Here is a 121,896-nt window from a genome sequence, read left to right as displayed (position 1 = left end):
TCCTCAAATTAGGAAAAGGCCTCTGAGGGGCCGGCCTGGTGGTGCAGCAGTTAAGTTTGCACGTTCTGCTTCGGCAGCCTGGGGTTCGCCGGTTCAGATCCCGGGTGCGGACATGGCCCCACTTGGCATGCTGTCGCAGGCATCCCACGTATAAAGTAGAGGAAGATGGGCACGGATGTTAGCTCAGGGCCAGTCTTCCTCAGCGAAAAGAGGAGGATTGGGAGCAGATGTTAGCTCAGGGAAAATCTTCCTTAAAGAAAAACAAAACAAAAACAAAATGGCCTCTGAGAAAACATAAAATCTCAGGTGAGATTGTGGGGTCATTTGTTAGGCCTCAGAGATATCTAAGGTGGTGCCTCATGGAACATTTCAGACTTGAAGTGGGCTTTCAAAGTGCAGCTGGGAAGATGGCCCCCAGCTGCTCCAGGTTCATCATCACAGCTAAACCCAAATGGAAAGCAAACAGCTCTCTCCCAATAATGGTATATATGTCAAGCTAAGAAACCATCTGATTGGTCCTGTCTGAATCCTGTGCCCATTCCTGAACCAATCAGTAGTGTTAGGGGGATGGGAAACTATGACGAACCACCCTGTGTTATGTGCCTGTCTCAGTCAGATAGGATAGTCTATTATCAGAAGACCAGCTTGGGGGGAAACACACTGGGCAGCCTTTCAACCCTCAACTCCCAAAGCTACCAAAGTCTGCTCAGCTGGCTCTACGGAAAATGGTGAAATAGAAATTTATTATGGTGCTTTAAAAAAAATTTAGCTCTATAGGAAAGATTGTAATGTAGAGAAATTTGATCATCTCTGTATTCTAGTTATGTGTTATCTCTAACTCTCAACTATATGTAATCTAGAGCTGACTAGGAATTTTGTCCAAATTTCCTCGAAGGATGAGGGTTTTTCTAAAAACCACAGAGACTCTGAATTTTGAAATGTAAAACTGCATGAGTCTTACCTGTAGGGTCAGTTGAACCCAGAGAGCCTGAGGGAACAGCAGTAGGATGGGGATTAGATAGAACCTGGAAGGACATTGCTCAATGATCTGAGGCAGTGCAGTTGAGAGAAATCAAAGTGACAAGCAGTGAAAATGGGAGAAAGGGTAGTGAACTCAGTAAGTAGCAGAGTTAAGTAAGGGCAGGATGGGAAAGAGTAAGGAATAGATCTCTCAGGAGGCAGCCTGTGAATAAGACAACTTTTTTTTTTTTTAAACATAGTCCTTGAGATTTATGGCAGGCATAGGCCCAGTGGCTTAAAAGAGCTGTACCGGATAACAACCACCACCAACAAAATGCTGTGAAGCAAATATTTTGGGGAATGGTGTGTGGGTGCCAATGGTGGTTGTTGCAGTCAGGGGCAGACATACAGCTGTTGACTGAAACTATATAGTTTCAAATAGGAATTGGGACTTTCATTTGTCAAAGTTTCCTTGGTAAGGCGTGATGGAGAAGACTGAAGATAGATTTAGTGATTTCACTGCTATGGTGTTATCATTGGTGCCCTGGGGAAGAAGATTTCATTAGTGTGATATAGGAATGCGAGAGTAGAATTTCACTGTGACAAAATAACTTCTCTGAAAGTAAATACAAATTGATTGATAATGTTCACTTGAGTTTACACTATATTTGTTTTTAGTTGATTAGCTTGGGGCAAAAATATCTTACACTAGGCATTACAGAATTTGGGATGCATTTGTCCTCCTATGAAGAATGCGAGAAGTTTCTTCAAATTAAGGACCAAATGCCGACGACAAATATGAATTAAGGAGGAAAATGGGAGTAAGAAACTCCCGCTGAAAAGAAAGGAGAGGTAGAAAATGAGACAATGGAAAAGGATGAATGAAAAAGTCAGAGAGGAGACAAGGCAGTGTTGAAGAGGGTTAGGGTTGAAGGAAGAAAAACAGAGCATATATTTAAAAAACATATAGGAGGAGGTTCTGTCTACATAGACCATTTCAACTATTATGTTAGGCCAAGAAAAATCAGTTAAAACAGTTGGGAGTATGAACACAGCATGAGCATTAAGAAATGTGAGCTTCCTTGGAACTGGGATCACTTAGCTTCTTCTGGATTGGAGGTAGGGACAATGTATGTAGCCAATCAGAATGAAAGTAAGTTGTTAGGAAACCAATAGGAATTAGGCAAGGAAATGGCTTGTGGTGTGATAGCAGTTGGCAGTACTGTGCCTGGCAAACTGACGCAGAGCTGAGCATTATTCTTTGCGATTTTCGAGAGCCTTCATCTGGATTTCAGCTCTGAACAAGCCTAGCATTGGCAGAAGATATTGCTGGTCTTGGTAGTTTGGAGAACTTGATTTGAAAGTGATGCTGTAATGACAAGTGGGGATAGCAGGTTGTGAAGATGCCAAGGACCTTCAGGGCTACTTGAGGGACAGGTGAAGTGACTTGAAGATGTAACATTTTAAATCTCTTTTCTGGCCCACCCTCTGCTTCACACCAGAATCACTGTGGCTTGTAGACCAAACAGGCGTAAAACAAAGAACCAGAGATGAGATCTCAATGTTGCTGGAATACTTCAGGGATCTCTAGGAATTTTTAGGTTAAGCCTAGCTGCAAGGAAAAATAAAACAGAATGAGTCCTTCTCAGGACCACCCATAGATTTGTGCAGGCTATATCCTCCACAAGGGCACCAGCTGAGGGTGGGTATTGGGGCTGGAATCCAGACTGCTATTCACATGCTGAGCCACCCTGTTGTCAGGAAGGGGGCTTTTTCTTATTCACTCAAAGGCACCGTATGATCAACCTCAACTTTCATCTTTTTCTTCGTTTTTAGGTTATTCATCCCCCTGCCTATCCCTAAACTCAACTTGTGTGACTCCACCTTGACCTTGTTTCCCATTTGCCCTTTTGGATTTGGAGGGGCCTGAGAGAGAAGAAGGGGACATGGGATTGCCATAGTAAAAGGGAATTCCAGCTTGACTTGTACCCATGGAGAAAGAGTTCCCCCTCAGGGAGTTCAGTTCAATCAAATATGGAGAGCCTATTATGTGCCACATACTGTGTGCACAGCCTTAAGAAAAATTAACATTCAGGCCTGCCCCTTGAGAAACTCACTGTCCAATGGGGAAGGCAAACATGACCACATCATAATGATAAGTGCAAAAATCAATGCAATCCCTTCCCACTGACAGGTAGCAGGATGAGGAAGAAACACTAACACTGCTGTAGTGTTCCCATAAAATGTTCTTGGAGCAAGAGTGGAGCAGAAGGTATTAATGTGGCAAGAGGAAATGTGCTCATATCTGAGCGTGGTACAAATCTTAGAAAGAATGTGGGTGCATCGGGTCCCGGCAAGTCTCATTTTCTTCTTTTTGCGTATTATAGCAGGTTAGTCTACAGTAGTGAACGTGTCAGTAATAACTCACATATGAATTCATGAAGTTGGACTGGGAAAGCAGTGGCAAAATGAACTCTTCCTTCTGGACACAGACAGAAGGTAGCAGACCTGATTTACTCTGTGGAATGCCAGCTGACTACGCTTACGGAAAGGGGCATTTCATAACGCTTCTGTGTTCAGCTGTTGTTATGGGAGGTAGGTGGTTGTTTTTAAATCTCATCTTTCTTCTGCCCTTTGAACCTTTTTCAGCATGGAAAGTAATCACAATTACATTTAAAAAAAGGGGTCCAATGAAATTATAAGATGTGAGTGAATGCTCTCAGTCTAGCTTCATTTAATGATAAGTAACATCTATGCTGTGTTCCTTCATTCAGTGACATTTGCTGAGCACAGCAGTGTGGTGGGCATAGGGAGGAAAAGACAGTCCTAATCTCGAGGAGCCCTCTTATGGGGGAGATAGGCAAACATAATTACAATGCCACGTGGCCAGTCTAACTCTAAAGGTATGGACAAGAATCGCTGGTAACGAGGAGGAGAGAGAGCCTTCCACTGCCTGGCTGCCTGCCAGGCCTAACTTGGCCAAAATATCTGGATGGAGGGAGGGCGACTGGGGCAAATAGAACCCAGACATACGATTCACAATTTGCTTAGTTGACGTCATCAATTTGACCCATTCTGTTATGGCCTTTGATATGATTTTTCTTTAGAGAAGATGCACCACTCACCCCATCCCCTAGTGAGGAATTCGAAAAGGCTTCACAAGTAAGGGCCTCTTAAACAATGATGAAGAATTCAGTAGATACAGTGAATGATATTCTTGCTGGTAAAATAACGTATTCACAAACAGGTGCTTTCTTCTACCATTCAATGCTACTAATGAGAGAAAAGTTTCTGATCTCCTTTAAAAATTTTTTATCTGGGAAAAATGTCAGCTGTTTTAAAGTCTCTTCTGGAAGTAGGAAGATTATAAAGACACAACGAATGAACAAACATACATAAAATTTTACTTACTGTGTCAGGGAGTGAAATTACTTTCTCTGGAGTCTTTAAAATACTCACTAATGACCTTGGTCCCTTTTGGTACTACAAGGTGCTGAGGACCATGAGTTTCCTTGGCTCTCCATTCTTGATGATGACAGAGAGACAAGTGCTCCAGCAGTACAGGGCACTGCACAAATAATTCGAGAAACATTTCTTTATCTGGCCTTACACATAAGAAGTAGTCAATAAATATTTACTAATTTGGCTTGATCTATAGCTGGAAGGCAGGAAATGCAGAATCTGGGATGCCAATGAATCTTGTCCTAGGCATAAATTAATTGGATTATAATCTATTTATTGCTCCTGGAGGGAATGAACTGAATAATCTTGGGCAGAGTAGAGAGTTTCAAAGCAAAAAAAAAATGGGTGTAGACAGAGAATAACAAGTGTCTTTTGTAACTTGTCTGGTGAAGGCAGTTTTTCCTATGGTTAGAGCTCAGAAGTACTTTTTTTTTTTCTTTTTAAGATTGGCATCTGAGCTAACAACTGTTGCCAATCTTCTTTTTTCTCCCCAAACCCCCTCAGTACATAGTTGTCTATCTTAGTTGTGGGTCCTTCTAGTTGTGGCATGTGGGACGCCACCTCAACATGGCCTAAGGAGCAGTGCCATGTCCGCACCCAGGATCCGAACCGGTGAAACCCTGGGCCGCCGAAGCAGAGCGCATGAACTGAACCACTCGGCCATGGGGCCGGCCCCAGAAGTACTTCTGACTTTTAGGAAAACTAGAGAATATATGTTGCTGTAGTTTAGGATGAGAAATTGTTAACATAAGGTGTACTATGTGGATCAAAGGTTTGACTTTTCATAATCTCTCATCATCAGATTCGGAGGTAAGATCTGTACGATGATCCTTATGTGCCACTGGGTGGGCAAATGGGAGGTTGGAACTTCGCTATTTTCCAGATTGACCTGGGAGACATGCCTCATCGTGTGCATCTCACACTTAAGAGACAGCGTTTGTAACAGCTGTCAATTATTTAGTCATAATGATGTGACACAGAGAAGATTTTAATTAAATAACTAAATAATTAAAATACTAAATTGCTTTGAAACTGTACATTGTCTAAATAACACATACATGTATTTCCTTAGGATTTCTGAGGGCGTATTTGAAGAATTCTGAAGTCATTGTCTTGGCAATTCTTTCTCTGTCAGGATTTGCGCTAGGACAGCTGGCCTACAATATTGTTGAGGTAATGTCTGTACAATAAATCAGAGAATAGATTAAAGAACAATGAGCACAAACAAGATCCACTCCCACCCTCCTCCCTGAATGTACGGCATTTTTTTTTATGTACACAGCTACTGAAAAAATTTCCTCTGGTATAAAAAATTTTACAAATGAAACCCCATACAATAAAGGAGACATAAATTAGAGGAGCTTAAGATAAAGCTCTAATTTGGAAGAGAGGAAAATTTGATTGCATCCTTGTGTTCATCATCTGCCTTTGGAGCCTTGCTCTCCTTCCTTCCCCTGTACACACACTGGCTGCTTCCCTGCTATTGTCTTTAACACCCATGGAGACTCTAGTAATAAAACGCAGCAGTTATTGTCATCATGGAGCATGGTTGCTCCTTTCTAGCTGCCAGATTAAATGCAAAACATGCATCCTATGGTATAAAATAGAGATACAAGAGAAATTTCATTAATTTATTAGCTTATTAACTCAATTTCAAATGCATAGGAGTGTGGTTGGTAACCATTTGTCTCCACTCATTCTTTTATTTTTAAAAATGCAGACAATGCTTGTAGCTATCTAGGGTCGTCAAAGTCTCCTGTTACTCTTCTAACACACCACCGCTACTTCTAGCTAACATTTTTGAGTATTTACTATGGGTAGGCTCCCTTTTAAGTGCTTTGTATTTATTGTTCTGTCAATTTATTATTAACTCTTAAGTTAATCCATTCATCCTCAACCCAATGCAACCCAGTGGAAGTAGTTACTCTATTCCCATTTTACAAATGAGAAAACTGAGGCACAGAGAGGTTAAGTAATGAAGATTAAAATATTAATTGGCCCAAAAACTTTTTAGGAGGGAGTGTTTACAGCACTTCCATCATTGTTGCTATAAGTGTTTTCCATTGATCTGTGTACAACCTTCATGATTTATTTCCTATATACACAATCTCTATTGTTATCTATGTATTATTTTTCACTATCTGACTCACTGAGAGATTTTGAAATCCTAAGCAAATGTCGGTGAAACACAAGTACCTGTGCGAGTCCCTTTTTTCCCCTCTTAGTGCGAATTAGAATAAATATCTAACAGTAAAACAAAAAATACTTATGTGTGAACTACCTAAAATCATCTCAGGGACCACCAATGGTAGGGGTGCCACTTTTGAAAACACTGATTACTGACCACAAGCAATGTTCATGTAACCCAAACTCACACAATTCTCTGGGGAATAGAGGACTATACATATAACTCATCTGGACAGTTAGATCGAGAAATCTACCACAAGGCACTCAGGACTGGCCTCTTAGATAATCTCTCATCAGCTGCAAATTGGAATATTCTAAAATTGATATTGATTGACATAGCATCAACCTAATTTCTAATACTTCAAAATGGCAGCAAACTAATTTCTTGTTTGCCTTTGTTATTTTAGGTGCACAAAGTTGTCTACCCTCTTCTAAGAACACCAAGTTTTTCACTTTATTGTTATTTTTCACCTTTAATTATATTTCTGGCTGCTTTGGACGTGGATTTTTATATACTCAAGAATGTGCTTTGGCAGGTAAGAACACATTTTAAAACAAATTGTGGCAATTCTTGCTTATTCATGTTGACAGAGAATGTGACTGCCTATAAAGAAGATTAATAATTCACAAAACTCACATTTTCAGTTGTTTTACCCTCCTCTTTCTGCAGAACCACTAATGAAAGAGAATTGAGGGGAGGGAGAAAGAAGGAATATGAGTCACAGAGTGACCACTGTGACTAGGCACTGAGTAAATATCTTCTCCATTTTACGTACAAGCAGACTGTGGGTCAGAGGTCACAAACAACACTGACAAATGGCTGAACCTGGGTTCTAATCCCACATCTGACTTCATCTCAACTGTATCTGGAGACTTGTCCATTTTCACTACTAGGATTGTTTTATTTGGACCTTCTTGTGCTTTTTAAAAAAATCACGTATGCTAAACTATTTTGTTTTTCCTTTCAGAGAACGTGTTACTTTCTTTGGTTTCATTCTGTTCTTTTCTAACATCTTGAGTTAGATATTAGTTGATTGATTTTTTAATTTTTTGCATTTTGTCCATTTAAGGTTTTAAATTTTTCTGTAACTACTCTTTTGGTTTCATCCCACATGTTTTGATTTTTAGTGTTTTCATTATCATCCCAATCCTACCTAAATTTTCTTATACTTTTTTCTCTGACCCATTAATTATTTAGAAATTGTTTTAAAATGTACAAATATGGCTTTTTCTTATTATTTATATTATCACATTGTGATCACAGAATGTGCTTTGTATGTCAACTCTTGTGATTTGTGGAGGTTTTCTTTGTGGCCTAGTATGTGATCAATTTTCCAAAATTTTCTGTATTTGCTTTATAAGAATGTATATTCTCTAATTGTTGAGTGCAGGGGTCTAAGTTTGTTCAGTAGATTGTTTTGTTAGTAATAAAATTTGGTGTTCTGTATCTTTGCTAACATATATCTTTGTTTTTCAGCTCAGTGTAACAAGCTTCCATAATAACTCTGGATTTATCAATTTCCCCTTGCAATTCTGTCAGCTTTTACTTTGTGTAAATAGAGACTCTGTTATTAACTGCCTACAAGTATTGTTATTTTCCTAGTTAATTTTTTTTAACATTATTTAGTTACCCTTTTATCCCAAATAATGCTTTTTGCCCTAAATCAATCTCACCTGGTATTACTTTAGTTATACCAGCTTTCTTTTGGTTAGCATTTGCCAGCTATAACGTTTCCATCCTTTCACTTTCAAGATTTTGATGTCCTTATGTTTAAATGCCATTTTTATTATTCTTTTTGCTGAGGAAGATTAGCCCTGAGCTAACCTCTGCTGCCAATCCTCCTCCTTTTTTTGCTTGAGGAAGATTAGCCCTGAACTAACATCTATGCCAATATTCCTCCAGTTTACATGTGGGTCACCCCCACAGCATGGCTGACAAGTGGTGTGGGTCCACACCTGGGATCTGAACCCCCAACCCTGTGCCGCCAAAGCAGAGCATGCCTAACTTAACCACTATGCAACAGGGCCAGCCCCTCGATGCCTTTTTGATAATATAGTTGGATTTTGTTATTTTATTCAGGTTGAGAATCTCTGCTGTTTTTAAAAACTAGTTTGACATTTATTCTGACTAAAAGTATTTAGAAGGGAAAAGATTTTAACAGATTTGAGACACCAAGGAAGACATATGGATGGAAAATAAGTAGTTGGAAAGATGCTCAACATCATAAGTCATTAGAGAAATACAAATTAAAACCATAATGAGATACCACAACATACATTAGAATGGCAATAGCAGCAACAATGGCAAATCAGATGATACTAAGTGCTGGTGAGAATGCAGAGAAACTAGAACTCTCATGCATTGCTGGTGAGAATGCAAAATGGTGGAGCCACTTTATAAAGCAGTTTGGGAGATTCTTATAAAGTTAAACATACACTTGCCATATGACCCAGCAATTCCACTTCTCCGTATTTACCCAAGAGAAATGAAAACTTACATTTACACTAAAACCTCTATGTGAATCTTTATAGCAGTTTATTCATAATCCAAAAAATCTGGAAACAACTCAAACATTCCTCAATCAGTGAATGGATAAATAAATTGTGGCACATCTTACAACGGAATATTACTTGGCAATAACAAAGGAACAGATTATTGATAGGCATGACATGGAAGAATTTCACATGCATTATGCTAAGAGAAAGAAATCAGACTCAGAAAACTACGTATTGTATAATTCCACTCACAGACCTTCCTTCTAGCAAAGGCAAAACTATAGGTTTGGAGAACAGATCATTTGTTGCCAGGGACTGAGGATGGGGGAAGAAATTGACTACAAAGGGGCAGCATGAGGAAATTTTGGGGGGTGATGGATCTGTTTTGTCTCTTAATCGTGGTCGTGGTTACATGACTGTGTGCATTTGTCAAAACTCATATAACTACACCAAAAGAACGAATTGGATTTATTTCTTCCATTTAATTTTGTACATTGTATTTAACCTGATTTTCCGTTGCTTTTTCTCATTCTTTCTTCCCTTCTCAAGCAATTAAGTTGATTCAGTTTTCTTTATCCTTTTTGTTCCTTCTGCTTATTTAAAAGTTTTACATTCTATTTCTATGTTTGAAGCAGGCACTGCGAAGTGCCTATCCCATATGCGTTCTCCCTTTCTTCCTCACTAACAGAAACTTACTATTTTTGGTTTGGTACAGTAGTGGGCCCAGTGTGAAATACTACATTTCTCAGCATCCCTGACAGATGTGGTAGCCTCAGGAAGTAGTCTGGCCAACGAAATGTGTACAAAAGTTTGCCGAGTAAGGGTTCTTCTAGAAAACCCTTAATAAGGGGGCCAAATCAGCCAGCACGTGCTTTTTGCCCTACGTTTCTCTCTCTTTCTGCCTGGAGCCCTGCCAATCAACAGTTAGGAAACTAGGAAATATTTTACACAGAAGCGGGAGAAATTTGCATTCTGTTTTAAGAGCATTTTGATGTTGAAAACTATTAAGCTGGAAGAGCAACAAGAAAGATTGGTGAACAGTCTTTTAACAACAAGATAGAATCTTATTTGTTTGGAAGGCATGATTTCTTTGAGGCAGGTAAACTAGAATACCTTTCAAAGCTATCTTCTAGAGTGTAGCAGTCCCCCTTTATCCGCAGTTTGGCTTCCCACGGTTTCAGTTACCCATGGTCAACCACAGTCTTAAAATATTAAATGGAAAATTCCAGAAGTGAACAATTCATAAGTATTAAATTGTGTGCCATTCTTAGCAGTGTGGTGAAATCTTCATCTCTTCCAATCTATTCTGCCCTGGACATGAATCATCTCTTTGTCCAGTGCATCCACACTGTATACACTACCCGCCTGTTAGTCACTTTGTAGCCAACCGCGTTATCAGTTCGGCTGTCGCGATATGGTGGCGCTTGTGTTCAACCAACCCTTAATTTACTTAATAATAGCCCCAAAGCGCAAGAGTGGTGATGCTGGCAATTCGGATATGCCAAAGAGAAGCCGCAAAGTGCTTCCTTTAAGTAAAAACGTGAAAGTTCTTGAATTAATAAGGAAAGAAAAAATCGTATGCTGAGGTTGCTAAGATCTACAGTAACTTTTATTACGGTATATTGTTATAATTGTTCTATTATGATCAGTTGTTAATCTCTTACTGTGCCTAATTTATAAAGTAAACTTTATCATAGTAAGTATGTATAGGAAAAAACATAGTATATATAGGATTCGGTACCATCTGTGGTTTCAGGCATCCACTGGTGGTCTTGGAACTTATGCCCCTGGATAAGGGGGGACTACCAGAAGTGTATAAAATATATAAACAAGATCTGATTCTTATTTGAGTAAATGCAGTCATGTCATCTTTAAATGTTAAAATCTAATACCAAGTTATGAATTGGTTTCACAGGTCCTCTTAACTGGATTAATTAGCTTTTCTACGGCATTCATCATAATTGGATATGTGGTTCTGAAATTCAATAAAGATGAATGGGATTTGCAGTCTTGCCTGCTCTTTAGCTTGACTCTTGGCATCACAGATCCTATTCATTCTGTGAATTCACTGAAAATGATTGGTATGTCAGATTTATTTCTCTCTCTTATCTTGAAGATATGAAGATAAATTATGTTCTTTTGATTATATTTTTCTTGTGTGAATTGTGCCTCCAGCAGAGTAGATATTTGTGCTGTTTTTCTTGGAGACCGGGCATTGATTGATTTGAAGGATGCAATGCAAATAAGGCAACCTAGGATCTGGGGTAAATAGCACCAACTATAATCTCAAAGGATTTTTTTCAAGAAGAAAATGTAACCTTTTTAGAGGAGGGTAAAAATTAGCATTCTTATTCCATTTCACTGAATTCTAAGGACACAAAGTAGAGACTCTGCTCTATGCCTAATGAAACTTTTCCAAGTCTTACTACCTTTTGTTAAAACAGTCTCCATTTTGGAACAGCTAACCTTGGGCAGGTAGTGGAGCGGGTTGTAAAAGAAATGGGGTAAGAGTATAGTCTGGCAAATATGTTATTCAAGAAAAGCTTATTTCCAGGAGGGTTTGGGATCCCCCTATTTCCCATTTCATTTGGTAAAGGATGATTTCACTCTGAAATCTCCCCCTGTTGTCATGTTTTATTCACATAGCAGTAAAATCATGAAGTGGTTAGATGCTATGGTTTCTATTTTTGACTCGGAGATAGTTTCCCAACCGATTTTAAGATCCCGGCTATATTTAGTGGAAATATATCGCCTTGTGATTGGAGGGGGAAGCCTCCAACCTTTACAGCAAGTGATACCCCCATTTTTACACCCATCTGTACCTACAGTCGGGAAAACGTAGGAGGTTTTAAAATGGTTTTGGGGTGATATTCCAAATTGTCACAAGATATGTCTCAAAGACTCTGATCCTGTCCTCTTTTCTTTCTCTCTGTGTTTTTTCCAAGTACAATTTTTTCCTATTTTTTCTTCACCTGTCTTTCTGTTTTAGCCATTTGTATTTGCCACTGGTTTTGTTCACCTCATTCTCTTCCTGCTCCCTTTTCTTCAGTCTCTTGACTCTAAGTGACTATAATAAACTATAAACTTTAATTATTTATTGCAGTTTCTGTATTCAAGTTTTTTTCCAGAAAAGGAGTCAAATAAAAAATCTTCTATTTCTTCAAAAGAAAAGTAGTGAAGCTATTTGGCTCTTAATTGACATTTTCTTTATGTCAATAATGCTCAGGTGGCACATGTGTTCTGGATCCAGTAACATTTTTTCCTAGTAAGACAGATTTGACTCATTTTTCTGGGGAAAATCACTCTCACTTATTTGTGGTGTTGGCAGAGCCACCACATCGCCCTATGTGTGAATTAGATAAATGATTCTTTCTCTAAAACAGTTTACTTCTATCTGATCGTCATAATGCATTAATTTTTAGGGAAAATATTTTTTGCTATATGACTAAAATTATCGCAATAATATAAAAAACTACAGGTTTTTCAATGAGAAGGGTGCTTCTTTTGATGTGGTGCCCTTGTGTAGTGTAAAACCTGTACAACCTAATCTGAGATGGACGGACACATGGAAAAAAGTAGTGCATGCTCACATGCAAGTTAAAAGGAGCTTATCTATTCATTACCTGTTTGAAAAGAGCACCTGGAGCTCAAACAATTTTTACTTTAAAACAAATATGGAATAGGAGCTTGTAAAGGAACAAAATACAGTTTTGGTATGATCTCAACTGAGTAAAGAAAATTATATGCTTAGAAAAAGACTTCAATGTTAAAATGGTTATATCTGGGTCATGGAATTATAGGTGGTTTTTGTTTTATTCTTTCTTCTTCCAAATTTTACAATAAATTAATGAATATGTTAGTTTCACATTAAGCCAATAAAGAATGTAGGGAGTAATTCTTGTGGGGTTTTACTATTAAAAATAACTATAAATCAAATTCAAAACTGTGTACACCAAACCTTAGGCTTTACTTGCTCCTGGTTGACTCACTGAATCTGAGGGAAGGATTAAAGGATTTCTTGACCAGCTAATAATCTCAAAACCTGTTTAACCAGTATTTTTGTGCCTTCTGTTTATAGTCAAAGTTAGTAACAAGAAATAAGGTGAGATGATTATAACTTATTGTGCAGGATAATGAAGCAGGAAGTAAGAAGAACAAAAGAACAATAATGAAGAAAGAAGAACAGAAATAAATAGCCTGAATATTGATCCATGATCAGACACTGAGTATTCTAAATTCTGTATAATCCTGGTGTCTACCCTATCATTTAGGAGACTTTTGCAAAGATAGCTAGAATCCGAATATTCTGATGTTTCATATCCTCAGATCAAACTCTGGAAGCAGAGATTTCCTTTCTTGTAAACTACATATAGTATCTTAGAAATAATAAGAATAACCCCCACCCAAGTTATGTATATTCAATTATTATGTGTTTCAAAAACATATAAGACAGAAAAGTAGAATCTTAATCAGATCCAGTTCTGTTTGGATTAAAAATAAAATAGTGTCACTTAGGGGCCGGCCCGGTGGCGCAGCGGTTAAGTTCGCCCGTTCCGCTTCTCGGCGGCCTGGGGTTCGCTGGTTCGGATCCCGGGTGTGGACATGGCACTGCTTGGCAGCCATGCTGTGGTAGGTGTCCCACGTATAAACTAGAGGAAGATGGGCACGGATGTTAGCTCAGAGCCAGGCTTCCTCAGCAAAAAGAGGAGGACTGGCAGTAGTTAGCTGAGGGCTAATCTTCCTCCAAAAAAAAAAACCAAAACAAAACAAAAACAAACAAACAAAAATAGTGTCACTTAATGTGATCAGTTTGGATTTGATACAATGGATTCTATTAAACAGCTGCTTTTAAAAAATATGTAGCTATGCAATCCTTTTTATATTAATTTGTAATTATATTATGCTGCCTAACATACCATTGTGTGTCAAGTGTTCTTAGATTTAGGGTTTATGCTTTAAAGTGAAAAAAATCCAAGGCTGGTATGTAGCTTCACAGACTCATCAGGGACACTGGGCTATTTATATACTCCTATTTATTTGCTCCTATACCTAAGATAGAGTAACAGTGCCTAGATTTACTTTTATGCCTGAAACAACTGAAAAACTAAACCAAATATATGAAAAAAAACCCCAACCAGTTGTCAGATATTGAACCTCAGGCAGTGCAGGACAGTGATCCCTGAGAAGGACAAAATGAGGTGAGTCCTTGATCGCCCTTGCCACAGCTTATTACCTGGAGGGAGTTTCCAGTTCTCAGTGGAGGGGAGGGTAGCCTAGGTGGAGTCTGTTGGTTTCTTTGAGTGGGAAAGATCAAGAGTTTGGAGTCCAGGAAGGCCAAGGCAGCTAGAGTTCATGGGAGAAATTACTGCAGAGATGGAAGCTGCACTGAAGGAGGAGTGTGAGAGCTGCAGAGGCTCCCCTTTGAGTCTTTGGATGAGCACTCATTAGTGCAGGCATGTGAGGAAACTGCCCAAGGCTGGGAAAGGAGAATACTTGAAGGAGCAGAGGGAACAATTCTTTTCCTGTTTACTACAGCCAGAGTGGAAAAACCTCATAATTCATGGCCCATCAGGTAGAGGACTCAGAAGGTTATTGCCTCAGGAGAGGGGAAGATTAACCTCAGACTAACGGTTGCTCTGGCACTACCTAATAAAGCTTAAAAGCAAGCCTCAGAAGAGTCAAACTGTTTCCAAGTAACAACTGCATCCCAGGACAAAGCTCAAGAATAGACGTAGGAATACATAAATACACAGCACCTAATAAGGTAAAATATACAATTTGTCATCTATAATTAAAAATTAGCAAGCATGTGAAGAAGCATACCCATAGGTAGTACAAAAGTAATATGTAGAAACATACCCAGCAATGATGCAGATGACAGAATTAGTAGACAAAGATATTAAATCAGTTTTTATAACTATATTCTATATGTTCAAAAAGTTAGAAGAAAGATTGAGTATGGGGTAAAACCTGCTCCTACGAGCTTATGAGAGCCAATTGTTAAACCATCAGGAATTTTGCAATCCACTTGTTAAACCATTGGTGGCTTCGAATTGGTTATGGTGGGAGTGTTTACCCATGGAACTGGTAAATGCTACAAATCAGGCCTTTCTTAATTTTTGAGAGCTAGGTATAAAAGAGACCTAAATCAAGCTTCTAGAGACGAAAACCACAATATCTGAAACAAAAAATACACTGGATAGAATTAACAGATCAGACACGGAAAGGATTAGTGAACGTGAAGATGCAGCAATAGAAACTATCCAAAATGAAGCACAGAGAGAAAAAGTCTGAAAAAAATGAACAGAACATTAGTGAGCTGTGGGACAACTTCAAGTGGCTTAGTGTACAAGCGTCCAAAAGAGAGAAGAGAGAGAGGGAAGAACAAAAAATTATTTGAGGAAATAATGGATGGAAAATTTCTAAACTTGATGAAAAGTATAAAGCCACAGATTTAAAAGGCTCAATAAATCCCAAGCCCAAGAAACACAAGGAAAACTGCACCATGGCACATTATAATCAAATTCCTAAAAATCAGTGATAAAGAGAAAATTTTAAAGGCAACCAGAGGAAAATGAGATATTATATACAGAGAAACAAAAATACTAATGACAACAGACATCTTTTCAGAAACAATGCCAGCCAAAAGATAGTGGAGCAACATTTTTAAAGCACTAAAAGAAAAATACTGCCAGCTAGAATTTTCAGTGAAAATATCTCAGTAAAAATATCTTTTGAAAGCAAAGACTTTCTTAAACATATAAAAGCTGAAAGACTGTATCACCAGCAGACTTACACTAAAAAAATGTTCAAGGAAGTCTTTCAGGCAGAAAGAAAATGGTATGAGATGGAAATTTGGATCTATATAAAGGAATGGAAAGCACCATAACTGGTAAACATATGGAAAATATAAGACTTTTTAAAATCTTATTTTCAATCTCTTTAAAAGATAATATTTAAAGCAAAAATGGTAGCAATTGTGGGACTTATTTATCTGCCTCTCTATCCTTTGTGTAAGGCTTCCATCCTTGGGATCACAAGTTGGCTGCTAAAATTCCAGTGATCACATCCATATTTCAGGCAGGAAGAGGAAGAAAGGCAAGGTCCAGAAAGATGCTCCCCTCAGTCCAGTCACCTCCTCCCCCAAGAAATTTCCCAAAAGTCCTACTCAGTAACTTCTGCTTATATCTCAGTGGCCACTCTTAGAAGCCCAGGAGTTGGGGAAAGGTGGTTGTTTAGCCGGGCACATTGTCACCCTGAATAAAACCAGTTTTGTTTTTTTTTCACTAAGAAGAACAGAGGATGATACTGGATGGGCAAGTACCAGTCACTATCACCCTACTCATAAATTGTATATCACTGGACGATTAATTTAATTATATTTTTCATTAAACCTGGTAGTGAATAAGTACCAATAAGATGGGTACTCAATTTTTTTAGTAACAGCTCTATTGAGATATAATCCTTATCCCATAAAATTGATGCTTTTAAAGTGTAAAATTCAGTGGTTTTTAAAGTATTTACAGTTATGCAACCATAATCACCATCTAATTTATAACATTTTCATAATCCCCAAAAGATATCTTATACCCATTAGCAGTCACTATGCACTCCCTCATCCCGTAACCCCCTGGTAAACACTACTCTGTTTTCCATCTATGGATTTGCCTATTCTGGACATTTCATATAAATCTAGCCATATGTTACATTTTTATGTGTGGCCCTTTTCACTTAATATAGCGTTTTAAAGGTTCATCCATGTTGTAACATGTGTCAGTCAGTACTTCATTCCTTTCTGTGACTGAATAATATTCCATTGTAGGGATAGGCCACATATGTTTGTCCATTCATCAGCGAATGAACTGTGGGTTCTTTCCTCTTTTTGACTCTTCAGAATAATGCTGTCATGAACATTCATGTACACATTTTTGTGTGGACATTTTCAATTCTCTTGGGTGTATACCTAGGAATAGAATTGCTGGGTCATATTTTATAGTTCTTTATAAAATGTGATTCTTTTGGAGTCTAACAATTCATCCTTATTCAAGCTAAATACAGTGCCCTGAGAAGTGTTTTATCTCGTTCTGAAACTCAAGTATGGTTTGAGGTTATGAAGACTTCAAGGAATGCTATTGTCATGTACCTTTGCCATCGGAGATACATAAGGCACAAAGGACAGATTAAAAAGTGGTGATTATGATTGTCTTACAGACCCACCCCAGGCATGGTGGCCTTCATTTTTTTTTCCTAGCATATTCCTTCTCTTTTCCTTTTGTGTTTCCTGTGCAAGAGCATAATTTTCATGAACCTTATTACATTATATTTTATATTTCCTTTTCCAGGCATTTCCAAAATGTATACTGATATCATTAGAGGGGAATCAATGATCATCTGTGGTTTTACATCCATTGTTTTTGGAATGTTTCGGAGACACTCACATCACTTACCCATGTTTAGGGGTAGGAGCATTTTTTGTCTTTTTATTTTCTAAAATCATTCTTGTATGCTGCATTTCAATTCCTTCTAAAATTAAAATACGTTCGAGATGTCTTCACTTTACTGTTTTCCCTATACTTTATTCTTGGACCAATTAAAGTAGTATATCAGGTAACAAGAAAATAATTACCATCCATGTGTTTTCTTGGACTTTAAGGGGGAAAGAGTGTTAAAGAAATTATTTCATCTCCCTCAATATGCACGTGCACATGTGCATGCATGCGCATACACACGTGTCATTTAGCTCAGACTTACTTCTTTCCGGGATCAATCTGGACCTCAGTGAGTGGATGTTAAGAATTGGGTTGGTCCTGGATTTGAGTCTAAAGCAGAACAGTTCAAGCAGTACTGGAGAGTCAGGTCCTAGAAGTGATAATAGTCAGATTCAGGTGGTTAAAGTTCACTGGGATATGAAGCCTGTTACCTCACTAAGTTTCCAGATGTGGTGTAGTAGATAATAAAGGGGGGAAAATCACAGCACAAAGAAGGAAAAGGTGTTGTCCTGATATGTTTATGTGATAGTTGTAGGAGGAGAGAGGTACTAAAAGGAGAAAGAAATATTGGTAATAAAGAGAAGTTGGCAGTGCTTCTCAATGGGGGAGTTATAGGCATTTGGGGTGGGACAATGTTTGTTGTTTAGTACTCCCCTCAGCATTGCCTGATACCTGCTCACTAACTGCCACTCTTGTCCCCAGTTACTGTGACTACAGAAAATTTCTCTTCTCCATTTCCCAAATGCCACCTGGGTGGGGGCGGGGGTCACAAATGGATTGCAGGTTGGTAGGGATCCTGGACACGGTTTGCTTGGCCTTGACAGTTTGTAAAAAATTTGAATTTAGATGTCCTTTGGTTGGACATTCACTCTCCAGTTTGTCACAGGCTTTTCACATTTATGGTCCCTGCCAGGCTCATGAGAGCATTTGAGTCTGCTGTCCCTGCATTAGTAAACCTGGAGCTGCAGGCTGTCAGGGAAATATATCCCCAGAGAGCCTCTTTTGCCAGGCTTTCATGGGAAACTCCCCTCTGCTGAAGAACAAGGTCCCCACTCAAAGTCTCAAGAGCAAACCAAAGTACATAGACCCAAATGTCATCAGTGAAAGAAAAAAATAAAGTCATAGTTCAACTTCTTTTTTTTTCTTATTTTCTATTTCTAGAGTTACACATGATTGTGGACCTCTCCATGGACATTTTTGGAAGCATAATATGTGGATATTGGTGTGCAAGAATCATTCAGTTTACATTGACTGACCTTTTTAGCAATACGCTGACTAATGTCATTATTTGCGTTTCAATGGTGTACATGACTTTCTACATTGGTAAGGCAGAAACAAATACAAAATATGCTATCCTCAAAGTGAACTTAATGCATCTTTATTTTCCCTTGATCTCAAATCCAGTTGCTTCTTCTCGATCACTTCCCCCTTGTTGTTGTCCCTCTGTGCGTCTTGTCATATTATCTTTCTGCCACCTCCAGCTCTTTCCTGGTCTCTTAACATCACTTAATTTCAGCTCCATGTCCCTTCCCTTTGCATTTCTCATCTATGTTGTTACTCTCTTATTCTTTTCAAACTCTGTTTTTTGACCTTACATTTAGTCACTGGCAGTCCCCTGGAAGAGGAATCAGCGCGGAGCTGATTTCTGCTCTGACCCATAGTCTCTGAAATGAGGAAGTTGAGACAGATGCTCCTGAGGTCTTTTCCAGCTCAACAGTCTTTAATTCAAAGGGTACCAAATTGAGGGCATGAAATTAGGGTAGAAATGGAAGCCATTATCTGAGGCTAAGAGGCAGGAAAGGAGGGGGAGAAATCAGGCGTCCTTGTATCCGGAGGAGAAGCAGGAGAGCTGATGAATCGCAGGTGTCAGAGTGCCCAGCACACGTAGACCTCCCACAATCATTTGCTAGTTAATCCAGTGATATTGGGACTTAAAGTTTTTACTGGCTTAAAGTAACCATCCCAAAGAGCCATACTAACTCTGGCAAAATGGTCAAATTCTGCTTCTTCTCCTATCTCACACAGTGGAGTAATTTCCATCCATGAAAGACCACATGTAGCAAGAGGTTAATTACTCCTCTTTTCACTTCCTGTTGTCTATAAGAACTGCTGCTTCTACAGATAAATTGCCACAGGGTGTTGTTCACTGCCCCGAATTGGTAAAATTGTAGAAAATATTGACTGAAAGGTCACTTCCCTCAACTTTCCTCATTTTTTCCTCCCCTGTGAACCTTTTATGCCTTAAATCTCTGAAGAAATTTTTTAAATTTAAGATTTCCATTTCTTCCACTAGACCTCCACCGTTGAGGTGGAGGCTGTCTCTTATTCATCTTTTTATTTTTTCTCTTTTCTGTGTTCCCCTAGCCAAGCCTAGCACTTGCCATGTGCCCAATAGTAATTTAACACATGTTGGTGGAATAAACTGGTGCTAGTCCACAGAAAGCTTTGGAGTTAAGAAGACATGAGTTCAAATCCCAGCTTCACAATTTCTTAGCTTGGTGACCTTGGAGTATTACTTAACCTTTCTAAGCTTTAGGTAGTTTCCTCATCTATAAAAGTGATACAAGGGCTAGCCCCATGGGCTAGTGGTTAAGTTCTGTGCACTTCACTTCAGTTGCCTGGGTTCATGAGTTCGGATCCCAGGTGTGGACCTACACCACTCATCAGCCATGCTGTGGTGGTGGCCTGCATACTAAGTGGTGGAAGATTGGCACAGATGTTAGCACAGGGCTAAACTTCCTTAGCAAAAAAAAATACATAAATAAATAACTTAAATGATATAATAACACCTAATTTATAGGGGCATTGCAGGCACTAATGTGTGCTGCATGACTCACTCATGCTGGTGTGCTGGAGATAGCACTTACTGGCTCACGAGGGCTGATTGTGCACATTTCTTCCCAACTCTGTGTTCAAGTGACGTAATGTTGGTAGCTTGAAACTGGGCATTGTGGAAGTAATTACACAGTAGAAATTAGCAGATACCTCCAATAGTGCTTTTTTTTTTTAACCCCAGGAGAGCTGGTTTTCAACATTTATCAGCACATCACTGGCTTCAAGGTAGGGCCACCAATAAATGTGGATTCCCTTCCCTGTTCCTTCTAAAAAATGGAGGTGCTTCCAGTCAGTGCTTGAGAGGCTTGGAATAGATTCTCCGTCACAGATCTCAGAAGGAACCACTGCTGCCAAAGCCTTGATCTTGGACCTCTAGCTTCTGGAGCTGTGAGACCACAAATTCCTGTTGTTTAAGATACTTCGTTTGCTGTACTTGGTTATAGCAGCCCCAGGGAACTAATACGCCTCTCTCCTCCATTACACCTTCCTCTGCTTCAGGGATTAAAAAAGAACTTAGGACAGTCCTTTATTCTTACACTTAATCAGTTCCTGACAGCAAAGTCAGTAATAGGCACAGTAACAGGAGAAGTTCCATTGCCAGAAAGCTAAACATAGATAAAATTCTCATTTACACATTCCCTTATGTTACACTGCTGTCATGTTATCTAATTTTATTTTTTTCCTTCACTAATGAACACACTGTCAACTGGCCTAAGTCCAAGGAGTGTCTCATTGAGGTTGGAGAGTCACCTCTTTGAGCGCACATAGTAATTTCCATTTTTGTCTCTACTGTGTTAAATTCATGACATCTGGACTTTTAGAAATCACTTGTATCAGCACATTCTTTCCTTTTCATGACATAAAATGGTCAAAAATTGCACAGACATTGCTACAAAGACAAAGGATGCCATGCTTATGGAACATTGTTGGTTGACAGGTAGCATGGCTGGAAATATTAATATATCAGTCCACAGAAGAAAATTTGAATTTAGTGTACAAAAGCCACTTTAAGAGAGTCAATGTATAATTCTTGAGAGATGGTGGGTTATATAAAAGTCTAGGCCAGAGGTGTACCAAGAGAGGTGGTGGGAGGGGTCTATCTGGCAGGAGGAATAGTTTATCAAGTGATATCGTTCAGAACTTCCGGGGAATAGAGATAATGAAAAGAAGACGCCTTTAGTCAGTTTTCATTATTTTAAAACTCTCTGCAAACAATGCATCCCCTTCTTGCCTGCTCCTGCTGTCTCTTCGTTGTTGTCATTGGTCCAGGCTATAAATGTCAAAGGCCTTGAGTCATCACCCTAATATATTCTAGATAGGAACATCCATTCCTGAATCCTGTTGCTTTTAGAAATTCTCCTAGGTGGAGGACCTTCACTTTTTCTAAACCAGAGAGAGACAGAGATTGATTGAGAGAGCCCCTTGTCTGCCACATTAATTTTCTGTGATGGTTTCTTTCCATTGAGTAAGAAAAACTTTGCCTCTCTATTTTTAACTCCTTGGGTCTATCCTGATGAAAACTGCTTCCTTTATAACATATTCCATGACTTTTACCCCTCTTCTCGAACATTTAAAATACAACTTAGTATAATAGCATTTGTAATTTTTTAAACACTTTCTTTTTCTAATAAAAGTAATATATATTCATTGTAGAATTTTGGAAAAATTTCAAAAAGTCAAAGAAGAAAAAAAATCATCCATAAACTTCTGCTATAAATTTAACCAGTGGTACCTTTTGGTGTATGTTCTCAGCCTTTGAAAAAATACATCCGTATATTAAAGTATGCATTCACACCATATATTCCTATAACATTGGGATTATACTACATAAGATATCAGTTTTAAAAGAAAGTCATTTAGTGGTTTCCTCATAGACGTTGTCTCTGAATGACTGTTACTGAAAAAGACTACGATGAGCTTTAAAATTCAGTAGTTCTGATTCTCTGGGAATTGGAAACAAGATTTCGAAGGACAGTTCTCAGCAGTACTAGTTTTACTGTCATTGGTTATTTATATTAAATTCAGCTAAATAAGTGATACAAAGGCATCTAAAGTGGACTTAAGAGATTAGATAAACCAAAGAATAATAAAATCCTCTTCAAATTAGTAAACAGTATTGATTTATTATGCAGTAAAGTGAACACATAAAAACAATAACATAATGATAAAGATTATTGTTTATTCATGGTTTTAAAAGTGTGCCAAGCACTTTTCACATTACCTCATTTAATCCTCACAACAATTCTATGAGGCGTCATTCTTTTACACCCATTTTACAGAGACAGGGACACGAATGGAGAAAGAGGAGGTCACATTCCCAGAGCAACCAGCTCTGCCCTGCTCCAAAGTGCTTCCTTTCCTACCTTGCATGTTCTTTCCCTTCCTTTCTGTCTATTTACGATGTGTTATTTGAAGGCTCTGCAGCGTAGGACTGTTGGTATTTTGATATTCGAACATTCTTCCTACTTGGTTTTCCTGCCTCAGACTACATTTGTTTAGAGCCAAAGGAATTACAATTTTCGGGGAGTCTGTATCAGGCCAAAGGACAGCAGGCTGCAGGCCCTGCAGTCACCACAGAAGCCCTGAGCTTGGACCGCGACCTCTAGGACATGCAACACAACGTCCCTGAGATGCTGGGCAGAGGCTGGGAAACTTATTTTTCTATTCGCCCTAAACCTCAATGATGGTCCACTGCAGAGTTGGCAAACTACGGCCTGTGGGCCAAATACGCCTATTTTTGTACAGCCCATGAGCTAAGAATGGTTTTACCTTTTAAGATGATTTAGAAAGAATTCAAAAGAAGAATATTCTGTGGCACAAGAAGATTATGTGGCATTCAATTTCTGTGTCTATTATTTATTGGACCCTCATTCATTTACGTATTACCTACAGCTGTTTGTGCATTACACCAGCTCAGTGGAGGAGTTGCAACAGGGACTATGCGGCCCACAAAGACTATATATTTCTTATATGATCTTTTACACAAAATGTTTGCTGACTCCTAATCTATAGGATTAGGCCAATCCCATGAAGCAACTTTCCAAGAGCTGCTACTCTGAAAGTTTCCCACCAATTCGTCACTTGAGATAAAGTACCTCAGTATGCAGATTTGAAAGCAACTAATTTTATTCATTGTTTTTCTTCCCAGTGGAATTTTTCGGAATGTCAGGTATGGTTGCTTTAATCACTGTAGGACTGAATTTGGATTCCTTAAGCTTTAAACCAAGGATGGAGTTCATAATTACTAAGTAAGTCTTCCGTTACGTACTTGGTATAGGTCTCATAGAAGTTTAGTGTTTATTTTTTTATTATTATTTTTTTTTAAGATTTTATTTTTTCCTTTTTCTCCCCAAAGCCCCCCAGTACATAGTTGTATATTTCTCGTTGTGGGTTCTTCTAGTTGTGGTATGTGGGACGCCGCCTCAGCGTGGTCTGACGAGCAGTGCCATGTCCGCGCCCAGGATTCGAACCAACGAAACACTGGGACGCCTGCAGCGGAGCGCGCGAACTTAACCACTCGGCCACGGGGCCAGCCCCAAGTTTAGTGTTTAAATGGTCTTGCCTTCATGGACACTAATAAAATTTCCTTTTTATAACTTTTTTCTACCTTTTAATTGTAATCTTACTACCAGTTATATTTGAAAAGAACTTAAGGTACCAACAGTTATTGACATTAATTGATATTTCTATTATGAATAACGTGTCAGTGGCTCAGAGACCATAGTGCTTTTTATACATAAATAACTCTGATAAAAATTTACTTTGAATTGGGGAAAGTTTAAAAAAGACTTTATTCCTGTTTAAAGTTTAAAAAGTTTAAAAAATACATTTATTCATAATGTACCTGAATGACAGTATCCTAATATGAGAAGAGCTAGAAAAGAAAAGTAGCAGAAAGATTCAACACAGCAAAACTACTACCTCCCCTTTACACCTGGTAATGCAAGGTGTCATATGGACATCTCTGGACAGAGGGAAAACCATTTGTCAGTTTTCTCAGACAAACGAGTTAGCCTTTCTCTGAGAGACTGTGCTAAATTACAGAATTGTTTCAGAACTTTTTGACACCAGATCAGAGTCTAGTGTAGAAATTCTCACATCACATGAAAGCAGATGTTGAAATGAAAAAATGAACCATAATCCTGAGTTTTCCCATGAAGATTCATTTCTTTAATGTAAAGGACTATCCATTGTGCTGAAATTGTGTCCTTCCTACTTTTTTTGAGTTTAAAGTGTTCTTGCTTTTATGAAATTCCAGTGATAGAAGATGGTACTTTCTTGTTTATAGCTCTACTTTGGAAAAGAAAAAAAAATGGCTTGTAACTATACTAGTTTTGTGGATATGTGAATGACAATTTATGGGTTGTCAAAATCCAGAAGCTTGGAAAGAACTAATCCATAGAACGTATACTTTTAGTTTACTTTAGTTTCCTGAGCTCAGTCACACTATTTGTCAGCATCATTATAAATTACTCATTTTTTTTGAGGAAGATTAGCCCTGAGCTAACATCTGTGCCCATCTTCCTCTATTTTATACGTGGGATGCCTGCCACAGCATGGCTTGACAAGTGGTGCACAAGTCTGCACCCAGGATCTGAACTGGCGAACCCTGGACCACTGAAGTGGAACGTGTGAACTTAACCACAACTCCACGGGGCTGGCCCCATAAATTACTCACTTTACTCATTCAATTGTTTATTCTTCCACCTGTTTGACCAATCCTTTTTTAGTGTCTCCTGTGGCCTGGACATTGTATCTTAGGTTTGGGGCCAGGAAAATAAGCCCCTTCTTAGAAGGTGCTTATTGTTAAGTGGTAGACATGCTTATGTAAGAAACTCACATTAATTGTAAATAATTATAGGTTTATTGGGATACTACTACATGTAAAGCTTTTTTTAGGTCCCATGGAGACATTTTAAAAAGTATTCCACTCAGTCAGTTATTCATCATTTCTGACTTTTCAGGAAATGAAGCATTGGGGTTTGAGGTCCCATGCATACCTTTCCCTTCTAGAAGCTCTGAATCAATTGAATCAAGAGATAGGAGTCAGATAGAGAATCAGACTGTCTGCTTGATTGTAGTAATGCTGTATCAGAGAACATGGTTGATATCTGCAGCTAAAAGGAGGCTTCCTAATGCTTCTTCCTGAGCGTCGAATTTGAGACCCACCTATAGGGAGACTGGCTTGTGGGCAGACACCTCACCCAGTCAGCTGAAAGGGAAAGCCCCAAGAGAAGGAACCAAGAGGAGACAGGACTTGAGATCTGCCTGTAGAAATCGGACCTGGCCCTCACCCAGGCCTGTTACCACATGGAACAAGAATAGCCCCAGGCCCTAACTGAAGTGTTCTGGTCTACTTAGTAAGAATCTTTGGGGGTGGGGCTAGGCATATAGACTTTTAGAAAGCAATCTGGATGATTCTAATGCTCTTCTCTGCTTAAGAACCATGGTGGTGTGGGCAGTTGGCTCTGTAGGGATTCAGAGGAGGATCACTTCCAGCAAGAGTGCTTAGGATGGTTTTGTAAAGAACATGGATTAGAGTCAGCCTTACTAGATTTTTACAAATTCAGTAGATGGGGAAGCAGACAGGAGAGACTTTCAAGGTAAGGGACTTTCCTGCAAATCACAAAAGGAGAAGTTGTGTAGAGGACATTGTGGTGATCTAGTCACCTATCACAAAGTCAAGGTTAACTAGGTGGCTCCTTGCAGCAAGCTCAGCTCTGGGTTTAGCTGTGGCAGGACTGACAGCCGATATGCTGCCAGCTAATCTCAGCAAAACTCCCACATCACCAACCTGGGGGCGTGGGGATCCTTATTTTTCTGACTTGCTCTTATCATTCTGCTGTGAGAGGCCGCCCATGGGTTGGTGTGATGAGGTAATGGGGAATATGGAACTGAGTGTATTTTAGTTCCAACAAATACTTTTAAATGTTGATTATGACAGTGATGGAGGCAAAGACCTCTGCTGAGACAAGAACAGCAGATACGCGATACATGATTTTATGTAAAAAAGAAACTATTTAACAAACACATTGCTTAAAATGTGATTTCCTTTCCATTCATCCTAGGTTCTTCAAAATGTTTTCATCTGTCTTCCAAGATTTAATATACACTTTCTTTGGCATTGTGATTGGATGTGGAGAAATCAAGTATTTTCGATTTCACACTGTGAGTTTCATGTTCATCTTATTTGCAACAGTAAATGTTGTGAGGTAAGAATTATATCTTAAAATTTGCTTACTGGACTTAGGTTCTCAAGCCCAGAATTATAATTGGGAAGCAGTGGGTTATAGCAGAAAAATTTCTGGATGTGGAGTCAGGAAACCTGGGTTGGTGTCAATAGCTCACAATAGCTTGCTGTGTGCCTGGGGCAAAGTCTGTTTACTCCTCAAGTTTTCATCTGTTAAATGAGAGTGGGCAGAACAGCAGCATCAGCATAACCTGTGAGCTTGATAGAAATGCACATTCCTGGGCCCATCCCAATTTGCTGAATTGAATCTTTGGAGATGAGGTCCAGGACACTGTTTCAACATGCTTTGTTAAAGTTTGAGCATCACTGGATCAGATTAATGGTTCCTAACATTTCTGTTAACTTTCATCATCATTTATTATTATCATAGCTATGATAAAGCCATTTATTAAGGGCTTAGCATGTACATTATGTCATTAATATTAATACAACTCTATGAGGTAGGTGTTACTGCATCATTTCACAGATGAAGTGCAGAGATCTTAAAAACTTGCCTAGAGTCACCCAATTTGTAAGGACAGAGTTGTCATTTAAACTTGACTCTAACAAGCCTGCTTTATCTAGAATGCCCTTGCCCACTTGTGGTGTCATGTCTTCCATAAGAATTTATGACACTGTCTCCAAAAACATTGTCATTTCCACTCAGGATAGGCCTGGCCCAAGGGAGCTTACTTTATAAGATGTTCCCATGGAACGTTGCTTCTGTTGACTTTGAAGACATTGTGTGCAACTCAGGTAGTCATTCCCACACAGAAAGATGTGTCTGCAGTTTGTTTGCTTCTACCATGGGAACTCATGTACAAGTTGACATTGGTCACAGAGTATGAAGAAAGATACAAGGCTTTCTGCACATTTTTGGACTCAGCTACACATTCATGATCTCATTTCATCTTCATAATGACACTAGGAAATAAGAATTATTATCTCCGTTTTATGGACAAAGAAATACCAACAAAGGCAAACTCCCTTGCCCAAGGTCAAAAGGTTAGTAAGTGCCAGAGATTTTGTGTGAACTTATGGTTCCATCTCACTAGAGGAAAGGCTTTAATGGAGGTAGCGTTCCTAAGGGAACTTCAAGGTATAGGTGGGCTTTTCATAAGAAACTTGTTGAGAAAAACATTTCAGAGAGGATGAACCAAACAATGGCCTGGATGTAATAATCATTTCTAACACGTACTGGATGCTGACCACATTCAAACATCATTCTAAGCCCTATGAATGTCACCTTATTTAATTGAGCCTTCATAATAATCCTTTGAGGCAAGTACGATTACTATTATTATCTCTATTCTATAGTTGAAGTGACTGAGGCTTAGAAAAGTTAAATAACTGGCTTAAGTTTACATAGTTAGTAAAAGAAGGCTAAATTTGGATCCAGGTAGACTCCAGAGCCTTTGCTATACTACCTCTTTTTTTCGATATTAGGACATGACATAAGTTGTTCTATTTTGGCTGGACTCAATGGTGTTTTAGAGAAAGATTATTTAGTAAGGCCGAAGAGGTTAGTAGGAATTACTTTGCAAAAGGCTCAAACGCAAGGTAGAAAAGTTTGCCCAAAGTAATTATACACGTTATAGATGGTAACAGTAGATTTTCTGTCTCTCAAGGACAGGAATTCTCAGATTGTCTTGTGAAATTCCCAGCTGAGCAACTGATACACACTATATTTTTTGAGGCTGAGAACACGTCAATTTTATTTCTCCTGTCATTTGAAGGACAGCACTGATATTCTTTTGACGCAGACCCCACAAAGATAGATTCTAAATTTAGGCACAGCATCCTAGAGAAAAATTACTTGTAGAGAAAGAAGGCACAAATTGAAGTTATTTATGTGGTATTTGGTGTATGATTCTTGTGGAAGCTCAAGAAAAATTTGGTTGAACTAAGTTTCTTAGTGTGTCTATGATAATTTTACTTTTTGGCTATGATATGCATGTCCTAATTTCTGAGTCCCTTCCTGAATTCCCTTCCAGTGAATAGATGAGCTTGTCAATGTTATTCGAGAAGTTTCCCTGCAGGAATTTACTACCCAAATCCAAACAGTACACACTGGTGTTAATGATAAGTCCTTATATTTGTACAGAACTTCTAGCATGATATTTCAAGACTTGAGTATTATATGCAAAATTTAGACAGTAGATTGGGTTAGTTCCAGAAGGTTTGAACAAGTTATTAATAAACTGGATTATCTTCTCTTTCCTGAAAAATTTCACATGAAATTTAATATTTAGTATATAGTTTCAACCATGAATAACATTAATACATAAGTTGTGATTTAAAAAAAGTGTTTGTCTCTCCACAGGTTGCTTACTACTGTGTTAGTGAGCCCTATTCTGATGCGTTCGAGTTATGAATATAATTGGAGATGGGGAGTTGTGATAGCCTGGTCTGGAATTAAAGGAGTTTTCAGCTTACTCTTGGCTCCTGATATTCACAATCTGGCTGAAAAAAAAACAAAGTCACCACAAATGGTAGGAAAAATCATGTCTCCTGATTATTCATATTTATTTTGTAGCACTTGTCATCATTCTCAATAATAAAGTTAACCATTTTTTAAGTTCGATTTGAAAAATGCATTCTTTTAAGTCTAAAGGAACTTTCAGAGGGAAGTTTACTTATGTTGACAGTGTGAATGGGACCAACAGTCAAGTAATTGTTACGGATGGGAGTCAGATGGACTTGTGACTGGATCCTGGCTCCACCATTCATGGATCGAGCGACTTTGGATAAGTTCTCCAGACTTGTGGAACCTCAATTTCCAGTTGAGGATGGAGACAGTGCTTAGTAAAATATCTGCCACTTAGTAAATTCTCAATAAATGTTATTGAGCATATAAATGCTATTTTTTGATAGCTGTCAGAAAGTATGAAAAAATAATACCCTATCTAGAGCATTCCAATCTCTATAAATATTAGATCAAAAATTGAAATTCTAGTTAAATACACTAACAGAAGAAAGATTTTGTAAATTTTTGAATTAAGGATCTAGTTATATTTACGTATATAGGGCTAATTTTTAGAAATTAATTTCCTGAAAAATTTTGGCAGAAGATTACATTATCTATAGTGAAAAGCAAGATTTAATTTCCTTTCCACTCTCTCAAAGCCTTTTCTCATGGGCTAGCTGGTGGATTTCTGGGCGATCTGGTGGTGGCAGCATCTGAGGTACTGGGACTCCAGGGGAGCTCCGAAGAGCCCAGTGCATCTGCTGACAGCATTAGGGCACCTTGTCATTTGTGACAGTACTGTGAGAGCTAGCTGCAGAAGTTGCTAGAAATCCCCATGACACTCCCACCACCTCCCAGTCAGATGAATCCCAAGCCAGCTTCTAGGAGGGAGAAAAATTCATAATATGAATTAAGGACACTTGCCCACCTGCCAAGGAACTTTAATCTGGAGGTGGATGTACAGAGTTTCCTGATACTGTCCAATTTCCAGCTCAGGATTTTTTCTTCTTTGCTATTTTGCTCCTGTTCTAGAAGACCCCAGGAATACAGTATTTTTCAAATATCTTCTTTTGGGGAGCAACTATTACCCTCTCCAACTTGCAATCTGAGAAATCAAAACAAAGAGAATAGCCTGTTAGCTCAGGGAGTCATGTGCCCTAACTCCCCAAAAATGAAGTGCTTTTTTAACGGAGTATCATATTCCTCACCATCTTTCCTGTGGATTTATGCTTTATATCGGTGGACATGGTCTGGGAATTAATTTGGAGTTCAAATAAACCTGTGGTTTTGCAAAGACTTTGGGTCCTTCCATGCTCCAAAGGGAAAGTATAATAACCAACATCTGAGCCTCTTCGGTTTTCTTTTGTGCAAGGAATTGGCCTAAAACCAAGTCAATGAAATGTTAGCTATCATTTGACTATCATTTTACAGTGTTGCCCAAATCTGTCTGATGTTAAGAATCCCTCTGACGTCACCCCAGGCCTACAGAATCAGAATCTGCAGGGAAGAAGTGTGGGGGCCAGGATCTCTGCGAAGCACTGCAGGTGCTTATTGTTTTCAGTCAGGTTTGGGAAACACTCTCTGAAGGACATATTGCTATTAACTCCATTTTTCAGTGAAGGACGCTGAGGCTCAGAGTGGTTAAGTTAACTGGCCCTAAGTTACATGGCTAATAAATGGCAGAGCCAAGACCTACAAATGTGGTTGTGTTTTTGCATGATGGCAGGTGCATGTCCCTATCCCACCCGTGGTCACTACTGCCTGCTGTTGCCGAGGTTTTTCTGTGACCCTGCAGGTTCCACAGCAGCGTCTGTGACGCCTCCCGCCTTGCTGGCTTTGCATGGCCGCTGCTGAATGTGGCAGCTGTGGAGAGCTCGTCTCTCAGTGTTCTCATCCCTCTTAGAAATGACAAAATCTATTTTTTTCTCCTTCATATTGAAAACTAATTTCTGCCCCAGTATAGTATACTCAAACAATGTCTACAGAACAGCCCTTTTGCCTCGATTTGGGCAACTTATTAATGTTTTGGTTCTAACCATTTGTGTGTTTTGTTTTTTTAGTTTATCTTGTATCTACTAGTAACATCGTTGATGACTATGGGAATAAATTCGTACATGATGACTCATTCAGCCAGGACATTGGGTAAAGTATATCTGTCTTTCATTAATTAACTGGGGAGAATAACACAAATAGATTATTGTTGGGAGCCATGGGGACATTTCTTATGGAGCTCAAGGAATTGATTATGAAATCACTCATTTTCATTCACTCATTATTTATGGAATCTGCCTTAATTGGGATATTTGTTTGGCCAGTTTAACAGGAACCATATTAACAATGGCTTAAATAAGACAGAGGGGTTTTTTTCCTCTCCACTGAAAAGTCCAGAAGTGTGAGATGGTTCTGTTCCACAAAGTTGTCTGATTTGTTGCTCCTCCACTCCGTGGGGTGTTGCTCCTATCTGCAGGGTACGAGCCAACTCACTACCACTCTATCTTCAATCCAACCAACTAGAAAGGGAAATTGGGGGGGTGGGGGGGGGGTGGCAATGGAGGGTAAGTGGCTTCCTTTTAAGGGCACAATCTAGAAGTTATATATATATCATTACCACTCACATCCCATTGGCCAGAACTTAGGCACATGGGTACACATGGGCAAGGGAAGCTGGGAAATATTATCTTTGCGTGGCTGGCCATATGTTCAACCAAAACTCAGAGATTCTATTGGTAAAGGAAGAAGGAAGAATGGATATTGAGAGACAATCAGCAGGCTCTGCCACTGTTGCCTACTTCTAGAAGGAATTTGAGGCTGTTGATAATGAAATGCAGAAATATGATAAAATCACAAATAGATACACAGTCAATAGAGAAATCCAAGATGAGATAACGAGTGGCAGTGGGGTCAAGTGGAGAGTGGGAGGGCGGAGGTGGGATTACCCAAAGTCTTAGAGTACGACCAGTATCATCCCATATCTTGTGGTCTAGTCCTCAGCTTTGCTGGTGCAGAGAGCTGATTCTGTCAGGGTATCTAGAGTTGATTTACTGCTAGAGTTTTACATATACTGCACTCATAGGAGAATATGGATAAAGCAGAAAATCAATTTATTAATTTATAACCAGGAAATTTCTTTCTATGTACAAAATAATTGTGATCATTTTTCAGCGTATTCACCTTTAAATACCAATTTTTTTGATAAACCAAATTAGCAATTAGGTCTCTTGGAAAGCAAAAAACTAATGAGAGGTCAATGGAAATATAATGTTGAAGGAGAATTCTTTTAAACAGGAAAATAACCTGGTGAATTTACCCTATCCTACCCACAAGAGACACAGTCCTACCCATTCCTGAAACTGTGCCCCATCAACAGTATTGCAAATCTTCCTGTGACAGGCCACCTCAAAGCCAAGGGCTCCAATATGTGAACAGGGCTAGTAAATGGGGCACTTTTTTGGCGACTCTCTTTTCCCCTGTCATGGGTTTGTTCGTACTTGCAGTGGAAAAGTGTGCTTGGACCAGCAAAATCCTACACTGGAGCATGAGTGAAGTTAATTCCATCCCTGAGGCCTTGCTCACACCTCCCTTCCCACCAATTTCCTTTGGCGCCCAGGGATCCAGACCCCTCTGCTCTCTTTGCTTAGGATATAACATCTAGCTTTCTCCCAGGCTTGATTCCTGGTGAATCTTCCTACTCTGATACTCAAAGGCAAGATCAACAAGGGATGTTACTATTATGATAATGTTTTTTTCTTCTTTTATAAATTTTTTATGGTATTAACCAGGCCTCAGAATTTTCTTTAATTCATTAGGAAACAAAAATATCTGGCAAGTATTTTCTCCTCTCAGAATCAATGCTCATCCTTTCTGGAAATACTATGTGGCACATGTTTAACAAGTACTTGATAGAATTGAGTTGTATCAGTAAGAGTTTCAAACCAACTTCTTCCACATTGGTCTAATGCTTTTAAGAGATCGATCCCTCTTCATACTCTTCCAGGATCCTTTTAAACACAGGGATTTCATTCAAATGTATTGGTGCCACCAAGTGGTCCACAGGTACTCATATTTCCCCAGAGCAACTGGGAAGCGGCTGTTGCTCCATCATATGGGGAGGATGTAATTAGGCAAATGTATAAACTTTCTCCTCGTGTGATCTTGGCCATGGGAATTTTAAATCCAAAGCAGACACCTTCTAATTCTTCAGCATCCAGTCAAATGCACCTTTGCTCTGGACCATGGTGAACCAACAGGGATATGCTTCCGGATCATTTTGAATACCCCAAATTTCAAATACTACTGTTGCACACAATGTCCTGCAGAGAAGTCAATAAAGTTAAACTGAAACATTTAGAACTATTTTAACCCTTTATTTCATATACAATTATGAAGAGAGGACAGTTTTATTGAGATGGAATTCTGAGTGAGTAGGCTAAGCTCACTCACTTATTAAATTCTCCTTTTTGGTCAGCGAGCCTCATAACTGTAACTTCAAATTCATACCTCAAGAAATACAAACTACTGCAAGCTCTGGATGTGTAGATTTTCTGGCCAGGAACAGAGAGGTTAAATTTGAGGGATCCCTATTGCAGTGGTCTTTAAATTTTGTTATGTATAAGAATCAGTGGGAGAACTCGTTAAAATGCAAATTCCCAGGCCAATCTGATTCTCCAAATATGGAGTGGAGTCCAGGAATTTGCATAGTTTAATAAGCAACCCTTCTACCTGTGGAAGACACAGGTAGTTTTCTACACTTTGAGAAAATACCGATTGGGTGTCTTGAAATAACGAGTCATGTCTCTAGCTAAAGGGAAGGAAAGGAAACTTGTAAAACATTCTTTAGCAGTTGAGTGAGATAAAGTGGAGCTATACAGCCAAAAGGAAACAGATAGTTGGATAATTTTCTAGAAAATGTTGGGCAAAAAGTTGTCCTTGCTCTAAACATTTTGGTTTGTCTATTCAGATGATGCCAAGATTTCACTCCATCGTGCAAAATTTTTGCTTCCCCTTTCTGTCTTTGATGTTTTCTATTAAGACCCTTGCTTTCTTTTGTCACAGGTTTGTGTGCTATTTCCCTTCCAAGACAAATGGCCATGCAAAATGCCATTAAGCACATACAGGAGATAATACAGAACACAATCACTTTATTTAAAACAGAAAAGATTTTGACAAATGTTAATTGGACCTTGGTAGAAGAAAAAACGAAGATTGAATACATCATTCCTGTGAGTTGATACCTGGCAAAAAAGATTCCTCCTTTCCCTCCCTGGGTCTGCCTCTCTTGCTTTAGTTTATATAAAAACCTTGATTCTGATAATTCAATGTCAGAAAACTTAGGGGGGGGGGGCGGTATATTTGCTACCTTTGCTATCTTGGTGCAATGACTCCTTTGAATTCTGTCTCTAAAGAGATGGTCTTAATGGTCTAGCCTTATTTGCCAAATACGGGAGAATTGGTCTTTTCACAAACTGACTGGTTGAATAACTATGAATGGCCCCTGCCAAGCTGATGTTTCTAATTGGTTGAGGAACTGAGATCTCTCTCCTCGTAGACACATTATAAAATGCGAAAAGCAGAGGCTGCTTCAGAGAGGAGTCAAGCATCGACAGGTTTGGGGAAGAACATGGCTTCTAGATCTCCCCCAAAGAATGGTTATTTCACCACAATTGAAAGCAACATTTCTTATGTGGAGAATGTTATCCAGTATAGCCCTTCATTTTAGCAATTCTGATTTGAGTTATTGGAATCTTTGTTGAGCAAAGCATTTTACAGCTCCTAATCATTTGTACTTATTTTTAACTTTATCTCTGTATGTTTTTAAACTTAGTCTGATACTGTTCAGTTTTCCCACGTTTCACATGATGAAAAAGAGGAAGAGTCCCCAACGGATGAAGTTTTAATGGAAGAAGCCAGATTGCACATAGCTATAATACAAATGGTTGGTACCATTCATGTAATCTGCTTTTTGTTTTTTCTTATTTTTGCAATGCTTTTAATTCTTACATATGGTTTTCAGGTGACTAGAAAAAATTTTTTTTTCACCTTTAATAACCCATTAGTTAAAATTTATGTTCTAAAACATAAACATGTTTATGATAGTTAAAATTTATTTTTGATTTATGAGAGTTAAAAACAATTTCTTAGGTTTTACATTCAAGTCATAAATCTTATTATTCTGTTTCTACGTCTAGCAAACTTGAGCAGTTCACTTTTTTCTTTTATATTTTATTGAGGTCATCTTGGCTTGTAACAGCCGTTCACTTCTGAGGGGACTTTGAATAATGTTTGGTGCTATTTACATACTTAGTTAACTAAATGTCTTCAACTATTTGAAACTGCTTTTACAAATTTAACATATTTGAGTTCCTTTTATATAAAATTCTCTCAGGTGTTTATCTAACTCTTGTAAATCTAATAAGTTAAAATAAATCTATTGAATCAAAAATTCTCTTAAAATATTTAGGATGTAGTATTTAAATGATCTACTATAAACATAGAAAGATTACTAGGTAAAATCAAGTTTAACTCAACTTATCAAATTGCACATTTTAAATTGGGGTTATAGTCTACTAGGACAAATTTTATTCAAAATTGCAAGTATATAAAATACTCATGCTAAGAGTCATTCCTTTTTACTTTTATTTTAAAACTTATTATTATGCAGAATTTCTAACATATACGAAAGTAGATATGATGGTCTAATGAAGCCCCACGTACCCAGCATCCAGGCTTACAAACCATCCACACATGACCAACCCTGCCCCGTCTACACCCTCCTTCACTTCTCCACCTTCCATATTATTTTGAAACAAATTCCAGATATCATATCTTTTCATCTGTAAATATTTCAGTATGTAGCTCTAAGTTTTTTAAAAAAAATAGGAAAATACTAATGTTGCATCTAAAAATTGATAATTCCATAATAACATCAAATAGCGAATCAATGACCAAATTTCCAATTGTCTCATAAATGCATATTTTCAGTTTATTTTTTAAGTTGGATTTCAGTAAAATTCACACATTACAATTAGTGGATATGCCCTTTAAGTCTCTTTTAAACTGTAAATTCCTTCTCACCTTTCATTTTTTTCTGTTGAAGAACATATTTCTTCTTACTACAAAAAATATTAATGCATATTTTCATTCTTTTAAACATTTCTATACTTAATTAAAAATGTCCTTAGAGTTTGAAAGGCTCTTACCCAGGGAGTGAAATATGGTCACGAATTCTTTGCAGAGCCTCCTGTTAAGAGGTGGTATCTATACTCCCCACGCCCCCACATTGAATTTGGGTTGTTCTTGTGACTTGTTTTGACCAATAAAATATGGCACAAGTGACTTTGGGATTCTAGAGACTAGGCCCTGAGAATATTTGCAGCTTCCACCTTCTTCCACTTTCAATACTACCCGGAGACTGTCATGTGAGGAAGGTGGCCTAGCCTCTGAAGAATGAGAGGCCACATAGAAGTAAACTGAGGCATGCAGCCAAGAGTCAGGACCTCACTACCAGACTTGTGAATGAGAGGCCATGTTAATTCAAGGATTAGGCAATAGGCTTAACCTCTTGATGGTAAGAGATGCAAAGAATTTGCGACCATATTTAATGTACCACAGTGTTCTCACTGGCCGCAAATATTTATACCCCTCATACAAGCAAAATACACTCATCCTTTTCTAAGACCACCCCCCTCCCCCAAAGCTTCATCCTATTATGGTATCATACTCAAGTCCAGCATCTCATGATCTGCATTTGGTCTAGGTATGCTAAGGCTCCTTGGTTGCATCTCCTTAAGTATGGTTCCTCTTGATTCAGAGACTTGTGAACTAAAAAGACAAATTAACCTTCTACCCCCACCCCCAACATTTAGTGATAATCAACAGACACTTCTGTTCAAGAAAGGGAAGAACAGGAAGCACTGATTAATCACCAGTCCATGGCAATTTTGAAATCCAGCTGGGCATAGGAACCAGTTCTCCCCATTCTTTACATTTCTGTACGGAATAACTGATGTTTGTAGGGGAATAACTTTCTTAGCCTGATTTCTGCCAGTAGAAACTTGGGAAGTTTCTATTCATTTAGAACTGTTTCTGCCTTTTTTTTAGTCCAATCTGATACAATTTCCTTAAAAACTTGTGTGTTGTCAATGAATCTGATTATAGCCCACTCTACTCCACAATTCCTTGTCATAGACAGGCCACATGTCAGACAATATGAGTCTGAGAAAGCCTTCAGTCTGCTTGAGAGGGTAGACTAAGCACCGCCTTTAATCTTTCAGTGGTCTTAACAAAGGTTCTTCAGCTACACCCTTGATTTGATCTTGAACCTGAAGCCACATTTTACTGGCTGCACTCTAGATTTGATCTTTGCCCCTGGATCTTTTTTGCCAGCTGGCGAGACTGCAGATGAGAAACAGGTTTAGTTTCCAACTTGGCAAATCATGGCCTCTTTATATTTTCTTTTGCTTGCAGATTGAATTGTTTCTCTTTGGTTTATCTCTCTCTTCTCATACCTTATCATATGCAGGTAAAAAGTTGACACTTTTAATATTTCTAGAATATTAGAAATCTAGAAATTTCCTTGGCCAGATTCATAAGTTCGTTAGGTACATCTCCTACCTTCCAAGTTACCTCAGGTGACAATATTGCTAATTGCGCTACCTCTTCATAGCACGGCTGCCTCCCTCCAGCCTCCTACACCAGTTTTATCACTGCTCTTCCGGCTTCCCCTAACAGTGTCCTCACTGCCCTTCTAGCTTCTGGTCACCACTCAGTCCCAAAGCATGTTTTAGCATTTCGTTATGGAGACTCTCTACAATTGGTACCAAGTTCTGTTTTGGCTAGCCTTTGCTATATAACAAACCATCCCCAAACTTAGTGACTTAAAACAACAATGATTTATTATTTCCCACAGTTCTGTGGGTTGGCAATCGGGATGATTTTGTTGTTGGTCTCACCTGGGAACACTCAAGTCTGCCGTCATCGCACAGCTCAATTGGGGTTCGTGGGTCAGGATGTCCTCACTCATAGATTTGGCAGTTGACTCTAGCGTCTTTCAGGGCACTTTGTTTCTCCTCCATAGGGCCTCTTATCTTCCAGTAGAGTGGACTGGACCTCTTCACAGCATGGCGGTTTCCAGGTTCCGAGAGGGCAAGAGGAGAAGCTTCAAGGCCTCTAAATCCTACGCTCTGAAACTTGAATAACATGACTTTTACCCTCATCCTATTACTTAAAGCAAATCACAAAGCTAGCCCAGATTCAGTGAGTGAATCCCCTACTTCTTGATGGGAGGATCAGCAATGTCAGTTGCAAAGAGCCATGGACACAGGGAGATATGATACATTGGGACCATTGTTATAATGGCCTACCACATTTCCTTTTTTAAACCAAAAATCCTCTGTAGTGACCCACTCCAGGTTATCTTTTAATGGCTTTCCTGGGAGTACCTTCTATTAGCATTCCTTCTGCTTTTGTGACCTCTTTCCTTTTTGGTTTCCTCCGTGGGCTCTTCTTTATTCCTCAGGACAGTTAACTCTGTCTACTATTCTCACTTTATAGTCTTTACAGTCTCTCCTTCTTTGTTCTCAGCTACGCTCATGGTTTTAACCCTATCCACGGATGCTCTTCAACTCTATATTCTTCCTTCCAAAACTCTCACCACCATCTCTTTAGACTCATGAATCCAGCTGTGGCTAGACATCTCCTGAACATTTAACTGTACTTAAATCCACACTGAACTCATCCCAAATCTGCTCTTGTATTCCTGGCCTCAGTGAGTGGGATCATTACCCAGGTGATCACTCAGGTCAGTCCTCTCTCTCCCTCCCTCTCCAAGCTCTAGCAATCTTACCTTCTAAATATTTGCCAAATATACACTTTTCCATCCCTGTATCTCTTAATTTAGGCCATGATAATCTCTTGCCTGTATAATAATCTTTAACTGGCCTCCCTGCCTCCAATATTTCCACTCTCAAATCACAGGGAATAATCTAAAAGACAGATGGGAATACACTACCCTTCTGCTTAAAACCCTACAATGGTTCCTCAGCACCTATAACATTTTCCAAAGTGAGTTCCCAAGAGCTCCCAGGATGCTAAGAGAGACTTCATGAAAAAAAAGCTTCAGTGCTCAAATTAGTTTGGAAGTTGCTGGTTTAAACAAATTTATACAGATTGCTTATGGAATTCCTTGTAGAACTTCTCAGAGATCTTAACCTACTGAAGTGCATTGAGCCTCTTCAAGAGAGAATATTGAATGCAACATTTTTCTCCCTCCCTTCTTCATACATCACATTTTTTTTTTTGTGGGGATAGGAGTTCAAGGAGTATCTTACAGGATTAGCATATCATCTTCCAGAAAAAGCTTACCTATGAGATCAAATCTATGCATAATACACAAGGTCTTTTGTAATCTGGCCCCTGCCCATTACTCTAACTGATCTTTCACCATTCTCTGCCCCACAACTTGTCCTTTACTGCACTCACTATACTGTTTCTCATCTCTGTGCATACACTGAAGGTGCCACTCACTGTTCACCCCTTCCCAAGTCTGCTCCCTCACCTCCATTCTTCATCTGGGTAATCATGCTCATTCTTAAAACTCAACCGAGGTATCATCTCTTCCAAGAAGTTCTCTATGACCCCATCTCCACATCAAGATTGATTAGTGCCCTGTGTTTACTTTTTTTTTAACTTTTTTTTTTTTTTAAAGATTTTTATTTATTTCCTTTTTCTCCCCAACCCCCCCCGGTGCACACCTGTGTATTTTCAGTTGTGGGTCCTTCTAGTTGTGGCATGTGGGACACTGTCTCAGCATGGCTTGATGAGCGGTGCCATGTCCGCGCCCAGGATTCGAACCAGTGAAACCCTAGGCCGCTGAAGTGGAGCGTGTGAACTTAACCACTCGGCCAAGGGGCAGGCCCTACTTTTATCTTCTTATATTTTCTACACTGTTGTATAATTTTATGTGTCTAACTATTCGCCTTCTCCCAATAGGCTATGAACTTCTTGAAGCCTTGGATTATATCTCTAGTACCTTAGCATAGGACTTAGAGTAGAGTAGGCATTCAGTAAACATTTGTTTAAACAATGAATGAGTAAACAAACATTCAATCATAAGTACACATGGAACATTCTCCAGGTTAAATCATATGCTGGGCCTCAAAGCAAGGCTTAAAAAAATCTAAGAAGAGTGAAATCATACCAAGTATCTTTTCTAACCACAAAGGTATGAAACTAGAAATCAATAACAGGAGGAAAACTGAAAAATTCACAAATATGTGGAAATTAAACAACACACTCCTAAACAACCAATAGGTCAAAGAAGAAATCAAAAGGGAAATCAGAAAGTATCTCGAGACAAATGAAAATGAAAATACACATATTGAAACTTACAGGATGCAGTAAATGCAGAGGGAAAGTTAATAGTGATAAATGCCTTCATTAAGAAAAAGGAAAGATCTTAAATAAACAACCTAACTTTACACCTCAAGAAATAGAAGAAGAAGAACAAAGTGGGCCCACTGCAGAAGGAGGAAATAATAAATATTAGAGCAGAAATAAATGAAATAGACACTAGAAAGACAACAGAAAAAATCAACAAAATGAATAGTTGGTTTTTTGAAAATATAAAATTGACAAACATTTAGCTAGAATAACCTAGGAAAAAAGAGAGAGAGAACTCAAACAAAATTATAAAAAAGAAGAGACATTACAACTGACACCACAGAAATACAATGGATCATAAGGGGCTACCATGAACAACTATATGCCAAAGTATTGGATAACATAGAAGAAATGGATAAGTTCCTAGAAATATAAACCTACCAAGACTAAATCATGAAGAAATAGAAAACTGAATAGACCAATAATGAGTAAGGAGATTGAATCAGTAATAAAAATCCTCCCAACAAAGAAAAGCTCAGGACTAGATGGTTTTGCTGGTGAATTCTACCAAATATTTAAAGAAGCACGAATATAAATCCTTAAACTTGTCCAAAAAATTGAAGAGGAAGGAACACTCTCATAGTTGTTTTACAAGGCCAGCATTACCCTGACATCAAAGCCAGATAAGGACACTACAAGAAAAGAAAAATAAAAGTCAATATCCTTAAAAAAATAGATGCAAAAAATTTCACCAAGATACTAGCAAACCAAATTCAACAGCACATTAAAAGTTTCATACACCATGATCAAGTGGGGTTTATCCCTGGGATGTAAGGATGGTTCAACATCCACAAATCAATCAGTGGGTAATACACCACATTAATGGAATGAAGGGTAAAAATCATATGATCCTCTCAAGAGATGCAGAAAAAGCATTTGACAAAATTCAACATCTTTTCAGGATAAATACTTTCAATAAATTGGGTATTGAAGGAACATACTGCAACAAAATGAAGGCCATATACAACAAACCCACAGCTAATATCATACTCAATGATGAAAAGCTGAAAGGTTTCCTCTAAAATCAGGAAAAGACAAGGTTGGCCACCCTCACCATTCCTATTCAACATAGTTCTCGAAGTCCTAGCCATAGCAATCAGGCAAAAAGAAATAAAAGGCATCCAAATCAGAAAGGAAAAGAAGTAAAGTTATATCTGTTTGCAGATGACGTGATCTTGTATATGGAAAACCCTAAAGACGCCACCAAAACACTGTTAGAACTAATCAACGAATTCTGTAAAGTTGCAAGATACAAAATCAACCTACAAAAATTGCTCGCATCTTAACACACTAACAATGAACTCTGTGATAGAGAAATAAAGAAAAAAAATCCCACTTATGATAGCATCAGAACCAATAAAATACTTAGGAATAAATTTAACCAAGGAGGTGAAAGATCTGTACACTGAAAACTATAAGACATTGATGAAAGAAATTGAAGAATACAAAAAAAAAAAGGAAAGATATCCCATGTTCATGGATCAGAATTCATATTGTTAAAATGTCCATGCTACGTAAAGCCATTATAGATTCAATGCAATGCATATCAAAATTCCAATGGCATTTTTCACAGAAATAGAACAAACCATCCTAAAACATGTATGGAACATACACAAGACCCCAAATAGCAAAAGCAATCCTGAGAAAGAAGGAAAAAGCAGGAGGCACCACAATTCCTGATTTCAAGTGATATTATAAAACTATAGTAATCAAAACAGTGTGGTGCTAGCATGAAAACAGATACAGACCAATAGAACAGAATTGAGAGCCTAGAGTAAACCCATGCATATATGGTCAACTAACAGCCAAGAATATACAATGGGGAAAAGATAGTCTTTTCAATAAATGGTGTTAGGGGAATCAGATCTTCACTTGCAAAAGAATCAGATTGGACCTCTATCTTAGACTACTCACGAAAATTCACTCAAAATGGATGAAAGATTTAGACATAAGACCTGAAACTGTAAAACGCCTAGAAGGAAACATAGAGAAAAATCTCCTTGACGTTGGTCTTGACAAAAAACTTTTGGATATGACACCAAAAGCACAAGCAATAAAAGCAAAGAGAAAAAGGTGGAACAACAGCAAACTAGAAAGCTGCTGCACAGCAGAAAAAAATGAAAAAACACAAAATGATAAGGCAGTTGCCGGCCTGTGGCTGCGTAGTTAAATTTGCATACTCCACTTCGGCAGCCTGGAGTTTACCGGTTGGGATCCTGGGCGCAGACCTACACAATGCTCTTCAAGCCATGCTGTGGTGTCGTCCCACACAGAGGAATTAAAATGACTTGCAACTAGGACATATAACTATATACTGGGGCTTTGGGGAGAAAAAAAAAAAGAGGAAGATTGGCAACAGATGGTAGCTCAGGGCCAATCCTCCTAAAACAAAAAGATAAAGCAACCTATGGAATGAGAAAAATTATTTGCAAATAATAGGTAAGATAAGGCATTAATACCCAAAATAAGTAAGGAACTCATACAACTCAACAGCGAAAAACCAAGTAATCTGATTAAAAAATGGGCAGAGGACTGCAATAGACATTTTTCTAAAGAAGACATACAAATGGCAAACAGGCCATACATGAAAAGGTGCTCCACATCCCTAATCATCAAAGAAATGCAAATCAAAACCACCTCACACCTGTCATCAAGAAGACAGAGATAACAAGTATTGGCTAGGATATGGAGAAAAGGGAATGCTTATACGTTATTGGTGAGGATGCAGATTGGTACTGTCACTAAGGAAAATGACATGGAGATTCCTCAAAAAATCAAAACTAGAACCACCATATGATCCCGCAATCCCACTTCTGGGTATATACCCAAAGGAAATAAAAAGAGGACCTTGAGGAGATACCTGCACGCCCATGTTCATTGCAGCATTATTCACAATAGCCAATACACGGAAACAACTTGAGTGTCTATTGGTGGATGAATGGGTAAAGAAAATGTATAATATATATATAATGGAATATTGTTCAGCCAAAGAACAGAAAGAAATCCTGCCAGTTGTCATAACATGGGTGGACCTTGAGGGCATTATGCTATGTGGAATAAGTCAGATAGCGAAAGGCAAACACTTAGGATATCACTTATGTGTGGATCTACACAAGAAGCCAAACTCATAGACAAAGAGAGTAGAATGGGGGTTACTAGGGGTTGAGGGTTGGGGGGAACGGGGAGGTGTTTGTTAAGGTGTAGAAACTTAACAGTTATAAGATTAATAAGTTTTGGGGGTCTAATATGGTGACTATAGTTAACAATATGGTGAAAGCTGCTAAGAAAGTATATCTTAAATGTTCTCACCATACACACAACAATTGTAATTATGTGAGGTGGTGGATGTGTTAACTAATCTTATTGTGGTAATCATTTTGCAATATGTATGTGTATCAAGTCATCACATTGTACAGCTTAAACTTATACCATGTTATATGTCAATTATATCTTAATAAACCTGAAAAGAAAGAAAATAAAAAGAACATAGTCTACTTTTCTCTCTTGGTAGTTCTTTGTGAGGCTGAGATGATTAGTTCCCCTTTGAATTAATGCTTTGTATTGTCTACTCTACTGTAGGAAGATGCTGCTGCTGCTATTTCTATTACTGAAGCAAATGCCTTGAGTTGTATAGATTTTGAGTTTTCTGAAGCTAGGAATCTTTGTATCATTTATAACATCCAGGACAGTACTTGGTAAAAAATGAATATTTGGTAAATATTCAAATTGAATGAAATTTATTTTCTGCTATAGATTTTTTGGTAAAAGTATATTTTCCTATATTGAGCTCAATAACAATAGTGAGGGCCAGGTACAGGTCAAGTAGAGTGCATTACATTAATGTTTCAGTCCTTTGTAATGTTTGTGTAAAATTGTATGTTTAGAGGAGCTTTGAAAAACAGTGTAACAATGGAATTCTCGGTGTAGAGGCAGCCCGGATACTAATTGGTGCGGCCAAAAGCTATTGCCCCATCCAAGGAAAGTAAGTATATTTCTTTAATTGATAATTCCAAAATCAAATGAGTATGTGATAAAGAATGCACAAACTGAGTATTCAATGTCCAGATTGATCAATCTATTTATTTTATCTTTTTTCATCTATCTGTCTGTCTGTCCATCCATCCACCTATCCATGTACTTCCTATTTTACTTGTTTACATTTTTTTTTCCCTGAAGGTTCATAACTTTGGTGGCATTTGGAGATTCTGGAGGAAGATCTGACTATAGTGGAATTATATAAGAGACTAGGGGAGCCATGAAAGAGAACCCATGAAGTTCCAATTCTGTTATAATTATTTTGTCTTTATAACATATTCACTAAGTTACTGGATAGGAGAGGTAGCCTGGAGCCCACCATTAGACTGCTCCCTGCTCCTAGGGTGGAGCAGGCTCTGGAGGAATTGACCCAACTGATGGACCTGATAGATGCTGTTAAATCTGGTGGGAAAAGCTCGGTCTCTTAGAGATATATTGATATCTGGTTACAGTCCTGGCAAACATTAGATAATGGATGGTCTAAGACAAAGCCTTGGGGCAACAATGGTTCCGTCTGGGTGATAGTTAATATTTCAGCAGCCTGGTAATCTACTGGGAGATCCAGCATCAGTTCCTACATAAAGTTTGGGAAGGGTAGGGACTTCAGGGCCTTTGAGAGTCTTGGGTGAGGCAAAGCATGACAGAGGGAAGCTTGACTTTGAACCGCAAAGAACTGGTCTGAAGAAGCTTTAATTATGTTCTACGTCAGGTCAGGGACGGTTCCAGGAACACAGGCAGCAGGAGTGTCACGCTGAAAATGTTCCTGTACCATGACCATGAGTGGGTAGGTGGATGGATACAGAGGCTCCAGACGGCGTGTATTTAATAGACCCACATTGCATTTATATTTAGTATAACTTTCTCTTTTATATTACCAAAAAGTATAGCATGTGCTTTTTATCATAACATATATGTATATTTTTCTCTATTAGATTCATGAGCATTTATGATGTTTCAACTTACGTAAGAGCTAGAAGTTGGCTTATGAAATTTAAAAATATGTTAACTTTCTTGGACTATCGTACAGATAAGGCACCTCTTATTCTACACGGGTAAGCACTGTGAACCTTTAATAGCAATAGACTTGAAAATGTGACTTTTTCTACATTGTCAGAATAGATTAGTTTGATTTTCCTTATTAAAAAAAACAGCTAATATTATGGTTAATTTTTCTTATTGATTGAGTGGTGAAGGAGCAGAGTGCTTGCTTCTCTTTCTTCCTTCTGTTCCAGCAACTTCGTTGACGTTGCTATTAGAGAGCAGGCAGAAATAAGAAGAAAAAGATGGTCATGTTTGGGTTTTTAAAGTTTTAATTGCCATGTGTCAGGGTCATATTCCATACTGGGCTGCTTTCATATTCTTCTGTGTATAACATTGAGCAGGGATGAGAAATATCGAACTCGTGGCCTAGTCCTGGCTCTCAATTTAATTTCCTCTGTGCCATAGAGTGGTTTTGTTGATGTCTAGAATTAGGAAAAACACAACATGGCCTTAATAATACCTATAACCAGTGTTCCAAAATATCGCAAGATACAGATACTTAACTTGTGTAGACTCTTTGCTTTGTTATATAAGTTGTGAACTTATATACTTTTTAGAGAAGGAAGACACGGTTTTTCTACTCATAGAAGATATCAAAACAAGAAAATACTGGAAGAATTAATGCTACTAAATTTTAAGTGGGTGTTAGCATACTTTTCACAACAAATTCTGATAACTTTTTACTTTCATTGATTTATTAAGTTTAAAGAGAAATGTAAAAAAATTAAAGCCCTGGGGTCTTGACATATATCCATGTAACCTCTTTTTGTTGGGATCTACTTTAGATAGATTGAAAAATTTTAAAAACTAGTCATGGTAGGGGGCCGGCCCCGGTGGCCGTGTGGTTAAGTTTGCATGCTCCACTTCGGCGGCCCAGGATTTCACCGGTTCGGATCCTGGTCACGGACACGGCACCGCTCGTCAGGACATGTTGAGGCGGTGTCCCACATAGCGCAACCAGAGGCACTCACAACTAGAATGTATGACTATGTCCTGGGGGGCTTTGGGGAGAAGAAGAAACAACAACAACAAAAAAAGAAGATTGGCAACAGATGTTACCTCAGGCGCCCATCTTTAAAAAAAAAAAAGTAGTCATAGTAATTATTGAATAGAATATTTTTTCCTGTTCTTAATTTTAAACAATGCTAATGTTTTTCTCTAAATTTATTTGTTTCTTGCTTATGATGTATGAATCTTTGCATTTTTTCCTATTTACTATTAGCTTTGATTTTAAAAAATTCTTCTCATCCCTGATATAAATTAACAAGAGCCGTATTTTTATCTTTCTCCATTATGATTTTTATATATAGAAAGTGTGTTTTAGACTTTTGCTTATCTATTATTTTATACTGTTTATACTCTTCTTCTTCAAATTAATGTTAATGATTCGTTTAAACAATTGTTGAATTTCAGATCTTAATTGTTAGAGTTTTAGTGATCTGATATTTTATTTGATCTCTTTTTTTCAGGAATAATAAATTTATGATTTTTGTATATCGCATTGTATTTTCAGAAGAATTTGAATATACAGGACATATTATAACATTTATATACATTTACCCTATGATAATGCATCTATGGCCAATGGCAAGAGAATTAAATGTGGCAGGACTGATATTAGTAAACTATTATTTTGTATCTTTATACGTATTAGAATCAGCATTGAAGGTATGTTTTAAAATAGAAATGTATCCTATACAAAGAACAATTCAGATATTTTGAATCTATATCTTTCATATTATTGAAATAATCTGTACTAGAACTGATTTGCTATATTAGTTGATAGGATCCTGGAATTTTAGTGATTGTTTTGCATTTTATGAGTTCAATAGTGAAATCAGTATAATAATCACAGTCTTGGGTACCAGATAAGATGAATATCATAAAAGTGAAGAGAATCTCAAAGATCAAGTGCAACAGAATTGAAAATCCAGACATGGATGTTTCCTTCAAGTATTCTCTGTAATGATGCCAGAAATAAGTAAATGAATAAAATCGAATTGGTTTGCTAGATCTTTGCCATTATATAAGATGAGAACTACTTTTTAGGATAAATGCTTCAAAGATGATTTATGAGCATTACTGTTTTCATACTTTAATTATTACTGACAGTGTTGCAAGGAACCTGTTTACTGCTAGTTTTCATTGTTTTTGGCATTCTGGTTTCATTATAGATTATACATATTTTGAATGAAATTAAAATTTTTGAGGTTGGAGATTAAAAAGAATTTTTTTTGGAATTCCAAATGGATAACTTAAAACCCAACTTTTGGAATATAACTCATTTGTAGTTGAGGATTTAACTGTTAATTTTTAAGATCTCCCCCTCCCCACATCATTGTCTGGTGCTATGAAATGACGTACATCCTCTGTGTTTTCTAAACAGATAATCATTTTGAAAAGAAAATATTTTCGTCAATATTGGAACACTTTGGAATTTATCATCGTGCTTACTGGAATCTTTGATATCTTTTTTATACACCTTGTCAGATGGAGACCAGACAACTTGGTTCTTATTCAGATTGTAATAATAATAGGATATTTCAGAATAATTAGGTTTATTCCTCTCATCAAGGTAAAACTTCACATTTTTAAATATTGGGTTTTTTTGTCCTACACTGGTTGTTAAATGAGTTAAGAATCCTCATTGTTTAGAAAAAAATAAGGGGCTGTCTCTTCTTCTAGAACCCTCTCTCTACAGGTATCTGCTTGGTTCGCTCTCTCACCTTCTTGAAGTCATTGCTCATATCTCGCCGTCTCGCAGAGATGGCCTTCCCTGACCACCCTACGCAAAATGTCAACCTGCCCTCCATACCCCCAGCTTTCCACCCCATCTTCCTGATCCCTCTCCACCTGGTTAAGTTTTACTTTCTCCCCATAGCACTTACCACCTTTTTACTGTGTGCTGTACGTACTCTCTGTGAGGTAGGGATTTTTGTTTTGGTCATTGTCATCACCTAGGCTCTAGAATGGTGCCTAGCATATAGTAAATACTTAATAAATATTTGTTAAGTGAATGAATGAAGATGTTGGTGTCACTTGAAGGTAGATTTTCAGTCTCAGCTCTTGGCCTCCTTTCTCTCTTTCCGGTGGAGTTGCATTATAAAAGCTTTCAACTCGAGAGCTTTAGATAATTTCACATGCTGTTCCATTTTTTGGGTTGTTTAATCCTTATTACATCAAACAAGGTCTATTAGTGTGCATTGAAGTTATAGAGGCTTAATATTAAAAAAACTGCTGTAAATGGTGACAGCAAAAGGCATGCTTTAGAATCTCCCATCTAGTCTCCGTTCTCCGAGAGATGTAAGAGTTACCTTTTAAAGGCAGAATTGTTTGAATGTCCAGACTCATGCTTGTAGACTTTCTTTTTTATTCCTTCCTTGATTCTGTATTGTTACCAAGGTTTAGTGTTCATAATAATTACTGTACAGCGTTGTAGACACAAAACCTGCTTTAAGGGGTAATTTTGGTTATTTATGACTTTTGCCTCATGAGCTGAGTTTAGAGCGAGTGCCCACATAAGGTACAACCCCATCATAGTACAAACTGCTCTAGAAATCAAGCTGTGTAGTATGAGGCTAAGTCTTCAAATGGAAGGTGGAACCTTCCTTAGGTAATCAGTTTTTACACAGAGATCTGATGTAGATGAACGTAAAATAATTATTTTAGAAGTAATACTTTGCAAAATGTCTCTCTGAGTGAAATAAAGATTTAAAGGTGTTATTGTGGAAGTCAGCTCTATTTAAAGTGTGAACCCATTGCTACTTCTGTCCAGCATGTTCTGACAAATGTCAATGAAGTATATTTAAGGAATTAATAAAGTCCCGATTAGCCTTTTAAATTGAGTACTTACACATTCCAAGAACTGTGCAGAACACTTTATGTCCATTGTCTAATTAAATTATTGTAAGAGCTCTGTGTCACCACCTATCAAGTTAGGTGGTCCAATGGTCAGTCTCAGCATAGTGTGGCTTTCAAAAGAAACAAATGTGTATTGGAAAGCTTGGCAGGATATTGGAGGTCTTTACTTTAGATCCTCTTAGGAATAGCTCAGGGGGTGTCAGTGCTGTTTTGGAACAAAACTTTTGTTTTGTGTCTTGGAACAAATTTTTCTGTAAAAACTCTCTTCAATATCTCTCCCTCTGCCCAAAGTTTCACAATCAAAACAGCAGCTAAAAAAAAATTCTCTCCTTTCTCTGTTTGTAATTCCTTCGCTGTGATGCTCTTTTTCTGTTTTCGTCCTCCTCCTCTGTTACCTGCTCCCTCAGCATCTGCCCTGTGCTCTGACGTGACTCTCTCTCTGTGACTGACTGCATTGCTTGTGAGGAGCAGCTCCACTGGAACTCTGGTACCTAGGTATTATTGTCCTCAGTTTACAAATGAGGAGACTGAATTCTCAAAGTCACTAAGTAACTTGCTCAAGGTCACAGAGCTGGTGAGTAGAAGAGCTGGTATTTGAACTCAAGGAGGTTTACATTTAAAATCCCATTCTCTTCTGTCACTACACTCTCCTGCCTCGGCTTATGACCTGAGAAATTAGAGCTAAGAAGGATCTTAGATACCCTAAGTTCCTTTTCTTACAAGTGAAGAAAATGAGGAGGAGAGAGAGGATATATTCGGTCGGTAACTATCACCCAGGTTACAGGACTGCCTCTCTCATCTCCTGAAATCTGGAGGTATGGAGAATGGGGGGGAAAGGCAGTGGTAGCCACTTCCCCTTAAAGTTACAGAACCAGTTATTCACTGAGCTTTCATTTCTTTAGAGAGTGGCTCTCAAACTTGAGTGTGCGTAGACTTGTTAAAACATTGATTTACGGGCCCCAGTCCCAGAGTTTCTGGTTCGGCAGGTCTGGACTGGGGCCTGAGAATTTGCGTTTCTAATGAGTCTCTGGGTAGTGTCATTGCTGGTCTGGACACACTTGGAGACTATCTGTCTTAGAGGGTGCTTTTCCTCATCAAGTTTTCAGGTTTTTTTTTTTCCTCTCCATTATTGCAGACAATAATACCACTGCTGATAAATATTGCAGATGTGCAGATCAAAAAGCGTCTCAGGTTGATGTATAGTATTACAAAAGGCTATGTCAAAAGTCAAGAGGACGCCAAATTTTTAATAAAACAAATTTCTAGCCGAGAATCAATAAATCAGGTGAGAGACAAGCACTGGTCATTGGGGAAAAAAGTCACTTAGGTGTATTCATTTCTTTTAAGACCATTTCTACGTGTATTTGACACAACAGATAACTTGTAGCAAGTGAAGGAGATTCAGTTGTTTATTATGTCATACGAGATGCAGAGAACAGTGTCTGTCCTTTAAATGTCAGCTGTCGTTATCAAACATTTATGATCCTCTTAGAAGAAAATCTACCATTTGTTTTTATTTTTTGAGCACAGAGTAGAGATTCCATCTGTCTTTGTAACACCCTCTAAAAGACAGGGCACATGGAAAGGCTTCCTGCAGGCGCTGAGACTCAAACAAGGCTTCAAAGAAAAGGTAGGTCTGAAGTGGAGAGGAAGAGTGAGGGAAAGCGAAGACAGATTTGACAGTGAAAACTTGAAATGCTGGTACTGAGGCGTGGATGAGTAGTAGCATTTATTTATTTATCTATTTATATCATGGAAGACCCTGCTCATTTCCAGGCAGTATGAGATAAGGAAGGAGAAGACACAGTCGACTAGGAACTCGAGGTAGAAGGAGTCACCTCCTAACCAGGTTCCTTCGTGTGAGTCTGTCCACTCCAGGCCACACTGACATTTAGCAGAGTAATGCTCCTAAAAGGGCTATTTTAAGTCTCATATCTGAATTTCAATGACTCTGCATGGCCTAAAGGGTAAGGTCTTTGAATTTATATGAGAAGGGAGGACAGAACACGGGAAAAATGGCAAAAAATAATCAAGCATAATTTTACAACCTGAAAATAATAGAATGCAAGACTAGAAGCAGCTGTCCCACCCCTCCTCTCTGCCACTTCACGGAGACCGCCCCAAAGCGGCCGCTCCTGGGTGACATTCCTCTGCTGCTTGCCGGAAGAATTGTAAAGAATACGCAGCTATATTTAATTCTTCTTTCTAATCAGCCTTTATTTACTCTCTACCATGCAGTGGAAGGAGATTAGAACATTCCTCTCCTTTAACTTTTCTTTTTCCTCCCTGTCTTAAGATTTTGGAGCTATTATTTTTACACGAAAAGGTTTATAACATTTACATTCTATTCTGTAAGAATAAGTCAGTCTTCATTCTTTTCAATAAATGACTCTACATAGAACACCAAAAACAACCTTTACTTTGTTATGATTATATAAATATTATTCACTGTAGATTCAAGCCACAACGAAGAAAATATGATCCAATGTCGTTAAACATTTACTACTTGAAAGAGACCCTTCTAAATGAAAGAGTCAAATGGATTAATTTTTTTTAAACTATCTTCCTTCTCTTCCTTTAGATTATATTCTGTAGGCACTTTTTCTGGAGTCCCATGTGAGCCTCCTTTTCACTTTGCTTTTTATTATGCTGGATTATGCCCATAAATAATTTTTTTCATTTGTATTTATATGTTCCAAGATCTTTTTACTTTGCTCTCATAGTTAACAGTTTGACTCTCCAAAAGCATTTTCTTGCAGACATTGCCCCTCTGTCATCAGCGTTGCTGAGATAAACCTGATTTTACTTTCATTTTGTGGGTGACTTTTTTTTCTCTCCATTTAGAGTCTTTTAGAATTTTCTTTTTATCCTTGGAGTTCTGAAATTTCACTGGGATGTGTCTAGGTGTGATTTAAAAAAAAAAAAAGAGAAAGTTGGGGCTGGCCTGGTGGTGTAGTGGTTAAGTTTGCATGCTCTGCTTCAGCAGCCTGGGGTTCACAGGGTTTGGATCCCGGGCTTGGACCTACACACTGCTCATCAAGCCATGCTGTGGTGGTGTCCCATACACAAAAAAATATGGGAAGATTGGCACAGATGTTAGCTCAGGGCCAATCTTCCTCACACACAAACGCACATACAAAATTATCCCATGCAGCACTTGGTGGGCACTTCATAATCTGAAGATTGCCATCTTTTTTTCCCTGACTTCTTTGATTATTCCCTCCTCTCTGTGGTTTCTATTTTCTCCTTTTGGCACCTTTTAAAGCAGATTTTTTGAATTTCTGGATTTAGTCTCTATTTCAACTTTTCTCATAACTTTCAACTCTTTCTTCTTTGCTGTGAGAACCGCTCAGCTTAATTTTCCAGGTTACTAATTCAATCTTTAGCTGTATCCATTCTGCTATTCAGACCATCTATTACATTTTCTTTTTTGACAACATTTTTTGATCGCCAAGAACTGTGATTGGTTCTTTTTCTTAGCAACTATTTGCTTTTCTCTTTTTTACAAATGTGGCCTTCTCTTGACTCTCTACTTTAAAAATTTCTGTTTCCTGTATTAATTCTGCTTTTCTGAGGTTCATTCTTCTATGTTTTGTGCTTAGTTCTTGTCTTTCATTCTGTGTTTTACACCCAAAGTTTGGTGATTTTTGGTTATATTTTCATACGTGTATATAAGGGTCTAAATTGAACAGTATCAATAGCTGGAGGGTATTTTCTCAGCCCAAGTGAGACCCCTGATTTTTAAATGACAATGAATTTAAATCCTAATTATCAAAGTCCTATCTCTAAAGACTATGTGTGTGTACACTCAGGGTTTGTTGCGGGGTTACGTCTTCTGGTTGTTGTGCTAATTTTCTGTGAAGACTGTTAGTTCCCTCAGGCCAGAAAGAGGGGCTCTGCCCTTATCAAATTCAGGAGAGGGAAAGAGGCTGCAATGATACCTACCTTAATGTTTTTATTTTTAATTTCTAACATAGATAAAAAGATATACTGTTAAATATCTTCAGAAATATCCTTAGCACTTAAGATTTTCTTTTATAATCAAGGACCACTATAGGGAGAGCATACCTGAATCTTAGGAAGGCATCTGACATCCTTCACACAGATAGAGATAGAGAAATATCTAGATCTATCAGAGAAGTATTGATTATTGGATCAAATATTAATGTGCAACAGAATTCTGTCCTGTTGGTTTACTTTGAATATTGGAGAAGAAAATTAAAAGAACCACTGAAAGTCTGGATTGATCTCTGTTAGAAAGAACATAGAGCTATTCATAGGAGAAAGGATTTCAGAAACAGGAAGAGGAGAGAAGAAACACAAGAGCCATTGGGAGGAGGTCAGCGTGTGTTTTGAGGAATTTGGGAGAAGACGTTGAGAGTTAAGGACAGTTGCCTCCAAGTGTAAGAGATGAAACAAATTCTCCTTTGGCATTTTAAAGGGAGCCTTCAGTAAAGATTTAAATGGCTTTTTGAGATGTGTTTAGATATCAAACTGGTGTTTATTCTGAAAGTGGTTTAAGAAACTGGTTTAAGAAACTGGCCAGTGGCAGCTAACCTTTAGAGAAGTCACGTATATGTCCAGGCTGTCACAATTATCTTCTCTTTGGCAGGAGTTGGTCCCCAAGCTGTCTTGTGCAGGTCATTCTACAGCAGTTTTACAGAGTTGCTGTAGGTCCAGTTGGGTATGAAGGGGGCCTAACTGCCGTCCGTGCACCTATGCAAGCAGGGCTGGACCACGGTACGTGGGTGCTGTGAGCAGGCTAATAATTTGGCACCTTCCCAATATTGATTCAGTGTTATCAAGTGAAAAGAAACAATTTAATAAAAATCGTATACCTCATTCTTTTATTCAAAATGAGAGATTTATTACATGTGATTTTTCTAAACCCAAAACAACAACAAAAACTGCTTAAACTTTAGATAACAAACCAATTGTTTCCTGTAGAGAGCACTATGCCACACATTATTTGGGTGCAGAATTTCAGTCATCTGCACCTGACAATCCTAGGACACTGTCAGTTGTTTGGTGCCAGGGCTGTTGATGTGGTCAAGTGAAAGCTGCAGAGAGACTGCAAGCTAGAGAGTAAGCTCCCTGAGGAGCAGTGTTGGGGCACGGTGAGTATTTGACAAATGCCTATTACATGGTTGACCAGAGATTGGTCAGCCCTGGTGTGGAGCTGTTTCTTCAGTTCTGTCAGGAGTTATCTCTAGGCAACATGAACTAATTGACATCATATTTTCTCATGATTCCACTTGTTTTTGTGCTCCCGAATCCTGGCTCCCCCAAAAGCTGCTCAGTTGGCTACTCCCTAATTGGGCTCCATCTGTAAGAACTCTCCTTGGTGCACAGTGGAGTACACACTAGTCTTTTCTGAGAAAATTAGACACAGTAGTTATGCAAGCTACTGAGTGCACAACATTTATGGTAATTTGAGTATGAGCATGGGGAAGGCAGCAGAATCAATACAGAGGGAAGAATTGAGACAGCTATATCCCCCAAATCATAAACTAAGTGAGATTTCTTCTACCATACTTCTTTTTCTCAGATTTTACAGCCAGAAATGCACTTGGCATAATCAGAAATTAATGTTTTTCTTAACTTCTTACAGAAATTATATGAAATTTTGGAAACTAATCAACGAGATGCTGTCAAAGAACTAGGTAGGTAGTTGGAGTTTCTGATTTCTTGAAATCATGCCTTATTATTCCATAGTTTAACCGAAGGAAGACAAGTTCATGCTTTCATTCAATCATTCATTCACTTATTCATTCAACAAGCATTTATTGAGCACATGGAATGGGCCAGGTATGCAAAAAGTGCAGAGCCTGGTGGAGGGTATGTGCAAATCCATAGATAATTGCAGAAAGTGAGAGAAGTCTTGTTATTTGCTACAGGAGCATGAGGAAAGAATGAGGAGTGTGGAAAGTGTGTTAAGGTGGTAAGGTCAGCTGCCTTGAGGTTGTAAGAAAAAGACATGTGAAGATTATCTTTGACAAAGGGTGTTTTTGTTTTTGTTTTGTTTGCTTTGTTTGCAAGGATACTCAGGAATGTGGGTCTGCAAGAGATGTCATTTCTTGAGCGCCTGCAGTCACTCTGCTTGAGTTGAAGCACACAGCAGGAGCGCTAGGATTTTATACAAAGCTCCTTGGGTCTTCTTTCTTCATAAGGGGGCTGTGGGCCAGGCTCTCATTGTGTGCAGATGTATCCGGTAGAGAGCTTGGCCTATGGTAGGCCCTTAATAAATAGGAGTTATTATACAAGAAATAAAGTAAAGCCATTTTGTATTTATAACCATGTGGAAAGAGGCCATATGGATTTATGAGGATCCTACCTTCCAAATCAAAATTGAAATAACATGGTCTGATGAATGAAGTTGTAAGTTTGGAGATAAGAGGATGTAATATTTTGGCACTTCTCAGAAAATCCAGGGCCCATTTTTGCCATTTACATATGGGCAGACTTTTATTTCTGTGCTTTTAAAGATTAGGGGCCAAGAAACTGCTGTCTCATATTATGTTTCAGATTAGTATGGGATATTACAAAGTTTTCTTGATTCAGTCCTGTAAAAGGGAGTGCCTGTTTCCGAATGGTTATTGCAACTGATTATTGAATGCTAATTATGTCAGGAAGTGTGTTAACAGCTTTATATGCATTATCTCATTCAATCCTCTATGAGGCAAAACTATTGTCATCTTCGTTTCATGGATGACGAAGCTGAGGCTTAGAAAAATTAACCTGCCTGAGGTCATATGGTAGTAAATGAAATTGAGGCTTAGAAAGATTAACCTGCCTGAGGTCATATTGTAGTAAGTGGCGAGCCAGGTCTCAAGCCCAGATGTATCTGACACTAAAACCTATGCTCTTGGTCATCCTAGCCTTTATTTTACTGGTCAGCTTATTTCAGTTAAAAAAATGATTGAGTACCATCCAGATGTCAGGCCTTGTGCTCAATGTTAGAGTTACAAAGATGAAACAGATGCAGTTTTAGCCTTGACTCCCAGTCCAGCCCATGACTTCTAATGTTAATTAAAGAGGAAAAAATATGTGATTTGATCTCAGAAAGACCCACCAGTCAAAGCCTAGGGGCTCTTTCATTAAGTCATTTATTCATCCACCCAACAAAAATGACATAATATGTAGGATGAGACAAATAAGCAAAAATAATAATACTACAATGTAATGAGTTCCATAAGAAAGATATGTAGGAGATGCCATGGGGATAAGGCAAAGGGAGTGGTTTTCTCCTAGCTGGTGGGGGAGGCCAGTTTTCAATTTTCTCGTCCATAAAATGGAGATGAAAATAACTCTGGTTTTAGTGCCTTCACAAATTCTGTATGAAACAAGAATGAAAGGATATTGCATAAATACTTTGGAAATTATAAACTATTGTACAAATATTAGTTATTATTGTGGTTATTGCATCGTTTGCTTACTGATAGTTCTATTTGCTCCAGGACTCATAGAGCACGAGGGTCGTGATGTCGTCATTGCTTTGAAGACTAGGCAGGCAATCCGGAACGTGATTGCTAAAGCTTTGAAAAACCTCACCTTCCTTTGGTCAAGAGGCATTATTGATAAGCATGAGGGCGTAGAGATGAATAAGGTAATAAAGCAACTTTCCATATTTCTTGATTGCATGAGACCAACACCCAAGCCTGCATTGTTTCTTTAGCTGAATGTAATCAATGAGCAGGATTGGAAAAAGAGTGATTAACCTCAGTTGTTAACTCTGTAATCACCTACAGTGTTTGTTAATGCCAATGACAACTAATGCCAATGCTACCTGGTGCATTCCATGTCAAAACTAGTTGGCTACAAGTGAAAGAAACTAACTTGAGCTAGGTCTGGCAAAGCAATGGGGTTGGGGGATTTATTATAGGGACACAGTGCCTTATAGAACCCACAGTACCAGACCATGTGGTCAGGCCTCAGGAAGGAACTTGAACAGGACCTAGAAAGCTTTTCAGATTCTCCATTTCCTATCAGGGTTGCCCTCTGTGGGATCTTCTTTTGGCTCCCTCTACAAACTCACTAGATTTTTCTGCTTCTCTATCCACTGGTGGAATATGTACTGCCCAGGCCCACCAGCTGTGGCAAGGAAGGTGGGAGTCACATAATGTTGACATGGTAGGGAGGTGACTAACTTGTGTGTGTGTGTGTGTGTGTGTGTGTGTGTGTGTGGTTGGGGGTCAGAGAGGGGCCAGTTCTGAGAGGACAGGAGCAGGTAAGTCACCCTAATCCATTAGCTGGTAAATGGACTTTTGAAAAATTATAAATATATTTGCAAAGAATTGGGAACATAAGACAGAGGAAAAGAATGCTTAATGTTTAATCCTACCATTCTATGGCATCCACCATCTAGACTTTGAAGGCTATCTAAGATTCAATTGAATGCTTGATATCCATTAATTAAAATAAATAAATAATAGCCCTTTTGAGGAGAGAGACTTGTTTTTTCCTATAGGTTTGTTTAGAAAGGTAATGGATAAATCAGTCATTTAACAGTTACTTATTGAATGCCTAATTGTCAGCCAGAGAGATATAATAATTGTAGGGAAGGAAGGCAGTTTCTCTACCCTCTACGTCCTTCTGGCTGGTCTAAAAATTAAATTGACATGAGATGGAATAACAGGAGAAAGTAAAACAAAGTTTAATAACATGTATACATGGGAGAAACCCAGGAAAACTGAGTAACTCACTAGAATGGCTGAAGCTGCCACCTTAAATACCATCTTCAGCTAAAGACAAAGGAGGATGTTGGGGGTAGTGGTTTGTGACTTCCGGGGGAGGAAGATAATTTACATGGAGATGGAAATGCAAATGTTTGTTAAACAAGTGTTTTCTGGGCCATCTATAGACAATGTGACCTGAGAGACAGAACTTTGATAAAAATGGTCTTGCTGGTGCTTTTCTGTCCATTATACCTATTTTACATTATCCTATAGTTATCTTGTGGCATTAGCTTCTTCCTGGAATGGGCCTTCTATCTTAAATTCTTTTAGGCAGTTAGAAGGAAAGTCAAAGTTTCTTTCAGAGTCTTTTGTCTTTACAAATAATCAAGCCAAAGAGACACATTTTGGGGTGGCCAATTCTGTTTCCTCACATTATCAATCCCAGGTCATATGGAGCTAGGTAAATCTATTCAACTTAATTAGGTAAATATATGTTGGGTATGTGCCACAGACTCTTGAGAAAATTGGGATACTTGATACAACACTGACCCCACGGTCCATGGGCTCTTCCTCATTCTTTTATTTAGTCATTTATTCATCCAATCAACAAAAGTTACATCAATGGAGGGTGAGAAAGATAAGTAAAAATAATACTATTGCAGTGTAATGAGTTCCATAAGGGAAATCTGTAGGAGATGCCATGGGAATAAGGCAGAGAAATGGATTATCTCTTACCTGGTGGGGGAAGCCAGAGAAGGCTTCTCAGAGGCTACAAAACTGGAACTGTATCCTTCAAAATTAGAAGGATTTAGCAATCCTTCTAATCATAACATCATACACATGAAAAAAATCATACACATAAAAAAAGGTGAAAGAACATGGCATTAAATCGTACAGTAATCAACTGTGAAGTTTAGATAATTTGAGATTAAGAATGGTAGAATATGATGTTAACTGGATTATAAAGATGCTAAATTCAATATGAGTTAATATATCAGTGAAAATAGTAATAAGGGGAGAATAGGGACAAACACCTTTAGAGGATAATTTAAATAGGGTGAGAGAAGCTGTGAGTCAAAATCAAGGTTAAATCTGTATAACAGTAGTTTATCTAGATTTCTTTAGCTTTACCTAATGTCCTTTTTCTGTTACAGGATCTGATCACCATTATTTCGATTGTTTGTTTTTAGGTGCTTCTTGCAAAAATAAAGGCACTCAATAACTTTCCAATGGCAATCCCACCCCCTACTCCTGAAAAGTATCTTCATAATATCCTTTGGCTAGAAAATAAAGATGTTCTCATTGAGTTCTTCAAGGTAAAGTTTCAGTTTTCTATTCTGGCTCAGGTTTGATGATAATTATTTTCCATTTTTTCCACTCCCTAATGCAAGATTAACAAAAAAGCCTATCCAAAGCAAGAATCTTGTAATGGCCAATGAAGGGTAAGTCAAAATGGAGGCCCAGAAAAACCCAGAAGAGTAGATTTCATTTTGAGCCTAAAGGGCAAAGATAGTTTTTTACAATGGCTTATCTGCTTCGGATGAGCTAGCTATGTTACTTTATTATTACCAATCTCATCTTATTTTATGTTGTAGAGTTCTGGACTTCCAGATGCACTTTCTGGAAAACACTTTTTTTAGAGCAAGAGTCTCAAATTTAAATTACTATACAGGCCAGCCCGATAATATAAAAGTAAAACTAACCAGGTACAGTATAACAAGGAAGAGTGAGGACGGTGGTACACTCTGAGTTCATGCTCTGTGTAAAGTCAACTAAGTGTTCCTATAGGAATTTGGATTCTTTCAAAAAATGTTTACTGAATATCCTCTATGCCCCAGAGAATTTTCTAGGTTTGGAGATATGGTAGTCAACAAAATTAATGAAGTCCCTGCTTTCGTGGACTTTACATTATATGGATGGAGATGGACAATAAACATACCAGCACATATATAGGCTGTCAGGTGGTGATAAAAGCTATGGAGAAAAGATGAGAAAAGGGAATATGGTTGGGCAGCTATTTTATATGGGGTGGTCAGGGAAGGCTGCTCTAATAAGATGACTTTTGAAGAGAGATCTGAAAGAAGTGAGTGAACAAGCCATGTAGACATCTGGGAGAAGAGCACTCCAGGCAAGTGCAATGCCCTGAGGTGGAGTGTGCTTGGTGTGTTCAAGGAACATCACAAAGGCCCCTGTGGCAGGAACAATGATGGAGGGAAGAGATGCAGTCAGAGCAGTTACAGAGCCTGAGATTGTAGAACTTTGTAGGCCATTGTAAGGACTTTGATCTTTACTCTGAATTAAATGGACACCAATTGGAAGGTTTTGAACAGAGAAGTGACATGATCTAACTTATATTTTAAAATGACCACCCTGCTGCTGTGCTGAGAATAGGCTATAAGGGGTCAAGGGCAAGCCAGGGAGACCAGTTAGGAGGCAATTACAATAATGGAAGCACGGGACGATGGTGGCTTGGACTAGTCCAAGTGGTGAGGAGTGGTGAGACCCTTGATGTATTCTGAAGATACAGCTGATAGATGCTGATGGAGGGAGGGTTAGAGACAGAGAGGATGACTTCTAGGATTTTAATCTGAAAATAGAATGGAGTTACCATTTACTTAGATGGGGAAGAGGAGATTATGCGGGGGCAAGAGTTTGATTGTGATTAAGATAAATTTGGGAAAGCTATTAGACATCCAAGTGGAGACGTTGAGTAGGTAGTTGGATATATGACTGGAATTCAGGTGGGAGGCCAAACTAGAGATAGACATTTTGGAGTTGTTAGTATAGAGATAATATTTAAGGTCTTGAGACTTGATAAGAAGACTTAAGGAATTATTATGGATATCCAAGAATTGAGTCCTGGGCTATACAACATTTAGAGATGGAGAGATGAGGAAGAATTACCAAAAAGAACTGGGGATAGAAAAAGAGATGAGATTTGTGGTTACCAGAAGTAAAGGGTAGAGACTGAGAGAATTGGATGAAGGTGGTGAAAAGATATAAACACACGAGTCATAAGATAAATAAGTCCTGGGGATGTAATGCACAACATGATGACCGTAGTAAACACTGCTGTAGGGTATATTTAAAAGTTAAGACAGTAGATCCTAAAATTTCTCATCACAAGGAAAAAAAAATTCTTTCTGTTACTGTATGAGGTAATGGATGTTAACTAAACTTACTGTGTCAATCATTTCGCAAAATATTCATGGCAAGTCATTATGCTCTACGCCTTGAACTTATATAGTGCTGAACATTAATTATATTGCAATAAAACCAGGGAAGAAAAAGAATTGAGGGGTAATCCATCAGGTAGGAGGAAAACTAAAAGAGTGGTGTCCCAGAAGCCAAGTGAAGAAAGTATTTCAAGAAGGAAAAAGTGACCGACTGTGTCAAATAAGGCTGAGAGATCAAATAAGATGAAGACTGAAAATTGACTATTAGATTTAAAAACGTAGAGGTCAGATTTTTTAAAAAAGAGAAACCATAAGTCTGAATTTTTATGTGAAATTTCCAAATTTTTAAAATTTGACAACAAATTAAAAAATATTGTGCAGGCCAAACAAAACACATCCGTGAACTGGATGTGATCCCCAGACCACTAGTTTGTGGCTTTGATTTTAAATGCCTATTGTATGAATTATAAGGTTTATAACTTTTTAATCAACCTGTTAAAACCTCTGTTAGACTTTTGGAGTCAGGAACACTCTGTGACAAAAAATGGTACTTGCTTTACCACAAATTTTGTTGTACTATACCTTGTGATCTAGGTGTGAAGGTATATAAGGCATCTGCTTGTCCATAATGAGATGTTTTCCTTGTTTTCTAGAAAGACAGTAATCATAGTGGGATTCTGCTGAACCTTGAATACCTGATTCTCTTATGCCATGCTCATATTTTCTTTGTGCCAGAAACTTTTGAATTTTTCATTTGAAATTGATTTCAAATTTAGTTAAATTGACCTTTTTTTTTTAAAGATTTTATTTTTTATTTTTCCTTTTTCTCCCAAAGCCCCCTAGTACATAGTTGTGTATTTTTAGTTGTGGGTCCTTCTAGTTGTGGCATGTGGGATGCTGCCTCAGCATGGCTTGATGAGCAGTGCCATGTTGGCGCCCAGGATTCCACCCGGTGAAACCCTGGGCCGCCACAGCAGAGCGCGCAAATTAACCACTTAGCCACGGGGCCGGCCGCAAATTCAGACTCTTTTGGTTGAAAGTAACAAAAACCTACCTGAACTAGTTTAAACAAAAGGAAAGTTTACTGGAAAGATGTTGTGGTAGTATATAGAAACTAAGAAACAGTTGACTAACCTTGAGCAGGGTGAGAGTCAGGCCAGCTGTGGGACATAAGTGGTGGGAATTTATGGCCCTTCTTCCAGCACTTGGCTGTGATGACTCAGTTCTCAACTCCCAAGCTCTTTGTCCCTCAGTTCAAATTCCTGAGAGAGAACTCCAACTGGCTTAGCTTGAGTCAGATGGCCAGCTTCTGGGGTACAAGTGTGGCTGTGAGAAGGAGGAGGAAACCTGATGGGCAGGGGCTGTTGGGGTAGTTTGGAAAATAGATCTCTAATAAATGGGGGTGGGAGGTGGGCTTGGACCGAGAAGAAGACATCTAAAAGGTGTTTATTATAATTTACATGGTATTCAGTTTTTTAAAAATCCAATTTTAAGGTAAAATTAGAATTTAGTTCTTTATAGGTAATAGTTTTCAGAAGTAAAATTAACCAACTGTCCAGCAGGGAATGAGGAAGGAATGGGAAAAATAATTAGAAGATAACTCCATAAATTAATGATTCACCGCTCCCTGAGGTGAATCTATAACCAGGGTACCAACCTCCTTCCCTTCCTTAATTTGCCGTGGCTCTGCAAAGCTGTTGGACTTTCTCTACGCACTTACAGACATCCCCTTACCGACATCTTCAAGTGGCCCTTTTCCTTAATATGTTGGTACTTGATAGCCATTTAAATCAGATTTTACCAGGGTAAAAATCGTGATGACCTGGGAGCACAGAGGCATTATTCACATTAGAGCCAGTCCAGGGATTGTGTGAATAACTAAAATACACTGAGTAAACAAAACAAACACCCCTTATTGTAGACTATAATTTCAGTCTTGGTCTCCATCACAGCTGTAGTTAATTTTCACTACGCCTCCCTTCTTTCATCCTCCAACTGGTGTGGTTACTTAGAAATGTAATAGTCTATAAAGGTAGAAAAACAAGGTTTGAATAATACCTATGCTGGGTAACTGGCTTTAGGTGAGCTTTGAAAAGAAATTGTGAAGTCATCCGTGCTTCTTTCAATGCTGTCGCATAATTGAGAAGTACACAAAGTGAGAAGTGAAAACGATTCACTCTCCCACCCCTCACTTAGAGATAACCACTATGAATGCTTTGTAAAACGCTAATCTGTCACCATAATTCTCCTGTTACAAATCCTTCAGTGGCTTCCCCCTGGTTTTGGGAAAAGCCCAAACTCTTTAATGTGCCCACGAGACCCTTCCAGACCTCGACCTGGCTCACCTTTCCGCACCTGCCGCCGCCGGGCCTCTACTATCACTTTCACGGGCCCTAGGCACTTCTGCCTTCATGGCCCTCTTCCTCCATAAAATAGTACAAAAAATTATACTTTAGGACTGTGTTAGGATAAAGATGAATATATTAATACTAACTATTAATATTCAAACATTTCCCTCTACCTAAACATTCTGTTATTCCCTCCTGGTTTTAAAAGAAACTAAAATATTGCTGTGAGTCCCTAAAAGTATTGTGAACCGGCGGCGCTGCGCCCATTGAAGCCTAAGGGATAACTCAGCCCTGGTCTCCACCCTCCTGCCCGAGACATGTTGAATCTTCTGCTTACCCCAACTGAAGATGTTCTCTTTGTTTCCGGATCTTTGCATGTTCTCAGTCCTCTGCCCCGAATGGTCTCCAGCTCATCGTATCCTGGCTCTCTGATACTCTTCGTTCAGGTCTCAGCTCAGCTGCTCCTTTCTCTGTAAAGTCTTCCCTGGACACCCAAGACATGGTCCTGTGGCCTTTCTGGATTTTTCCAGAGCATCGTGTCTCTGTCTCTTTTGTCAGAATTAACACGTTTTACTGTAAACGTCCACCCAACCCGGCATTTATTGGGTGTCTCTATCAGTTGCTGTGCTGGATCCTAATCCCAAAGTCTACAGTTTGCTTGCTTGACCTTTCTTTCTAAAAGTTGAGGTATGTCAGCGTGTTATGATTCATTAACAAACCAAAGAATACAGTTTGTGTTTTTATGTTACTTGAAAATCAGTTTAGTTTTAAAATCTTATTTCGGCTTAGAAAAGTAGACTATGACATTTTTGTGTTGACTTTCCTTTCTTTTTGTTTCTTTCAGGAAAGAGCAAAACTTGCCTATTTTGACTATGGAGATGTCATTTGTAAAGAAGGTGAAATGCCGCAAGGAATCTACTTAATTATTTCAGGAATGGCAATTGTAAGGGACTATTTATCAGTTTCAATTCTGGCCCCCAGATGCATGTACTTTCTCCTACAGTGTAGCAGGAAAATGTATCAGTAATCATATAATCTCACAAATATTTAATTATAAATTATGATGAATGCTGTATTATATATAATATATAATGCTGTTATATATATTCATGGCCAGCCCTGGTGGTCTAGTGGTTAAGATCTGGCACTCTTACCACACCTGCTCGGGTTCATTTCCCGGTCAGGGAACCACTCCAAATGTCTGTTGGTTGTCATACTGTGGTGGCTGTGTGTTGCTGTGATGCTGAAAACTGTGCCACCAGTATTTCACATACCAGAAGTGTCACCCATGGTGGACAGATTTCAGCGGAGCTTCCAGACTAAGACAGATTATAAAGAAAGACTTTGCCACCCACTCCCCAAAAAACTGGGCATGAAAACCCTCTGCATAGCAGTGAAGCATTGTCTGATAGAGCTCTGGAAGGTGAGAGGACAGTGCAAAAAGACCAGGTTCTGCTCTGCTGTACGCAGCATCGCTAGGAGTCGGAATCTGCTTGAAGGCACTAACAACTAGCAAATTTACTCTTCACTGAAAATGTATTTTGAAATACGTGATCATAACATAAGGAGAAACTTAGGAACTAAGTTTCAAATTTTTAACATAATCTCTTTTCCAAATGAAACCATTTCTACTCACAGTAAACACTACAGCTGCGGTACTGACACTTTCCAACATCTGAAAGGTGCTTCCCATTTTACAAAATACGTTTCTTCGCAGTCATTACTCATTCTTCACAATACTCCAGGGAGAAAGCAGTCTTTTCCATGATGTCCGGATAAGGAATCCAATACTTAGGGTGGTTGAGTTACTCACCTAAAGGAAATGAGAGTCTGAGTGAGTGAATGAACAGCAATGTCAGATCCTCACAGAGATCAAATAGGATGAGGACCAAAAGGCAACTTTTAATCTGACCAATAGGAGGCTTTTGGTGACCAGAGAGAGAGAAAGGAAAGATGTCAGTAGAGGGAGGGGGACAAGAATCCTTTAGAATCTGAATACTAGTGGTGACTACCTGGGTGAGCCCCAGCTGATGGCCTAAATAATTCCTAGATCCTAGATGACAGTTATGAGTGACAAACCCTTATTATAGTGCAAATAATATATTTGGCTTTCTAATTTTGGAATGGGTATTTTAGACCTTAAAAATACCAAAATTGATCATGGAAATAAAGTATTGTAATATATATACTATAATACTAACATACATGTAGCACTTATTAAGTGCCTGGCACTTTTCATTTTTTCATTCATTCATGCACTCATTCATTCAACAAATATTTACTTCATTAGTAACATGCAACAGGCACTTTTCAATCTAGGCATGGAATTTCCAAAACAGACAAAAATCCCTGCTTTCTTAAAGTTTATTTTCTCTTTTTTGGTGAAGAAGATTGGCCCTGAGCTAACATCTGTTGCCAATTTTCCTCTTTTTTTCTTTTTCTCTCCAAATCTGCAGTACATAGTTGTATATCCTAGCTGTAGGTCATTCTAGTTCTTCTATGTGGGATGCTGCCACAGCATGGCTTGATGAGCAGTGCATAGGTCCACGCTCAGGGTCTGAACTAGTGAACCTCAGGCCGCCGAAGAGGAATGTGTGAACTTAACCACTTGGCCACAGGGCCAGGCCTTAGAGTTTATTTCCTAATAGAGGCATAGAAGGAGATGAGACAATGAACAAAATAAATAGTTAAATATATAGTATATTAGAGGTGATAGAGAAGTGAAGAAGTTAGCTGTAATTTTTAAAAGAGTAGTCAAGAATAGCAATACATTATGACATTTAATCCTTATAACAACCCAATTTTCACATGAGGAAACAGTTGCACAGAGAGATTAATTTACTTGCCCCCCAAGGGGACATAGTAAGAGGCCAAGGAGGGCTCTGAGCCCATGGAGTCTGCCTCCAGTATCCATGTCCTTAGCCATTATCCTCTGCTGCCTCCATCAGAATCCATGTGCTTAGCTGTTTCCGTGTGCTGTGTTCCCATTAGGATCATAGCAAACCTACACTGCTACTAGTATTTATTAAATATTCAAATCAAGCATTTAAAAGCTGCAACATAACATGTTCTTTGGAGAATTTTCCCACAGTGACTGAACTAGCTAAGGCTTCTTAAAACATAAGTCCAATGATATCTGGACTGAAGACATCATACTAGTGTTCTATAAATGCCATAACAAATCACCACAAATTTAGCGGCTTAGATTTATGATCTCACAGTTCTGTAATTCAGAGGTCCTGTGGGCTCAGCTGGTTTCTTCGCTTTAGTCCCACAAGGCCAAAATCATGGGGTTTGTAGGACTGCATTCCCTTCTGGAAAGTCTGGTGGCGTAGTCTGCTTCCAGGCTCATTGAGGTGGTTGGTAGAAGTGTTCCTTACAGGTTTAGGACAGGCGTCCCTGCTGCTTTGCAGGCCGTCAACTGGGACCCACCTCTAGCTCCTAGAGCTATTCTTCGGTCCTTGCATGCAGGCACTCACATCTCAGAGCCAAGGCACGTTCAACCCCTCTTACGATGGTGGATCTCTGACTGACTCCACTTCCTTTTCTACTTGTAAGGGCTCACGTGATTACATTGGGCTCACCAGGATAATCCACTATCATCTCAAGGTCAGCTGACTTGTGACCTTAATTCCATCTGCTAAATCCTTTCACAGTAGTACCTAGAATAGTGTTTGACTGAATAACAAAGGGACGGGAATCTTGGAGGGACTCCTTTAGAATTCTGCCTACCACAGATGTTATATTTTTAAAATTATTTATTTATTTGCTGAGGAAGATTCGCCCTGAGCTAACATCCATGCCAATCTTCCTTTATTTTTGAGTATGTGGGCTGCCAGCACACTGTAGCCGCTAACAGAGTGGTTATATCTGTGCCCAGGAACTGAACCCTGGCCACCAAAGCAGAGCACACTGAACTTAACCACTAGGCTACTGGGCCTGGCCCTCCCATAGATGTTATCTTTTTTTTCTGAGTTTGTAAAAAGCAGAGACATTCTTCATTGCTCAAAGGGCCTTTGAGCTGCATTAAAAATTAAATGAAAAGAATTTCAAGTCCTTTGGAAGCATGAATGCCTCTAAAAGCCTGGATGGTAATCAGCAGCAGGGGATGCAGTTTTCACAGCAATTTCTTCAGTGACCCTTTTGTTCCCTGTATCCTGTGTCCTGAACAAAGGTCTTCCTCTTTGATGTTTACAGCTAAACTTTCCGGAAAATTCTGTAATCCTTTGGGTTGATTCCTGCAGCTTCTTCCTGAAATCTGATACCTTTCTTCTTCCCCCACCTGTGCCTACCAGTGCTTTTCCTGAAGTAACTTGAGCATCCTGTGCTCATCCTAAAAACTTCTTCTGTTGGTGTCTCATGGTAATTATTCTTAAGCATTTTAAAGGGAGACAAGGCTTTTACTGAAATCATGGCTTGGTTTGGAGCCATATTGATTCATGATATCTGATTTACGCATCCATCCAATCAAAAGATGTTTTCCACCTGAGGCACCAGCCCATTATGGTAAGAATATCTAATAGAGAATCGAGTGGGTGATTGCATTGGTTGCAGACTGCAATTACTACTTTTGGTGGGATTTTTATACAAGGAAGGTATAAATAGAGGTCGTCTGTAAAGCTAAAGATTGGAGAGAATTCTTGCCTTGGAGAGTTGAAATGTGAAAGAAACTGTGATTTTTGTGAAGTCCTATTCCTCCTTCACAACTGAGAGGATTCATAAAGAATCTCTTCCTTCCATTGTAATAATTGCAAGAAACAGTGGGAGCTCCTATGGTTTGGCCAGGGGTTTTTAATTTTGTGTTTCCCTTTGCACATTTTTTTCCCTTGGCAGTTGCATAGTTCACCTCCTACCTTTGGAATAGACAGTGCCCTAAGGCCTGATAGAGAGTCCAAAACCATGTTTACAGAGTACTGTACCAGTGGCGACGTAATTGGAGAGTTGAGCTGTCTGCTCAAGCGTGAAAGTGAATGTACTGCCATCTGTGAAACAATTTTACAGGTAAGAAACTGGTTCTGTCTGTATTGTGGGTTATTAGTTAATTCCCCCTCAAGTAAATAAGGAATGTCAGCATCTTTTCTTCCTTCAGGTTCTGATATCTTACTTAGTCACCCAACCAGCTGTTGTGAAGCAGTATAGACTAAAGGTGAGAGGCAGATTTAGTGTCTCACATCCTGTTTATGGGATCTGGAATAAGATATTTTAACCTCTTTGAGTCTTTGTGCCCTTGTTTATTAAAAGAGAGACCATCTAACATTTTATGAAGATTAGGAAAATAACTCTTGGCAGGTTCTGGGCATGTGTAGGTGCTCAATAAATGGCCACCATTATTGAGCAGCATTTTTAAAGAATGCTTGTTTGTTTTTAAACTCTCTTTCTTCCATTTTTTACTTGCTAGATAAGAATTTATCTATTCAACAAATAAATGGCCTGATAGTCCACTAGCTGTGGGGGATTCAAATATAAATGAGCCAAAATGACTGCTTACAAAGAATTCTCAAGCTTTTGAGACTATTAGAGGCAATAGGGCAGGGTCCAGAGTCTTAGGGGGTGTGATGAAAGGAGGAAATGTTGCTTCATCAGTTTCATACTATTTCACTTCTGGAAGAGGATAGACAGTATGAATTTATTCACAAGGCTGAATTGAATTCATTGAAGTTCATTTATCTTGAATCTTGAAAGAATAGTCTTTCTTATTCAAGGCAACAGTTTGCCTCTGGAAATAAACACTGTAAATGAGCCCATTTTTACCTACTGTGGCAATAAAAATAGATGTTTGTGTGGCTTACTTTCTAAATCTTGGGCTCATGAGCCATATCTTTTATCATAACTGTTGACTGTTATGAATTTTCCTTTCCTATTAAGTCTATAGCTTTAATTGGACTGTAAATTGTATTATATTATACATAGCAAACAAACTCTCCACAGTACAGTGCTTTTAAGTGGCAGAGTATCATAATTATAGTAGAGTTGACAGTTAGTTTTTCTAAGAGTTTAGATGAAGATAAAATCCAGATGCATCTTGTTTTCTGATGGTCTTGTAATTTAGTTCTAAATCAAGCTTGCTGCTCAACACCTTGTCCTTTCAGGCCTGCTTTATCTCCCTGGAGGATTTATATGAAGGCTTTGATGTCTTCTGGCCATCCCTGGAATATAAAATATGGCTAAAGCTTGCTCTCAGTATTGCCTATCAGTATTTTGAATCAAGTCTCATTGATGAGGTAAGTTACATGATTAAAATGTGAATGAACCTTTATTTATTGTATTTTTTACAAAATGCATTTCATATTTTTTGAGACAAAGACAGAAAGGAAGGTTATGTCTGATTTTCTAAAGTGAGATTTCAGAATTTTAAGCACTCTTTTATCCTGACTTCTTGCAGGTCGTCAGTCCTCCTGTCACAGCTAATTTTCCCAGGCTATCTATAGTCATCCCTTTAAAAAAATAAAGTAGATTCAGCAATTGTTATATAGGTAGATCCTCAAGAACCAAGCACAGCATTAGTTAGAATGAGTTAACAAACATGCAGCCTGGTGCTTATTATAGTCTAGTCTATTTACTTACTTTAATATAAATCTCCTGCCTTTTCAAAATCTTTATTGAGTTAACTGAGCCTCTACTATGAACCTTCTCTCCAAAAAGTAGTAGTTCAAGACTGTTCCTGGACTGGCACAATTTAAAATCCCATATTTATATCCTGTTTAATAATTATTTGAGACCCTAATAGGAGTCAGGAATAGGGGAAGTGACAGACTTGAAGTTCAACAATATTGACTGAATTGAGAGATTGGATATAAATGTTGGATTAAAAAATTATCATGTCTCAAGAGAATGAGAAGACAATCCACAGACTGGGAGAAAATATTTGCAGAAGACACATTTGGTGAAGGACTGTTATCCAAAATATACAAAAAACTCTTAAAACTCAACAATAGGAAAACAAACAATCTCTGTTCTTTCCAGTAGTGGGAACAGCATCCAAAATGTGAATTTCCCCCATGGTGGCAGGGTGCCCTGATCTGAGGTTTCAAAGCAGATCACCAGCATGTACGCCAGCACGAGTGAACAGAGGCTGTAGCCCCTGCCCCACCCAGCAGTGGCAGGTGGCATATATATCCTGAGACTTGAGGCCACAGAGCAGTGCTGGTAACTCAGTCTCCTCCTCCTCCCCTGGGAGTGGCACTGGTCTCTCTAGCAGTGGGGACAGCAACCAAAATGAAAATATCATTGGCAGGAGCAGGGTCTCCTGACCTGAGGTCTCAAAAATCACACTGGTGCACACCAGTGATCAGAAACTGCAAGACCAGCAACAACACTTGTGGCTTAGCCCCTGCTCCTTCCAGAAGTGGCAGGTGGCACCTATGACCTGAGGTCTCAGGAACCACAGCAGAACCTGAGACCCAGCCCCTAGTAGTGGCACCTTTGACACCAGCTCTACCAGCAGTGGGGGCTGGATACAAGACCCTATGGCCCCAGCAGTGACAGCAACACTCATGAACCCAGCACCCTGGGCAGCAGTGCTGCCAGCATCCCTAGGTAACCCAGGAGCAGCAGGGCAGGTGATGCACAGGGCAGCAGTACCTGAGCCCACAGAGAGCCCATGGAGAGCAAGTGGGTGACACAAGACCCAGGTGACCCCAGAAGCAGCAGAAGTGCTCGCAGCCTGGTGACTCTGGTGGCAACACCTGAGACTGCAGCAACATCAAAAGCAACAAGGCACCAGCAACCTCAGAGGCACAAGCAGCACAAGGAGGGCACTGACAACACCTCTAGCACAGGCAGTGGAGGGTCTCAAATACAACCAGAAGCAGCTCAGAACCAAAGTAACCAAAGCTGTACCCAAATAAGAAAGGTGGTTACTACCACAAAGCACCAGCAGAGGATCAATTCATTAAGTACGATGAAAAACTGCAGTAACATGGCAGAACAGAAAGAGAATGACAACTCTCTAGAAACCAAATTGAAGTTACAGAAGATTACAATCTAGCTGACAGAGATTTCAAAATAGCTCTCATAAAGAAACTCAATGAGTTACAAGAAAACTCAGAAAGACAGTTCAATGGACTCAGGAACAAAATTAATGAACAGAAGGAGTACTTCACCAAAGAGACTGAGGCTCTAAAAAAAACTAGACAGAAATTCTGGAGGTGAAGAACACAATTAATGAGATGAAAAATAAAGTAGAAAGTATTAAAAAAATAGAACAGACCTTATGGAAGAGAGAATTAGTGAGCTCAAAGATAGACATCTAGAAATGATTTTATTTCTAAATAAATATAGGAGGAGAGAGAATTAAGATTTTAAAAACATGAAGAAATTCTGTGAGAAATATCTGGCTCTACTAGGAAAAGTAACATAGGGATAATAGGTATCCCAGAAGAATAAGAGAAGCAGAAAAGAGCAGAGAGCTTATTCAAAGAAATAATAGCTAAGAACTTGGCTGGGGAAGGAACTGGGTATGCAAGTACATGAAGCTAACAGAACTTCTAATTATATCAATGCAAAAAGACCTTCTGCAAGGGATATAATGTTAAAATTATCAAAAGTCAATGACTGGGGCTGACCCCATAGCTGAGTGGCTAAAGTTCCATGTGCTCTGCTTTGGCAGCCCAGGTTTGCAGGTTCAGAACCTGGGTGCGGACCTACTCCGTTCATCAGCCATGCTGTGGAGGTATCCCACATACAAAAAGTAGAGGAATATTGGCACAGATGTTGGCTCGGGGTTAATCTTCCTCAAGCAAAGAAAAAAAAAAAAAGAGTATTCACAACAGATGTTAGATTAGGGCTAATCTTCCTCACCAGAAAAAAAAAACCTCAATGACAAAGAAAGAATATTAAGGGCAGCCAGAGAGAAGAAAATAACCTACAAAGGAACCACCATCAGGCTTTCAGCAGATTTCTCAGCAGAAGCTCTACATGCTAGGAGAGAGTGTAACATTATATTCAAAATACTGAAAGACAAAAATTATCAGCTGAGAATACTCTATCAGCAAAATTAACCTTCAGGTATGATAGAGAAATAAAAGCTTTCCCAGACAAATGAAAGCTGACAGAGTTCATGGCCACTAGATCTGCCTTAAAGAAATGCTGAAAGGAGCCCTCCTACCTGAAGTGAAAGGGCAAAAGTTTACAAAGCTTTGAGCAAGGAGATAGACATGACAGAATCAGAAAATTGCAGCTCTATGTCAGAATAGGTTAGTAAACATTTAAGTATAACATAAAGAATAAAGGGAAAGAAGGCATCAAAAATAACTATAACCACACAAATTTGGTCACAAACTCACAAAACAAAAAAGAATAATTTGTGACAACAAAAACATAGAAGGGGAAGAGGAAAAGGACAGAACCTACGTAGGCTAATGGAGATGAGAGGCTATCAGAAAAAGGACTATCTCACCTATGAGATCTTTTATACAAACCTCATGGTAACCACAAAACGAAAAATCAGAGCAGAGTCACAAATCATAAATAGAGAAAACTGAGGAAAACATCACAGAAAACCACCAAACTGAAATGGCAGTCAGAAATACAAGGAGAAAGAAATAGCGGAAATATAGAACAACCAGAAAATAAAAGATAAAATGGCAATATTAAGCCTTCATATATCAATAATCACTCTAAATGTAAATGGATTGAATTAACCAATAAAAAGACACAGAATGGCTGGATGGATTAAAAAACAAGACCCAAGAATATGCTGCCTCCAGGAAACACATTTCAGCTCTAAAGAAAAATATAGTCTCAGAGTGAAAGGATGGAAGATGATACTCCAAGTAAATGGCAACCAAAAGAAAGTGGGTGTAGCTATACTTATATCAGACAAAACAGACTTTAAGACATAAAAGATAAGAAGAGACAAAAATGGGCATTGTATAATGGTAAGAGGTACACTGCACCAAGAAGACATAACACATATTAATATATGTGCACCTAACATAGTAGCACCAAAGTATATAAAGCAACTATTAACAGACCTAAAAGGAGAAATTGACAGCAACACAATAATAGCAGGGGACCTCAACACCCCACTTACTTCAATGGATAGATCATCCAGACAGAAAGTCAACAAGGAAACAGTGGGCTTAAATGAAACTCTAGACCAGATGGACTTAATAGAGATATAGAGAACATTCCCTCCAGAAACAGCAGAATACATATTCTTCTCAAGTGCACATGGAATATTCTCAAAGATAGACCATATGTTGGGAAACAAAGTGAGCTTCAATAAATTTAAAAAGAGTGAAATCATAGAAAGCATCTTTTCCGACCACATTGCTATGAAACTAGAAATCAACTATGAGAAAAAAGCTGGGAAAGTCACAAATATGTGGAGACTAAAGAACATGCTACTGAACAACTATTAGATCAATGAAGAAATCAAAGGAGAAATAAAAAAATACCCGGACACAAATGAAATAAAAATGTAACATACTGAAACTTATGGGATGCAGCAAAAGTGGTACTAAGAGGGAATTTTATAGTAATGTAGGCCCACTTCAAGAAACAAGGAAAATCTCAAATAAACAACCTTGCACTATACCTAAAAGAACTAGAAAAAGAAGAGCAAACAAAGACCAAGGTCAGTAGAAGGAAGGAAATAATAAAAATCAGACCAGAAATAAACAAAATAGGGACTAAAAGAACAATAGAAAGGATCAGTGATACTAAGAACTGGGTCTTTGAGAAGATAAAATTGACAAACACTTAGCCAGACTTATTAAGAAAAAAAGAGAGAAGGCTCAAATAAATAACATTAGAAACGAAAGAGGAGAAATTACAATGGACATGTCAGAAATACTAAGGATTATAAGAAAATGCTATGAAAAGCTATACACCAAAGTTGGACAACCTAGAAGAAATGGATAAATTCCTAGAATCCTACAATCTCACAAAACTGAATCAAGAAGAAATAGAGAATCTGAATAGACCAATCACAGGTAAAGAGATTGAAACAGTAATCAAAAACCTTCCAAAAGACAAAAGTCCATGGCTTCTCTGGTGAATTCTTCCAAAAATTCAAAGAAGATTTAATACCTATCCTTCTCAAACTGTTCCAAAAAATTGAAGAGGATGAGATACTTCCTAACTCATTTTTCAAGGCCAACATTACCCTGATAGCAAACCAGGGAAGGACAGAAAAAGGGAAAATTACAGACCAACATTGCTGATGAATATAGATGCAAAAGTCCTCAACAAAAAGTAGCAAATTGGATACAACAATGAATTTAAAAGGTCATACACCACAATCAAGTCGAATTTATTCCAGGGATGCAGGGATGGTTTAACATCCATAAATCAATCAATGTGATACACCACATTAACAAAATGAAGAATAAAAATCACATGATCATCTCAAGAGATGCAGAGAAAGCATTTGATAAGATCCAATATCCATTTATTATAAAAATTCTCAATAAAATGGGTGTAGAAGGAAAGTACCACAAAATAATAAAGCCCATATATGACAAACCCACAGCCAGCATCATACATAGTGGTAAAAAACTGAAAGCCCTTCCTCTGAGAACAGGAACAAGACAAGGATGCCCACTCTCTCCAGGCTTATTCAACATAGTACTGGAAGTTTTAGCCAGAGTAATTAGGTAAGAAAAACAAATAAAGGAATCTGAATTGGAAGGGCAAAAATGAACCTCTCACTATTTGTGGATGACATTAGTCTATATATAGAAAACCCTAAAGAATCCACCAAAAAAGTGTTATAAACAGTCAACAACTACAGCAAAGTTGCAGGGTACAAAATCAACATACAAAAATCAGTGGCATTTCTCTATGCTAATAACGAACTAGCAGAAAGAGAAATGAAGACTACAATCACATTTATAATCACAACAAAAAGAGTAAAATACCTATAAGTTTAACCAAGGAATGAAAGACTTATACACTGAAAATTATAAGACATTATTGAAAGAAATCAAAGGAGACATAAGGAAATTGAAAGATATTCTGTGCTCATGGATTGGAAGAATAAACATAGTTAAAATGTCCATATTACCTATAGCAATCTACAGATTTAGTGCAATCCAAATCAGAACCTCAATGATGTTCTTCACAGAAATAGAACAAAGAATCCAAAAATTTATATGGGACAACAAAAGACCCAAAATACCCGAAGCATCTCTGAGAAAAAAGAACAAAATTGGAGGTATCACACTCCCTGAATTAAAATATACTACAAAACAAATGTAATCAAAACAGCATGGTAGTAGCACAAACCAGGCACAGTGATCAATGGAACAGAATTGAGAGCCCAGAAATAAAACCACATATCTGTGGACAGCTAATCTTTGACAAAGGAGCCAGGAACATACAATAGAGAAAGGAAAATCTCTTCAATAAACGGTGGTAGGAAACCTGGACAGCCACATGCAAAAGAATGAAAGTAGACCATTGTCTTATACCATACATAAAAATTAACTCAAAATATATTAAAGACCTGAATGTAAGCCTGAAACCATAAAACTCCTAGAAGCAAACATAGGCAGTACGCTTTTTGACATCAGTCTTAGCAGTATCTTTTTGAAGACCTTGTCCACTCAGGCAAGAGAAACAAAAGAAAAAATAAACAAATGGTACTACGTCAGACTATAAAGCTTCTGCACAGCAAAGGAAACCATCAACAAATGAAAAGACAACACACCAACTGGGAGAAGATATTTGCAAATCATATATCCAATAAGAGGCTAATTTCCAAAATATATAAGGGACTCATACAACTCAACAACAAACAAACAAACAACCTGATCAAAAAATGAGCAGAAGATATGAACAGACATTTTTTCCAGAGAAGATATATAGATGGCCAACAGGCACATGAAACGATGTTCAACATCACTAATTCTGAGGGAAATGCAAATTAAAACTACAATGAGATATCACATCCATCAGAATGGTTATAATTAACAAGACAAGAAATAACAAGTGTTGGAGAGGATGTGGAGAAAAGGGAATGCTCATACACTGCTGGTGGGAATGCAAACTGGTGCAGCCACTATGGAAAACAGTAGGGAGATTTCTCAAAAAAACGAAAAACAGAACTACTGTACGATCCAGCTATCCCACTACTGGATATTTATCCAGAGAACTTGAAATCAACAATTCAAAGAGATATGTGTACCCCTATGTTCATTGCAGCATTATTCACAATAGCCAAGATGTGGAAGCAACCCAAGTGCCCATCAATGAACGATTGGATAAAGAAGATGTGGTGTATATATACAATGGAATACTACTCAGCCATAAGAAAGACAAAATCATGCCATTTGCGACAACATGGGTGGAACTTGAGGGTATTATGCTAAGTAAAATAAGACAGACAGAGAAAGACAAATACCATATGATTTCACTCATATGTGGAAGATAAACAACAAACAAACACATAGATAAGGAGAACAGATTGGTGGTTACCACAGGGCCGGGGATGGAAGGAGGGTGAAAAGGGTCAAGGGGCATGTATATATAGTAATGGATAAAAACTAGTCTATTGGTGGTTAACACGAAGTAGTCTATACAGAAACTGAAATATAATAATGCACACCTGAAATGTACACAGTGTTATAACCCAATATGACCTCAATAAAATAATTAAAAAAAAGAAAACAAATAATCCAATTAAAAAATGGACCAAAGATCTAAACAGCAAAGAACGTATACAGATGGCAGGTAAACATATGAAAAGATGCTCCACATCAATGTGAGAAGGGAAATGCAAATTAAAACAACAGTGAGGTACTACCGCACACCCATTGAAATAACCAAAATCTGGAACACTGACAACACTGAACGCTAGTGTGGATGTGGAGCGACAGGAACTCTCATTCATTGCTGGCAGGAATGTAAAATGGTAGTCACTTTGGAAGATGGTTTGGGAGTTTCTTAAACTAAACATACTCTTGCCGTAAATCCAGCAATTGTGCTCCTTGACATTTACCCAAAGGAGTTGAAAACTTATGTCCACTCACAAAGCTGCATTCAGATGTTTGTAGCAGCTTTATTCATACTTGCCAGAACTTGTAAGGAACCAACCAAGATGCCCTTCAGCAGATGAATGGAAGACAAATTGTGGTACCTCCAGACAATGGAATGTTATTCAGTGCTAAAAAGCAGTGAGCTATTAAGCCATGAAAAGACGTGGAGGAAAATTGAATGCGTATTGCTAAGTGAAAGGAGCCATCTGAAAGGGCTACGTACTGTATGATTCCAACTATAGCCTATTCTGGAAGAGGCAAAACTATGGAGACAGTAAAAAGATCAGTGGTTCCTAGGAGCTGGGATGGGGGAGGGTGAATAGGTGGAACACAGAGGATTTTAGGGCAATGAAAATACTCTGTATCATACTATAATGATGGATACATGTCGTTATACATTTGTCCAAACCCACAGAATATACAACACCAAGAGTGAACCGAAATGTAAACTATGGACTTTGGGTGATTATGATGTGTCAACGCAGGTTCATCAGTTGTAACAAATGGACCACTCTGGTGGGGGATGTTGGTAAGGTAACGGGGAAGGCTGTGCATGTATGGGGGCAGGAGAGATAGGGGACAGCTCTGTACCTTCTTCTCAATTTTGCTGTGAACCTAAAACTGCTCTAAAAGAATAAAATCTTTAAAAAAATTAGCGTGTCATGCGAAAGCAGTCATATTTCTTTTACTATGTGGCAATAATTTTCAGAAGAATTTTAGCTGAAGGGTAAGGAGAATTAGATTTTTCTCCTTTCTTTTGTCTTGCCAGTTTAGAGTCTAGTCTGTAATGCCAGAGGAGAGAATTAGGGCCAGTTGGTTGCAACTATACGGAGTCAGACTTGACTCAATAATAAGGTGAATGTCCTTTTATTTATTTTATTTTTTTTTTAACTCACAAGAAACACATGTTCATTATATAAATTTAAAAATACAGATACAAAACATAATAAAATAACTTTCTTACCCAATTTTTACTCCCCAGGGAATCTCTATTTAGCAGCTTTGGTTTATTTCCTTCTAGTGTTTTTCCATTCAAGAACTAGCCAGTTAAGACTTTTTAGAAGGGGCACTGTAAGATTATGCTGCATCCCCCTTCTCTGAACCATAGAACTAAAACTTTACATGCGTTTAAAAAACCAGAATAGCTTTTTCTTAGATTTTTCTGGTTGCAAAATTCTAGATAAGTTTGCTAATTTTCTTATGTTCTTGGTGCCCTAGCTATGCTGGTGTATTTGGCAAGTAAGTGTTTGGTTTGTCTGTCGGGGACCAAGGTCTGAGGGTTGGGTCCTTTCTCTGTGCCCCTCCTGTGGCTGAAGATGTTCAGAGTGAGCTGATGGTCCTTCCGGGCAGCGGCCAGGGGATTCCTACCATTGGGCTGACCGCAAAACTCCGATGTTAGTTTGCTGGGGCTGCCATAATGAAGTACTACACACCGGGTGGCTCAAACAACAATTTATTTTCTCACAGCTCCTGGGGATAGAAATCTGACTCAAGGTGTGCTCAGGGTTGGTTGCTGTTGAGGGCTGCTGGGGAGTATCTGGTCCAGGGCTCCCTCCTTGCTTGTGGATGGTTGTCTTCGTCTTCACACGGAGTTCTCCCTGTACGTGTGTCTGTGTCCAAATTTCTCCTTTTTTATAAGGACACCAGTCATCTTGGCTTAGGTGCCCACCCTACTCCAGTATGACCTCATCTTAACTGAAGCAATTACATCGGCAATGAAGCTATTTCCAAACAACGTCACATTCCAAGGTACTGGGGTTTAGGACTTCAACATATGAATTTTGGGGGGGACACAGTTCAACCCATAACAGCTCCCTTCCAGCTCTAAAATCTTTGATTCTGAGCCTTGAAGTACAACTCAGACTCAGTGCCTTGCATCATTTAGTTATTCTTTGTTCTCTTGTCAAGTGGGATGTCCACTTACTGCTAGTTAAGGCCTATGCATCTTTACGACTCTGGTTCTTGTGCAAATAGAAATCTATAGGCATAGCTGGCCACCCTGCTCTGGCTGAAGTCAGACTGGGCAACCACATCCAGGGCCACTACTCAGGAACAACATAGAAACTCTGAGTTCAGAATCTGTCAGAGGCCATTCTAAACTCGAAGTAAATTCTGTCTGTTGGTGCCAGGGTCCGTATGCCTTTTGACACCCTCAAAGAGGTCAACTAAATCAGTGAATTTGCGTTCTTCTTGATACCATGTGTTGCTTTGTATGATTCATAGAAAAAAATGTAATTTTATTGTAGGACTTAACCTTTCGGAAGTGTGCAGAGCTCAATCTTGCATATGTGCAGACTTTATCAAGCTACAATGAAATGATCATTGATAATGAGACCATGAAATTTGTTATTGTTGTGTACGGCAGTGTCATTGATACTAAGAGAGAAGTACCATATCTTGCACCTTGCATTTTACCTAAAACCTGTGGACAGGTAAGGAGGATCCTTTCTAAAGAGTGATTTGCTTTTCATGGTGCTCCAGAAGTGACTTTAAAACTCAACTGACCACCTTAAAAATAAATTTAACCTGTAAAGACCCTGCAGTTCTCACCCACCCTTGATAAAAAAGTCAAAACATAGCCACAGCTTCTGTGTACTGTTGCGCAGGTTGTGTCCTGCACAAGGGTGTGACCAAGGGGCAAGTAGGTGCTGGAACCTGCCTGCTCTCTGCTTACTAAGCTGTTTGCCTTGGTGTGAGGCTGTGTCTTCCCACAAGGACAGGGTGTGTCTTTTGTAGTTCACACCAAGGCAACACCTCCTACGCTAGTGGCTCTAGAAGTATCTGCATTGGTTGATAAGAAGGGAGTTGAGTAGGGGCCTGTTGCTTTGCTGCAACAGTAGGGGCTGGGGCACCCCATGATGGTGATCCCTGGGCCTTATCATTCCATGCCTCTGTAAGGAAGAGGGATGTGTGAACACTTGGGGCACAATGGGGTGGAAGAGCAGAAGCAAGGTCCCTAATGGGCCACCTGCCTGCCTGCCATTGAACCTCAGGGTGACGGAGGCAGAGCCAAGTTGGGGGAGGACCAAGAGGCCTGAGAAGAACTGACATCTCTCTAATCTGATAGTAAGTTTCTCCCCTTTGGAAGAGGCCCATTCTGCCCGTTCAGGCTGGGAAAGGTCATTAATTAAATGAAAAATTGATGAACCTCCTAAAAAGTTCATTTGCCCCTTTCATAACATTCTTATTTTCTATCTCTCAACAATTCAGAAGATAAAGGTTATTTAAATGCTTTTTGTTAATAGAAAATGAATATCTCTTTAGCTTTGAAGGGAGGGGTAGGGTGAGGCAGGGGACAATGGGAGCAACACCCACAGTTTAGTTTGTTAAGAAGCCAGATGTGGAGTTCAAAAGTCAGTTCAAAAGCTGACGCCTGTGCCCACTAGGTGTGTGAACCTAGGCAGGCTGCCTTCCGACCCCAGTTTCCTCATTAATAAGATGAGGACAGTAGCAACAGCCATCTCCTAAGGTTATTGTGAGGATTAAATGAGATAACACGTGGTATCTAGAAATGATAGTTATAATTGTTACTTGTATGCTATTTGCATTCTGGGAGGGCAGATTTTGTGGCACATAGGCCAAAAGCTCTAAGAAAAGAAGACAGTCCTGCCCCCGGGAAGGCTTGACCATCAAGGCAGGAGCAAAAGTACCTCTGGATGCAGGGGATTCCCTGTTTTCAAACTGGGAATTTCCAGTCTGGTTACAAGTAAGGTGTCGAAATTCCCTTTCTGATGTCTGTAAATACACAAAAGATAATTTGCTGGCCCAAGACTTTTTGAAGCAACATTAAAGAGGATTTGAAATGAAAAAGATAGAGCTTAGGTTGGAGGCCCAGTTCTAGGTGTTGGCTTATTTCTTATATTCTTTGGAAAGGTTAGAAAACAGTCATCTTAGAGATCAAAGAATGTTCTTTTGACTAATTTTGACTTTTCTGTTTAGGTTCAGGGAACTTCAGATTTAAGCAAGTTGCTGGTGATCCAAGCATCTGAGCCTGTCAAAAATAATAATAACGCCAAGGTCATGGGTAAGGGATAGCCTGTTAGTGGCAGGAAAACCATTGAGAAGGAATTTTGACACATGTAAAATTCCTTTAATTCTAAGAAAATGATTTGAGAGAATTGTGTGGGTTTATCATCAGTCCCCATCCTTGGGCTCCCCCTGGCTGCCACACAGCTTGTGGGAGGTCACAAAGACTTCCAGACACTGACATCCAGGTGGCTCATTCCTGTCTCATGTCCCTCCCTCCACACCTTTGCGAGGGGAGAACAGCTTCTATGGTGTACTCTGTTCCTGCCACATAGTGCTGTTGGGGTCAGAGCAGGAATGGGCAGGGCATAGACTCTCTCACCTCAGGCCCAGGTGTGGGGAGCTGGTTTGCTTCCAACAACAAAAGAGAATAGGGAACCTGACCCACGCTCACTGAGTATTCCAAACCAAGGTCACAGCCACACTCAAATGACTTGCTTTGAGGTGCACTTTGTAGTCACTAAGTAATGAAAGTCACTAAATATGTATTAGTACCCAATTGCATGTATCACGGGGCTAAGCGAGATACAGAGAAGACTTGCTCTAGAGAAAATGCATTCAAGGTCTTTCATTCAATGCTCAGCATCCCCAGCATCCCTGCCTTACCAAGCCCTGTCTCAGCTTTCTCCCAGCTGCCCCAGCTGCAAAACCAGAGTTATCCGTGATTTGTATCTCTAATTGGCACCATCCCAGTGTTTACAGTTCATGTGACCTGCTAGCTTAGACATGATATAATTCTTAATGAATTGCTAATTTGGGGGGAAGGGTTTACATGATTTCAAATTGTGCTTATAAAGTGACATTTTATTTTATTATTTCTCATTTGCATAATTATAAAAATGCAGCCCCACTGTGTGCTGGGAACTATGTCAAATGCTAGTTAGTGAGTGAGTCAAACAGGGTCTCTGCCCTGGTGCGGAGGAAAGACAGATATTCAGTAATTCATTCCACTTCTCCCCTAGAAATGAGTTCAACCTCAGACATTCTTATGGCTCACTTTCCCTGCCCTGTTCTAGGGTCATAGGCCTCGCGGTGATTTTGGGAGCTCCCGCTGCTCCCAGGTCTCCTGTCCAAGCTGGCTGACACTGAGATGAAGTCCCTCAGCCCTCACAGTCTCTTTAGGTCTGCCACTCTCCTGCTTCCACAGCACTCTTGGGCACAGGAGTCTATGGCAAGGCTGGGAGCTCAGGCCTCCTGTTAGCCGCCCTGGGGCACTGAGGGCTACTGAGTCAGAGATTTTCAGCACTTCCAGGACGAAGGGCACAGGTCTTTACTGTTCCTCTCTCCTCCCTCAGGCCCTCTGGAGTCATTTTTAGACGAAGGGAGACACATGACTCTGTATTCCCCAATGAGTTTGGGACAAAAGTCACAAACGGTAGGCTCATGGACTGGATCCAGCCAGTACACTAGATTTGACCCACACACATTTTCTTTTAAAATTGTAAAATTAGTTGCCAGGCATAAACTTTCAGAAGTTTCACACTTAAAAAAAAATCCAGATTTTGAGCTTTTCTTGAAAAAATCAGAAAGTCTTTCAACACTAGGTCCTCATTCCTTTATGTGGGGAAAATCAGACAGAGCTGAGCACCAACTGCCTTCTACAAGGGAAGAAGATGCTCTCTGGTTTGCTGGAGGCCACATTGCTCCCTCTTGTCTCATACAGCCCACTTTAACCATGCATGTGAACTGTCTGTTCTCGTTTGAGTCTGTCAGCCCTTGTACTGGACTTTTGGGAGCCTATTAACAAACCTCCTGAAGGAAGAAAGTAAAGAGCCCATTTGAAAGGGGAGACCCACAGAGAGAAAGCAAATTGATATTTCAAAATATTCTTCTGCTACTTTACTCTGAAACTCCTAATTTAGTTTTTCTGTTTGATGCCTGTATTTGGATTGGTTCAGTCAACACTGGTGTTCGAATGACCAAGAAAGAACATAACTGGAAAAGATGAGGTAATAAACTCAACACTTTGATTAGATTTTTATTACTGTGGATATTAAACTACACAGCTGAAATAAATTGTGAAGTCAAGTAGCAAAACGTCGGTGAGAAAAGAGACTGAGTGGCAACTCATTTATTTGGAAAAATTGGGATAAAGCACACCTGCATTACTTAAAAATTAAAATTATAGAATATTTTTGAAAGATATAATTTTGCCCCAAGTCTCCTCTCTCCCAATTTTCCCCTTCCTCACCTCCTTCCCCTGATGTTTAATTCAAAAGTAGGGATCTCTGGGAGTAGATGATGCATACAGCTGGACATTAGCATCTAAACATTGATGCTCCTCCCTTTGGAGTGTGCATTCCCTGTGGATGTCTGGGTGCTATGCTGGGAGTATGTGAAGCCACAGGTGGATCATGGGCATCTTCCTAGAGTATCAATGTTACCTGATGATCTTTCAAAGAGAGAAAACGCATTTAACCATGAGGTAATTTAAAATGTTTCTTTAAGTTAAAACACACATATTGTAGAGTAGGATAACAAATTTGCATGAATTTTTAAGATAAAACAAGAGATTTCAAAGCACTTTATTATGAAGAGTCAGTCAGGTTTTGCCCTGACATCTTTTCCTACTCTCCTCAGCAATCAAGGCTAATTTAGAAAAGTTTGAGAAGGCTGGAAGTCATACAGAGAGCAGGGGAGGGAAGAGGGGCCAGTTACGTTTGGTCAGGACACAGCAGAGGCAAGTCTGGTGGGGAGGGGGACCCTGCAAAGGGTCTCTGTTAGGCCTGAGTCCCCTGATGAGTGGAGTGGAGGAGGAAACAGCTCTGAAGGGGCAATGGGGCGCAAGGCAAATGCAGCAGTGGGTCAGGCAGCAGTGATGGCGCCAAGGATGGGCTTCAGAGCCCTTCAGCACCCTCCCTCCCCCAGCGCCCGTCACCCCAGAGAAATTGGCCTTCTAAGGTCAAATGATATGCTGTATAAGTGCGGCTTCAAGAGAAGTCCCTTGCCCCACCATATCCCCAGACAGATAGTCACCCTAAGACCCTTCTAACAGAAATTCTGGTCCCGCCGCTGTCATTTATGACAATCAAGGTGGTTTGCAGTGTGTTTGTTGTGGGAAGGAAAGTTTCATTGACCAAACTTATGGGTAAACGTTCCTTTAAACACAGCAACTTAGTCCTTTTTAGGCAGCCTTCCTAGGATCTTCTTCTCCTCTTTCTTAAATGGACCCTATTTCAAATGGGAAACCTAACTGAGAGTCAAGAAATTGGTTCCTCATTTGTCACTGTCTTTTCCAGGTCCCATTATTAAAAAAAATTCTTATTCTGATTTATGAAAAAGGCTTTCGGTTACCTTGCAATCAGTCACAAAGTTATCTAGAGTTCAAGTCTCCTAACATTTCTCTTTTCCTAAGTGCCCCTTTGGTAGACTACTCGAATTGAATTAATGTCAAGAGATGACGTTTGATGGTGCAGAGAGGCACATGTATTTACTTATAATGTATCATCCAAAGGTCTTAATGTGTAAGATCTCTTAGAGGGAATGTCCCAGATAATAAAATGGAAACTTTTCCGTAAGTTTTCTGGTTGCATTTAATAGTTAATGTTTTCCCTGACATGCTCATAGTCTAATATTTTACTTTTGACTTTCTTTTATAGTTGGAAATTGAATCCCATCTCACAAAAGGATACTAATGGCACTAACATGATATGTGGAGTCAGGTTAAAGACTGAGCTAATATCCCAGCTCAAGTGCTGAAGAATGATCTGGCAAGAAGTTTACTTAGAAGTTGCTGAAACAATTTACTGCTGCATTTATTTTACAAGCAGTTGATGGACTGCTGCAAATTGTTCAATTTGAAGTAGTTGCGTTATACTTGAGATGTTAAAAAGTTCTTCCAGATAATATATCCTAAAACTCATGGCCTACCAAATGAAATTCTGTGTCCAGCTGAGAGCCAGTTATAGCAGAGTACAAGTTATCAAAAGCATTGTACAATTTATTACCGTCTAGAGCATAGGATCCATAATTCTGACTTATGATAGTGCTATAATTAGTACCTCCCTAACATTTTCCAGAGTAAAGTTATTCCCCTCCCATTCCCAATTTAGTAAGTATTGAAAAAAGGAACTATGTTCCACAATCGTAGTTACTGAAAGCCGTTTTAAGAGAAATTAACAATCCTACATTGCATAGTACTATTTGATAGTACTTTTCATTTTATTTTCAAAAGTCAAATAAAGTTGAATGTTATGGTCTTATTGTTTATTATTTAGAATCCATTGTTCCTTTTCATCCCAACAAGACTTTGAAAGAATACATGATTCTCTACACTAGGGAAAACCAACCATAACAGAGGTAATAATGGAAGGAAATACAAGAGAGTAAGTCAAGCCTATTTATGAAGAACCTTCTGGATACCTAGTGTAATAGGGCAGTATTTCTCAGAGTGGCCTGCAGAGCACCTGTGTGAGCAAATATCGAGTGAGGCTGCACATTACAGAAACCCGGCCACCATGGCAGAACCACATAGGGCCTCAGTTTCCTGATGTCACAAGATGTCTGGAATAGAACAGGACCGGTGCAGCTGCTTGAGGAAATTATCACGGATCCAGGCTCCTTGTAGCTCCCTTCTCCTTCCTCATTGGCCGGTGACTTTTACCCTCACGGTGGCAAAGTGACATCTGTAACTCCAGGCATCCCATCTGCTTTTCAGTAGGGCAAGGAGCTTTCTCTTTATGAGGCTCGGCCTTTCATCAGGAAGGGACCCCACGCCAGGCCAGCACTGTCACATGGCCACACCCATCTATCATCTTAAGATGAATTTTAACTGGCATTTCACCTTGCCACCCTTAATACAGCCTGTGTGTTGTAGTAAAGAATGAGGGGGAGATGGATAATGGGTGAGCACCTGCAGTGTCTGCTGTACTCTGCATCAGAATCACCTGAGCTGCTGGAAATGAAGAATTTCTGGCTACCTACAGAGGGAATCTCTGGGATAGGCCTCTCGGCTCTGTATTTTAACACGCTCCTCCCATGATTTCATGCATAATGAAGCTTGAGATCCACAAGTATAGAGGATAAGGAAGTGGCAGAAACAGATGTCTGCTCTACAATCTTGCTTAGGAGACATATACCATATATTGGAAACAACCAGAGGACAATACTTCATTCCATGAGTATCAGTTCGGATGCGTTTGGCCTCAGGTACTAGAAAACCCAAGTCAAAAAGGCTTAAACACTAAGGAAATCTATTTTTTTTAATGTAATCTAAGTCAAGAGGTAGTATGGGTTCCTGGTTGGTGCCCAGTGAAGATGAAGGCTCAGATTCTTTTTCCTCTCCCCTCTGTTGTTGACTTTATAGCCTCATTCTATAGCAGGTTCCCCACTCCCGGGTTGTCAAGACGCTGCAAGCAGCAATCAGTGCTTTATGTTTTCTTGTTCACATTCAGTGCAAGACCAAAAAAGGCTTCCAATTGCTCTCAAGTGAGAAAGAATTCTTCTAGAAACTCCAATAATCCTCTATTTGTGTCTCATCCCCAAGAATTGAATTACATGCCCATTTCTGAACTAAACACTGACAAGGTGGCGATGACCTTTTAACCAGTTAATGCATTTTTTATGCTAGAGGTATTTCCTCAATTTGCATTGCCCCAAAGGGGTGGGGGCAATTGGAGTAAATCACTATGCAGTTAACTGCCCCCAGTCATGAGCATTTTGGCGCTTTAGAAGCAGCCATGCTGGCTCCTTCCGCTTGGACGAGCTTCGCCTCAATGCAGATCCTACCCTTAGGGTGAAGGTTGGATGTGAGATCAGAGTTGTGGCAAGAAGACCATACAGGAGCCACAAGTTTATCACTTTGCTAATCTTGGAAGACTATCTATTCTAGCCAAAGCATTTGCTGATTCTTTGAGCAGCCGCAGGGAGTGCCTCTCAAATTCCTTGTTTCTCATAGCCACAATGGTCATATATTAATTCACTTTCAATTAACACATCTTTGGAGGTACAATGCATTTTTTCTGTTCTCCCTATGAAAATTGACAGCAACAATTCTTGATAGGGGAACTCTAGTCTCCAAGCCCAATAGTGTATCAAGATGTATTTAGGATCACTTCTACCCTGGAAATGCAGATTCATTACATGATAGTCTATACTTGGAAAAGAATACTTGCACAAAGTCTCATGGCTGCTTCGTGATAGAGCCAGAACCCAACCTGAGGCTATGTGACCACCTTTTCTTTGAGCTTTTTCAGTGTTTTTATAGCGACATCATCTGTGTGGGTAGAGTAGATGTAGCCAAATAAAACAACAAGTTTTGGGTGCCTGAGTGAGTGAGGCAGGTTTACTGGGGGAAAAGTTGATGAATTTGATTCTGAATTTGCAAATTCAATGGCAAATGTTCCATCGGTCAGTAAAGATATGACTCAAGTTTGAATAATTAATGCTGGAGATTTAGACTTCGGACTTCGAACTGTTACTATAAAAGAAAGCTGAAGCCAGACTCTCCAAGAAAGACTAAAGACAAGTAGCAAAAGGAAGGGAAGAGAGCAGTGAGGAACCCAACAGTTAGCGAGGGGATGGGAGCCAGGAGCCAGGGCTTAGTCAGAAGAGACATGCCTAAGAATTAGTCCTTTAAGGGCAAAATACTGTGACTCAGAGAGGACGTGAAGGCAAGACCAGGCCCCTTAGGTCTCTTTCAGACCAGCACTCCCCTGGATATTGTATAACTTGGAATTTCCACCTACATTCTCAACCTTTTTAGTGTCTCTCAAATTTTACATGTGGAGAAATCAAGGAAACTAAAGGCATAATAACTTGCCTAACACATGGCACCAGGGGCTACATTTTACATTATTGTACTCAATAAAAATACAGAGGGCTACATGTAAGAGATTACACCAGGTATGGGACACTTCTTTCTAAACCTAGGACTTACTAGCACAGTATAATAAGTCTTGAGAGACCACGAGTTCAGAGTGACCAGCACTCTTTCCAGAAAGCAGACCTGTACCCTTATCCTCAAGATTCAGATTCTTAAACCCAGCAATCCCACTAAGGCATTAGGTCAGGAGAGCTCTTTACAGCAGGGATCAAACTCAAGGGCCTATAGGACCCAGGCAAGTAACAGGAAGGAGAAAACTGGGCTGAGATGTGGTGAAATCATAGGTCCATCCATTTTCCATTTCATCCAACCATGCAAATGCTCCTCCATTTTCATAACATGGAATTTTATATATCCACCTTTGGAGAAAAGTGCCAACGCCAATCCTAGTAAGGACACCTCTGCCCTCAGGACACAAGTCTAAACTAGTACTTCACAATGTGACAAGAGACTTCTCTGATCCAGTTTTAACAAAGGATTTATTTAGCGATCCCCCAAAAGCAAAATTCAGAAAATAACCCCCCTCACTGCAAGAACAGTTCTATAATAAAACATTGTCAGTCCTCCTCGCCTCTCCCCAGGGCGTGCCCCTTCCCTGTGCACATCAGCAGAGAGCAGCCTGACCTGGGAAATACCGTGTGAAAGGCAGTGTCATATTGCTGGCACCTTCTGGTTCACCTCCCTAGCAGACACATGGAGCCTTTTCTGCAGCCTCCCTCTTTGGATAAAAAATTATTGAAAAATTTTCTTTATAGCAAAATTTTTCAAGACCTCCCCACTCCCAACTTCAGTTATCTCCTGGAAAAGTTCAGAATTGAAGTTTTTTCCCCAGCGGTGATTAAAACACTGAATACTGAAAATCAATTGCGTTACTCTAAGTTCCTGAATTATATACCTAGTCATCTACAGAAGAAGTTGAACCTCAAGTTCCGTTGCTCCCCAAAACGGGTAACAGAAGAGAGGATTTGATGAGAACAGCTGAAAAATTTATAACCATTCTATGATGGAGCAAAGCAGGCTTTTTCAACCTCGCTGACTGTACCCTGCAGAGATCCAACAGATTTGAGTCTCAGATATAGAATATATTTCAGAGAGAGACAGCAGAGTGCTAAGATATATGAACAGAATAGAATGCTGGTGGAGGCACAGAGTAAAGAATCCCAAGAAACTTTTAGTGCCATTTTCATTTAATAAGCCAGCAGTAGAGCAACCTTAAGACCTCAGCTGTGATCGCACCAGGATGTTTTTATGAAATTGCTCAGGAGAACAGGACTGGCAGCTGAGATCCTCCGGCTCACTGTGCTAAGCGAGCAGCTCCAGCCCCAGCTCCTTGCAGAGACCTATGGCTGTGGGGTGTAGCGGAGGTATTTTTTGCCAGATGGGAGCTCTTTGGTGAAGACTCCTTTAGGGAAAAGTTTTTTGGCTTCCTCTTCAGGGATGGTTGGAAGGACCATCACGCTATCTCCATCCTATGGAAAGACATTGAGAATGGTGAAATTCAATCTTTCAGTGAAGCCTAAACGCAAGGAGTAACTTTAGCAAAGTAGCTCTAGGTGCTAAGGAGAATAATCAAGTATTCTTTAACCTCTCCCCTCCGAGGAGTTTTGTTTTCACAACTTGATCTTTGACACTTCAGTGAGGGAAGTACTTCCCCATCTTAATAAGAAATAGTCCTATTTTAAACCCAGTAACGACTTGCCACCACACTTTTTAAAATTGTAATTCTAAGCCCTTCCCATGGGCTGTGAGGCCCTGCAGGACTGAATCCTGCTTCCTCTCTCATCCCTGGTCCCCCAGCCCAGCTCCTGCTGCTGCTTTTCCAGGCGCTGGCTCTCCTTCTCTCCCTCCAACACACCACGCTCACTTTTAGGTAAAGCCCCTTAACTGCTCCTTCTGCCTACGTGCTGTGCTCTTCCTTCACAAACATGCAGGACTTGGTCCCTTGCTTTCTTCATGTCGTTCCCCAAGGTTCCCTAAGAGAAAAGGCTTCCTCAACAATCCCTCCCACTGCTGTGCATCCATTCTCCCCACCTCTGCTTGATTATTCTGTCGCCAACTAATATGGTATGAACTGGCTTCCTGTTTGTCTCTACCCACTGGAATGTAAGCTCTGTGAGGGGAGGGACTTTGTATCATTCACTGCTATACCCTTTCACAGTGCCCAGTGTCTGGGCTCAATAAACATATGTTTAATGAGTGGATACAGAATTTAAGTGATTTGCCTGTCAGAAAAAACAAAGGTACAAAACGTGGTATTCAGGTTTTGTATTTTAAAAATGTAGCAACATTAAGATACTCTTGTGATATTATCCATGTCGGACATATTATAGAAGTCTTAGAGATTCAGTTTATGAATAAGTTCCAGAGAATTCTACATGGGTTTAAAAGACTGAAGCTTAAGCGAAATTAAATGCTTCATGATATTAACATACCAAATAGTTGTATAGCTGTGACTTAAGTAGCCAATCAAGGTTTTGCTATAAATATTTTGCCATTAGGCAAAGGTTAGGGGTTTAAAAGAATCCTTTTATTAGGAAAAGGAATCATTCTCACCAATTAATTTGTCCAAATAATCTAAAGGTAGAAAGCAATATAGGGAGATTGTTTTTCATATGAAAAGTGTTAAAGATCCTAAAAATGGGCTCTCAGCAAATCTTAACTCAGCCAGGAGAAAAAAATCCTCCCAGCGTACTTGTAGGACAGAAACACAGCCCCAGGTAACATAGACCCTGAGGGCAGCCATTCAGAGCTGGCCTGCAAGGCCTATGGGGTATCTGCCCTTTTTAATTAACATCTTTACCTTCCAATCAACGGGGGTGGCAACCCTCTTCTCTGCTGTCAGCTGGAGAGAGATAACTACTCTGAGAATCTCATCAAAGTTCCTGCCAGTGGTAGCTGGGTAGAGGATAGACAGCTTCAGTTTTTTATCAGGACCAAAAATAAACACCTGCAAAGCACACAGAAGCATAAACAGAAAGAGTTCTTTGAGTGTTTTTGATATTAAAGCCTCTCAGAAAGCTCTTCAGTCATTAAAAATGTTCAAGGGTGAAAAACAAAACAATGACAAATGCCCCTTGGGCACCGCCCCCCCCCCCCCCCCCCCCCCCCCGCCTCCCTCATAATCTGGAAAGATACACTAAACTGTTAATCTGGGTGGCTGGAATATAGATAATTTTCTTCTCCATGTTATTCTTCTAAACTTAGAAGGGAATTATACTTGGTTCTGCTGTCCCAGTAAGAAAAACTGATATGCAAATTGAATCCAGCAAGGCCTCAGGAAGGTACTATGTTAATTAGGGATGACTATCATAAAAAATAATACTAATGGGAGTTGATACTGGTGCTCACATAGTTGTACATTTTTGCAGACGAAGGACTAAGTCTGTTCTCTAGTGGGTAAGGACAGGACAAATAGGAATTCAAAACCAGAGCTGACTTATGAAGAAGGACATGAGCCATCACTTTAAAGAGAGGGCTGTCAGGAGAGCTAGAGAAAAGATTTCTCAATTCTAGATGACATTTTTAGGAACTACTTATTTTTCTGTAGATTTCCAAAAGCTTTAGATTAAGCAGTTTAAAAATTTGGGTGAAAATTTGACTTTGCATCATAATTTAGATAATCAATGAGATTGCCACCAATGTAGTTATTTCCTAACTGGAGATATTCTCCTTTTTCCTCTAGTTGGTCCAAGCATTTACTTGGACATAGAGCCTGGCCAGTCATGATGGCTGGATTTCTACATAATGGATTTCTACAACTCACCACACGAGCTGTCACAGGCATGCCCTTTTCGTCCTTCTCTGCTGGGTCCAGCATGCCCAACAGGATGGCAAGGTCTCGATTCTTATCATCAATGATGGGAAAAGGTAATGTTTCTTTGGGTTCATCACCATTGTAAGCATTGATATCCTGAAAAGCAAGTGAAAGGGGAAAGAGAAATCTAAACCAGGCACATCCTCTGAATTCAATCAGTGAACAGCCAACATCTTGCAAGACAGGGAAGAGGACCACAATCATCATAATTTTCTCTAAGCAATTTTAATAAGAAAATAAACGAACAAACACTCCTCATCTCAATTGTTCGTTGACAGGAATAATAGTAGGGTATAGTACTTAGATTATAACCATAGACACTTTTCATGCCCAAGTCTCTTAAAATTTGGCATGCTTTTACTGGTCTGAGAAAGTAGCATGAAACTCTTTAAAGGCTGAATAATAGAGTCAGATCCCAATCCAAGGTGGCTGTGGGGACCCAAATGCTGTAAAAACCCATCAGAAACAATGGGTTCATTGAGTTTCTCACACTTAGAAATAATACCACATGCCAAGATAATCCTATACATCTGGTCCCTGCCTCAAAAGCATCCTGACTCAGACATTAAGCTACTGTAAGACAGGTCAAGAAATAAAACTTAAAGCGAACATAAGAATGGAGAGTTGAATGTATACTTCAAGGACAAGTCAAAGGCAAATCTCTTACAGGTGAAAAGGCAGAGGTAAATTTACAGTAGGGTGAAATCCACACAGAAAAAACGAAGCATTTCAAGTCTAACTAAAGGATAACAATGTACTCACCTCCTCTCTCTACCGCTTCTCCTCCCCTAGTAAAACTTCATTCATTCATTCTTTTCTACTTTTCCTATCCCTGGAAGTTTTGGGGGGGGGAGGAATCTAGCTTCATTGTTTCATGTAGCATTAATGCAGCACTTGGTAAGAAAAGATGAGTAAGACGTGGAATACAGATAAGTAAGACACTGTCAGGTGTCTGAAGGTTTCTGCCTTCAAAGGAACTTCTAATTTGGTTAGATGATTCCCATATGATGCAGCAGCAAACACAGGGCTGCAATACATAAATGTGAGATTGCAAATACTGAAGTATACCAACAGCCTCATTTGTAGGACTGCCGAGTTAGCAAAGGCTTCAAGAAAGGGGTATGACTTCTACCTGGGCCCTCGAGGGATGGATAAGATTTTTACAGGGAAAAAGCAGGCACTCTAGGGAGAGGGAGCAATATTAACGAAACCCGTAGGCAAGTCTGAGCATAACCTATTGACTAAAGAATGTGGAACTTATCTTGGTAGTTTTAGGAAGTAATGGAAAAGAGGATTCAAAGATGAAATAAGATCTATTGAAAGTAAAACAGGAGTTGATAGCATAGCAGATACAGAACCCTTATGGATTTCTCAACAGAGAGGAGACAGGATAAAAGTGACATTGATGAACTTTGAAATGGATAACAACACAGTTTAACACCTTCCTTAATTTTATCATCTTAACTTCCCTTCTGCTGTCACTGGCTGCCTATCACGTTACCATGACTAAACAATAATCAATATGGTTTCATGCCATGGCACTTGAGGTTTCCTCTATAATCAGTCGTACGTCAAAGTCTGGGCACTACTTCTGACAGTTGGAACTTGTTTCCTATTCAACGCAATCACAATTTTGAAAACTTCTAAGGCAGAAGCTCATGAGTTAAAATGAACCTGGGTATGCTCCTATTCTTTAAAAAGTATACACTCCTCCTTCAGTGACCTGTAGTTTCAATTACCACGAAGCAGTAATTCTCAACCCTGCCACTTGCATAATAGGCATTACATTACACCCACGAACACCAAAGAACCATGTTTTGGCTTTATTCTATCTTGAGTCAGCCTAATTCCTTCTCCCTATCATCTAGTATCAAAAAGAGCACTGGTGTGAGGTTCAAATGACATAGCCATCATTTTCTAGGACAGCAATCTTGAGTAAGTCCCTCCAACTCTCTGAGTGAAATGCCCTTCCCTTTTCTCCTATACGTGATTCTTCTAATATCAGAGACTTAGGGTTAATAGGTATGAAATGGCCAAGGGACGCAGCCCAGGTGGCCAAGTCACAAGTCAGTACTACATCTTATATTCAGTTGCATGTGAAGTGTTTGACATAGTGCCTAACACACAGTGGGCCTCCCTCAAAAGTTACCTATCATTACTTAGTAGCACACTGTAGCAAAGACATTAAAATATTCTCAAGTTAAGTTTAGACCACCATATTTATTGTCCAAGTAAATCCTTTTGTTGAAAGTAGACAATTCCTTCAGTACGTTCATTCAACAAATACAGCCCAACCACTCGGGATGTACTGAGTACTGAGCCCTGTTCTTTCAGTGTGCAAAACAGGAGTCTGCCCTCCTGAGCCTCCACTCCGGTGCGGAGACACAAACAAATGAGCAATATGCAGAGTATTTTAGACGGTGACAAGTGTTAAGAAGAAAAATTAATCAGAGGGCCATGGGGAGGGTGGAGGGAGTCATAATTTTAGATAAGGAGGCCAAGGAAAGCCTTGATGAGGTGTCATTTGAATTGAGACCTGAAAGAGGTGAGGGTAAGCCACCAAGATAACTGGGGAAAGAGTCTTCCAAATAAGATGTGGGATATATTTGGAAGGCAGAGCAGACAAGTTTGCTCATGAATCAGACACGTGGTGTGGAAAAACAAGAGGAGTTAAGGATGGCTCCTGGATTTTTGACCTGAACAACTACAAAAACGTGACTGTCATTAGCTGAGATAGTAAGACCTTGGGATTAAGAATAGGAGCCAGTTTTAGACATACTAGGTTTGAGATGATGGGACAACCCCGGGGAGATGCCGAGCAGCGAGAGGTTGTACCAACTTGGAAGCCAGGAGAGTCCGGCCTAGAGATGGAAACTTGGGAATTGCAGCATACAGATGTTAGTGGATGTGCTCACCAAGGGAAAGAGCACAGATAAAGAGAGAAGAGGTCCAAGAAATGAGCCTAGAGCAACTTTAGCATCAATTAGGAGTTGGGAGATGATGAAACTCAGTCTGAGCATGAGCAGGAACAGCTACAGATGTGGTGTTCTGGAAGCCAAGAGAGGAAAATATTTCAGGATATACAGTGATCACGTGGGTTGAAGGCTGCTGGTAGGCCAAGAGAGATGAGGGCTGAGAACAAACCTTTGGATTTAGCAAGTTGTGGAGGTCCCTGTCCACTCCAAGTCAGGTTTTCAAATAATCAGTAAAGTTTGAATCTGAGGTTTACTTATACCTTCACTTCAAAAAATCTAAGCTGCTCTCTGTAATTTATAACTTGATCTACAACCTCGAAGCACATGCCAACTGGTACTATACCTTGCTCCAGGCAAGATGGTCTTCAACACTGTCTATTGAGAGAGCAATCATCTTAACGTTCCTCTTGGCAAATTCTGGTGCCAGCTTTGCAGCTCTGCCAAGCTCCGTGGTGCACACCGGGGTAAAGTCCCGAGGGTGGGAGAAGAGAATGCCCCATCTGAAATGAGGAACAGAAAAGTCACAACTGCATGAAGAGGTTCTCACCAATTTCATGTTGAATGAGAAGTCACAAATCCTAGAGCAAAAATGACTTCTTTTTTAAATGAATGCTTATAAAGAGAATTACTTTTAAGCTTTTCTATTGAAGAATCCTTTTTGATCTTTTTACCTCCAGAAAAGCCTATGTTTAAAGCCCAATTCAATCAAAGATGAAATTTAACATGATAAATCTTTAAAAAGACTATAATTTTAGGGTGTTGTCTCTTTTAATAACTATAGAGCCACCCTGACTCCTTTTCAGCTAATAAAATTTGTGCACTCAAACCAAGTAGCTTATTGAAATAACTTATTTTCCTTCTTACCCTCTTCTACAATTTTTTCTAAGCACAGAGACCTGACATTCAGCTCCAATAAGGATGTCTCAATATGCCCTGAATTCAAACAAATCCCTGACTGCAATAATAAGTAGATTATGTAATCTGAAATAAATAGGCTTCTATCCTTTTATATGTAAAATTAAAGTTGACAATCGGCTTCTCTGAAATGAATGAGTATAAAATCTTTTGTAAAACTATTTTACTGATCTAACCTGCCAAACAGGACACCCAACACTTGTACCCTGGCAAACAACAGCACTTTAAGAGTTTTACCCATCTCTTCATTTGCAGTTTTTTTTTCTTCTTGCTTCAGACCAAGTAGGTAGAAAACTGACAGCCTAATGTAGATTTCTAGAACTACAGATTCTTAGGAAATACTAATATGTAAATGATCATTGCCTAAGGTTAAACTTGTATAGATTTTAAGCATGTTTCAAGTGAAGAGTGACCAAGAACCTTTAGAGTACCATTTGCTTTTCCTTGGCAACAGAAATTACTCTTCCAACTGAAAAGGAAAATTTCACACTCAGTTTTCCACATTCCCGTGGATTTACATTAAAGCAGGATCCTAAACTAGTAGAATACTAAATCCACTCTAGATGCCAAGCTGACCTCTATTAAGTTTGCCGTTTCCTGAAGTACGAAGAACAAAGCAGAGACAAGGGTACCTCCCTCTGCCGCTCAACTATCTCCCAAAGCTTCAGGAAAGGAAAAGACCTTCTTATACACAAAGGGTGGAGGGCCTATGGCAAGACTGGGAAGAGAGAGGTAATATTTTTAGGACTGTGGAGGGGTGTGGGAGGTTTACTTTTTTATAAAGGGCAATGAGGGACATACATCTTTTGAAACAAACAGTCCAGCTGTGAGTAAAATCTAGGCCTTAGATTCTATGGAAAATATCTCAGTGTCAGATGGGATGTAAGAGAAAGTCTCCATAAGTTGAGGAAAAATGACCAGTGCATTTCTTCCCATATTGTTGAAGGGGTGATGAATTAGATCCTGAGTCAAGAGCCTGCTTGGCTGACTCATGCTGAGGCACTTGCTTTTAAGCCATTTCACATCCTCCCCCCACTCCAAAGCCAAACCCCGTTTACCACAAGCTAGGAGGAGGATAAACTCTGAGAATGTCCTACTATGGCCTCCTTTCCCCTCTAGGTCTCCCTACTACTTCCTGCTCTTAAGAGTAATTCAGTTACATTATCCCATTTCCTTCCTTCCTCATTTTCAAAAGACAAAGGTTTCCTCCTTTAAGGGAAAGGTCCCCACTCACTAACCCCCAGAAAACACATTTTGTTTGGTGAAGATGTCCTATGAAGAAGCTGCTTCTACCACATCTGTACGGAAACAGTGACCAGGCTCCATACACTCACCAAATGCAGCCCCTAAACCCCTTAGTTGTTCCCAATTGTCAGGGGTAGGGTAGACACCTGTAATGTTTGAAATTATTTTGGTTCTTTCTCCAAAAAAACACCTGGAACAAAAACTGACAGTGAATTGAGATCACATACACAATGGAGTTTGGAAAAATTATATTAGGCAAAAACCCATGAATTATAACGATATAAAGGACTCAAACTTCTTTTCCTGAAGTTCGGGAATACTATCCCACGCCTGACTCGAGGCAGACTTGCATATTATTTGTTTATAGATGCAGACATTTTTCTCATCTTCCCTCTGGTGTCTCCCTGAGAAGGTACCACGTTTAACCAGATCAAGACAGATTTAGAGGTCAATAAACAATGACACTACAAAAACCCCCAATAGTAGGGTTAGCTTAAATATTAAATAGTTACAGCATTTATAAGTATTGCTATAGTAAATATGCCTGATGTTAATATTTATCTTTAATCCACACAACCTAAGAGTTCTGGTAAGATTTTGTTTTATGGGGGTGAGGGCTGTGGGTGGAAATGGGAAGGAACATACTCTGAATACCCCGTGGGTTTTTGCAGAAATACTCTACTTAGAATTCCGAGTATGAGACCGGCCTTAGTCTGTATTTCTGAAGTCTTTTCCTGACTTTAAGGTCTGAATGTTCCCTTTCTCATCCCTTTTCTAGTCTAGTCCTCTCTTTCACAAAGCTTAGCTTTTCCATTCATCAGTGGCTGGAAAATGGACTTAAGGGATTGGGTAAGCCTAAGGGTATAAGAATCTCTCCCAGGTTCTTTGTGTAGCCCTGTCAAATCACTGATTAAGCTCATAAACTTCCTTCTCTCTCTGTCTACAAATATATATACCCGGATACTGTATATAAAAAGGATACAAACCCCGGGGGGAACTACTAACCCTTATAATACCACAGTGTAGTGGGGCCACTGAAACTTCAGAATCACAGGATAACTAGACACATCTGGGATGTTTCAGATGAAGACTAAGCAACTTAAAGTCTGCTGATTCAGGAGCTGTTAGAAGCAGGGCGGCAGCAATTTACTCCTAGTTTTAAAGGAATGACTGGCCAGCCAGATCATGGGTCACCAATTTGGTTACCACCACTAGCAAGGCTACGTGCTGCTGGAAGCAACGCAGGAGGGGGAGGGGACAACGAAGGGCACAATGGGAAACAAAAGGTCTCAAAGTGGGGAGGCACACGTGTCCTGGTGCCCGCAGTGGCCTACCCTGGCAAGAACAGGTCACTGCAACTGAACAACCCCAGAAAGCCCTTCTCTCAAAGCGTTGCAACTTCTGGAATGAAGGACACATCTATATACACAGTGGTCTTGTTTCCTCCCAAAGCTGTTACCAAATCATATCCCGGCCACTGGAGGAGGGTCTGGACAAAAAAGTCTTTCAGTCACTTATTTAGCAGCTGGTGGTTTTAAATTTTACGTCTTGTGCCAAGAGGCCGGCAAATGCCACTGCAGCAAGCAGAGAACCCTTAGATAACACGCTGGGCCCTCCCCGAACCTTCAGCCAGCAGCAGTGTCCTCTGACGCTGGCCTAATACACTCATCTTTCCCAGGGAGCAAATTCCAGAACGGAGGCAGGGAGGGAGGTGCGACCCTGGGCACGAGTCCCGGGAAGTGACCGCCGATGCCTCCCGGCTCCTGCCCCCACCGGGCTTCGGCCTGACCACGCTCTTGGCACAGTTGACCAAACTGAGTTAAAGAACAACAAACCCTCCTTCGCACCGGCCTCGCATTCCTGAGAGCCGCGGGAAGCCCCTTCGTTCCCCTCCCCTTCCCGCCCGGGGCCTGCCCCGCCACCGGGAGGCAGGGGGAGCCAGCGGCCGGCGCACGGTGGGCCGGAGGGTCGCCGGGCTGGGCAGGCGCCACCCGCCGAGAAGCACGTGCAGGAACCGGTGCGAGAAGAGGCGGGCGCGGCCAGGAGGGGGCTGAGCCGTGAGCGGGGCGAAAGGGAGAGGAAATAGGGAAGGCACCTAGAGTCCGGGCGTACCCCGAGGCCAGGGCCTGGCTACGAGGTGGCCACTTACGAGTCTCCCAGGTAGTCGTGGAAACGGATGCGGCCGACAGTAGTATTGGCCTCGAAGTTGGGAGCCTCGTCCCCGAGAAGCAGACCTCCGGGCATGGCGGCAGCAGAAAGGTCTGGCGAAGTAGGTGCCGGCGGCAGCGGGGCCGCTGGGCTGCGGGGGGCGGGACGCAGGCGGGGTGGGCGGGGCCAAAGGCGGAGCCTGGGTGGGGGGGCAGCGGTGGAGGCGAGGGGGCGTGGCAGGGGCGTGGCAGGGGCGGGGCCGCGGCCGGCGCGGGCGGGAGCGAGCGTCTGCAGCCGGCGGGAGCGAGGGCGGGCCTCAGACCTGCCCCGGACTTGCGGGTATCAACGTGTATCTCGCCTGACTTGAAGTCCCCCCTCCCCCAGGAGGCTTGCGGGTGCCCAGGGTTTGACCCTGCAGTGCGTTTGGGCTTTGGAGGAGAAAGGAAGCGGAACGCAGTAGTAACTGGAACCCGAGGCAGAGAATTGTGGGGGCGGTCAGGCTCCGGCTGCCCTGGGGAGCAGCCCGGGGCCGCGGGGACCCTCCTGCGCACCCGCCCCCGCTCCCGACGGGGGGTCGGGCGACCCCTCCGCTCCCTCCTCTGTCACTGTGAGCCTTTGAACTCCTGACCGCCGCAGTCAGCCTAGCCATTCTGAACTCACTGTACCGGAGGATGTGGCAAGGCCGAGACATGTAGGGCGCCTTACGTTAGAGGAAGTGGCTTATTGCAACAAAAATTCCAACACTCAAGTCAGTCAGTGCTTGGGTAGTGTGACCAAACGTGTATTCCACTCCCCCTTTCAGGGTTTATTATGAACCATAAAATATTCAACACAATTATCCTGAAATCTAAATATAAATTTTAAAAACATACTTATTGTGATCTGTGTGCAAGTCAACTCGGCCGCATGAGGAGGTGGGAAGTTTAGATTTCGCTTTTTTGCTTTCTATGCGCCAAGCACGAGGTGGACAAGATGACTGTTCTCTTGGAGATTTCATTCCAATGGAGAGACATAATTAAACAAGAAAATGTTAGATAACAGTAACTCCTATTCCGAGAAATAAAATAAGATTATGTGCTAGAGGTGTGCCTGGGGTGCTGCTTTGGACTGGATGGTCTGGTCTGGGAAAGCCTGCGGGAGGATGTGGGTTAATACATATACAGTGCCTAGTAAGTGCTCTGGAAATGGTAGCTATTACTTGGATGACGATAGTGGTTGCTGCAATAACTCTTGCTTTGCCGACCATGTGCTAGGCACTGTACCAGGCCTGGTGATACAGTCGAGGGATACGGTTCCTTCTCTTACAGGGAAGGCAGAGTACACGCAGTTATGATAAAAATGTAGGCTGATTGCTGGTGCGGGGATGGTGCCAAATGGTTGGAGTTTAGAAGTTGGGAAAAATCCTCAGAATGGAGCTCCTCAGACTTAAGGAAAGCACATGGCAGTGTTAAGAGAAGTGACTCGCACACTGAGATTTCAGTTTCCGTCATAGTAATGTTTTCAGGTGTGTGCGTGTGTGTGTGTGCGTGTGTGTGTGTGTGCGTGCATGCTAATCATGTTTACTCGGTTCTCCTCTGAGGCACTTGCGTTAAGATTACTGGGGAAATTTCTAGCTACTCTAGAAAACTCTGCAAAGCTGCTGTAATTTAATCTCTAAACTAATTTCATCCCACACTTTGGTTTTAAAAGCACTTTGTCTTAACTCCCTTGTAGGGGAGAAAGAGAAGAAGAGGGAAAGGACTGTGGTTTGACCTTAAGGTACTATTAATAATGTTGTGGAGATAGGCTGGAAAACACAGATGTGCTACAGATATAGAGAGAAAATACAGAAACAGATTATTGCTCTCTATAAAAGGCGTAATTATAGAACTGTCATTGTAAATTAAGAAAATGTAATAAAGTAAGAAAACTGCTTGTTAGAATATACAGTGCCAGAGGTGGTGCCCTGGCAATCCTCTTACACCCTGCTAACTTGTTGGCTTTAGCCTTTGCAGCGTTTTAAATTCTTTTGAATTAGCTGTTAACATTTAAAAAATATTAGTTTTCACAAAAATATCTGGATTTCTGTCTTCTGAAGAGTCAGAAAATCTAGCCACATGGGGCCTGTGCTCCACCTGGCAAACAGTGGCTGGAGAGTAGCCTTCTAAAAGTGCATATGTTCCCTATTTATTCAGAAGCTCTCCCACCACGTACTGACATTAAGTGTCTATTGTCCTTTTAACCCCACTCTTGCACCATTATTTTTCTTAAGGTAGAATTATGGGGAAAATGAATCCTATTCTATTGTATCCCCATCTCTCAAAATTGGGAAAATGAAAGGTTTACTAAGGGTCATATATTTCAAAGAGGAAGAAGACAGAGCATATTTCTTTGTAAAGGTAAAGAATGTCCCCAAATACTTGATATGCAGACAAAGACAGAAGAACACAGTCTCTCCTGCCTGACCCTTGTACATAGTTGAGTTTAACCTCTCTAATACAGGAAGGTGAGTGCTCTGTGGACAGAGCCCCATTCCAGAGGGAAAATGGTAAAGCTCTTTTCCAAAGGGCTAGCAAGAAGTGCCATAGGAAAGGTGGAAAGGAGGAGGGCCAAGGGCAGCATTCCAGGGGGAGACCAGAAGGTGGAAATGTGAGATCTAGGCTCAGGCAGGATTGATGTGACCGAGAGAGTGGAGGCTCTGATATCAGAAAAAAGGTTTTCAGGCAGCTATCAGGGTTGGGGAGAGCCTTGAAGTCCTTAGAATTTACTCCCGAGTGTCAGGAAGGAAGAGATTTGTGGGGGTTTTCAGAGAGCTATGACTCTTGGCTGGTTGATGGTCTTTTCTGCCTTACTGCTTTTCGCAGGTTGAAGGAAAAGGTGAAGAGGTTGGCAATGGCCCTTTGAAAGAACAACAGTACATTGTGATGTCTCTCTCTGTCTCACTAGGTTGTGAACTCCTAAAGGTTTGACCATATTTTCTGGATAAATGTTTGTGATCTGGTGGACATAGTGGGCGTGGGGCTAGATTGCACAGAGTATTAGAGAAGCATTTGGCTACGTTCCTGCAGCCACAACAGCAAAGGCTCTTGTCTGCCTCCAGCTGGAATAGAAGAGCGATGTGTCCCTAGTTATAATTGTTGCTAGGTAAAAATTCTTATGTATGTGGGAGGAGATATATAAAACTTGAAATTAATGTTAGGAAGGTGGAGTTATGTTTTAAAAAGAATTCTTATAAGCTTTCTTGTTAAATTTGATTGTCTTTTCAAAAAAAAAAAAAAGAAGAAAGAAAGAGGGCTGGAGCCCAGGAAACTACCTATTGATCAGAGCAGTGCTGTCAGCCTGCTTTGTGAGTGGGGCTGGTAAACTCTCCACTGTTCTTTGTGGTGTTTCGTGTGGTCACTCCTATCCACCATATCTGCTACAGGGCAGCTACAATCTGGAAAGAATCAAAGCAGGAAATGTGGGAGTAAAAATGAAAAGACAACAGCTTCCAAAATGCTACAATGATGAATAGCTCTCAGAGGGGCTTTAGAGTAGAAAATTTTGACACTTCCTTTCCCAAGTAAAACACCTTGAAAGTTTGCTGTTTATCCTGAAAGAGACTGTTGAGTAAGTCTCAAAAATAATGAATTTGTTTATAAATGGTTAAAGATTAGATTTAAGAACATGATATAATGATTGGGTAACTAAGTAACAAAAGCCAACTTGGAATAGCTTGAAGGATGATGAGTTAAGTAACCAATTCTCTCATCTGCTTTTGGTTAATCGTAAGAGCATAAGAGGCCCCATGCCACAAAGGAAAGAATTTATTATTTTTACAGAGTGTGCAGTGAATATAAATTTGTAAAGCTTCATGCCTGTATATATACAGAGACTGTCATGGGGGGAAAGATGGAGAGAAAAGAGAGAAACAGGTAGCAAAGAAGTCACAGAAGCTGGGAAGGGGAAGAAGAAACAAAGAAAAATGAGAAAAAGGGAAATGTTTTGGAGAGGTACCAGTTTGAAGCCCTGCCTTGTCCAGGATCCCTCCTAAGGAAAGTTGACTGTATGGTCCTGCCGCTCTGGCCATGGCCATCAGTGTTTGCACAAGACTGGGTGTCTGGCCCAGAGGCAATCACCTCTCTTGGTGACTGAAAATATAAGATAACAGATTCCGTCAGCAGTTCATAGTAGGAGCAGAAGCTGGAAGATAGTCAGGTAAGATAGTAAGCAGAAGCCGTGAGACAGCCAGGAGAAGACTGGAGAGTGGCAAGAACTCTGGAGGCGGAGCAGCAGATGACAGATGCTGAAGGGTGCAGGATAACCCAGCTAGGCATTAAAGCTACACCGGAAAACAATAGCCTGGTAGCTTCCAAACTCCAACTCTTTGAGGCCTCGTGCCAGGGGTGAGCTAAAGGTGGGTGGTGGGAGAAGTCCTCTCCAGATACAGGCAAGCAAGCTACATATTTTCTGAGAATTTAAAGGTAATAATAATTAGTCTGCTTGTTATTATCACCCTGATGTGGCACTTCTAAGCAATGTTAGTGGTAAAATACTCCTTCCAGAAAAATCTTGATATTTGTCTAAATTCTAAAGGATTGCTGCAGTTACTGTGGAGTTTTAATAATGTACACTTAAGCTCCAGATTCTCACATTTCAATTACTTATCCTTTAGTAAAAAAAGTATTCTACGTAGAAGTTAATTGGAAGAATTCTCCGTTATATAGTCAGCTCTCTATATCTGTGGACCTCATTCATTTCAAGGGTAAATTGGTTGTGGTTCAAGCTGTCCTGCAGTGCAATTTCTGTCTCCAACTCCTGAGGTAATAATTCCTGCGTTTAAACAGTAGATCTGAAGTAAACAACAATAGGTCAGTGATTACAAAGTCAAAGTGACAGATTTTAAGTTATTTTATTGTGAGTGACCACTTGGAATTTTTGTGTTTAAAATTTAAGACATATGTATACTGACAACTGTAAAAAATTGCTAGAGGAAATTAAAGAAGAGAAAAATTAATGGAAAGACATCCTATGTTCATGGATTGGAAGACTTAACATTTTTAAGATGTCAGTACTACCCAAGGCGATTTACAGATTCAGTGCAACCCCTGTCAAAATCCCAAAGGTAGTTTTTGCAGAAATAGAAAAATTCACTTTAAAATTCGTATGGAATATCAAGGGACCTTGAATAGACAAAATAATCTTGAAAAAGAATAACAAAGTTGGAGGTCTTACATTTTCTGATTTCAAAACATATCATAAAGCTACAGTTATCAAAATGGTGTGGTACTGGTGTAAAAACAGACACAGTGACCAATCGCTCATTCTTTAATGTTTTGTTTTTCAGATTTAAAGAAACCTTTTTCTCTTTTCTCTTAGCTGTCTATAACTTATAGCAGGTTGGTAAAGTATATCTTTGTGAACACAGATGAAACAATTACTTTTTCTCTTTACCTGGTCTCTCTAGAATTTGGAAACTCTTATTAAGTATTCTTATTTTCATGGCAAGATAATTATTTGTATAAGTTTAGTAAGAATGTGTTCTGCTTATAACAGGACACATTGGAAACATTGGTTATATTGCCAAGGCTTTGACTGGAATGTCATATTTCAGAATAATGTGCACAGAATCAGATATAACCAGACAGCTTTAAGGAACTAAGGTTGACTTTAGGGAACTAATAAGCCCATTGGAAAAATACCCTGGTACCTTGCTTCCAGGGTTCCCACCTTACAGGTGAATGAGGAAGGTTACTTCCTGGAAGGTCCAGGAACATTTGGGATATTTTGGGGACCTTAAGAAGAGAAGAATTCATCCAAATCCATAGAGATTCCAGGCAAAGTCTGATGGAGAGTCCTCAGCTTGGCTTCCTAGCTTCGAGAAGCTTTTAAAAGTCTAATTTGAGATTTCTTATGAAAAATTCCAGCAAAGAAAACTCAAAAGGCCTGTGTGGTCAGTCACTATTTTTGCTGTCCTTATGTAAGTAATCAGGCCAAGTTTAATGAGACTAGACTTATTTTGCAAACAAATTAGTCTTACCGTAGGGAGAAAAATTATGTATCAGTGGGAAATTATAGCATACCCTTGTGGATATTAGATTCTAGCCCTGTTCATTGTCTTTGAGATTTTATTTACCTGTAAACTGTAAGGGATCCTGAATTCTAGTTTCCTTCAATATCAGGCAACAACTCTCCAAACTAACATTTCTAACTTTTCTTCCAACCTTCTGACTTGTATTCACTGAGAACTGAAACAGCCCGTTTCCCAAAGCTCTACAAGCTGAGGCTGGATGAATTGATACAAACTTGAGAGAAATCACCATAACAGTTGTGGTGTATGGACGACCTTCCTGGCTGCTGCTGTGTGGGCCATTCAGAAAGTTCACCAGAACACCCAAGGCCATCACTAGAGGCATACAAAGTGCAAACCAGGAAATTCGTCAGATTGCTGCTGCCGTTCTCACTCCACTATCAAAAGATGCTTCAAAACCAAAATCTAGAAATCTTCTTGACTGGTTTCCCTCTAGACTCAAAACTGCATTTACAATCTGCTCCAACCATTAACCTTTGTTTTCATAGGAATGCCTCTTGTTAAATACCTGATTGCTTGCACCATATAGAGGCCTACTTAGGTGGAAGTCTACGTGCAGCACTGCCTCCTAAAATGAGACACAGCTGTTTAACTGGACTGACGTGTTCCTAAGACTAAGAGCCGGTTTTAGTAAGCTATGGGATAATGTACTTACATTTGTTCTTTTCTGCATGTTCCAATTTATGTTTTTCTCCCCCTTTACTGATCTATCTCACAACTTCTGCCTCAAATCTCTCCACATCCACCAACTCAGACTTTAATAAGTGAAACTTTCTGAAGGTAAAGTTTTCAACAGCGAACTGAAGGAAATGAGAATGTTACCCCAAAATACACCTCTTTGACATAAAAATTATTTTGAGCTGAAGGCAGTTAAGAAGAAGCAAAGCCAGGAAAAGCTCTCCCTTTTCTTCTGAAAGGCAGGATATAAATCCCCCTTTTGCTGGAGACACACTCTCAACAGCTCAGAGGTGGCAGCAGGGAAAGCAGCACACAAACCTCACTTCATTAGTTTCCTCACATATCTTTACCTTCCCACAGCTTGCTGCCCTTGGGAGCCTGAAACCGCTTTCCTTTGTCCTGCCATTTCTCTGCAAATTTCTTGTTCTTTGTTAATGATTCGTATAAGCTGCAGTTCTAAGAGGGTATCTATCTATCCATCCTCAGTGCAGCAAGGTGCCTCGGGGAAGCTGACTTTACCTCTAGCTCCAGAGATAGTCCTAGCTGGTCCAAGATAATCAGTATCAGCATTACCTGGGAACTTATTAGAAATGCAGATTGTTAGATTGTTAGACCCCATGCCAGCCCTACTGAATCAGAAACTCTGGGGATGGGGCCCAGCAATGTGTGTTTTTAACAAGTCTTCCATGGGATTCTGATGCTCTGGGCTAAAATAATACCATGCTTTTACTGGGATTGGTTCAGGAATGGGCATTTGATCCAACTCTTGCTAATGAGACATAGCAACCACCGGGGGGGAACTTGTGGGAAGTGTTCTTACTCCTAAGTGAAAATCAAAGGGAGTCAGTTTTTCATCTTCCTTTGGAAATTGTGCCTGGATGCTTAGAAAAATTGCAGTCATGTTACTATAAGACCAGGAATGAGATAACACCAAGAGTGGCAGAGAAGAAAGATGGAAAAGGTCTGGATTCTTAATAACATCATTGAGCTGTAACTCATCCTGGAACTTATTCTACCTCTAGACTCCCCGCTGAGGGCAAGTAATATCCTTATTTTTAAAGATAGTTTGAGTCAGGGTTTCTGTAACTTGCTGTCAAAAGTATGCTATAGTCCGATAAATTAGACTTACTAATATTTTACTTTGGATTTTTAAATTTTTATTCAAAGTGAAAGTGACCCAAGATTTATATTATTTTATTTTTCCTGGCATTGTTAGCTTTTAGTATCAGGATTAAACTTCTTTATAAAGTAAGTTGGGAAGCTTGTCATAATTGTTATTATTTGATTAATTTAAATAACTCAGGAATTATTTGTTCTTTAAGATATGTTAGATTTTTTGGTAAAGCAGTCTGGAACTAGTGCTTTTTTTGAAGTTAGATCTTTTGTTACATTTTCAAGTTCTCTGATTATTGAGCTAATTTTCTCTCTTAGTGAGCCAATGTTAGTAATTTATATTGTCCTAAAAATATCTATTTCTTATAGATTTTCTAATTTACTAGCATATGTTGCAAACTTTGGAACTTAACAAATCTATTTTCAGTTACGTTTTCTTTCTCGTTATATTTGTGCTTCTCCATGTTTTTCTCTTGGTCAGGCTTGCTAATGCCTTCCGTGTTGTAGTATTCAAAGACAAAACCAAAATGAAGCTATTGTTTTGTTTGTCAGGTCTATACCATTTTGTTTTGCTATACTTTTAGTTTATTAATTTCTACTTTTATATTTATTGGTTTCTTTCTCCTTTCTCTCTTGGTTTATTTTGATTTTTTTTTTAGTTTCTCGACTTGAATGCTTAGGTCTTTACTTTCAGTCTTCTCTATATGTTAATAACATCACTAAAAGCTCTGAATTTCCCTTTCAGTTAAGGCACTGGTGGTATCCCATAAGTTTTGAAATGTAGTATTTTTTATTGATTTCTAAACATTCTGTATTTTAGCCTTGATTTCCACTTTAACCCAAGAGCTATTTAGAAAACTGTTTTATAATGTTCGTGTGATTAGATTGGGTTTGCTATCTTTTTCTTAATTTCTTGTTTTATTCCAATGTGGTCTGTACCTTTGGAAACATATTGAGATTTTATTTGCAACCTAGACCTTGATAAGTGTTTATTAGTGCTTCACGGCCATTTAAAATAATGAATATTCTGTTTAAAGGATGTGACAAATATCTACCTGTGTACATCTGTTTCTCTCTATCTGTCTATCTATCTGTGATTCCCAGGTCCCCCCACCCTCCCATCTACTTAAGCTTATTAAGGTCTTCCCTCTTCTGCTTACTCTTTCTCTTTCTACATCATCAATCTCTGCTTCTCTACTGATCATTCCATTAGCATACAAACGTGTTCTAGTACAGTTCTTTCCAACAGGGATGCAAAGTGAGCAACATATATAATTTAAAATTTTATGGTAGCCAAGTTAAAAAAGTAAAAAGAAAGAGGTAAAACTAATTTCAATGTATTTTATTTAACCTAATATATACAAAATATTATTTTATCATGCAATCAATATAAAATTATTGATGAGATATTTTATATATTTTTTTGTACTAAGTCTTTGAAATCTGGTGTGTAATTTATACTTAGAGGACATCTCAATTTGCACTAGTCACATTTCAAGTTCTCAATAGCCACCTGTGACTAGTGACCACCATAATGGACAGCTCAGTTTAAAAGTCCTGCCTTGACCCAACATTTCGTCCTGCTACCCCTCACTTCTCTGTTCTTCTCTCCCGTTTTCTTCCTCTATCCATTAAAACTCATCTTGTTAAATCCAGTGTAAGCTTTTCTTTACTTTCAATGTCTTTGACAGAGTTGACCACTTTTTTGGAAAACACTTCTTTCGCTGCCTCTTAACACCAACCTCCCCTGATTGTTTTTCTCTTCTCTCATTTGGCTGCTCTCCCTGTCTCCTTTACTGGCTCCTCATCTTTTCTCTGATTTCTAAGTGTTAGAGCTTCTCAGGGCGCATTCCTTGACCCTTTTATCTAACTACCGTTTCTCTGTAGGTGATATCATCTAGTCGTGTGACCTTAAATAGCATCTATATACTGATGATGCTCATTTTTATCTCCAGCCAAGCTCAAGGTATGTATTGTCATGTATCTGCCCACTTGTCACTTTGACCTGAGTGTGTCATAGACATATGAAATATGTCTAAAATGTAATTCTTAATTCCCTACCTCCCCCACTAAAACAAACTAGTTTGATACAAGACTGAATATCTCCAGTTTTCCCTTTCTCTCTAGAAGGTCATTCTGACTCCTCTTTCTACTCATCTCCCACAGGAGTCTTAACACCAAGCCCAAGTTATTCTGCCTCCTAGGTGTATTTTGTGGTTATTCACCCCTCTCCATCTTTACTCCCAGCCTCTGTATTCAGGTGTTCCAGTTATTAATTTATGTCACCTTAGCTCCAAATCCACCTTTCTTTGTCCTACTTTATGATCCTAGAGCTATACTCTGCAAACTACATCTTTTCTCTGCCAGATAGATTTATGTTAGGTTCAGCCAGTTGAGAGTGGAGGGTGTGCTGAAGGGATTCTCGAGGCTGGAGAAGGAGGAGAGACTTATCTTTTTCCTGTTTTTTTTTCTTCCTATATGGCAGTGAGTGGATCAGCATACAGCTGGCGCAGCCAGTCTTCCTTGTGGTGGTGGATTGGTCCCATGGCTCCAGAGAGTGCTTGTCCTCCAGAAGGTTTTTTCTTCATCCCCGCAGGGGTGACATTTTTCTGCAGCAGATGACCCATTGCATAGAGGCCTGAATTAGCTCAGTGTGGCCCTTTTCTATGTTTTGAAGTTTCCTCCTTGTTTACTTTGCCCTCATGTCTGAGAGTGACAGCGTGGCCTGCAGGTGCCACCTCTATTACACCAAAAATTCTCTTTTACCCTTTTCAGTAGCTAAACACCTTTTTACCAAGTGAACAGTTCTTTATATTATGCTTTCCCTGTTTGAGTTACTGTGTGATTTCTGTCTCTTGGCTGGACCCTGACTGAAATGGAAATGGTACTATGAGTAGTCCTAGGAGAAAAACTCTAAAAGATTGGTTTTTGGAGTTGGTTTGCTCTGAAACCCCTTGCCAATGGGAAGTGCAATGCTAATAATACATGCCATTCAATGGCATCACAATCAAACCATCACACATGGTTGATGGGATGAAATGCCAACTGAAGCATGTGCTTTGGGGGCTGAGGAGGCTGCTGAACTTGACTGTTGTGGCAGTGTTGATCACTGCAAAGACCCTGGTGTAGGATGGATATTTGTGAGTATAGTGGAGTGCTTACAGAAAGAAAATGAAAACCTCAGATCCTTAAACTCTTGGTTCAATTCTTGTCTGAGAACCAGAGAGCTTCCAGACAGCCCTAAAAGAGTCTTTTATTTCTTGTAGTCACAGAGCTAATATTATTGAAAATCAAATGCACAATTTAATTGTGCAGGTTGCAGAATTACATCAGTAGAAATCACAGCCTTGCCAGATTTCCCGTGTGAAAGTTGGGGATTGATCAGAAAGGAATGAGATCCCAAAACTTGAAGTGGAGAATTCTGGTTAGACTTAAATGAAACTGAGAATCTTGAGTCACTCTGAGTCTCCTTTGCCTGCACTTGTGTATCTGAAGAGTCTTTTTTTTCTCTCTCTCAAAAACCCTCTAATTACCTACCTGAGAGCAGATACCTCACAGGAGAGGATGACCATACTTCTTAAAAACTACCCAAACACCTCCTATTGCCATTAGACCCATAATGAGGGTTAGATTTCAGCATGTTCCACTGGCCTGGAAGTGACAGCAGCTCTCTGAGTATAACTGGTGCTGAGCCCAGGTTTCCAGATTTTCCCTTTTTCAGGGAGTCACTACTTGCTCTGCAGGGTGATTCTGGGCCAAGATAACCTCAATAAACACTAGGCTCCAGATTCTCAATCAGTGTCTTTAAAAACCCTGGTTTTGAAATTTTCTTATGTGTAATGTCTTTATCTGATAAAGGGGAGCTGGCTGATTCATCTGTAATAGAAGATAAACAATCAACAACGCACACTTCTAGTTGGAGGTGCCTGGAAGGAATATTATTAGTGCTGCCTTTTTATAGGAGGGCAAATTTGCTTGAAATTTCAAGAGACTGATTTATTTAAAATTTAAAACTATGCCAATGGGTTGGCCCCACCTCTTCTCTGTTTTTTCATCCTTTTTCCTCTAAACATTTCTTCTTTCCCACCTCTTTTTCTTTTACATTATTATTCAAGTGTATGATTAAAATAATTTTCTGCCTATTAAGATACAGCTAACTCAAATCAGGAAGATTCGAGTAGTTCTTAGGCAGTGGTGGCCCACTCTCCTGTATTTTACCTTGGTCACTAACAATACCTGCTTGTGGGACAACTGGAGGTGTGGGGGCAGTGTAGCAGTGCTCACTGTCCTATGGAGATCAGTTCCATGATGTTGGACTCTGAGCCCTAACCGTCTGCTCTTTCAGATTCCATCTACCTTTGTCCTCCTCCAGCGTAAGTACAACCCCTGCTTCCCTCAGGAGCACTTTGAGTTGTAGGGTATTCTCTCTGCCCATGTGGAGTCTGGAAAATTTAGTTACACAGAGGAATGTCACCCAATGAAAAGAGTTTGGACTCGCTCCAGTAAGCACAATCTGTGAAAAACATTAAGGCATGTGTTTACTCTTCACCTAGAATGGACTCTTGAGGGCTGAGGACTCTAGCTTACTATTTTCTCATGGCTGCATAGCACATGATCTATTTTAATTGCCCAGTAAATCTCTTCTGATTACTTAACAAATATTTACCGGTAGCAATGAATAAAAACTAAGAAGTGAGGCTGGGTATTTCAGTGTTCAGGTGGATATATTCTGCAAGAACAAACTTTTCCACCTTCCTTTCTAAACTGAGGTTTGTCTTGCACTTCAATCTTAGGTCCTAAATTGGAGCTAGCAACTGTGGGTTAAAGGAGGAAATAATCACTGAAAAGAAACAAGGTTAGAGATGGGAGCTATGTGTACCTCAGGCTGTTTCATAACATGTGTTTTGTGAGGACATAATATTTAGATGATCTTGGCTCATACTCATTCTGCAGAGCAAGTAGTGACTCCCTGGAAGAAGGGGCAAATCTGGGAACCTGGGCTCAGCACCACTTATACTCAGAAACCTGCTGCCACTTCCAGGCCAGCGGAACATGCTGAAATCTAACCCTAGTTATGGGTCTAATGGCAATAGGGTGTGTTCGGGTTGAGTAAGCTACTTTTTTTTTTACTGAGGTATAATTGACATGCGCTATTATATTAGTTTCAAGCATATAACATAATGATTCAATATTTGTGTATGTTGCAAAACGGACACCACAATAAATCTAATTAACATCCTTCATCATACATAGATACAGAATTGTTTTTTCTTGTGATGAGAATGCAAGCTACTTTTTTCTAGAATTTTATTAGCTTTAAATTTTACATTTAGGTCTATGATCCTTTTTAAGTTTATTCTGTTTAAGGTGTGAGGTATAGGTCAAGGTCTTTGTATGTATGTATGTATATATGCCCTTATTTGCATGTGAATGTCCAAATGTTCCAGCACAATTTGTTAAAAATACCATAATTTCTCCATTGAATTGCTTTTGTAGCTTTGTCAAAAATCAATTGACCGTAAATACAAGGGTTTACTTCTGGAATCCCAGTTTTATTTTATTGATCTGTATTTCTATTCGTTTGCCATTTTCATAGTGTCTTGACTACTGTAAGTCTTGAAATTAGGTAGTATGAGATCTCCAACTTTGTTCTTTTTCTATGTTTTTTTTTTTGTACTGTTCTGGTTCCTTTGGCTTTCCGTATAAAATTTTGCGTCAGCTCGTCTGTATCTACAAAAAGTCCTGCTGTAATTTTTATTGGGATTGCATTGACTATAAATTGGTTTGGGGAGAACTGAAATCTTAACAATATTGAATCTTCCAATGCATGAATACTGTATGTCTCTGCATTTATTTAGATCTTCTTTGGTTTCTTTCATCAATCTTTTGCAGTTTTTAGCAGATAGATTCTGCACATATTTTGTTAGGTTTATACCTAAGTACTTTGCTTATTTTTGGTGCTATTGTAGGTAGTATTTCTTAAATTTCAAATTTGAATTGTTCGTTGCTGAAATAAAGGAAAAAGATTGGCTTCTGTATATTGACCTGTATCCTGCCATCTTGCTAACTCAGTTATTAGTTTTAGGAGCTTTTTGTGGATTCTTGAACTTTTTGACATAGAGTATCGTGTTGTCTATAAATGGAGATATTTTTGTTTCTTCCCTTCTTATCTATATGTTATTTACCTCTTTTCATTGTATTATTATACTGGCTAAGACTTTCAGTACAATGTTGAATAGGAGTGGTAAGAGAAGGCCTTCTTCTTTTCTTCCCAATTTTAGGGGGAAAGCATTTAGTCTCTCATCATTGAGTATGAAGTTAGCTGTTGGTTTTTCTTAGATGCCTTTTATTAGCTTAAGGAAGTTCCCTTCTATTCCTAGTTTCCTGAGAGTTTTTATTATGAATGGATAGTGAATTTATTCTAATGCTTTTTCTGCATCCAGTAAGATACTCATGTGGTATTTCTTTAGACTGTTGATATGGTGAGTTACATTGAGCTTTTCAAATGTTGAGTAAGCCTTGCATTTCTGGGATAAACCACACTGGGTTGTGACATATTATCCTTTTTATGTATCGTTGGGTTCAATTTGTTAATGTTATGTTAGATTTTTGTATCTATGTTCATGAGGGATATTGGTTTGATATTTTCTTACTTTTAATGTCTTTATCTGATTTTATTGGATAATGCTAACCTCATAAAATGTGTTAAGTGTTCCCTCTTTTTCTCTTTTGGGAAGAGACTGTGTAGAATTGTTATTTCTTCTATCAATGTTTGGTAGACTTCACCATCTGGCCCTGGAGTATCCTTTTTGGAAGGCTTAAAACTACAAATTCAATTTCTTTAATAGATATAATACACATAAGAAATACATAGATTTATTTAATAGAAATATATCCATTTCTTCCAGAGTGAGTTTGATAGTTTGTTTATCAAACAATCGGTCCATTTCATCTATATCGTCAAATTTATAAATATAGAATTTTTCCTAGAATTTCCCTATCATGTCTTTTTTTTTTTTTGAGGAAGATCAGCCCTGAGCTAACATCTGCTGCCAATCCTCCTCTTTTTTTGCTGAGGAAGACTGGCCCTGAGCTAACATCAATACCTATCTTCCTCTACTTTATATATGGGACACCTGCCACAGCATGGCTTGATGAGCAGTGCCATGTCCACACCTGGGATCCGAACCAGCAAATCCTGGGCTGCTGAAGCTGAATGTGTGAACTTAACCACTGCGCCACCAGGATGGACCCCCACTATCATGTTTTTAATGTCTGTGGGATCAGTAGTGGTCCCTTCTTTCAGTCCTGATGTTGGTAACTCATGTCTTCTCTATTATTCTTGGTCAGTCTGGCTAGGGATTTATCCATTGTACTGAACTTTTGAAAGAACTAGATTTTGGTTTCATTAATTTTCTCCTTTTGTTTGTTCTATTTCTGTGAAAAATGCCATTGGAATTTTGGTAGGGATTACATTGAATCTATATATTGCTTTGGGTAGTATGGATATTTTAACAACATTAATTCTTCCAATTTGTCAGCATAGAATATCTTTCCATGTATTTGTGACTTTTTCAATTTCTCTTTCTTTAATATCTGGTAGTTTTCAATATACAGGTCTTTCATCTCCTTGGTTAAATTTATTCCTGGGTATTTTATTCTTTTTGGTGCAATTTTAAATGGGATTGTTTTCTTATTTTCTCTTTCTGATAGTTCATTATTAGCGTGTAAAAATGCAACAGACTTTTGTGTGTTGATTTCATATCCTGTAACTTTACTGAATTTGTTTATTTGTTCTAACAGTTTTTTGGTGGAATCTTTAGGGTTTTTTATATACAATATCATGTCATTTGCAAATAATGATAGTTTTACTTCTTCCTTTCCAGTTTATATGCCTTTTCTTTCTTTTTTTTTTTCCCCTAATTGCTCTGGCTAGGACTTCCAATTCTGTGTTGAATAAAAATGGTGAAAGCAGGCATCGTTATCTTGTTCCTGATCATAGAGCTGACAGCTTTTCTTTTTGAGTATGAGATTGTTTTGCTATTTTCAACGTTAATTGATTTCTGCTCTTACCTCAATCCTTTCCTTCCTTCCTTCTTTCTACTTCCTTGCTTTGGGTTTATTTTGCTCTTTTTTCTAGTTTTTAGGGTGCAAGATTGGGTCATTGATTTGAGACATTCTTCGTTTCCAATATAAGCATTTAATACTACAAGTTCCCTTGGAGCACTGCTTTAAGTGCCTCTCACAAATTTTGACATGTTGTATTTTAATTTTCATTCAATTTTCCACCCTAATTTCCTTTGTGACTTTCCCTTTGACCCATGGGTAATTTAGAAGTGTGTTGTTTGATTTCCAAATATTTGGATATTTACTAGATATCTTTGTTTTTAGTAATTTCTCATTTAATTCCATTAGGATCCAAGAGATATTTAGTATGATTTCAATTATTCTAAATTTGTTAAGGTTTTTTTTTGTGGGCCAGAATATGGTCTATCATGGTGAACATTCCATGTGCACTTAAAAAAATTATTGTCTGCTGTTGTTGGGTAGAGTGTTCTGTAAAGATAAATTACGTCAACTGGTTTATAGTAGTGTTCAGGTTTTCTATATTGGTACTGATTTTCTGTCTACTTCTATCAATTACTGTGAGAGGAATGTTGAATATGGATTTAGCTACTTCTCATTTCAGTTCTATTTGTGTCTGTTTTAAGTTTTGGAAGTTCTGTTATTAGGTGTATACATATTTAAGATTGTTGTGTTTTTTGGTGAATTGACCCTTTTCTCAATATGAAATATTTTTTTAATCTGTGATAATAGTCCTTGTTTTGAAGTCTACTTTGTCTGATATTAATATAGCCACTTACCTTTTCTTTTGATTAGCATTTGCATGCTCTCTCTTCTTCCATCCTCTTACTTTTATCCCTTTTATGTCTTTAAAACCAACTTGAATTCCAACCTAAAGCAAAGAAACTTGACATTTCATTACTCCTGTAACTTATCATAAGTGAAGTAACAATTTCAGTTAGACCTTTTATGCTATGGTTAATGAGTCAGAGATTCCCATGATTACATTGGGGATCCTAGGTTGGGATTGTCAAGGATATAACTGATATAATTCTCAAGAAAAGAGGATTGAATGTATTTTATTTAACAGTGAGCTTGATTTATAACTTTAAAGTATTTGTACTTTTGGCATGTGAACCTGTCTAAGTGTTCTGTCCTGGAGCTCAGCAAATCTTGGGGTAGGCCTGTGGGAGACTCTGCTTGTTGTGCTAGGCATTAACTCTTTTGTTTTAATTATGTTTTTGTTTTCTGTATTTTATGATGCTTTGACAATTTGAGGCCTTGCTGACTGGGGAGAGTCTGCCCCTCTCAGGGTTAGCTAATTCCTAGAGAAAACATACAACTTGCCTATGAGCATGCTTTCAATATAAAAACCAACCAATCCCAAGTCCATATCCCAGATTCACCTCCTTTTATCTGGCTACTGAATTCTGCGACACTGTCCCCCTGGACAGGGCTAGGTACTGGATAACTAGGGACCATCTGTATCACCCAGAGAGCCCACTGAAATTATTCACACTATCCAGTCCTAAGCTTGCTCAGCTGCTTGCCCTGCCTTGCCCATTCCTTCCTGTGAAAACCATAATAAAGGCTTTTGGTCATGCTTTCCCCTCACTCCTTCTGCTTTTTGACTGACCCTGGTGCTTCCCTATATGGTCCTGTGTAGTGTGGCAGACCCCTTGTCTTCAGAACTGTGAGTAACAAACTATACTTTTAGTGGCAAGCATCCCCTGATCTATGGGCTTCTTCACACCTAAATAAAACAAAATCCTGAGTACATTTTAAAGGACCTTTAGCTGCTGAATTGTAGAAAGGTCTAAGGCACACCAGAGGCAGGGTTGAGTGGTTGGGATGGGGAACTGGAGGCATTGGGTAGGGGATTTGGGGTACCAGATATTTACCACCTGGCAGGAATGTAGTGGTAAATACTGGCTGAAAATCAGCTCTCTCTGTAATCCCTTATGTTATTGGTGAATCAGCTGGTGTCTGATGAGGAGTTAGGGATAAAGCTGGGAGTACAACTGGCCAAGACTTTCTTGTCTTGTCATACTGCTCTTTTTAGAGAAGAGATTGCATCTTTATGCCCATTCATTCTCCTCAGAAGGTGCTTATTGAGCTCTTATAAGTGTCCAAAACTGTGATAGACGAAGCTAGAACTAGATGCTGATGAGAAGCTAATAGAAGGGGTGTAAATGATGGCTCCTCTTCTTCAGGAACTAAAATCTGGTTGGGGAGGAAATATGTCATGGGGGCATACACACGGAATGCAGACTAAGAGACATGCAGTCAACCAGAGCTGTGGGAGCCCTGATCCTGAGGCTGAGAAGTTGGAGAAGATCTCAAGAAAGAGGGAGGATGTGAGCTGGTCCTGAAATGTGGGCAGGACTTGGAAAGAGAGGAAGGCAAGGGGCTTCTCAGCTAGGAAGAACAACCAGAGCGTTTGGGGCTAAGAAGACATGTGCTTGGGGAACAACGCTTAAGTCAGTCTGGGCCAAGTGGATTTTACTGGAGACGAGTTGGTGAGGCACGGTGTGGAGGGCCTTGACGAAAGTGATGATTGGGGCAGGCTGAGCTGGTGGTAGAGGCAGTGTTTGGTGCATCACAGGCACTGACAAGATATTTTTCTGGCTGAAGAAGCAATCTTTATACACAAATAAGAACTCTCCAACACCAATAAGAACTCTCTTGCATGCTTGTTTTCCTTCATATTTGTAAAGAGGCCTCCTTCCATTCCATTATTGCTACAGCTTTGAAAATTCCATTTGATCCGAGCAGCTGGCCTTTCCCATGTAACTGGATAAGAGGTAATGATTTTCCTCAAGGGGTGTGCGGGAGCTGGCTTATACCAGTTTGTGAGAGCAGAATATTAAATTTTCAGAAGTTTCACAAGCTGGTTGTTAAATATAGCCATTATTAAAAATTGAGTTACATGTACTTACACTTAAATAAGTTATACTGTAAATGTAGGTAAAAGTACTCAAAACTCATCACTTTCTGATTATTTTATCACATTTTACTGTTATCTGTCTCTCGAGGTTATTTATACTATTGTATCTGTGTGGTGGAAATACTATGTAACAGCGGGCTTACTGTGCATCGACTCCCAACTTAGTGTTCAGAGATGTCGCTTTGGCAGCTTGAAATTGGTCACTATACGAGCATTTATACCATAGAAATCAGCGAATGCTACAACTCAGCAGTTTACCTCCCCCTGCCCTTGCCTTCAGACCCGGCTGTTAATCATTACCAGCACACCACTGACTTCCTCTCATTCCTCAGTTTTCCAGGCTGCTGCATAAAATTCCCTCTCCAGCCCTACTTTGGAGTGGTTGGGAACCAGAGTCTTAATCTATCTCTTTGGAGCTGCTTCAAGTGGAAGAGGGGCATGACCAGTTTCAGCAAACCTGGTAAGAACTCATCAGCCCCCTCCTCAGGACGCTGTCTACAGTTGTCTGTGCATCCGGAAGAGATAATTGAGTTCAAGCAGATATGAGAGGTAATACAATCCTAGAGCAGGCACTCTTTTCTTCTTTCAAGGTTCATTAATCCCCAGGGGGAACATCACGAACACACATGGGCACAAACGCCCATCCATAGCTACCCACACATGAAAAAGCATGTTTTTATTTTAGAGTGAAAAATAGAAAACATTCAAAGTACCTGCTTTTAAAATCAAAACTAAGAGTTCTCAAGACAAGTAATAACAGTTTATTTTTTGGCTTAATTTTATAGCCTTTGGGTGACAAAGGATGGGTGGTGTAAGGAAGGGCAGGAAAGGAGCCTGAGGTAGAGAATGGGAAGAGAAATGAAAGGGGAGAGGAAAAGGGATGAAAAGAGGAAAAGCACGAGTGGGAAAGAAAATGTGTAGAGAGGAGAAATCTGGAAAGGGCAGGCAGGAGAAACGGTGGGTCATGGGATGAAAGACGAGGAGCCCGCTGGGTGGTGGAGACCTCCGGTTTCACTCAGCCAAAGCAGCAGGAGAGGAGTTCCCCCTGCTCTGAGCAGCACCCAAGGGGGTTAGCAACCATCTGACAAGTAGCTCATATTCTTATTTCCCATCTTTATTATTTATTTTTGAGAATTAGAGTATTTTTTCATGGGATTTTGAGCATCTTCACCTTGTGATGAAATTACTTAGAATTTAGGATTTTAGTAATTTATATTAAATTATATAAATATAGCCTGTATTTTGCCTTAATGGGTTTTAAACCTGACAGATTATATAATTTTTAAGAGAGTTTAAAATGTCTCGTTTCACGATGTCTATAGATTACATCTGGAAACAATGTTTATTTAAAAATAAATCTGTTTTTAGTCTATTTAGGACCTGGTATGAGGAGCACACAATGCAAACAAGTAAAATGAGGAAAGACTCTCTGAGGAGACCGGGTGGTTGGAGGCCAATGGTGTCCCCTATAGCACACACTGAAGGTAGCCAGCAATCGAAAGGAAGGCAGCTGTGATCACTAATGACAGAGTCCTGTTTTGGTGTGGTAGGGGATTATGGAGAAGAAATCCAGATGTGCTGGGTCAATAGGAATTGAATGTTGTAGGTAGAAAATGGCAGAGCAGAAGAAAGAAACAAGAGGATGCAAGACTGATCTTGAAATAATTGGGGTGAGAAGAGCCCTGCTGGTTGTAACAATGTCAGCTATTTGCATGGATAGCATGTTTTGATTAGAAAAGAGGCTCTTTGTTCTGAAATGTCTTCATCAGTGAAAGTCAAGGAGATGAGCATGGCGGGGACACAGTGAACTCAAATCTACTCCTCCACATTGACGGGGTCACAGGATGGTCTGCAGAACTCAAATTCATCTTCTGTAACAGCTTCTCCTAGCTATCAGCCTACACGCTCTCCTCTATCTCTGAGTTCCTACATACAGCCTGTCCACTCAGGCTGATGTACAGATGATGGGAACAGTCTTAAATTGTTTTCTAGGTGCAAGTTTTTAACTTTATTAGGTCAGGCATTGTGATTTTTATTTCCTTTATATCTCCATTTATTTGCCCCAGGGTGGGTGTACAAAAGTACTTCTGAGCTTGGAGGCAGATGACCTGGACTTTAACTTAGTTTTACGCTCGTTAGCCCCATGAACCTGGGCGGGATGTTTTCCTTTTATCTTCCTCATCTCTACCCAGATTAGAGTGATCTCTGCTCTGCCCACTTCACAGGGTTAATGTAAGAATTCACAAAAAATGTGAGTATCCTTTTGTGAGCTGGAACTACTATAGAAATATAACACATTCATTCTTTGGGTCCCTATTTAGCTGTCACCTTCACTGTGAGAACTTCTTAGTTCTTTAGCTAGACTTAGACTTGGGAAAATGAGAGAGCCCAGGCAGTGTGACGGGCCCCAGGCCTGGACCTGCCCCTGCCTGTCACACCCTGCTCTGCAGATGAGTTACTTGCAGAGTCTTGACAGTTTTCCTAAATACAGACATTTATTGCGAGTGCTTAGAAGTCTACACTGCAAAGGTGGTACAAAATTGGTGTCTGCTCTTTACAGGCTGTGCCAGGCTACTTCTCTTGTTTATCTATTTAGTCATCAAATTGTGTTAGATGCGGAGGAATCAGAGACCAATAACAAAAGCTTACAGTCCAGTGAGGGAGACAGAACACGAACGAGTAGACATGTAAATAGATGATTGTAAATTGTGATAAGTACCAGAATGGAAAAAAATAGGGAGGATAAGGTTGGAAGGAGGCATACTTTGAGCATTAGAGGTCTCCTCTTTTAGCAGGGACCTGAAGGAAAGAACAAGCCAGCCATGCAGAGAAATGTGATAAGAACACTCTGGGCTGAGGGAACAGGATGCAGGAAGGCCTGGAGGCTAAATGAGTCTTCTAAATGAGGAACTGAAAGGTAGAAAGTGGCGCTGGAGTCTACACAGAGAGGAAGAGAATGGCTCAGAATGAGTAGGGGGGGTGGGCTTGGGCCAGGTCATGTGTGACTGAAAACTGCAGAGTGTGGTTTTAAAATCACCTCATTGTCTGAGTCCAGGACATTCTCTGTCTCAAAGTCAAACTCGAAATCTTGCCTTTGGATTATAAGAGAATACTATGAAAAACTACATGCCAACAAACTGGACAATCTAGAAAAGATGGATAAATTCTCAGACTCATACAACCTCCCAAAACTGAATCAAGAAGAACTAGAGAATCTGAATAGATGAATCACAAGCAAAGAGATTGAAACAGTAACCAAAAACCTTCCCCAAAATACAAGTCCAGGACCAGCTGGCTTCTTTGGAGAATTCTACCAGACATTCAAAGAAGATTCAATACCTATCCTTCTCAAACTATTCCAAAAAATTGAAGAAGATGGAACCCATCCTAACACAGTTTACGGTGCCAACATCACCCTGA

The 121,896-nt window shown here is 39.5% G+C and overlaps 2 protein-coding genes across 10 annotated transcripts; one reads left to right on the top strand and one right to left on the bottom strand.

The window, feature by feature from the left end:
* The first annotated feature begins 564 nt into the window (after positions 1 to 564).
* Positions 565 to 85,921, top strand: SLC9C2 (solute carrier family 9 member C2 (putative)). Of its 9 annotated transcripts, none has more exons than XR_011439004.1 (29): positions 602 to 728; positions 3,348 to 3,555; positions 5,495 to 5,595; positions 7,017 to 7,145; positions 11,021 to 11,186; positions 17,448 to 17,564; positions 18,756 to 18,917; positions 23,578 to 23,677; positions 26,498 to 26,641; positions 28,982 to 29,150; positions 31,186 to 31,267; positions 34,178 to 34,344; positions 34,947 to 35,057; positions 44,446 to 44,543; positions 45,529 to 45,648; positions 47,107 to 47,305; positions 48,024 to 48,212; positions 50,634 to 50,783; positions 55,110 to 55,161; positions 56,956 to 57,104; positions 59,364 to 59,489; positions 64,542 to 64,640; positions 68,531 to 68,698; positions 69,787 to 69,918; positions 78,095 to 79,428; positions 79,926 to 80,111; positions 81,619 to 81,703; positions 83,604 to 83,654; positions 85,305 to 85,904. XR_011439004.1 is itself a non-coding variant. In XM_070267699.1 (28 exons), the coding sequence occupies exons 2-27, from the start codon at positions 3,399 to 3,401 to the stop codon at positions 83,651 to 83,653; spliced, it is 3,408 nt and encodes a 1,135-aa protein (XP_070123800.1). In that variant the 5' UTR covers positions 565 to 728; positions 3,348 to 3,398; the 3' UTR covers position 83,654; positions 85,305 to 85,917. The 9 variants fall into 9 exon arrangements, 6 of the variants coding, with proteins under 6 accessions (XP_070123800.1, XP_070123802.1, XP_070123798.1 ...); XR_011439003.1 differs by lacking the exon at positions 602 to 728 and adding an exon at positions 2,121 to 2,397; XR_011439005.1 differs by lacking the exon at positions 602 to 728 and adding an exon at positions 2,132 to 2,397 and having other exon boundaries at positions 3,351 to 3,555.
* A 3,067-nt stretch (positions 85,922 to 88,988) lies between these two features.
* PRDX6 (peroxiredoxin 6) lies at positions 88,989 to 100,205 on the bottom strand. Its single transcript, XM_001496832.7, has 5 exons — positions 99,627 to 100,205; positions 95,661 to 95,817; positions 92,292 to 92,438; positions 91,329 to 91,475; positions 88,989 to 89,997 (listed from the first exon to the last, which is right to left on the bottom strand). Exons 1-5 carry the CDS (start codon positions 99,719 to 99,721, stop codon positions 89,869 to 89,871), a joined length of 675 nt encoding a protein of 224 aa, XP_001496882.1. The 5' UTR covers positions 99,722 to 100,205; the 3' UTR covers positions 88,989 to 89,868.
* Positions 100,206 to 121,896: the final 21,691 nt, after the last annotated feature.

The sequence above is a fragment of the Equus caballus genome, chromosome 5 (assembly GCF_041296265.1).
Source record: "Equus caballus isolate H_3958 breed thoroughbred chromosome 5, TB-T2T, whole genome shotgun sequence".
NCBI classification, from domain to species: Eukaryota; Metazoa; Chordata; class Mammalia; order Perissodactyla; family Equidae; genus Equus; species Equus caballus.
Note: the sequence above shows the minus strand (reverse complement) of the source record. Positions and strands in the feature narration are given on the sequence as shown.

Coding starts and splice junctions, on each gene's coding strand:
- SLC9C2 (XM_070267698.1), top strand. CDS start 3,399: ATGAAGTTGGACTGGGAAAGCAGTGGCAAAATGAACTCTTCCTTCTGG. Junction 50,784..55,109: donor GCCGAGAATCAATAAATCAG/GTGAGAGACAAG, acceptor AACTTCTTACAG/AAATTATATGAAATTTTGGA. Junction 57,105..59,363: donor AGGGCGTAGAGATGAATAAG/GTAATAAAGCAA, acceptor GTTTGTTTTTAG/GTGCTTCTTGCAAAAATAAA.
- PRDX6 (XM_001496832.7), bottom strand. CDS start 99,721: ATGCCCGGAGGTCTGCTTCTCGGGGACGAGGCTCCCAACTTCGAGGCC. Junction 92,439..95,660: donor ACCATCTTGCCTGGAGCAAG/GTATAGTACCAG, acceptor CTTGCTTTTCAG/GATATCAATGCTTACAATGG. Junction 91,476..92,291: donor TGCCTGTGACAGCTCGTGTG/GTGAGTTGTAGA, acceptor TGTGCTTTGCAG/GTGTTTATTTTTGGTCCTGA.